Here is a 113,414-nt window from a genome sequence, read left to right on the forward strand (position 1 = left end):
GGTGCTTTGTGACCACCTAGAGGGGTGGGAGGGAGGGAGGTGCAAGAGGGCGGAGATATGGGGATATATGTATACATATAGCTGATTCACTTTGTTATACAGCAGCAACTAACACAACAGTGTAAAGCAATTATACTCCAATAAAGATGTTTAAAAAAAAATTCCAGTGGGTATAAAGCCCCATTACATCCCCTTGTTATTTTCCTTTGTCTCTTTCTCTTTCTCCTTCAACCTTTTTTTTTTTTTAATTTTAATTTTTTTGATAGAAAGCCCAGGCCAGCCTGCCTGCAGCCCTTGCTAGACAGTGGAGCTGGCTCTGAGGGCCGGTCAGTCCTGGGTTCTGCACCTCTGATGCTAGAAGCAGACACAGGACTGTCCTGGGACTTTAGGGGGGACTCTTTACGAATGTCCTGGGACTTTAGGGGGACACTGGCTCTTCAGGCGTTTCTTCTTCTCTACTGCTAGTCGCAAGGCCTGAAGGAGCTTGTCCTTGTTATTCAGGATGTTATATTCGGAGAGCTTCACCAGCTTGTCGAAGGCGGCCTCTGTGTACGTCAGCTCCTTGGTGGCGTAGGGAGATTTGGGACCATAGATGTCAACCTGGCCCTGCTCCAGCTCCTCGGGGCTTCGCTCCACACCTGGAGGAGCAGAAGGACTTGCTGTAGCCCCTTATCACGTGAGGTTGTAATGGCTTGTTTCTACCCCTCTCCCCGAGGCTCACCCCTGCACACCCACAATAAAACGTGCCCATGTGCACACTCACACACGCAGATGCGCACACACACCTCCTAGCCCACCAGGGCAAGGGACATAGCTTGCCCATCTCAGGACCTCCCTGGCACCACACAGCGCCAGGCTGTGAATGACTGAAAGAGTAGAGCTTGACATCGCCGGCGCACAGGGGCATGGGGGGCCGTTCTTTCTCGCCGAAGCCAAGTTGGGCTCAGACAGGAGCTATGCCAGGCTTTCCTGTTAGTGCTGTCAGAAGACTGCACACGTCTAAGAACAGGAGCTCTCCGTCCAAGGCCAGTTGGGTGCGACCTGAGCTCCCGGCGGCTTACCTGGGGCCTTGTACTTTTGGAAGGTGTCACTGATGAGTGGGAAGAAAATCACAGTGGGGGCATCAGGCTCCTGGGAGCTCTCCATCAGGTAGCACTCCTTGAGGTTATCCTCCTCCTCCTGCACCTCATATTTGGGGAAGGGGATGTTCTGCTCGGTGCAGTACTTGCAGGTTTGTTTCACGGGCTGGAACATCACAGGAGGACATGTTTGAGTATCAGGAGGGGTGAGGGTGGGCAAGAAACACAGAATTCTTAGGTCCAGCTTTCTGATTTCCCCAGCTAACAACTCAGGTCTCCAACTGCTCTGCCTATGTGTGCTATTTTTAGGACAAACCTGGATCCGGATGAAGAGCCTGAGGCAGTAGGTTGGTGTGTGTCCAACTGCAAGCTCCTTCCCCAAGTAAACTGGACAGAAGCCCTTCCGATGATGCTTCACCCACAGACCTGGAGATGTGGCTGGCTCCCTAAGAGGGTGACAGCCATGGCTGGCCAGGCTCCTGCGGGACACTCATGGGCTTTGGAACGTGACAGGGCCAGAAAGGACTCTGAAAGGGCATCTTTATAAACAGGATGTAACAGAAAAAGCAGCAGACTTGGAGTATCAGAATCCCCTTAGTTCTTCCCCGTTCTAAGCTCACTAGCTGTGCGATCTTAAGCAAGCCATTTACCGTCTCTGTGCCTCACCTTCCTCACCTATAACATAGGAATAATAGCAGTTGTGCCATCTACCTCAAAGAGCTGGTGTAAGGATCAAGGGAGATCATGTGTAGGAAAGCATGTTGTCCCTTGTTTACAAACTTAGGTCATTATCATTGGTGTCATCCTTGTCATCTGTCTATACTCCCCTTTCCCTGGCCTCAGGATAGGACTGTATTAAAGTAGACCAGGGAGAGGAACCAAGATGGCAGAGTAGAAGGATGTGCTCTCACTCCCTCTTGCGAGAACACCAGAATCACAACTAGCTGCTGGACAATCATTGACAGGAAGACACTGGAACTCACCAAAAAAGATACCCCACATCCAAAGACAAAGGAGAAGCCACAATGAGACGGTAGGAGGGGTGCAATCACAGTAAAATCAAATCCCTTAACTGCTGGGTGGGTGACTCACAGACTGGAGAACACTTATACCACAGAAGTTCTGTGCCCTACATCAGGCTTCCCAACCTGGGGATCTGGCAACAGGAGGAGGAATTCCTAGAGAATCAGACTTTGAAGCCTAGTGGGAATTGATTGCAGGACTTCGACAGGACTGGGGGGATCAGAGACTCCACTCTTGGAGGGCACACACAAAGCAATGTGTGTATCAGGACCCAGGGGAGGGAGCAGTGACCCCAGGGGAGACTAAACCAGACCTACCTGCTAGTGTTGGAGGGTCTCCTGCAGAGGCGGGAGGGGCGGTGGCTGTGGCTCACCGTGGGGAAAAGGACACTGGCAGCAGAAGTTCTGGGAAGTAATACTTGGCATGAGCCCTCCCAGAGTCTGTCCTTAGCCCCAACAAAGAGCCCAGGTATGCTCCAGTGTTGGGTTGCCTCAGGCCAAACAACCAACAGGGAGGGAACCCAGCCCCACCCATCAACAGTCAAGCGGATTAAAGTTTTACTGAGCTCTGCCCACCAAAGCAACGTCAGCTCTACCCACCACCAGTCCCTCCCATCAGGAAACCTGCACAAGCCTCTTAGATAGCCTCATCCACCAGAGGGCAGACAGAAGAAGCAAGAAGAACTACAATCCTGCAGCCTGTGGAACAAAAACCACATTCACAGAAAGATAGACAAGATGAAAAGGCAGAGGGCTATGTACCAGATGAAGGAACAAGATAAAACCCCAGAAAAACAACTAAATGAAGTGGAGATAGGCAACCTTCCAGAAAAAGAATTCAGAATAATGATAGTGAAGATGATCCAGGACCTTGGAAAGAGAATGGAGGCAAAGATCAAGAAGGTGCAAGAAATGTTTAACAAAGACCTAGAAGAATTAAAGAACAAACAAACAGAGATGAACAACACAATAACTGAAATGAAAACTACACTAGAAGGAATCAATAGCAGAATAACTGAGGCAGAAGAACAGAAAAGCGACCTGGAAGACAATGGTGGAATTCACTGCTGCAGAACAGAATAAAGAAAAAAGCACGAAAAGAAATGAAGACAGCCTAAGAGACCTCTGGGACAACATTAAACGCAACAACATTCGCATAATAGGGGTCCCAGAGGAGAAGACAGAGAGAAAGGACCAGGGAAAATATTTGAAGAGATTATAGTCAAAAACTTCCCTAACAAGGGAAAGGAAGTAGCCACCCAAGTCCAGGAAGCACAGCGAGTCCCATACAGGATAAACCCAAGGAGAAACACACCAAGACACATAGTAATCAAATTGGCAAAAATTAAAGACAAAGAAAAATTATTGAAAGCAGCAAGGGAAAAACGACAAATAACATACAAGGGAACTCCCATAAGGTTAACAGCTGATTTCTCAGCAGAAACTCTACAAGCCAGAAGGGAGTGGCATGATATACTTAAAGTGATGAAAGGGAAGAACCTACAACCAAGATTACTCAACTCAGCAAGGATCTCATTCAGATTCGATGGAGAAATCAAAAGATTTACAGACAAGCAAAAGCTAAGAGAATTCAGCACCACCAAACCAGCTCTACAACAAATGCTAAAAGAACTTCTCTAAGTGGGAAACACAAGAGAAGAAAAGGACCTACAAAAACAAGCCCAAAACAATTAAGAAAATGGTCATAGGGACATACATATCAATAATTACCTTTAACGTGAATGGATTAAATGCTCCAACCAAAAGACACAGGCTTGCTGAATGGATACAAAAACAAGACCCATATATATGCTGTCTACAAGAGACCCACTTCAGACCTAGGGACACATACAGACTGAAAGTGGGGGGATGGAAAAAGATATTCCATGAAAATGGAAATCAAAAGAAAGCTGGATTAGCTATACTCATATCAGATAAAATAGACTTTAAAGAATGTTACAAGAGACAAAGAAGGACATTCCATAATGATCAAGGGATCAATCCAAGAAGAAGATATAACAATTATAAATATATATGCACCTAACATAGGAGCACCTCAATACATAAAGCAACTGCTAACAGCTATAAAAGAGGAAATCGACAGTAACACAGACATAGTAGGGGACTTTAACACCTCACTTACACCAATGGACAGATCATCCAAAATGAAAATAAATAAGGAAACACAAGCTTTAAATGATACATTAAACAAGATGGACTTAATTGATATTTATAGGACATTCCATCCAAAAACAGTAGATTACACTTTCTTCTCAAGTGCTCATGCAACATTCTCCAGGATAGATCACATCTTGGGTCACAACTCAAGCCTCAGTAAATTTGAGAAAATTGAAATTATATCAAGCATCTTTTCTGACCACAATGCTGTGAGATTAGAAATGAATTACAGGGGAAAAAACGTAAAAAACACAAACACATGGAGGCTAAACAATACGTTACTAAATAACCAAGACATCACTGAAGAAATCAAAGAGGAAATCAAAAACTACCTAGAGACAAATGACAATGAAAACACGATGATCCAAAACCTATGGGACGCAGCAAAAGCAGTTCTAAGAGGGAAGTTTATAGCTATACAAGCCTACCTCAAGAAACAAGAAAAATCTCAAGTAAACCATCTAACATTACACCTAAAGGAACTAGAGAAAGAAAACAAACAAAACCCAAAGTTAGAAGAAGGAAAGAAATCATAAAGATCAGAGCAGAAATAAATGAAATAGAAACAAAGAAAACAATAGCAAAGATCAATAAAACTAAAAGCTGGTTCTTTGAGAAGATAAACAAAATTGATAAACCATTAGCCAGACTCATCAAGAAAAAGAGGGAGAGGACTCAAATCAATAAAATTAGAAATGAAAAAGGAGAAGTTACAACAGACGCTGCAGAAATCCAAAGCACCCTAAGAGACTACTACAGGCAACCCTATGCCAATAAAATGGACAACGTGGAAGAAATGGGCAAATTCTTAGAAAGGTATAACCTTCCAATACTGAACCCAATCACAAGTAATGAAATTGAAACTGTGATTAAAAATCTTCCAACAAACAAAAGTTCAGGACCAGGTGGCTTCACAGGTGCATTCTATCAAACATTTAGAGAAGAAATAACACCCATCCTTCTCAAACTCTTCCAAAAAGTTGCAGAGGAAGGAACACTCCCAAACTCATTCTATGAGGCCACCATCACCCTGATACCAAAACCAGACAAAGATACTACAAAAAAAGAAAATTATAGACCAATATCACTGATGAATATAGACGCAAAAATCCTCAACAAAATACCAGCAAACAGAATCCAACAACACATTAAAAGGATCATACACCACGATCCAGTGGGATTTATCCCAGGGATGTAACGATTCTTCAATATACGGAAACCAATCAATGTTATACACCATATTAACAAATTGAAGAATAAAAACCATATGATCATCTCAATGGATGCAGAAAAAGCTTGTGACAAAACTCAATACCAATTTATGATAAAAACTCTCCAGAATGTGGGCATAGAGGGAACCTACCTCAACATAATAAAGGCCATATACGACAAACCCACAGCAAACATCATTGTCAATGGTGAAAAACTGAAAGCATTTTCTCTAAGATCAGGAATAAGACAAGGGTATCCACTCTCACCACTATTAGTCAACATAGTTTTGGAAGTCCTAGCCATGGCATCAGAGAAGAAAAAGAAATAAAAGGAATACAAATTGGAAAAGAAGAAGTCAAACTGTCACTGTTTGCAGATGACATGATACTATACAAAGAGAATCCTAAAAATGCCACCAGAAAGCTAGTAGAGCTAATCAATGAATTTGGTAAAGTTGCAGGATACAAAATCAATGCACAGAAATCTCTTGCATTCCTATACACTAATGAAAAATCTGAAGAGAAATTAAGGAAACACTCCCATTTACCACTGCAACAAAAAGAATAAAATACCTAGGAATAAACCTACCTAGGGAGACAAAAGACCTGTATGCAGAAAACTATAAGACACTGATGAAAGAAATTAAAGATGATACCAACAGATGGAGAGATATACCATGTTCTTGGATTGGAAGCATCAATATTGTGAAAATGACTATACTACCCAAAGCAATCTACAGATTTAATGCAATCCCTATCAAATTAGCAATGGCATTTTGTACAGAACTAGAACAAATCATCTTAAAATTTGTATGGAGACACAAAAGACCCCGAATAGCCAAAGCAATCTGGAGGGGAAAAAACGGAGCTGGAGGAATCAGACTCCCTGACTTCAGACTATACCACAAAGCTACACTAATCAAGACAATATGGTACTGGCACAAAAACAGAAACATAGATCAGTGGACAAGATAGGAAGCCCAGAGATAAACCCATGCACCTATATTCAACTAATCTATGACAAGGGAGACAAAGATATACAATGGAGAAAAGACAGTCTCTTCAATAAGCAGTGCTGGGAAAACTGGACAGCTACATGTAAAAGAATGAAATTAGAACACTCTAACACCATACACAAAAATAAACTCAAAATGGATTAGAGACCTAAATATAAGACCGGACACTATAAAACTCTTAGAGGAAAACATAGGAAGAACACTCTTTGACATAAATCACAGCAAGATCTTTTTTGATCTACCTCCTAGAGTACTGGAAATAAAAACAAAAATAAACAAATGGGACCTAATGAAACTTCAAAGCTTTTGCACAGCAAAGGAAACCATGAACAAGATGAAAAGACAACCCTCAGAATGGGAGAAAATATTTGCAAACGAATCAATGGACAAAGGATTAATCTCCAAAATATATAAACAGCTCATGCAGCTCAATATTAAAGAAACAAACAACCCAATCCAAAAATGGGCAGAAGACCTAAATAGACATTTCTCCAAAGAAGACATACAGATGACCAAGAAGCACATGAAAAGCTGCTCAGCATCGCTAATTATTAGAGAAATGCAAATCAAAACTACAATGAGGTATCACCTCACACCAGTTAGAATGGGCATCATCAGAAAATCTACAAACAACAAATGCTGGAGAGGGTGTGGAGGAAAGGGAATCCTCTTGCACTGTTGGTGGGAATGTAAATTGATACGACCACTATGGAGAACATTATGGAGGTTCTTTAAAAAACTAAAAATAGAATTACCATATGACCCAGCAATCCCACTACTGGGCATATACCCAGAGAAAACCATAATTCAAAAAGACACATGCACCCCAATGTTCATTGCAGCGCTATTTACAACAGCCAGGTCATGGAAGCAACCTAAATGCCCATTGAGAGACGAACGGATAAAGAAGATGTGGTATATATATACAATGGAATATTACTCAGCCATAAAAAGGAACGAAACTGAGTCATTTGTTGAGACGTGGATGGATCTAGAGACTGTCAGAGAGAGTGAAGTAAGTCAGAAAGAGAAAAACAAATATCGTATATTAATGCATGTATGTGGAACCTAGAAAAATGGTACAGATGAACCGGTTTGCAGGACAGAAGTTGAGACACAGATGTAGAGAACAAACTTATGGACATCAATGGGGGAAAACCCCAGGGGGCTGCGGATGGTAGTGTGCTGAATTGGGCGATTGGGATTGACATGTATACACTGATGTGTATAAAATTGATGACTAATAAGAACCTGCTGTATAAAAAATAATAATAAAATAAATAAAGTAGACCAAAAAACAGTTTCTTTCCCTTGAAAATCCAGAACTTTTCAAAAGGAAATAAATAAAAATAAATTAAAATCTCTGGTTCTAACTCTTTGGTGTAATTACATGGAGGCTCATACTTCCTGGTAGTGGGGAGACCATGTGATCATTTGGAACATAGGACATTACAAGGTCCTGAAGTGGTACAAAACTTTACAATTGACTGGGTTCTATTAAGGTTATTATTATTTTTTTTAAAATTAATTAATTAATTAATTAATTTTTGGCTGCATTGGGTCTTCGTTGCCATGTGTGGGCTTCTCACTTCAGTGGCTTCTCTTGTTACAGAGCACGGGCTCTAGGCACACGGGCGTCAGTAGTTGTGGCACACGGGCTCAGTATTTGTGGCTTGCGGGCTCAGCAGTTGTGGCTCGTGGCCTCTAGAGCACAGGCTCGGTAGTTGTAGTGCACGGGCTTAGTTGCTCCGCGGCATGTGGGTTCTTCCCGGACAAGGGCTCGAACCCATGTCCCCTGAATTGGCAGGCAGATTCTTCACCACTGTGCCACCAGGGAAGCCCTAAGGTTATTTTTTAAACTCTTTTTTATTTTGCAGCTAAAGAATTGCCAAATATGGGAAATGCTCAAATGTAAGAATAAAATTGGAATTAGCTCAGTGAATCTAGTAAACCCATTGCATGAGGGCCTGCGGGCTACGCCCCTGAGGTTTGGAGGTGTAACCTCCATCAGGGATGGTGGCTTGAGCTTCTCCGATGCTGTCTAGGAGCCTGTGGGGAGTGGGGTGGGAGCCTTTCTTTGCCAAACTTGCCTTTGTCTGGGACCCAGCACAGTAATTGAGGTGGATGATGAGGTCAGCTTTTCTCTCCGGCCTGAGGATGGGCGGGTAGCTGGAGTTGATGACGAATGCAGTGTCCAGCAGGCACAAGTGGTTCACGGACGCTGTCAGCTTGTTTGGGAAGCCATCTAGCACCGAGTCTGAAAGTCAAGGCTTGTGGTTATCCTTACTCCTTGGCGCCCTGATCTCAGCAGATGGTCAGAGGCACCTGGTGGGGATGGGATGCCCTGCCCGGAGCTCAACCACTTCAGCCTGGCCTCCAGCCCTCCCCTTGGCCAGGGTACCCGGTGAGTCCCAGTGTCCCCCTGGGTAGGCTGAAGAAGAACAGCATTATCTGGGGAGTTTAGCAAGTTTTTTATGGAACATGCACAGAAAGCCCACTAAGGCTCAGCCACAGAATTTGTGGTGTAGCAGGGGCTTAAGACTATCCTATAAATTAGTGCAAACCGTGGGCCCAGAGCCAGCTGCCTTTTCTGCCCCGGATAGTGAGGACAAAGATTATTAGCCTAGGCTCAAGCAGCCATTGCAGGCTGTGGCCAAGTAAAATACCAAAGATGGTGGAAAGTCAAATTTAGAGCCTCAGCAGGGTGGGGACAAAGTCCTGAGTTGAAGCTGCAAGACCACAGTTTAAGAGCCAGCTCTGCCACTCACCATTTGGAGGAGCCTGGGCTGGGCCATCCCTGCCCAACTCCGGGGGCAGCACTTACATTAAAAGGTGTCCCCAGGGGCTTCCCTGGTGGTGCAGTGGTTAAGAATCCGCCTGCCAATGCAGGGGACACGGGTTCGCGCCCTGGTCCGGGAAGATCCCACATGCCGCGGAGCAACTAAACCTGTGCGCCATAACTACTGAGCCCACATGCCATAACTGCGGAAGCCCGCGTGCCTAGAGCCCGTGCTCTGCCGCGAGAGAAGCCACTGCAACGAGAGGCCCGCGCACCGCAACGAAGAGTAGCCCTCACTTGCCGCAACTAGAGAAAACCCGTGCACAGCAACGAAGACCCAACGCAGCCAAAAATAAATACATTTTTTTTAAAATGAAGGAAAAAAAAAAAAAGGTGTCCCCAGAACACAACTGTAGAAAGTCAGGGCCCATACTTCCCCAACTGTAAAATGGGGTCAACTTCTACCTGCTGGGATTGTTATACAGATGCCGTATAGAGTCATTGTACAGATTCAATTAATTAAATACACCCCCACTCCACCTGTTGTTCAAGGCATCACCAGATGTAGAATACACTATGGGGAGAGTCTGCCACTTGGGCCCAGTGAACATGGGCAGAGGAGTTTTCTCATCCTTTCTTCCTCCACATCCACTTCCCTTTCCTCTAAACAGAGGTAGGCCTCAAGGGGCAGCAGGTAAGGTTACCCTTCCACGTGGAGAACTGGCCGTTCTGGTAGTAGTCGGTGTGCATCTGCAGCCCCAGCAGGAAGTTGTGGAACTCAGACACAAAGGCCCGGGAGGTGAGGATGTTGCGGAAAGTATTGGACAGCCATGACCCTGGCGTCACCACCGTGGTGTCCAGCATGTTGGCATCACATTTGGGGATTTCAGGTAGGAGTGGCTCATCTTCTGCAGGGGAGGGGGGTGGATGGAGGACAGGTTACAGAGCTGGAGTCCCCAGATTGCCCAGGTGAAGCACCGCATGGTTGCCCCGCACCCAGGGGTCAGCCTGTAAGTGCAGTGCACACCTTCCTTGTCTAGTTCTCGGAGCCAGGAGGACCCAGGGGAGAGACACAGAACAGGGGCAGGGTAGAGGAGGAGTGGGGTGACAGGCAAGGAGGGGTTCCAGAGAAAACACAGAGTCCAGAAGGGTGACCTTTAACTGCATTCATAGATCCCCACCCTCTGCAGCTCTCCTGGGTGCTGTACAGCTCTTCCAAGCCTACCACACGGTGCATCCACTCCCCCGGGCCAGGCCAGAGCTGGCAAAGGTGTATCCAACTGCAATCACCCTCCTTTCCGGGCAGGGAAGACCCCCTAGCTGCCTTCCTATTTCCGTGGGCCATAGGGATGATGTTGAAACACGTGGCAGGTGCACTGGTCCTCAGTTGCTGATCCACCTTCCCCACCCCCGCCATCGCCCAACCAGGAGGGGAAGCCGGTGGGTCACCCACCTATATCATGCACTCTCTCCCTTGTCCACCTGTGGAAAAACTCCTCCGAGGTGTGGGACAAATTCCAGGCATCGAGCAGGTTCAGGGAGAAGATGCTGCTCCACAGACCTAGGCAGCAGGACCAGCAGTGAGCCGCTCTGCCCAAGAGCCTCCAGGCCCACCCAAATACTGATTGATTCTGCCTTGGACTCGATGCCCCCTCCAAGTCAAGCTGCTCAGGGAGTGGGACAGGCTTTCATTTCCCTCTCCCCACAGTGCAGCTCGACATAAGTGACTCAACTCTTCTCCGCTCTCCTCTTGGAACTGGGAGAGGGTATGAAGGCATATAAGGCACAGCCCCAGGAGAGACTTAATGCTGACAAGTGCAGGCTTCAAGTTCAAGTCCAGAAATCACCCCTTGCATCAGTTAACACACTAGTTTAGGACAGTGCCTGGCACATGGTGAGCACTCAATAAATGTAACACCATCTCTTATTGTGATTTAAAAAGTGCAACACAGTAATAATAATACTCACGTGAAATCACTCACGTACATTGACCCATTTGAATCCTCCCTAAGGTTGGTTTTACTCTTAAGCCCAGTTTACAGATGAGAACACTGAAGCTCGGGAAGGTTAGGTAATTTGGCCTGCTTTGCACAGCTAATAAATGGGGAACCAGAGTTCAAGTCCGAGTGTCTCACCTACAGATCTCTGAGCCACATGCTCAACAGCACAGGTGTTCAGAGGAAGGAGAGGCTGCTGGGGGCTGTGGGCTTCGGGGCTGACTTCCCAGAAGAAATGGGGCTTAAGTGGGACTTTCTGGGATGGGTTGGATTTGGGATAGATGGAAGGGAGGGGGAGGCAGACAACTAGTTTAAATAAGGGCATAACTGTTGTTGAGGCTGTAAAAATGGGTCCGTTTTTTGCGGTTGCCCTTTGACAGATGTACTTTGGGCTCTGAAGGGGAGAACTCTACGAGTGGACATCACAGTCAGGCCCCTGCACTCAGTGGGCCTGGCTTCTGGAGGACCAGGGAACATAGTGTTGGGAGCTGGGCCAGGCTTTCCCAGACACTCTGTCTTCACCCTGAGGTCCCCTCTGGCCCCTTGGATCCCAGGGGCTGGTTCAAGCCCCGGAAACAGGCATGTTGCTTCCTGGAACCAGGGGGAAGGGGGTAGAAGTTCCAGAAGCTTCCATCTCAGCCTGCAACTCCCAGTCTGGTTCTGAACGGACACCAGGGAGACGACTGGAGACCAGGACATTGGGAGAGTCCCCTTTGTTCCCCAGTGACCCAGGAGCCCCTGTCAGGTCCTTCTGGGCCCACAGGGTCACAGGGAGATCAGGGCAGTCTGGGAGGCTGGGAGGCTCCGGGGCGTCTCCTGGAATGAGGGTATGCTGACAAATGCCCGGAGGGTCATATGCCCAAGGGATAACCCAAACCAGCACCAGCACCTGGCACATGATCCTGGGGGAACAGACCGTGTCTCCTCGTCATTCCTCTAATCAAACGCGGAGCCTGTTCCGCACGGGGCGGGGTTCCCAGGGGCCGCCCCCAGCCAGGAGTCACCTAGCATGTAGCACATCCGCGACTCTGGGATCCTCCTCATCAGCCGCCCCATGAAGAACTCGGAGCCGAAGAGCTCGGTGGGAATGAAGGCTCCATACTTCTGCAGGCCCACCTCGTAGGGGGAGAACTCGAACCACTCTGCACACGAAGCAGCAGGGCAGGGTGTCAGTCTCAGGCCGGGGCGGCCCCGCCCACCCTTCTCCCAGCTCGCGCCGTCTCCCCGGCCGCGAGGAGCCTGGGATGGGGAGGCCGCAGTTCCCCCGCAGGGCACAGGGGGGCGCCCGTGACCGGCTTCTGCTGGCCCGGCAAGACTCAGTGTTGCAAGCTGCACAGGCTCGTTTGCGCCTCATAAACCCGGACCAAAACCGGACCCCGAAGCAGGGCAGGTCTCTAGAGTCCCTCCATCCTGGCAGCTTAAGAAATGTCTAGGACTCTCTCCCTTCACGACCTTTATTTCCTCTATCCCATCAAATCTCTGCTCAGGGGAGCCATAGGACCCCTGCTGCCCACCAGCTACACGCGTCTGGGCAGAAGCGGGTAGCCAAGTGGATTTCTTCGGCTGTCAGCACATTCTTGGTGTGGAGGCTGGCAAAGGTATGGTGGCGGGATGTGTGCGCTGGGGTACTGAGTGCCTTTGCCCGCTGAGAAGGGACCCACCCCGCCCCGGGGAAATTGCGAGCCACCAGTGTTACCTCTGAAATCCTGGTTGCTTACATCATCCTTGACATTGATGGTGAGGTAGATGGGCAGGGGGTTCTGGCCCTGACACAAAGCAGCCCTCTGATCTGACAGTTTGCATTCATATCTCTGTGTGGAAAAATAATGGTTAAGGAGAAGGAGCAGACAAGCAGCCAGGAAGTGGTGCAGAATAAGAGGACAGTCTGGACCTCTGGCAGCCCACCAGGCTCCTGAGCCCACCAGGCTGCTCTGGAGGTCTCACCTGACACCAGTCAAAGCTGCTCTTAAAATGTACCCAGAAAATGTTCACGCATCCTTGGGCTGTTCATCACCCCAGACACATGGACAGGGTGGGACTGGATCTGCAGTTTAGAGCTGTCCTTCAGAGTCCTGGGGTTCTCCTCGAGTCTCAGGGACCAGAGAATGAAAAGGCAGGGGTGGAGGAGGCCACCACTGCCCCCTCTTCATCATCTTCCACCCTACTCAAACCAGAGCAGCTCCATTTTTTAAAAATCCGCTTTGCATGTTGGGCTCTCTCACAAATTCATTTGGGAGGCAAAAAAAGATTCTTCTTTTTAAACAAAAGATTTGGAAACTTGGCACCGGATGGCAGTCAAATTCCCTCTAAGCCCCCAGAGCACTAAGTGGTGTAATCAAAGTGGGAGTCCTGCAGATCAGCCTGGACCACAGGCCACCTCCCAAAGTGAATCAGCCAGTGTAGACAAGGCCAGTGGAGGCTTTAGAGGACCAGGCTCTGACCCCAGGCCAAGCAGCTGCCTGGTGGGTGACATCCATGGTTGCGCGAGTGTGTAAAGGCACAGAACCTGTGTGGGATGGTAAACATGTGTGGGTCAAACAACTCTTAGGCCTCCCTTGCAAGGCCAACAGGATGCCTGTCAGAAGTGGGCCCAGAGATATGGGCACCACAGCAATGACCGTCAGGGAAGGAGAGGAAGTTGCAGACTCGGGGAAGAGTCCAATCCACACTCATTGTCAAGGGGGCCTGAGGCAAAGGAGCTCCTGCCTTGGCCAGAGTGGAAGAGCAGAGGCCTCCTTCCATCAATCCTAGACTTGCTTTCCCAGGAACCTAGGCTCCTTCCTACACCAAACCCTGGGCAATGCTCAGACTCTAATGTTAAAAGCCTTGGAGCTTTCCTCCTCACCACTTGGAGCACTAACTACTCTAAGAAATATTAACTGTTGACGAAACGGTTGATGAAATTCCCATTTAAGGAACAGCACAGAGCAGAGCCAGAATTCAAATCCTGTCCTGCCTGAATCCAAAAGCCAACACCCTCAGCCTCCGCCTGCCCTGCTCCATCATGTGGAAAGAGTAGACAGTGGGTTATCAGAAAGGGCAGGGATCCATCAAAGGCTGTGAGTGCCCGCGTTTGAATCCCCACTGTCTAGCACAGTTCCTGGCATGCAGGAGGTACTTAATTTTGTTGAAAGAATGAATGAGGGAATGAATGAATGTTGAAGATGAGGTTTGGTCCATCCTTGGTTGCTCAAATTGTCTGTGTTTTCTGGAAGAGGGGATCTACTAGAAAAGAATTTGCTGTCCCTCTTCCTTCTGGTAAGTTCTGATTTGAATTCAGAACTCTTCAGACACCTTTGGGAGTGGGGCAGACAGCCATAGGCCTGGATAGAAATTAGATGGGAAGCCCTACTCTGGGGTCAAGCAACAGCCAAATTTGGTTCCACCCTGGGGCCTGGGCAGTCAGAAGGGTCCAGGTGTTAGCTGAGTTCACCCTGATGTCCGGGATGGCAGCATCCCATGGGGATCCCACTGCCCTACCACGGCCCACATGGCTCTCACAGCAGCTGGGTCCGAACACAGGCTGCTTCTCTTCTTGGGCACACACTGCTCAGACCATTGGATATCAGAGCTGGAAGGAACCTCACTGGGCTCATCCTCCGTGTGGTGGCCATGAGGAGGGGCCCAGCAGACCTCCAACTACAGGAGTGCAATTGGCTGATGGCCCAGCTACCATGCTCTGAAATCCAGGGCTGAGTCTGTTCTAAGGCCACACTTCCCACTGGGCTGGTCCCAGCCCATGACTGAGCGTGGCAGGGATCCTGAGGCAGGCCCACTGTGGTGGAGGGGAGGGGGCGGTGCCAGACTCCTCTGATGGCCAACTTGGCTGGGGAACTCTGCAAGGGTCACTGTGCTGACCTTTCAGACCGCACAGTGGGCTAGGATGCTTCCACCTGGCCTTTCCTTCCCTCTCTCCTCCACTTGGGGCCAGGCTTACATCACACTCTGATGGCTCCCTCCCCGTTTTTCTCTCACAGGTTCTCAGAGGGCCCGCTGCCTCTCGGAAAGGTTGCACCTAAGTCACCCCTGATGTGAGGGTTTCAGTCATACTCCAAAGGGACTCGGGAAGACAATCCCACCATCTGCCTGCATCATGCGTTCTGATGCCTCATGCTTCTTAAGGCCCAAGGGTGCATCTGCAGGTCTAACCAACTCCCTCCTGCTGTGATGTACCTCCCGGTGCCCCAGTGAAGGCGGAGGGCTGGGCATCAGCCCCGGGCGGGTTGGGGCCCAGGGGAAGCTGAGCACCTACCTCGTCCCCCAGACAGGCCTCGACCAGCAGACCCCAGAAGTCTGTGAAGGTGACTTTGTAGCCTTCCTGCCTGCGCTGCTGCAGCTCCTCCCGGAATTTGAGGAGCTGATCTGGGAACAGAGCGGGCATCTTGTCCTTGACTACGTGCCTCCGCGCCTCGAGGATGGCAAGCTCCAGGTTTTTGGAGGACCAGTCAGGGTCACTGTACAAGGTAGCCATGGTCCTGGAGAGAGACAGGTGTGGCTGAGAGAGCTGAGCCAGCCCTGGTCAGATCGACCCTGGACCCTGGCAGGAAAGGAGGTGGGTAGGTCATGGGAAACCCTCACCTGCCAGGAGAGGGGCCTGGAGGAAATGGGGTGAGGCCCGGTCGGGGAGGGGAGAACATTGTTACTCAAAGTCACGATTGCTGCCATTTCTCGGCTGCCTGCCGTGTGCCACGTGGAGCACAGTGCTTAACAGTGAAGATTCTGGACCCAGACCTTCCTGGGTTCAAAACCAGGCTCTGCCACTCACCAGCCATGGGATCTGGGCAAGGTACCTAACTGCTCCTCACCTCAGTTTTCCCATCTGTGGACCGGGGAGAAGGATGATAACTGCACCTACCTCACAGCGTTATTGTGAAGATGACATGAGTCAAGGTAAAAGGATTAGGACAGTACCGGGCACGAAGTAAGTGCTGGGGCCAGCATTTGACCCCAGGCTTTGCTGATTCCAAATCCTGGACTCTTCCCACTCTGCCACATTAATTCCCATAATTGTGATGCCAGCTAAGACTTACTTCCCCTTCTTCTTCTTAACTTCTATGTGGGCAGCGGAGAGGAGTAAAACAAAGATAGGTATCCCCCTAGCCCTGGGTCTTTGCCTCTGTCTGCCTCTGCTTGGCCTGGACCCGGCTTTTCTCAGTCTAGGTCAGGACAGCACCCAGGAATCCCCCTCCCCACCGTGGACCCGGTCTATAGCTGCACAGCTGTCTGAGCAGCGGCCTCTCCCTTCAGGAGGTTTCTTCAACAAAAAGTACCCTGCTCTCCATAAGGTTCACGCTGTTACTTTCATACCTTTAAAAAGCTTTATAAAAACATTACAAATGATTGATTTTGATTTTACAAAATTCCTTCCCAGTGCTTTCCCAGGCCAGGAGACACCCTACCCCCACCCCAGCTGGGTCTGAGTTCCTCCCAGTTTCCTGCCTGGCCCAGAGGTAGGCCAGGAGGATGCAGGTGCCCCTCTACCCTGGTGCAAGCAAGTTTATCTCCTTAACCTACTACCCATGGGCAGCGGTTTATCGGTGAGATTAAGAATATGGGTCCCCTCCCCCCCCCAAAAAAAAGAATGTGGGCCCTGGACTCAGACAGCCTGGGTTGAAATCCCAGCTCTACCGCTCATTAGCTGAGTGACCTTGGGCAAATTCCTTTCTTTCTCCAGCTGTAAAATGAGCACAATGACAATATCTTCCTCATAGTCTTCTTGTGAAGAAGAAATGAGATAGTCCATTGGAAGCAGTCACCCCAGTGCTCGGTGCAGAGGCAATGCCCGTAATCGTCAGCTATCCTTCTGTCCCACCTGGGCTGAAGCCTCGGGGCCTCTGGTGCACCAGGAACCCTTGGTTTTCCTCACATCCACCCCCTCAAATGAAAGTTATCCAGAGCCCCTCCAGGATGAGGGACACAGCTTGGGACATTGAGGGCTCTGAGGCCCACTAGTTACACACAGAATAAGATGCAGCCCTGGCTGAGAGGATGTGGGTAGTCACAAGGCCTGGGTCACCCTAGACCAGGGCTGCATTATGACTTTGGTGGGCCCCTTCCACCATAAAAATATTAAAAATTATCTTCTATGACTGTTGTATAAAGACAAATATAGTGATATATTACTATATATTAAAACACTTTCGTCAAACTAGGTTTCTTTTAAAGAACTTAAAAGAAATTACAACATCTTTGTGGGCCGCCACCGGCATCGTGAATCCCAGGTGCCGTGGCTCCTGTGGAGAAGCCGGCCTCGTGCTGGCCTCACCTGTCAGGGGAGCTAAGGGCTCACTCTCCCTGCTCACCAGCAAGAGTGAGGATGGGAGCCCGAGGATGCCTGCAGGGCAGAGGGAGCACGCAGGGCTGGGGGTGGGCTGGAACGTGGCAGCCAGAGCAGCAGGCCAGCTCCACCCACCCCAGAAGACCTGGCACAGTCTGAGAGAGGGCAGCTGCTGGGGAGATGCACCAGTGGCACCAGTGGTTCACTCATAACTGGCTGCCATGCTCCTGGGACCCTGCCATAGTAATGGAGTCATGACCAACACGTGTCCCTGGTGTACCCAGTACTGGGAGAGCATCTCACAACAACCCCATGAGGTCAGGGCTATTACTATCCCCACTTTACAGATACAGAAAATGAGACTCAGAGAAGTTCACCTGCATTCCCAAGGTCACACAGTTGTGAGGGGTAGAGCTGCCCAGGTGTCACGAGTCACTCTAACTTGGGGTGGATGAGCTTTACCAGAGACCCCACCCCCGCCTGCCGGCCAGGCTGTTGGCTGCTCGCTCTGGGCTTCACCAGACAGTGGCCCCCCGCTCCTTACCAGGTGGCCCCTGACAGGCCAGTGATGTAGCTGGCACAGTTGAGGATGTTCAGCTTCTGCAGCCCCAGCAGGTGGCCATACATGGCAGTCATGGATCTTGTCCCACCCCCAGTGGCCATGATGGATATCAGTGGGACCTGGGGGCACATGGAAGCAGACTGCTGGGGCAATGCTGGGTAGGGGAAGACTTGGAGAGACAGGAGCTTAGAAATAACAGTGGAAGAGGAAGAGCTGGCTACAGAGAGCAGAGAGTGGGGACTGAGTGACCTGAAAACTGCCTTTCACAGAGTGTCAAGCCGCCTGGTAGGTCTAGAACTGGACCTTAGTTCCAAACCCAGTGGTCGGTGTCGGGCTTGGTAAATTAGAAGGCCATGGCTGGAAGAGTTCTTGGCACTATTAATATAGCTCTCAGTTAACAGATGATGAACTGGGGCCAGAGGGCTGGGTGGCTCGCTCAAGAGCCCAGCTAGCGTGTGATTCCCTAATGGCTGCAAATCAGCACCTGCTGTAGAGGGATTTGATGTCAGGCTCAGGCCTGGCACATGGTATGTGGTCCCTATAGACCATATGTGTAAAAGCAGGGGTAAATGGATTTTTGGTGTGGGAAGGAGCACAGTTGTCACCTCTGGGTTTACTTAGGTTTAAGATGTCCTCAGTGTGTTTCCCTATAGATGGGAGAGCGAGGCGTGGAGTCTTTGCCAAGACTCACTCAGTTTTCATCTGAGTGGGGACTGTAAGATGTACTGTCGGCCGAAGCCCCATCACAGCCCTCCTCAGGGACGAGGTCTCTGTCTACACCTGTGGTTGGCCTCTGAAGTGCGGGCTCTCCGAGGGCTGACCTGCTGCTCAGGGGAGTGTGAGCCTCAGCCCCTACCAGGAAGGTGACAGAGGGCTCTGGCAAAGGTACCATCATCTACCCTGTGCGCAGAAGCTGGCCCTGTGTGAGGAAGCTGCCTCTCTCCAGCCCCCCACTGCTGTTCGTTCTCTGTGTGTGTGTGTGTGTGTGTGTGTGTGTGTGTGTGTGTGCGCGCACGTGCGCATACATTTATGGGAAGGGAGAATTGAAGAATGAAAGGCCCAGGGCCTTTTGGGTGGAGGTGTGTAGAATGTGGGTGGTGGTGGAGCTTCCAGTGTTTTCCTGGCTGGGGAAAGGATGCCACATTGTCCCGTGTAGGTAAGACATCATTCATCATCTCAGGATCTGTTAGCGCACGGGGAGCAGCAGCTGGGGCTCCTTCCTTTCTCTCTACTCTGCCCTTCCTGCCCCTTGCGAACACACAACTGAATCACATCCAGCACAGCCCTCACCTGGGCACCTGGAACCTCAGCAGTAAGGGCCACCAGGAAAGGCAGTGCTGAGGCTGCCCTGGGGCAAGGGAGGGACTGCAGGGGGCAGCTGGCAGGCACAGTGTTCGAAGGACAAGCCTGGCTCTGAGCGGACCTCTGCTCACCCACCTCGTCTGCCTGCAGGTCCTCCTCCAGCTGCAACACCTGCTTCAGCGCCTCAGCCACCACCACCCTCCGCTTCTGCAGGAACTCCAGCTCTGCCTGGCACAGGCTGAAGCCTAGCCGCACGTCCAGTGCCTCGGAGCTGTGGGGACAGAGGAGCTTGGCTTAGCAGGTCTGTAGACTCCACCTCCGTGGAGAAGACATGGCTTTAGGGTCAGTTGGACCTAGGCTTGAAGCCTGGTTCTGCCAGGAATCACCTTTGTGACCTTGGGCCCCTGCTTTCTCATCTGTAAAATGGGGCTAATCGTGCTTAACTCCTGGCACTGTCTTCAGCACTTAATGAGATAACAAATGTAAAGCCCCAAAGCCTTAGCTGGTGGACTGTAAGCAGGTACTCAACACAATTAGGGACTCGCTGAACCCTCTGCCTCTTCAACGAGATCTGGAAAGTCTTGAAAGCCTTCCCCCAGGCACCTTCTAGAGCCCAAGGCCAGACATGGGTGGCAAGAGGCCCTGAGATCCTTTTGGCCAGTCCCTCTGAATAAAGCTCTACAGTAGGGCTCTTCTGAGCTGGATAAACAAGGTCCTGTTCTCATGGAGCTCATATTCCTTGGTGAGCTTTTCCTGCTCCCAGAGTAAAAATCATCCTGTGTGACAAAAACCCTTCACATCCCTGATCTCACCCTGTCACCCCCACAGGTCTGCAAGGTGGGTGGGGCAGGAAGAGCATGCCCAACACTTGCCCTCTTTTTATCACATCCCTGATGTGAGCAAGTCCAGGCTTCTGGCCTGGCATCCAAGCCCCCACCTGATCTGTCCAACCTCACCTCCTGCTACTTCCTGGAAGCGTCCATCGGCTCTCAGAGCCCAGGAGTAGTCTGGGTTCTGAGCCTCCTCCCTCTGCCCATCAACATCCCTTGCATCCTCCAAGGCCCTCCTCCCCAGTGACTCCAGGAGAATGGACCTTGACAATTTCCAGCCTGAGTCTTAGTGACCCTGGTAACTATAAAGGTCACATCTCCTTGAAGGTAGAGCCTGGGAGCTCTCTCATTATGTTTCCTTCATGTCTGGTATAGGCCTGCAGACACAGCTGTGAGGAAATCTTCCCTTGGCCTCAACAAGGAATGAATAATAAAACAGCAATAATAATAACATTTGTTGATATTTTCTGAGTTTCCCACTTCGCAGATCACTGATTTCTTCACATGTGTTATCTCACTGGATCCTCAAAGCAACCCAATGATAGACAGTACTCCTGGTATTGCTCTAATTTACAGGTGAGAAAAACTGAGATTTAGAGAGGCTTAATAACTTGACCAAGGACAAACAGCTATCAAATTGTAAATGGAAACTACAGTCACTTGATTTTCAACAAGGGTGCCAGGACAATTCAAAGGGGGGAAAGAACAGTCTTTTCACCAAATGATGCTGTGACAACTGGATATGCACATGCAAAAGAATGAAGTTGGACCCCTATTTCACACTGTATATACAAATTAACTCAAAATTGATCATGGACCCAAATTGAGAGCTAAAACTATAAAACTCTTAAAAGAAAACATGGGAGTAAATCTTCATGACCTTGGATTAGGCAATGGTTTTTTAAATATGTCACCAGAAGCACAAGTGACAAAAGAAAAAAATATACATACACTGAAGTTCACCAAAATTGAAAACTTCTGTGCTTCAAAGAACACCATTAAGAATGTGAAAGACAATCTCCAGAACAGGAAAAATATTTAGAAATCATATATCTGACAAGGGGCTTGTATCTAGAATATACAAAGAAATTTTACAAGTTAACAATTAAAGGCAAGTCACCCACTTTAAAAATGGGTAAAGGATTTGAATAGATATTTCTCCGAAGAAGATATACAAATGGCCCATAAGCCTGTGAAAAGATGCTCAACATCCCCGGCCGTCAGGGAAATGCAAATCAACACCACAACAAGATACCACTTTAAGTCCCTAAAGATAAATAAGTCAGAGGGACAGACCGAATGAGGGCACTTTACCAGGGTGTAGACTTCATGTGTAATTCACAATTCTTGTTCTGGGAATTGAAAGATGAAAAGTTTGTCAGGGATGACAGCTCAGAGCCAAGTGGTCCCAACCAAATAAGTGGAGACTCACCACACCGTGCCCGCCCCCACCCCGGGACGCTTGACTTAGCGCATGCAGCGCCCCGCCCGCGCATGCGCACACAGGTTCTCTTCCGGACGTCTCTCGCCCCCAACCTGGCTCAGCTTCCGCACCCTGTCTTTGGCTCCACAATGCAGCTCAGCAATCTTCTTTCCCTTAAGACCCCTGTACTCCTGCCTGAGAGACCCGCCACGAGCCATGCTCCCCGCCGGGCTCCCCAGGCTCTCCCCGTCTCCCTTCCACAGGCACTCCAGGCTACGCTGCGCAGGGACCCCTTCCCAGACCCAGGCCCTCACCACAGGCAGGGTCACCGCCTGGCCGTCAGGGAGGCAATCCAGGGACTGGCACACAGGGTCGTTCTTGTACGCGTTGCAGCGGCAAAGCTGGAAGGATGGGCGGTTTCGTGAGGGGAGGGGCTCCTCCCAACTCGAGTCTGAACCAGCCCCTAACCCCCTACTGCCGCAGCCTCCTACCACAGAGCTCCACTGGCTCTTGGGCACCTCCACGTGGATCTGGGGCTGGAAGTACTTGGGGTAGTGGAAGCAGGCAGGGTTTGGGCCGCAGGGCTCCAGGCAGTGTGAGATGTGCTGGGTGTCCTCGAAGGACTCTGTCACTGTCACCAGGAGGTCCTTCACTGGAAGAGAGGACAAGAGGGCTGAGACCCCTGGGAAGCCTCCCACTTCCCACCCCAACTCGGCCCAATAAAAGGCCTAGGGGAGGCACCCAGGACAGGGGTTTAGAATTACCGAGGGCATTGGTTAAAATGCCCCAGAGAGTCTCATTCTGAAGGGTCAGGCGGGGCCCAGGAATCTGCGTTTTTACAAGGCTTTTGTGTGTGTGTGTGAGGTCTGAGAGGCTGAGTTTTCTGGACTAGTCCTCCTAGGTTCTGCTCCTCCACAAGGTGCCCCGAAGTTACCTTCCCACTGCACTGAAAGCAGGCCCTCTCCTTGCTGCCAGTCTGGGGGCAGAACCTCTTGCTTCCCCCTCCCTCCCCCATGCCAGTTGGGCTGTGCTGCTCTCCTCTCTGCAGACAGGGCTGGAAGCCTTGCATGGGGGGGATGGGGTGGAGTGGTGAGAAGGAGAGTCGCGTATTTGCGGATCTCTTAGGTCCCTGCCAGCTATAAAATGCGTTCCCCATGGAGCCCAGGGCAGCCATGGAGCAGCCAACTCTGGTGTTGACAGGGTTGGGAAGTGGCACTGTCCTCCCCACCCCCCAGCAGGCAGAGGTAGTCAAAGGGCTCACTTTTCCTATTCTTCTGACTCCTGGATTCTGCATGAACCTCCAGGCAGGACATTTGTCGAGACTGAAACAAAGGAAGGGGAGGTCATTTTGAGCACAAGCTTCCGGGGATGCTCTACCAGGCCACAAACTCCCAAAGACTGATTTTCAGGGGAGAGATTGATTTCCTTGAATCCTGAGGCTTTAGATGCATCTAATTGAAATGGCTGTACCAACAGCCTAATTATGAAAATCTTTTTAATTCTGAACTTGTGCTTATAGAGAGATTGGAGTTGGGGGAAAATGGGACGAGACTGATTCTGAGAGTGGGTGCTTTATTAGGGAGATTGCTGAGGTCATCGTTTTGGGAGATGGGATGCTGGTCCAGGTGTTTCCTCCCCAGGAGCAGGAGCCCAGCTGCTGCCCCCACCACTGCCCGCAACCCCTTTGTCTGGCTTCAGTTAGTCTGACTCCTAGCAGGCTCTGGGACAAGGGCCCAAGTTGGGCCTGGTTTTCCCTCCCACAGTTCTGTTCCCAAGAGCAGCAGCCACAGGTGGCCTCTGGAGCCACAGGAGCCTGGAAGGACAATTACCACCAGCACGCCATTCGTGATGAGACTCTCAGGTGGAGAGGGGCTGAAAAACAAAATGAGAACTCCTGGTCAGTCATATCGTTCTTTCTAAAAATTTATTTTATTAAAGTATAGTTGATTTACAATGTTGTGTTAATTTCTGCTGTAAAGTGATTCAGTTATATGTATATATACATTCTTTTTCATATTCTTTTCCAATATGGTTTATCACAGGATATTGAATATAGTTCCCTGTGCTTTACAGTAGGACCTTGTTGTTTATCCATCCTATATACAATAGTTTGCACCTGCTAATTCCAAATTCCCAATCCAACCCTCCTCTACCCCCTCTTCCCCTTGGCAACCACAAGTCTATTCTCTAAGTCATATCATTCTTGACTGATTTCTCACAAGGCTGACAAACAGCCTACGCAGGGTCAATAAGGAGATAGCAGAGCCTTCTTAATCCTTGTGAAAAATATTGGCTTAAGAAACCTTAGATCTGCAGATTGTCAAGGAGAAAACTGGCATACATTTTAAATAGAATGTCCAGGAAAAAAAAAGATTTATAAGTTAGAGGGAGTAGAAGAGTTTCTTTTCTTTTTCTTCCTTAAAGGATAGCTGTTCTTTATGTCCAACCAGATGCAAATGCATGGAGTTACGAGGATGAACAGGTTGCAAGAAAAGGCCAGAGCCCACCATCTCGAGCAAATGTAAACAGTTCTGGTAGCAATACGGACTCATCCTATTTAATTTGTGCATTTAACAAATAGTTTTGACCCAGCTAGAGAGGGGCCTGGTGAGTGTGAAATGTCCTTGTGTTACAAAGCTGAGAAAGCCTCCAAGGTTACAATTCGCCTAGGGGAGTCCACAGCCTCCCTTGTCAAAATTAAGCCCAAGATGACTGTGTTTCCATATCAACTCTGATTACCAATGCTGACGTATTCCATTTTGTAAGCCACTTTCTAATTCACCCAAGGAATGTTTTTCCCCCTAAAAGTCCTGTCAAACCAAGAACTGAAGGAGAGAGCCCAGATTTTCTTTCACATGAAACAAATACAGTTGATTTTAATTTGTCAAATTTAATTTAAATTTTAATTTAAGTTGATTTTAATGAGGCACCTCAAATAGTTCCAAGACCCCCTATGCAGAGGATTCTCCGGGTGGAATTTGACAAGCCCTCTTGTTCTTGTTCCTGCCTCTCATTGTCCCCCTGTCCCTGGGCTGTTAATAAGTCCAGGGGACTGAGTTCTGCCAGGGTTAAGAAGCTGGTTGCCCAATCACAAGGCACACTGCTGCCCCAGGGCAGGCTTGTCCCCTCCCGGCACGAACCCTACTCCCCTCCCTCACCGCCCTTCCCTCTCCTTTCTCTCTCTGTGTCCTCTTCTTCCCACACTCCAGCTCTGTGATCCAATTCCACTTGAGTCCACGGCACAGTCATACCTCCAGGACCCTGGACCTTTTTCTTAATTGGACATGATGAGAAATAACCCCACATCTCTGTCCTGAGCCTCCCCTTGACTTGGTTCCAGAGTTGACTGCGGAGGGGCATGGCCTCTGCTTCAGGCCAGGTTTGGGGGAGTTTGTTCTAACAGTCCTGGGTCCAGGAGGAGACGCCTTGGTCCTGACCTCTTTCTTAGCGTGGCCTCAAGAAGGCCCCATCCCCACGGTGGCAGGAAGTCTTCCCAGAGGCCACTCTCAGAAATGCTGGGGAGCTGAGGCAGGTGATTTGGCCAGAGTACTAGATCTTTAAAGCAATACTGACATCAGTAGACCTGGATGAGAAGGGGGGCGGGCCCGGGCACCTATGGGATTTAGAAGTTCCCAAGTGATTCTGATGCACAGTGAGGAGCGTCAAGGGTGGGAGTAGAAGTGGGGGTGGGGAACTGCAGAAAGGAGGACCCAGCTGTACAATGCCTGTGCCCAGAAGCTGCTTTGGGGTCAGGACCTTGGTGGAATCCTGGGGGGTTGGGTCCTACTCACCTCTCCTCCAGCAGGAACTCCACCTCCAGCTCCTCCATGCCCTGCAGGGGGAGGAAGAGACTGCAGTTGTGAGCTGTGTCTACGCCTCTCTGCAGACCAAGATCCTGTGCCATCCCAGGAGACCCTGTGGACCTGCCCCTGTCCTTCGCACATGGCTGTCCTGCTGTCTTGGCGTGGGGGCAGCTGCTCCTGGCTCTTTTTGTCCCCTCTGCCTCCCTCTGTCCCCAAGTCTTTGATATCAGGAACATCACTGACCACCCAGGGGAGGGTCAGGGTGTGGAGTTGACCCCTAGACCCAGCAGGTAAATCTCTCTGCCCCAGAACATTTTCCTTTCATCCTCTCCCTCCAGCTTCCATTGCTCCCCTTCTTCTCCAAGGGGCTCAGGGCCTGGGACAAGGGAGATATTGCCCCCAGCAAGCTCAACTCTGAAGGCTAGGAGCCCCTTCTTTCAGCTACTGCTTTGCATCTCTTGCTGTGTAACTTCAGGAAGTCATGACCTCCCTCACTGGACCTTAATTTCCCCACAGAGTATAAGCCAGGTGAGGGCAGGGATGCTTGTCCCTGAGGTGTCGCCAGTGCACGGAACAGTGCCTGGCCCATAGGGCATTCAAATACTTGTTGAATGAATTGATAACATCCTGGGCCTTTTCAGCTCTGACTTCCTCTGATTTGCATATTTGTACTCCTTATCTGTCTTCTGTCCCCTGGGACCATCCCAGAAGCGGGACTCTAAGGAAAGAAAGGGAATCAACACTTATTCTGTCTCCATTTTGTACTGTGAACAGTGCTAGATGCCTTAATTATGTATTCTCATTTAAGCCTCACAGTGACCCTGTGTGGTAGGTCTTACTATCACTATTGTATAGACGAGGTAACAGAACTCAGAGGAATTAAGCAATTTCTGCAGGGTCACAGAGCTATTGATAGTAAGCCAAAGCGCTGGGATTTGAACAGCAGTGCTATCTTCTCCTGACCTGGCTACAGAGAGAGGATCCCATAGAACAACATCATAGGAATAACCAGCTGCCCCTCGTGAAGCAGGAGGCTGAGGGCTGGGGCACCTGCACTCACCTCTGTGTTGAGTGGGAACTTCACGTGGGTTTTCTCTCGGAAGCAGAGCTTGGTGAGGTCATAGAGAACTGTCAATAAATGGTCATCTGGTGTCACCGTGTCGTCATCACAGACGCTCAGCTCTAGCACGTTCTAGGGGAGAATGGAGGGTGCAAGTCTGGTTACCAAGGTTGCATCAACCCATTCCCAGGATGAGCGGCCTGACCTCAGTCCTAGTGAGGAGGTGGGTCTGAGGGATGGGAGCCAGCACCGCTCAGGTGTGAGGGACATCTGTAGGGACATGAATTAAGAGAGGAAAGTGTCTATTCCCTTCTTTGCAACTCTCTGAAGCCTTCCTGCCCTTCTTCTCTGATTCTCCTACTGGGAAATTTTGCTCTTTTGCAAGCTTGGCAGGGGCTTGTGAAGTGTGAGGGATTTCATTTCACCTGGGGGAGAGATGGAAGGGCACAGCAGACAAGACCCCTGTCAAGACATAGAATGTATCCAGCATTGGGACCCAGGAGCTGAAGACAGTTTCTTTGGCACTAGAAAACCGAGCTAAAGGAAGCTAACATCTTCACACTCCAGGGGAGTGATGTGGCAAAGATTATAGAGGGTTTGATTGGGTTGGGATGACATATTGGAACTCTGTCCTTTGGCTCATCAGCCCCTAAAGAGGTCTCATGGATGGTCCCAAAGCTGTATGTCAAGGATGGAGCAGCTACCCTGTCGTCTGGCTGAACTCTAAGGTCAATGATTTTAGGTGACATGGATTGGCCTCTGAGGCCACTTTTCCCAAGGATCCTGAGAGATGTAGGTTGGGGCTGGGTTTGCCTCTTTGGTTCCTATCTAGTGGGCATGAGGTGGTTCTGGGGGTTCCCAGCTGAATGAGATCTGTTGACTTTGTAATGACTAGAAACCAGGTGTGTCCCTGAACCAACCCAGCAGCCCCACAGATCTTCAGACAAAAGAAACACGAATTCTGTTTTCAAGATGGTAGGCTGAGCCCAAACTGAAATCCCCCTTTCTCACCAAAAACCATATATATGATAGAAAAGATATTTTTAAAACAATAAATATAAAGCCCTTCTTGAAAACAAAAAGGATATGTCATTAACTCGGAATGGAAAAGCATCCCTAAAATATGAAAGCAGTAAGCTTGATGGAGCTGTCAAGCCTCAAATGCCTCAAGACTGGGTTTGATGCCTCCATGATGAGGCCAAGCTTGTCTTAAGGGCACCCTGCTGAAGCTGTCACAACTCAGGATGTTCAAGAGAGGATTCTCCCTCAGGAGATGTGAGCTCAACTTAGAGTCACCATATATCTGAAGAAGACAAATACCATGAAACAGCAACTCAACAAATGAAGAACACACACCCAAGGAATTAGAAATAATAAAGCCATCTAAAAAGGATTTAAGATAGAGAAAGCCCTCTGGCCGGAATTAGACTGGTCTTGGGCCTAGTGAGTAGAATGGCTCTTCTCTACATTCTCCTGCTTGGAGTATGTTCTGGAAGATACTGGAAATACACTCTATTTTGGGGCAGGAGACATCCAGTTCCAGTGACAATTAGGTAGGACAAGAGAGACAGGAAAGAGGGTAGAAGGATAAGTATGCCTAGAGGGACAAGCGTGAGACAGGCAGAAGGAAGGAGTGGGTGAGTGGGGAGACAGATAGGTCGATAGGAGGACAAGAAGTCGGTAGAAAGAAAGACAAATAGGGACTTCCCTGGTGATGCAGTGGTTAAGAATCTGCCTCCCGATGCAGGGGACACAGGTTCGATCCCTGGTCTGAGAAGATCCCACACGCCATGGAGCAGTTAAGCCCGTGTGCTGCAACTACTGAGCCTGCGCTCCAGAGCCCGCAAGCCACGACCACTGAGCCCGCGTGCCACAACTACTGAAGTCTGCATGCCTAGAGCCCGTGCTCCGCAACAAGAGAAACCACCGCAATGAGAAGCCTGCACACCGTAATGAAGAGTAGCCCCCACTCGCTGCAACTAGAGAAAGCCCGCACACAGCAACGAGGACCAAATGCAGCCAAAATAATAAATAAATAAATAAATTTATTAAAAAAATACAAATAGTCATTATACTACAAAGTCACAGTAATCAAAACAGTATGGTACTGGCACAAAAACAGAAATATAGATCAATGGAACAAGATAGAAAGTCCAGAGAAAAACCCATGCACTTATGGCCACCTAATCTATGACAAAAGAGGCAAGAATATACAATGGAGAAAAGACAGTCTCTTCAATAACTGGGGCTGGGACAACTGGACAGCTACATGTAAAAGAATGAAATTAGAACACTCCCTAACACCATACACAAAAATAAACTCAAAATGGATTAAAGACCTAAGTCTGGATACTATAAAACTCTTGGAGGAAAATGTAGGCAGAACATTCTCTGACATAAATCACAGCAAGATATTTTTCAATCCACCACCTAGAGTAATGAAAATAAAAACAAAAATAAACCAATGGGGCCTGATTAAACTTAAAACCTTTTGCACAGCAAAGGAAACCATAAACAAAACGAAAAGACAACCTTCAGAATGGGAGAAAATATTTGCAAATGAAGCAACTGACAAGGGATTAATCTCCAAAATTTACCAACTGCTCATGTAGCTCAATAAAAAAAAAAAAGAAAAAAAAAACAAAAAAACCTGAAAAACTAAACAACCCAATCAAAAAATGGGCAGAAGATCTAAATAGACATTTCTCCAAAGAAGACATAGAGATGGCCAAAAAGCACATGAAAAAGTGCTCAACATCACTAATTATTAGAGAAATGCAAATCAAAACTACAATGAGGTATCATTTCACACCAGTTGGAATAGCCATCATCAAAAAGTCTACAAACAATAAATGTTGGAGAAGGTGTGGAGAAAGGGGAACCCTCCTACACTGTTGGTGGGAATGTAAATTGCTATAGCCACTATGGAGAACAGTATGAAGGTTCTTTAAAAAACTAAAAGTAGAGCTACTATATGACCTAACAATCCCATTCCTAGGTATATATCCAGAGAAAACTATAATTCGAAAGGATGCATTCACCCCAATGTTCATTGCAGCACTATTTATGATAGCCAGGACATGGAAACAACCTAAATGTCCATTGACAGAGGAATGGATAAAAAAGATGTGGTACATATATACAATGCAATATTACTCAGCCATAAAAAGGAATGAAACAGTGCCATATGCAGAGACGTGGATGGACCTAGAAACTGTCAAACAGAGTGAAGTCAGAAAGAGAAAAACAAATATCATTTAATATCACTTATACTTGGAATCTAGAAAAACAGTAGAGATGAACTTATTTGCAAAGAAAAAATAGAGTCACAGATGTAAAGAAAAAACTTATGGTTACTAAGGGGGGAAGGCGGGTGGGATGAAATGGGAAATTGGGACTGACATATATACACTACTACAGATAAAATAGATAATTAATGAGAACCTACTGTATAGCACAGGGAACTCTACTCAAGTGCTCTGTGGTGACCTAAGTGGGAAGGAAATCTAAAAAAGAGGGGATATATGTATACGTATAACTGATTCACTTTACTGTACAGCAAGAAACTAACACAACATTGTAAAGCAAGTGTACTCCAATAAAAATTAATTTAAAAAAAGAAAGAAAAACAAATAGTCATAAGAAGGGCACATGATCAGAGAGAAGGACAAGCAGGCAAGGAGGGGGATAGCAAGCAGGGCAGGCAGGTGCTGTCCCCCACGTCTCACCTTCACCTGGGTCTGGATCTGGAACTTGAAGCTTTCATTCCACTCTGGGTTTCGGCAGTTGGGGATGGTCCTAGTCCTCAGCCTCTTATGAGAACTGGTGGGCAGCCAGAGGCTCACAAAGCAGTCTGTCAGGCTTACTGTCCGAGGAAGACAAGGGTGGGAGGGGAGGGTGAGGAGCCAACCCAGGTCCAGAGAGGAGAGAGTGTGGAGGCAGAAGCCAGCTTCTGGTCCCCTCCTGACTCATGGCTCTGACTCTCCAGAGACCTTTTTCCCAGAACCCTGAGAAGGTAACGGACTGCAGGCTAGAGGTTTCACAGAGGGGACCCAGGTCCCACTGACTGTTCTCGTGGACACAGATGGCCTCTGGCTCTTCTCAGCAGCACCCTGGCTCTCTGAGCAAACACCTGTTGGTTTGCGACAAGGTACAGTTGCACAATTTTCCCTCTGCCAGGGGAAGATCTGGAGGACTAGCCCCCAAGGGCCCAGTTTATCTCTTGCCTTAGCCCAGGGTACCAGGGAAACCACAGTAGGGCCCAGCTCTTCCTCTGGGCTGAGGAGCAACAAGGATTAGAAGGGACACCATCGGCTGGGAGTCAGCCTAGAGGGCCCCAGCGGGGAAGGGCTTGAGTGGAACAAGCTATTCAGCAGGATCTAGGGGCAGGGACTACCATCCACACGTGACTAACGTCTCAGATACACCCCGCCGGGCTTTTCATATCTCTGCTGGTCTCCCCACATGGGGTGTGTGACCCAAGAAACCCTCACATCTAAGACCACATACTTTATTTTTCATTTGAAAGAACAACGCAACTGTGATGATGCTGTAAGTGCTCTGGAGAAGGACAAAGGCTGTGACCTCAACAGGCCCTCCTGAAGTGAAAGAAAGCCTCCTGGGTCTTCTGTTTGGAGCAGCAGAAGGCATACAGTGAAAAATGGCAGCCCAGCCCAGCACCTTCCCTCCATTCTACCTGGGAGGAGGGAGGAAGAGGTGCCACGATTGCTCTCGTCACTCTTCTTCGGTCATTCCCAGGGTACCCACCCGATTCATAGAGAACGGGAAGAGTCAATACAGTTTCCAGTGTCAGAGAGTCTTCTAGATAGTAAAGCTGGGCAGGGATGCGAGTTCTGTACTGATAAGACTCATCCAAACTACCTCCTAATTATAATTAATAATGTCCTGTGAGAGTGGAACCAGAGGTGACCCACTCCCCAGACTGACTTAGTCCTATATTGTCTCTATACTGAGAACTTTATCAGACTTAATAACCATGGTTTGCAACACAAGCATCCCTAGTTTCTGATTTCATCCCCGCTGTCTGGTTAATCTGTGAGGGTTCACCATTCAGTGAATTGGAATTCATGGCCTTCCTCCCATTGAATAGAGGTGAGATGACCCTGTCCTTTAAATGTCGTAATCATCATTAATCCAAACACAAAGAATGACCCAAACCCAACAGAGTCAAAAGAAAATGATGACATCATCCCTATCTTTCCTTCCACACCTAACCTGTTCTTCCTCACCGTCAACTCAGGTGTCCTGACTAGACACCAAATATCGCCTTTGACTCTCACCTTGAGTCGACTTAACTCCTTGGAGCTCTCCAGCCTGTCCACTTCTCCCTACTTGCATGGTCACTGCCTTGGTGCAAGCCACCTTCATCTCTGCTGCCACTGCCCCAGTGGGTGCCCTGTCTTCTGTCCTGCCCCACCCTAATCTTTTCTTTTTAGAGAAACCAGAGGGCTCTTTTCCCATCTGACCATGTCACTCTCCAGTTTAAGATCCTTTAGTGGCTCCCATATGCCTTCAGAAAGGAGTCCCACCCATTCAGCATGGATGCCCCTCCCACTTTCCCAGCCTCAGCTTCATCTTTCCATCTTCCCTATCACCCCAGCCCCTGCCCCCAAACACACACACACACACACACACACACACACACACACACACACACACACACACACAGAGGTGTGTGCACACATGCACGCACATAAACACTCACACTCCAGACTCCAGCCAAACCCAGTCCCTTGTAGGTCTCAAAGGCCATGCCGTCTTGCAATGAACACCCTTCTGTTCCTCCTTCACGCCACCCTTCCTTGGTTAGCCCCTTCAGGTTGCAGAAGAGACCTCCTCTGGAAGCCTCGTCTGAACCTCCAAGTCTGGGCCAGGTGCCTCTTGTAGCCCAGGGCCCTCTGCTCTCCTCCCGATGGAGCACTGGCTACAGTTCACTGCAATGGCAGGTCGGTGCATCTGTCTCCACCTCCCACTGCACCCTGGGAAGCTCAGGAGACCCATGTTGGCACCGCTAGATATTTGTTGAATAAATGAATGATAGAAAAGCCCAACTTCCTGCTATTGGGCTGTATCAGTACCCAAGAAATTCTGGGCTGAGTCATCACAGATATAGATAGGCATGTTTAATGGCTCTGCTCAGAGGGAGGCTCCCTGGGGACCTGCTTAGTCCTCCTGGACCCCTCCCTTGGCTTTTCCTGGACTCTGGGGCACCTCCTGCTGGTCTGCCTCCTGTACACAAGGAGCCTGCAGGCTGGGACCCACCAGGCCTACACCCACTTGCTTAGCATGATTTGAAAGACCCTGTAAAGGCCCCTTTCCCTCTAACATCCCTTTGCTATCATCAGTCCATGCCTAAAATTGTCCCATTAAATCCACTAAATAAAGTTTTAGGTATTTTGGCCGAAGGCTTAAATCTCTAATTAAGATAAAAAAACTCCTGGAAGAGCCAGGATTGATCAGACACCCACATGTCAAGCATTAATTTATTTCCTAGTCCCTTCGCAGGGAGGCATTCCACCTCCTCCCCAACAAGGTTGGGAAGGAGAGTGCAGCCCAAGAGGCGATTAATCCTGGGGAAGGAGGGATGATGAGGTAGCCGCTGGACCCAGATGACGATCTGGGGCATGGGCATAATTAACTGACTGTAAGGCAGTGACCGTCGAGCTGGCAATGAAGAGTGGTTAAGCAAGGATGACCCAATTCTGAGAATTTCAGGGACTTCAGGGAATTTCCTAAGCACAGATAGGTTCTAATCCTTGTTCTTCATGAAGTGACAGAGGGCTTGGTCATCAGAATGACATGTCTCTTTTCCCAGAATGTGGGTGGCCGAGATGACTCAATGATCTCTATAGATGTCAAGAACATTGTCTGCCTAATACCTTAGAGACATCTGCCTCACACCCCCTGGGAGTGCTCGTTTGAGTTTATTTTCCCAAGAGGAGTAAAAACTCTTGACAGTGGGGAGATTTCCGGGCTGATTTTCTCCCAGCCCTGGTGCAGGGCTGGGTGGTGTGCTCCTTGATGGGGCAGTCACCCCTGAATCTCATCCCTGAATCTCATCCCTTTCAGCCTCCTGGAAATCTTAGAAACTCAGGCACCCATTACAGGACTGAACCAGAGAAGAGCTTGTTTTTGATCCAAGCTGGAAGGCACAACGTGGGGCAAGGGTAACCCAGGACCTGCAAGAGGTTAGGATAGACTCAACCCAGGTGAGGCAGCAACAGATCCCAGCCCGTGACAACTGTGGATCCAGACACGTGACCTGGGCTGCTGACACCCCCAGACACCACGGCTGCCCCCGGACGCTGTTCTTTAGGGAAACGAGGAAAACATAAAAAGGGGTTCCCAAAGGGGCCAGGGTGTCCCCGAAGGGCAGCCTGTGTGCCAGAGGCGTGTGTGGGGAAGGGGGAGAGGAGGGTGGTGGAGCAGACCTCAGCCTGTTTCTCTGGTTCCTGTTCCCCATCCCACCCCCACCTCTAGGGCTTATAGGTGACGGGTGTAGCAGGGAGAAGACAAAAGGAAGGGCCCTGGACGCGGGGGAAGGTCTGAGCGCACAGGTGTAGGCACGCCGTGCGAGTGTGAGGCCCGCATGACGCACAGGGCTGGGACAGACACGCCTCCAGAGGAGCCGAGGCAGGCGAGGCAGCTGCCGGCATGTGAGAGCTGTGGCCGTCCATGAGGGAAATGGGCTGAGGTGTCTGATGACCCATGCTGGCACGGCAGGAAAGGCAGAAGAGGCAGGCAGGTCCTGGGTCCAGCGGACACTTCCAGGCTCCTCAGGTCACAGTCACTGGTGGCCTGAGCGGTCCCGAGAAGCCCAAGAAGTCCGTGGCCCTCTGGCGGGTCTTGTGACAGAGCCAGGCCCAAAATGATGCTGGCTGCAATTGCTCCCCTGGCATGGGCTCTGGACACTCACCCTCCCAGGGGCCCAGTCTGAATGCTGCCTGACCCCTTTGTTCTCTCTGGGGCTCCAGGGCCCTCCTTCCTCCACCCTCCACACTCATCCTTACATGGCAGTGTTGCAGCGACAGCTTCGCGGAAGGTTCGTCAGCCTCTCCCACCTGTGCTCCTGCACCATCTGCGTATAAGCCCTCGGGAAGTCATGCAATCCCTTCCTCAAGAGCTCAGGTGCCCATCACTTAGATTCCTGTCAACCCTCTGAACGGCTCTGACCTCCTCCTCCTGGCTTGTCTCCCCTAACCCCCAGCGGTCCAGACCTGGCATCAAACACTGATTCTGCTTTCGGCAGTTAATCCTCAACGTGCGAAATGGGCCCCACAGCCCTGCCCTCAGGTTGTGTGGAAGATGAATGGTGTTTGGATGTCTGGCTCCAGCTGGCCCCCAGCAGGGGTTCGGGGGGACGCAGCTCCTCTCCCTCAGACTGGGCTCCCCAGGCCTCTGGATGCTCACACCCTGTCCCCTCAAAGCAGCTTTCCTCAGCTACTCCCAGCTTTCAGTGTCCTCCAGTTCTAAATTCTGTGGTGACAAGATGAGAATGCCATCCTCTATTACTACTCTATAATTGCTTTGGGCATAGACACCTCCCTGTGTATCACGGCTCTCCCAGGCTAATTGAATCCTGGGGTGAGGGCAGTATAACAGAGCTTTGGGGAAACTGGAGCCCTTGGGCGATTCCTGTGTGGTCACCAGTGAGTGGTGACCCCCTCAGCCATGGGCCTTGACACAGAGCTTTCTCCTCCTTGAGGGCCAAGCTTCCTCACTGGATGGGGTGGGGGGAGATGAGGGCAGCATAGGGAGGGGCTTTTGTTCTGCCCACCCAGATGCCTTCATTTCTTCCTGAAGCCAAAGACTTCCCTGGGTCCCCGTGGTCTGGGAATGCAGCAGGGGCTGGGATGAAAGGGACATTAAAGCTGCAAGAAGACCCTGCACAAAGAGCCCTGGTGAGTCAAACCACATCCATGGACTGAATTGAGGAACTCGGCACTATGGGGCACCTGGCATGCACTGTAGAACCCGTTTGAGATCCAGGTCCTGAGAAGAGCACTGGGGCTGGCCGGCAGCTGGCTCCATGGTACTCAAGGGCCCTTCCTTCCCCGCCACCCCTAACAGCCCCTAGACTCATATAGAGGCAAGGAGTGCCCAGTGTGGGAAAAGCTACTCCTGGAACGGATCCCAGGGAGGGGAGAGTGGGGAGGAGAGAGCGAAGTGAGCCGTTGGAGGAGGCCAAATGCAGGGGCCGGTCATGCCAAGGGTGCAGCCAGAGGGAGGGGCCTGGGAAAATGATACAAACCCCAAAGTCTGAAATACAACTTGAACATAGAGCGTGCACACACACACACACACACACACACACACACTCATGCGCGCACACACACAGCCACACCTGACCATTTCTCCCCCGGGGCCTGTCTCCATCCTGGCCCCAGACGCAGAGAAGAAGGAGGGAAGAGGGAGGGGAATACTCACCCACGTCAGCCTGTTGGACGTTTTTCATCCGGATGACCCTCACTGTCAGCAGGTGGCATGGAGACAGCTCCTCCTGTGGATTGAGAGGACAGTGGACTCACTCTTTGGGTGATTGTGGCAGGTGGCCTTGACGGAGAGAGCAGCACAGGCTCCCGCTGCCCAGGCTCAAGTAACCTCCACACTGTCCATCGGTGTTTCTGGGCTCTGGAGGCTGCTTCTGGTCCCCAGGCGGCCCGAGGCTGTGGACGTGAGGGGCTTTGTCCTCACCCTACTCTGAGCCAGCACACCCGGGAAGAGGGACAGCTTCATGCCTGTTCCGTCCCTGTCTTGCTTGTTTGGATCTTGGAATTGGAAGCCCTTTTCCTGAGCATTTGACCCAGGCTTAGACGAGTCATTTTACTGTCCACTCCCAGCCCACGCCCATGGCAGACACCATCGGACTCCTCCAACCCACCCAACGACATTTATAGAGGCCACTGAACTGGAACCCTTTACTCTCCACATCGTCCACTCCATGTTACTAGAATCACTTTCTACCCTTCCAAGAAGATGCAATTCTTCTGTATTTAAAATAATATTGGGGGACTTCCCTGGTGGCGCAGTGGTTAAAAATCTGCCTGCCAATGCAGGGGGACACAGGTTCGAGCCCTGGTCCAGGAAGATCCCACATGCCGTGGAGCAACTAAGTCCATGCGCCACAACTACCGAGCCTGCGCTCTACAGCCTGTGAGCCACAACTACTGAAGCCCGCGTGCTGCAATTACTGAAGCCCGGGCGCCTAGAGCCCATGCTCCACAACAACAGAAGCCATGGCAATGAGAAGCCTGCGCACTGCAACGAAGAAGAGCCCCCGCTCGCCACAACTAGAAAAAGCCCGTGTGCAGCAATGAAGACGCAACGCAGACAAATAAATAAAAATTAAAAACAATATAACATTGGGATTTAGGGAAAAACATGAGAGTATGAAGGAAAACAGTCCCCATAATGCCACCACTCAGAAAAGGTCACTATTTATAATCATTTTTATTTTCAACTCAGACTGCCCACAGATAGTTCATCTGCCTTGGCGGTTAGCAGAGATGATACTATTTGTAATAGCATCTACTGAACACGTACTGCAGTAGGGGTGGGGCAGAGCGGGGCAGGGCAGGCACCGACCCTTAGTGCGAGACCCTGAGCTCAGGGGTTAGAGGTCCCACTCAGTCAGCCTCACGAGGGTCCTGGGGCAGAGAGTGCAGTGGAGGTGGACAGTGGCCTTCTCCCCAGGGCCCTCCAGCCTCAGGCCAGCGGGTGAGCTGGGCTCCTGGGGCACAGGCTGGGTGCTGGGTCTCGCAGAGCTCCAGAGCCCTTGCCATGGCCACCCACTGGCCGGGCCCAGGCCACGAAGCAGCAGTGAACCTCTCCGCAGTCCCCGCCTCTGCGACCTAATGGCGGCGGGGTCTCCATGGGTCACAGGCCGTGGGACCCACCCCTGTCTGGGTGGCCTGAGGAGCCCAAGGGCCAGCTGGTTCCTGGGTGTCTGGCTTCCTCAGTGATGAGATCTGTGCAGGGTCCGGAGATCTTGCCCTGAGGACACCGCCAGCTGAGATCTGCCTCCTCAGCCAGGCCTGGGCACTGGCGCGAGGACCCAGACTGGAGGCTGGTCCAACACTCCCAGGCAGGGAACCAGCCCACATAGGGACCCCCCTCCACTTACCAGAGCCTGGACCTCAGAGGGCAAAAGTTGAGCCTTGGGACCTTGCCCTTTCTTGTCAGAAGAGAGAATAACATTTGTTTTGGTGGAGGTTTACAGGAATATCGTGACCTGACTGTGACCTGACCTCAAGAACAAAGGATCGGACACCAAGAAGTCTGCAACAACTAACCATGCCCCTCCTTCACCTTTCCTATAAAAGGGCTTTGCTGAAAGCTTTCAGGGAGTTTGGGAATTTTTAAGGCATGAGCCACCAGTCTCCTTGCATGGCCCTGCAATAAACTTTCCTCTGCTCCAAACTCCGACATTTTGGTATTGTTTGGCCTCACTGTGCATCGGGTACACGGACTTGCATTTGGTAACATTACTATTTGCTAGACACTTCTCTTATAGTTTCTAATCCTCATAAAACCTTTATAATAGAGGTATTGCCATCTTTTTAAAAGTTAAGAAATAGTTGTCATATAACATTGTATAAGGTTGAGGTATACAACATAATGATTTGATGTATGTATTTAGTATTGCCATATGATTACCACAAGAAGTTTAGTTATCCATCATCACACATAGTTAAATTTTTTTTCCTTGTCATGAGAACAGTTATTTTGATGGCTGTCCTTCCAGCCTCTTCTGGGGCTTAATTCTGACCAGGAACAATAGGACGATGGCTGGGAAGACAGTTGCTTAATCCCTGAGATAGATACATACGTCAGTTTTAGGGCTTCTTCCTCCTCTCTCCCCAACAACTGCCTCACAATCGGAACAAAAGCCACACTGGCGGACACATACAGGCCTGAGGATTCCTTCTGTGAGATTAACTCTGAAATGTTGAATATATTCATGGTCAATAACTTGCTCTAATGGGATTGCCTTTTGAGCTTTGTAACTGGGCCAAAGGTCACAACACTGCTTCTCTTTTGGTTCTGGAAATACGGCTCAGCCTCTGGGCACGTGGGCTCGTCATTCTCACTCCCCACCTGGGCAGAGCGTGTGTCCTGGTTTGATCTGGTGAGGAGGCAGGAGTCAGCTTTCATCCAGGAGAGCAATTCTGGTGAAACCTGTTCCCCCTGGCCCATTTTCTCAGAAGGCAGCTAGAGGGCTACAAGTGGAGAGCTGCCTGAGCACTCAGCCCAGGCAGGGGTCACTCCTCATGTCTCTGAACCCAGGGTCACGATCCTCTTGGCCATCATGGGTCTTCTCTTGCCTCCAGGAGGCGCTGCCCTTGGCCCTGCCCAGCTCTCTTGTGTCTTCCCTGGGAGAGAATGAGCTTCCACAGCTTCCCGCAGGACCTCACCTGAGGTCTCCCAGCCTTCCAGGAAAAGCTCTCTGCTGTCATCTAACACGATACCTTCCGATGAGGCTGACCATTTCTTTCTACTCTAACTCAGCCCCATTAACAACACAGCTACCACCTGCTGAGTGTCTTCCAAATGCTAAGTGTTGTGTATATAATCTCTATATTTTATCTTACTATTAGCCTTGCTTTACAGATAGAGAATCTGAGCCTAAGTCCTTTGACTTCGAGCACTCAGCTAGAATCAAAGGAAACTGAGTTTGAATCCAATTCTAATTCTTAAGCCCACGTTCATAACCACAATTATACTGTCACCTTACTTGAAAGCGACCGTCGGCAAACACGAAGACGGGTGCTGCTTACCCTGATCTCCTCGTGCTTGGTCTTGTCCTCTGAAAATCTATTTTCCTGGCAGAGTCTTCTTTTCACCCTTCATTCTCCCAGAGCCCCCAAATAATCCCCACACTCTGGCAGTCCTTCTATTTACAGTGTTCTTCTGACACATTTCATCACCTCTCTCTGTTTTAAACAGCCAGAGCACATCAGAACTGTAAGGGTACTTGGAGAAGTCCTCGCTTTCTAGCGGCCACAGATGGCTCCTTTGTGGTCAGCCTGGAGCCTCAGATTACACCTTTAGCCCAGGAATTTGCAGAAGACACCCAATTGCAAAGCACTCTTACATCTGCCAGCAGGAAGCCAGAGCCTGGAGGGTTTGAGAGAGAGCCCAGAGGGGCGGTGCAGAGAGGAAGGCAGTGGGAACATGGGACTCGGGTCTTGGGCCCAGATGATTCCAGAAATGAGGTCTGTGAAAAATGACCTTCTGGGATTAACATGAGTGTACATATTTTGCTCCTGAGATGATCAGCTCAATTGGAGTGCTGCTAGACACAAGCAAAACTTCATGGCCCCAGAGGTAATGAATAAAAAGACGTAATAGATCAAAGTACAGCGTCTGTGACTATGGGAACCTGAAACCAGTGAGCTTACGGAACCCAAGTGTATGGGGTAGCTTACGGGATCCAGGTAAGAGCTTCAGGGACTTGGAAAAGCTCATCCTTCCAATAGGATGCCCTGGCTGAGCATCAGGGTGAAAGTTTAACAACAGGCATGGCCAGGCTGCGGCCCTGGAGTTGGGATGAGCAGTAATCCTCCAGTTCATGGGGGTATTGGAGGGTCCTGGGATAAGGACCAGGGAGCACTCCCTGGAGGGGCTAGAACTGAAGGCAGGGATTATTTGGCAACCAGTGGAGGAGTGTATTTAGACGCTTTAATAACCAGAACAGCTGTGCAGGGAGGGTGGTTGGATGGCAGTTTGCTGGGAAGTCACTGCTCAGGCTGCAGACACACCTGGCTCCAGCCTCCTCCCTCGCCTCGGTCCCTGGGGCTGGACTTGCCAGGACTCCATTTCCCCCGAAAACTCCTCAGGACAGGGGCATCTTGCCAGCTAATATGGAAAAGAGCTTGACTCTCAGCACTAGCTATTGTGTAATCCAATATTACCCCTTCCCAAACCCTCACTTTAGAGATAGGACTTTGGCGGGGAAGTTGGGAATACAATTCCTTACCCTTCTCTAGTGCGCTGGGCTCTGCTCTACCTGGGGTTGCTGCATCTGTTCTCAACTACCGCCCCCCGCCCCATCCCAGCCATACTCTGAGGAAGGCACTGTTATCCTGCTTTGCAGAGGAGAAGACCGAGGTTAGAGAGCTTGCATCTCACATGGGGTCACGCAGCCCAGAAGGGGCTGGGCCAGGACTCAGACGCAGATCCACCTGACTGCAGGGCAGAGCCCTCTCCGTCCACCTGGAGGCTGGCTCTCTCCGTGAATTAACCAACTCAGTTAAAAGCTTGCTCCAGGTCACGCACTAGACTAGTTAATAGCAGAGGCAGGAGTAAAACCCTCAGCTCCCATTTTGGGGCTGTCCTCACACCCCAAGAAACTAGCTATCATCGCAAATTAGAAGAATATTTAGTTACAGATGGGCTCCCAGGGCCTGGCTCCCAGGTGCGGGTGAGGGTTGGGAGGAGGGTCTGACAACCCTGTTTCAGAAGTGGTTAGGGTCAGACATACCCTAACCACACCAGCGCATGAGGTCTGGGAGCTGACGAGGGAGTACAACTCCCGGGGAACCTGTGGGAACTCCCCTCCGCGGGGCTTCTCAGGGCAGGCCCGGCTGGCGATGCCACCTCCTCCTCCCTAGAGAGCTGGGTGTATCCATCAGTTCTGTGCAACACCTGTGTCAGAGCTCAGACCAGCCTGGCGATAGCTTCCAGGAGGCAAGGGCCCTCCCTAAAAGGAGAGCATTGGGATGGGAACTCTGTGGGATCCCAGAGCATTTCCCTGCTAGTCTGACCCCAGACCAGGGGTCACCTGGGAGGAGCCACTATGGCTGTTTTCCTTTTTATCACCCAGGCTAGGTGAGAGGTCAGGGCAAGAAATCCCAGCTCTGAGTCATGGACCCTCCAGGACCTGAGAGGGATGGGCACAGCTCTCAATTGCTTCATTCCCGCTTCAAGGTAAGCTCTGTCCCTCTGTGGAGGTTTCTCCTTGCCCAAGCTCCAGGAGACTCAACGAGACAGGAGAGGCAGGAGCACGTGTGGACCAGAGGCTATCTCAGCCCCCTGAGGGCTGTGGAGGAACACAGTCCAGAAGGTCACGTCTATCCTGGCCCAGGCAGCGGGACACCAGGCACCATACAGCATGCGGTTTCCCTCCTGGGCTCCTTGGAGACCGAGCAGGGTCTCCACCTCCCACCCCAAAGGGACAAGACACTTTCAGGGCATCACTCACCTCACTCCATGATTTAGTGTGGGCTGGGGGAAGGTAAGGAGGAAGATGGTGCTGCTGACAGCCCTTGCCATGGCATGCCTACAGCAAATTGGAAGACAGAGACGATGGGAAAGCCGAGGCAGAGCTGGTCTAGAGCCCTGGAAACCTGACCCATGAACCTGGGGTGTCTCTGCAAGGCCGTGAGGGGCTGCATAGACCCAGGAGTCTAGACCACAGACCCAGGAGGGGTGCCTCGTGGCCAATGGAGACAGGTTGGCAATGGCACAGATCCTCACCGGACACCACACCACACACTCTCCCAGCAGGCAGTTCAAGACATCCACAAGGTAAATGCCTGCTCACCGTTAGGAGAGGCCAAATGTGACCCACCCCCAGCAGTGCTGAGCACTGTCCTCCTGGGTGCTGCTGGGCCCAGGACGTCCCTGAGCCACTCCGTAGAGTCTTGTCAAGCCCATGGGTATCTGCAGCTGGGCCATCCACCCAGGAGCCCAGCCCCAACTGGGCCAGACTGTGTCCCCTGGTGCCGGGCAGGGGCTGCCCTAGCCGAGGTGCTCCACGTCTCTGGAGTCTGCTGTGCCCCCAGCCCTCCCTGAACCTGTCTCCTGCTCTCAGCTCTGGACCCACCCAGCCCTGCTCCCTCACCTCCAAGGTGCAGGTGGCGGAGGGCCTGCCATCTTCCACTTGGCTTGGGTGTGACGGGTAGTGGGAGGCTGAGACAAGCATCTGCTTCTGGAGCATGGTGTGGCTCTGCCGTTGGGCAGTGAGATGGGGAACTTATACTCTTACTCAGAGCTCCGCCTTCTGGAAGACTCTTGGCAGTGTCTCGGATTCCCCGGGGAGGGGTTTAGGTAGGTAGACAGATGGCGTTCCTGGGCACAGGCCTCTTAGTATCAAGGGACCCTCAGGTCTTCAGATCCTGGAAATGCAGGGACAGCAGGGTCAGTGGTCTGCTGCCCCAAGAAGAATGACCAGATTGTCCACTGCCCCAGAGAATGGCAGGAAGAGGCTGCTGGACCCTCATGACTTCAGGATTAGCCCAGCTATGATTTGGAAAAGCTGTCTCTACAGCTTGTCAAGGTCATGGCTCAGAGGTGCCCCTCTGGGGGATATGCCCTCCTTCCTAACTCTACTTAGCCCCATGGCTCAGTGCCCCAGAAGCTGTAGGCAGGGACCTCAGGAGAGGCAGGGACCACGACCAGGACTCAAAGTTAGAGGATGAAGAAGGAAAGTAATCGCCTGAATCCCTGGTGAGGAGAGAGTCAAGGGCTAGTGGTCCCTGCCCTCCCAGGCAGGTGGAGAAGGGGTGAGCCCAGCCCCTGCCCGGGCTCAGAGATGCTCTCGCCCCATGCAGCTGATCCCTATCTCTGTCCTGGTGGCTGGCTCACTCCAGGGGTCTGGGGAGGCAGCTTTGCTTGCTCAGCTACGCAGCTGGGAGCTTTGGGAATTTCCTGCCTGAGCTATTGCCTGGGGGCCCACAACCGGCTTTTCCGGCCCATGGATTAAAGTGATTTTATGAAACTAAGGGTGAGATCTGAATACAGGGCTGATTGGGCTTGAATGCAGGGATGGAACCTGGTCAGTGGTATCTGTGGGGCCTCTCCGTATGCCGGGTGGAGGACATCCCCACCCTGCTCCTCTCTGCTTGCCAGGCTCTCCAGACGGGGGATGGGGCCTTAGCTTGGACCCCTCCCAGCTTGCACCCTTGCCTGCCGCTGCCATGGCGCACTGCCAGGGACACAAACAGCATCCGCGCCCCTCGGTGGACTCTACCAAATTCAATTTAGTTCACAGCGCTTGGTGAGCACCTACTGCATACATGCTACTAAGAGAGGAAAGTCCAAGCTTGAAGCTGCTGACAGTCCAGCTGGGGAGCCAAATGCTTCCAACCCCTCAGAAGCTCTGAGTCTCCTGTGGTAACGGGGGTATCCTAGAAGGAGCAATATAAACCCTTTACATTTGTAAAAGTCTGTGGTTTGCAGACCTAATAACTGGCTACGGAGCACAGAAACGGGGAAATGAGTGTCAGCTGGGAGGGGAAAGAGTGGGCATGAGAAGGCTTCGTGGAAGAGGCAGCATCTGAATTGGGTCTTGCAGGAGAGACGGGATTGCAGTAGCTAACGATAGGTGAGAAGGGCATCATGGGAAGAAGGAACAGTAGGAACAGGAATAAGGAGGCCAGAAAGCAGGCTATGCTCAGGTATGTAAGTGGGCTGGTATCAGAGTAGCGAGCTGTGTGGGAGGAGGTATGGGGGGGTGGAGAGTGGGACACCGAGGGTGGTGGAAGTTGGGCAGAGAGAAGGGAGGTTCTGTGAAGGAACAAATCTGGAAAGATATATTAGGCCCCCATAGTTGTGACCTTTAAAAGGCATGCTTTAGGGACTTCCCTGGTGGTCCAGTGGCTAAGACTCCACACTCCCAATGCAGGGGGCCCAGGTTCAATCCCTGGTCGGGGAACTAGATCCCTCATGCCGCAACTAAATAACCTGCACATGGCAAGGAAGATCCCGTGTGCTGCAACTAAGACCTGGAGCAGCCAGATAAATAAATAAATATTTTTTAAAATTAAAGAAAAATAAAAGGTGTACTTTAAATTTGGACTTATTCTCTAGGCAATGGGGAGCCATCAATGGTTTTTGAGCAGGACAGTGACATGATCAGAGCTGAAATTTCAGAAGGCAATGGTGATTGATGTTGTAGACAACCCAGCCCACAGCACTACAATGTCCTGAATGTGATGTGGTGAGGCTATGGTGGGGGAAGGGGGACCCTCCCCCCAACGGAGGTGTCCGCCTGGTACCCGTTCCCTCCACCCCCCAACCCTTCACCATCAAATGGGCCCAGGGCAAGCCCCAAACTCCAAAACATTCCTCAAAGCCTAGAACTTGATCCTCCTCTCATTGAAGGAGCCTAGCCACAAATACCCACCCTACCCTGCTCCATCCATCCTCGGCAGCCTATGAAAACTCTGGGTCTCCAATCCTTGTATTTCCTCATTGTGCATAAACTCCTCAAGAGCGGGGCCTCACTTTGGCTGAATGAAATCAGATTGAATAGGAAGCTAACAGGAGGTGGGATGGAAGCTTCTTCCTCCAGACCCTCTACACAGCCTCTGACCCAGGTGGGAGCTGGTGCAACAGCAAACAGAGTGGACTCACCTGCCAGCATTTACTGCCTGGCTCTGAGCGGACAGGGTGCAGTCGGGAAGGAAACAACAAAGAATTTGTGATCTAGTGAGGGGAGCAGAGAGGGCTGAGTTAAGTGGTGAATTGTCTAGTGTGGACTCTAAGTAGGGCAGGAGGGGACAGAGGCCTTGGTGGTGGGAGCTGTGGGAGTGGGCTGGGAAGGTGGGGAGTGCCAGGCATAAGGTAACGTCCAACTATGGGGTGACGGGAGCCTAACCCCCTCCTCTGATCCAGTGTGTCTCTGAATGAACACACAATTAAAGCTACAACAGTATTCTTGGTACACAACTGATGCTCCAGATCAATGCCCCTGCCCCCAGAGCTCCTTCATGCGGAAATTCTGAAGCCATCTCCGCACAAAGTGGAGGGGACTTGGTTTCTTTCTACCCACCGCCCTTTCCTCCCTAATGAGCAGAAAGCCTGAGATCTCCCCAGAGCCCCACAACCTGCTCTTCTGAGCCTCCACCTCTGACTGTGTCCGGGGGTCTTGTTAACTGGCTCCCATTTATCAGGGTGACCAGGAGTTGCCTTCACCAGCCGCCTCTTGGTCTCAGGTAACCCAGCATTGGAAAGTACATTCCTCCCAGTGGCTCAGCTGACATCACTCCCAGGGGAACCAGCAAGGATGAATTCTTCACCTTTCCTCTTTCAAGATGCCTCGGGCGCCTGTCCCTTCCGTCCCACCCCATCAGCAGCATCTGATTCTCAGCCTCTTGCCTCTCACGAGTTTTTGCCCCCCACACCTGGCTGGCCAGTGAGCTTCGTAACCACACCCTCAACCTGTCATTCTCCTGCGCAACACATCTAATGCTTTTCCATTCTTGCCAACAAATTCTGGATTCCAATACCTTCCAAGCAGAGCCCAGAAACAGCCCTATATACACATGAAATTTCATTATACAATGAAGGAAGTATTTCAAATCAGTGATGAAACGATGGACTATTCATTACTGGAAAAAGTATTATAGCTTACCATTTGGAATAATATAAAGTTAGTTATAAGGTTAAAATGAACTTCATAACCACACAAAAATAAATTCCAGACAGATTAAATATCTAAACGTTAAAATAACACTATAGAAGGTTTAAAATAAAATATTAGAGAATGGTGAGGAAGAGGAGGATTTTCCTAAACAAGGTATAAAACCTAGAAACCAATAGGGAAATGCTGCCAGAATTTTTTTTTAATTTACTTATTTTTGGCTACATTTGTTCTTTGTTGCTGTGCACAGGCTTTCTCTAGTTGTGGCGAGCAGGGGCCACTCCTTGCTGTGGTGCACAGACCTCTCACCATGGCAGCCTCTCTTGTGGAGCATGGGCTCTAGGCGCATAGGCCTCAGTAGCTGTGGCTCACGGGCTCAGTAGTTGTGGCGCACGGGCCTAGTTGCTCCTTGGCATGGGGGATCTTCCTGGACCAGGGATCGAACCCGTGTCCCCTGCATTGGCAGGCGGATTCTTAACCACTGCGCTACCAGGGAAGTCCCTGTTGCCAGATTTAAATACGTAGAAAGGGACTTCCCTGGTGGTGCAGTGTCCACCTGCCAATGCAGGGGACACACTTCGATCCCTGGTCTGGGAAGATCCCACGTGCCATGGAACAACTAGGCCTGTGCACCACAACTACTGAGCCTGCACTCTAGAGCCCTCAAGCCACAACTAGTGAAGCCCATGCACTGCAACTACTGAAGCCCACACGCCTAGATCCTGTGCTCCGCAACAAGAGAAGCCACCGCAATGAGAAGCCCGCGCACCGCAACGAAGAGTAGCCCCCGCTCGCTGCAACCAGAGAAAGCCCACGTGCAGCAACAAAGACCCAACACAGCCAAAGACAAAACAAAACAAACAAACAAAAAACAGAAATGTAAAACTGGGGTAAAGCAAAAGATGCCATAAGCACCATTCTACCTCCAAAACTTATCCCAAATTCCTTCCTCTTAATAAATATCTGTGGATAACAAACCACTCTTAAAAAATAACAGTAAAGAGTAGAGTCTTACCCTGCCTGATACTAAAATAAACTACAAAGTCACACTAACACAAGCAGTAGGGTGTTGGTGCGAGAATAGGACCAATGGAACAAAGTAGAGGGGGCAGAGATAGACCCCGATATCTATGGGAACTTAACATATGAGAAAATTGGCACCGCAAATCAATAGAAAAGGAACAGATTGTTTAAGAGGTGACATGGTCACGAGTGGCTCAGTGTATAATGTAAAATAAAACAGCATCCTCACCTGTCCCCATATAAAAAGATGGGCTGTAAATGGGGTGAACATAAGAAAGGGAGAACTATGAAGTTGGCAGAAGATAACATAGGAGAGTCTATTTGTGGTCTTGGGGACGAGGATTTCTTAAGCATCATTTTGAATCCACAAACCACAAGGAAGAAAATTTCTAAATTTGATTACATAAGAATTAAGGGTTTCTGTCAACTAAGAACACACAGAAACTCTTAATAGACAGCCGACAGAATAACAGAAGACATTCGCACCGCATTTGCAAATCACAAAAGGATTAATGTCTAGTATATAGGAAGAATTTTTACATACTCCACAAGACGGCCATGCCAACACAAAAGTGAACCAAATATTTGAACCTGCAATATATAGGAGGGGAAACCCAAAAAACTAACAAGCATTTGAGGAGATGCTCAAAATCATTGGTAATCAGAGAAATTAAAACCAAAATGAAATTTCACTGCAGCTATTAAATTGGAAAGCACTGAGAAAGTTGAATAAAGATTGCCTTTCTTCAGGGAGAGAATGGGAAAGGATTTGTGGGTTCAGGGAAGTAACAATCAAGAAGACAAACTCGGGGCTCATGGGCACCAAGGGTGATAACAAGCCATGTCCTCGGCCCTCTGCACTCAAGTGAAATTATTTTCCCTCCTGCTTTACCCCAGAGTCACTGCCACTGCTCCAGCCTGAGTCATCATCTCCCTCATCTCAGCTATGGCATTAGCCTAACTGGTCTTCCTGCTTGCACTTTTGCCTTGTTATAAGCCATTCTCTACAGAATCTCCTAAAAACATAACTAGATTATTCGACAGCCCCGGTTAGAACCCTCCCATAGCTTCTGGTGGCTTTTACTTCTTGTCATGGCTTCTCACATTCTACTCCTTCCCTTGAACACAGTTCAGCTTGTGAAGTGGAGATGCTGCTTTATTTCACCCTATATAGTGAGCCACTTGTAGCCATGTCATCTATTAAACAGTGTGTTCTTTTCCTATTGATCCGTGGTGCCAATTTTATCATATATTAAGTTTCCTTAAATATCAGGGTCTGTCTCATGGCCCTCCATGCCCTGAACGTGGCAAATCCTTTTCCACATCAGGGATTTTTGCGCTTGCCTCTCCCTTGCCTGAAGTCCTTGACTTTCTGCTCTGTGCATAGCTGGCTCTTTCTTCTCTCTCATGGCTCTGCTCAAGCATCATTTTCTCCAGCAGGCCTGCCCTGACCACCCTTTATAACATGTATGCCTTTCAACCACTTACTTGCTTCTGTGTTTCTCTGGTTATTAATTAAGTTAAATTAGATCAAATCTAACTTAATATATCATATATTGATTTATCATGTTCATCTTTTTGCCTCGTTCCACCAGACCGTAACCCTTTTCAGGGCAGGAACATTGCTGGTCTTGTTCATCAACTGGAAACACCTAACGCCCATCAGTAAGAAGACGGTTAGTTATGGCACATTCACCACTGGACCATCACACAGATGCCGACAGGAACAGAGTGGCTACCATCTATTGAATGTTTACAAAGTGATGGGGACTATTCTTCATATCTTGTATTACCTGTGAAGTAGATACTATTATGATCTCATTTTAAAGAATAATTGAGACATGGAGAGGGTAAGCCACTTCCTCAGAGTCACCATAGTAAGTGACAGGGCTGTGATGCAAATCAGTCCGTCCCAGAACTTCTGGCTTTAACCCTCATACACTCAGCCTTTTGCGAGATGCTACTGCCCTGGAAAATCAAGATTCTCCATTATGTTTTTTAAATGTCTCTTTATGTTCCTGTGTTCATTGATAAAGCTCAATTTCCTAAAACAAACATATAATGAGTAACACAGACATAGAGAACAAACTTATGATTCCCTTAAAGGGAAAAGGGGGTAGGGGAGGGATAAATTAGGAGTTTGGGATTAAGAGATACAAACTATTATATATAAAATGGGTAAACAACAAGGTCCTGCTGTATAGCACAGGGAACTATACTCAATATCCTGTAATAGACCATAATGGAAAAGAATATGAAAAAGAATGTATGTATAAGTATAACTGAATCACTTTGCTGTGCATCAGAAACTAACACAACATTGTAAATCAACTTTACTCCAATTAAAAACCATACAGTGAGTAAACACAGTTTTGACAGCATAAAGTAAAGCAAATATTATACCCTCCAAGTAAGAGGAGATTAAAAAAAAAATCAACCATTGAAGTTAATATGTCAAGATGTCTCAGAACTTCTGGTCAACAGATTAGACATGACTATTTCATGATGACAAGATATAAAATAAGGATAAATATGGGCTTCCAGTGGCATGGGTGGCGCAGTGGTTGAGAGTCCGCCTGCCGATGCAGGGGACACGGGTTCGTGCCCCGGTCCAGAAAGATCCCACATGCCGCGGAGCAGCTGGGCCCGTGAACCATGGCCGCTGAGCCTGCGTGTCCGGAGCCTGTGCTCCGCAACGGGGGAGGCCACAACAGTGAGAGGCCCGCGTACCGCAAAAAAAAAAAAAAAAAAAAAAAGGATAAATGTGACAAGAAAGGCTCTTTATTCCAATGTAGGTAGTATTTATGTTCCTAATGTTGTCAATAGATCCTGCCCTTCTTTATCTTTATAAGCAGATGTTAAAGTCCTACTCAGTGCTTTGTATTCTCAAAGCATTTGTGTCCATAGCTCAACATTTCTCAATCTTGTGAGGTTTCTGCTACTAAAACTTGTGCCTCTGGTTTCAACTGGATGATAGGTTTTATCGTCCTGACTCTCTCTCACACGTAGCAAGACTGCCTGGAGCTTTCTGTACACTGAGTTTGCTCTTTGTCACCAGTCACCTCTGTGAGGATGACATTGTCCAGTTAGTTCAAGGTCTAGATGTTGAAGTTTCACAGACCTGGATTTGAACACTTGTTCTGCCACATGTTAGCTGCATGAACTTGGGTAAGTTTCTCCCTCTAAGCCTGAGTTTCTCCATCTGAAAAGTGGGAAGCAAAATAATTCCTACCTCATAGGGTGGTTGTGAAGACTAAACGAGATAAAGTCATAGCCCTTGGCCGGCCCTTAGTTAGCGATGGATTCAATACAAGTGCTATGATCCACAGTACGGCAACCCCAGACACCAAGATGTCGCCTGCCCGAGGAGCTCACAACATACGTTGGGTGAGACAGGAAGGTCATACAGATGGTCTCAGGATGATCACGCCACGTATGAGGAGAGGTGTAAAAATATGCCGCTTGGGGATCACAGCCACCCAGGGCTGGGAAAGTCAGAAGAGGCTGCCTGGAATAGGAAAAACTTGAACTTGCCCTCGAAGGAAGGATCAGGACTCAGGAAAGAGCATTTCTGTAAGGTGAAACAGCATGAGCAAAGGTATGAAGACTCAGAAAGGATATTCAATAAGGTACCAGATGTCAAGTGTAAGAATCACGCTGATTCTTCTGTTGGCAGCGGTGACTCGTGAGCAGAGAATATTTAAGAACGAGAGCAAATCCTACTCCTACAGGCAGAACAGGTGGCCATCGGCACCGTGTGGTTTGGGTGAGCTGGAAGTCAGGCATGCCTCCTTCATCAGCCCAGGGTGGCTCCTTGGTGCAAGCCGTGGCCTGCAAAAGCCCCCTGATAAATAAATGGCTCCCCCTCTTCACCAGCCGAGAGTGGCCACTGGTCTCGTCCTACCCAAATGCCCTGCAGTCTCCCAGGGCCCCCAGTTCCATGCAGACTCTGTCTCAGCTTCTCTAGCTGTCACTCTGGGCCTGAGGGGACGGTACCCAGGAAGGATAAACATGCATGTCGGTGGAGGAGGAGGAGGAATCCGGAGCAGGGCCTGTGAGTGTCAGAGGGAGACGATGGGAAGCAAGGTTGCAGGCTCCATTCGTTTCTTCATGGCCTCTGGTCACCTGGCCAGAGCAGAGTCCCATCCATCTGTGTTTAGGTCAGGCTAAGTCTACACAGGCAGACACTGCCTTTCTGTCTGGTCACTTTACACAGATGGAAGGGCTTCCTGCTGGCCTCAAGGCCGGATATGGGCAGAGACCAGGTAGGGCAGGAGTCACCTGGCCATGGAGCCCGCAGGGCGCCAAGTGCCAGCCGCAGGTGGCATTGCTCAGTGGAGGAGACAGCTGAAGTGACACAGGTGGAGAACATTCACTGAGCACTCAGGAAGTGCCCTGCACCGGCTCTAATTCTGGACAGACTGACTCTGAACAGAGATTTCTTGTATGTAAGGAACTCTTTGGTGAGTCTCTCCTGGCAATCAAAGACTTAACAAAGAGTTAAAAACAAAAAACAAAAAAACGGATGAAATGTGAACATTTTAACCTGTGTGGTTTTGTTTTATGTTTTTGTCCCTGCAATCCTTTTGGTCCTTTCTTCCCTCAAACTGGCCCCTGGCCTCTGCTGCCCTGAGGAAGGAGACCGTCTTCAAAATACAAAGAGAAACAGAAGATAAATCTTGGCTTCTAAATTTCTCTAGGCCTCAGTTTTCCTGTAAATAACAGATATGGAAAAATACATAGGCAGTCATTTATCCTTGCCCCACCTCCACCATCTGACAGCTGGCGTAACAGCAAGAAACTCTTGGGATCCAGAGCGGAGAGCACGTCTGACCTCTGGGATATGCAGCCTCACAGATGTGCCCTTTGGCCCCCAGAAAGTAGAGGGAAGAGTCCTGGGCAGACTCATGGAAACTCCGCAAGGCTGCCTGAGGGGCCCTGGAAGTTAGGAGAGCTGTGGGCCTGTGGGCGATGGTGGGGCTGAGTGAACCAACAGTGAGAACTGCTGGGCTGGGGTTGCTGGAGCCTGAGGACCCAGCTCGGTAAAAGCCACATGAGGGCATCTTGGCGGACGGCCCAGTAGAATGATTGCACTTTTGGCAAACTCATCATTTGGTGAATTGACTTATTCTTTTTACTTTAAAAATCAACTTTACTGAGGTATAATTTAACACAATAAAGTATATCCATTTGATGGGTTTTGACAACTATATACAAATGTGCAACCACTGCCACAATCAAGATGGAGATCATTTCCTTCGCTCCCAAAATTTGCCTCATAGCCCTTTTGGTCAACGCATCCACTTCTCCCTGGGCCTCAGGGAACCAGTGATCTGCTTTCTGTTGCTGCCAATTAGATGGGTCTTTTCTAGAGCTTCACATAAGTGGAGTCATACTGTTCAATCTTTTGTGGTAACTTCTTTCGTTTGGTGTAAAGTTTTTGAGATTTATCTATGTTGTTGTATGAGTTCTTTCTTTTTCACTGCTGTGTAGTTTTCCACTGTAAAAATTACAATTTGTTTATTCATTTGTCAGTTAAAGGATAAAGGTGTTTCCAATTTTCAGCAATTATGAATAAAGCTGTTATGAATACACACATACAGGTGTCTGCGTAAATATGAGTCTTCATTGCTCTTGGGAAAATAACTACGACTGGAATGACTAGGTCTGATTGATTTTTACCTAGTGACCCAGAGCTAGTGTGATGTCACATCTGGGCTTATCTGACAATCCCAGCCTCCTGTCCTCGGCACTTCTCCACTCTCCCTGGGGGTAGGAAGATGAGTTGTAGTGGTTCAGACGGGAAACCCATGGTGACTCAGGCCAGGGTGAGTGGCAGGGATGGAGAGAAGTGATGGGATTCAAGACGTATTTCGGGGGACTTCCCTGGTGGTGCAGTGCTTAAGAATATGCCTGCCAATGCAGGGGACACGGGTTCAAGTCCTGGTCTGGGAAGATTCCACATGCTGCGGAGCAACTAAGCCCGTGCACCACAACTACTGAACCTGCACTCTAGAGCCCACAAGCTACAACTACTAAGCCCACGTGCCACAACTACTGAAGCCCCTGCGCCCTAGAACCCGCACACTGCAACTACTGAAGGCCACGCGCCTAGAGCCCGTGCTCTGCAACAAGAGAAGCCACTGCAATGAGAAGTCTGCTCACTGCAACGAAGAGTAGCCCCCGCTCGCCGCAACTAGAGAAAGCCCGTGCGCAGCAACGAAGACCCAACGTAGCCAAAAAAAAAAAAAAAGACGAATTTCGGGATAGAACCATCACAGTATGATGGTTTAGATATGGAGGGCAGGGCAGAAGATGTCCAGTGGGCTTCAGTAACCTGAGGTGAAAAAATGTAATGCACAGGGGTGGTCCTGAGGGAAATCCATCAAGTACAAAAGTAGAGGGCAGAAGGGGAGAGACTGGGGAACTGAGCTTTGAGCTGGGTCTGAAATGTGGGCCAGGATAGGAAAGGCAGCAGGAAGGGAGGGCATTCCAGGAAGGGAAGCAGCAGAATCCAGGTGAAGGGGTGGGAATGAGCTTGCCTTACACCATGTAGGCGGCACAGAGTAGGGTGAGTCCCGCCAGGAGGGAAGGGTGGGTGCCGGGCCATAGGGTGGGCAGCTGGGGTGGGGTCCGATTTCGTCAGGCCTCTGGAGCCAGGCAGAGGTATCAGCCTTGATGTCAGAGATAATGGGAAGCTGCGTGGGCTCTGAGGCCTGCAGTCAGCCACCTGTCACTCAGCGTTCCAGGTGTGCACCAGAGGCTGCAAAGACACCAACAAGCAGCCACAAAGCTTGTGCTTCCTGAAGATATTTACTGACAACCCACTCTGATAAAAGTATGGGTCGTTTATAGACAAAGTCTCTTGGCTTCCTTGGTTTCTTCCAACCTCATTGGCGATTCCTTCTCAGTCTTCTTTGGTGGCTCTTCTGTTTCCACCAGGCGTCTAGAAGGTGGGGAGCAGAAGGGCATAGGCTTCTGCTTCTTCCCTTCTGTCCGCCCCACCCCCACCCCCATTTTTGGGAGACCTCATCCAGCTTCATGGCTTCAACAACCATCTATATTCTGCTTCATGTAGTCAACCCAATTATCTCCCCGACCTATCTCCCAAGTTCCAGACTTGTGTTTGCACCTGCCCACCTGACATCTCTGCTCGGATATGCATATATCAAGCACCTCAAATTTAAAATGTCCAACACAGAAACCTCCAGTCTCCTCCATCCCAACCCATTTGGGGAACCGTACCTTGGTGTTCCCTAGATGACTATGTGGGGCCTTTAGGGACTTTCCACCCCCTCACTTGTTCCCGTAAACCAACCTCTTGCACCACTCCTTCTCCCTATCGAAACCAATTCTTGGAGTTTTTCAGTTGACGGGGACTTTCCAGCCAGCGGGTAATTTTCCAGTTGCCCATAACAGGTATATGCCCTCACCGCCACAATGAACAAACAACTGTAACGGCCAGAAGGTGGGGCAAAAGTTCCTAAGCCAATGAATTCAAAAGTCACCACATTTACCCAATCATTGTGAGAATATACCCGCCCTATGAGTAAAGAAACCTATAAAAAGTATGTGATTCCGCTTTTAGGGGTTCCCCATCGGCCTCCTGCGTGAGGTTCAGGGAACCCCGGTGCATCGGCTCCTAATAAACCTCTTGCGTGTTGCAACGGCTCTCGACTCTTGGCGGTTCTTGGGCGAGTTGGAATCCCTCGTAGACCGTTTGGGTCTAACATCTGGGGGCTCGTCCGGGATCCCCACTCGCCCCCGGGTCACAAGAACATCGGGAGTCGGAGGTATCAGGTAGGCTTAAGCCTAATTGTCTGTTTGTTTGTCGTTCGTTTGTTGCTAGCCGCCGTTAGGAAAAAGCCGTGCGAACCGGCTTGCTGTGAAATCTGTATTGGACTCCTGGCTAGGCAGACGTGCCGATAGCTGGTGTCCACGGGCCCCGGGGGACGCCCTGGTGGTCCATCTGGAAGGAGAAACAAATTTTGTCTCCCCTTCATCTGGTTCTGGCAGGTTATATAAGCTGCCATCTGAATTTGAGTTGGTTTCGGGTTTAAGTTCGCGGCGGCAATATCAATGTGTGTCTTTTGAAATTTTATTGTTTTTCTGTACTATTATCTTTCTTTTGATGGATGACAATGGGACAAACTATGACGACTCCTCTTTCTCTTACCCTAAGCCACTGGACCGAAGTTAGGGCTAGGGCCCACAACCTTTCGGTAGAAGTAAGGAGAGGAAAATGGCAAACGCTGTGTACCTCTGAGTGGCCTACATTTCAGACAGGGTGGCCACCCGAAGGATCTTTTTTGTTAGATAAGGTTGGGCTAGTCAAGTCTAGGGTCTTTAACACAGGACCCCACGGACACCCAGACCAGATACCATATATCCTGGTCTGGGAAGATCTAGTTCTCTCCCCGCCTCCGTGGGTCTGGTCCTTTGTTTCCTCAACAGGCACGTCTGCATGCGCTCCAGCACAATCGGAGATATTGGCCCTGAAGAAAACCCCAGACACGGAAAAGTCATCTGCTGCCCCGGACCCGCCAAAGGCGATATATCCTGACCTGCAGTCTGATTTGCTTCTTCTAGATCCCCCACCTCCTTATCCTCCGGCCCTAAATCCCATGCCGCCCCTAGGACCCCCAGCTTCACAACCCTCCGCACCAGTAGGGCCACCTGTTATGGCGGAAGGAGGGGGTCCCTCGGCGGGCACCAGAAGCCGGAGGGCTGTTTCCCCGGATTCCACTGCTTTACCCCTTAGAGAATATGGCCCCCCCGATAACCACGGGAATAGGCCCCTTCAATACTGGCCCTTTTCCTCTGCAGATCTTTATAACTGGAAGATGCATAACCCTACTTTCTCTGAAAACCCACAGGCTCTTACTGCTCTAATAGAGTCTCTTGTCTTCTCCCACCAACCCACCTGGGATGATTGTCAACAGCTCCTCCAGACTCTCCTCACAACTGAGGAGAGGCAACGGGTTCTCCTGGAAGCTAGAGAGAATGTGTTAGGCGCCAATGGACAACCTACCCAGTTGCCTAACGAGATTGATGCCGGGTTTCCACTCGTCAGGCCGAATTGGGACTTTAATACCCCGGAAGGTAAGGAGCACCTGAAAATGTATCGCCAGGCTCTGGTGGCGGGTCTCCATGGAGTGGCCAGGTGCCCCACGAATTTGGCTAAGGTAAGAGAGGTAACTCAGGGGCCCCAGGAATCGCCAACCGTGTTCCTAGAACGCTTAATGGAGGCTTTTAGACGATTCACTCCTTATGATCCAACCTCTGAGGAACATAAGGCCACCATAGCAATGGCCTTTATTGACTAGGCGGCCCCTGGTATTAGAAAGAAGTTACAAAGGCTGGATGGCCTACAAGGTTTCTCCCTTCAGGACTTAGTAAAAGAGGCAGATAAGGTACATAATAAGAGGGAGACAGAAGAAGAAAGAGAAGAAAGAAAGCAGAAGGAACAAGAGGCTCGTGAGGTAAGACAAGATAAGAGGCAAGAAAGACATTTGAGTAAGATACTGGCCACTGTAGTCAGAGGAGGAAACAGTAGAGACAGAAATAGACAGGAAGGGCGAACAACGGATAGAAGGCGGCCATTAGACAAGGACCAATGTACCTACTGTAAAGAAAAAGGTCACTGGGCAAGAGAATGCCCTAAAAAAAGGAACGGGGGAAGGCCAACCAGAGATAAAATCTTAACATTGGAAGAGGAAGATTAGGGAAGTCAGGGCTCGGACCCTCTCCCCGAGCCCAGGGTAACTCTTAAAGTGGAGGGGGAACCCGTCCAGTTCTTGGTGGACACCGGAGCCCAGCACTCAGTCCTCCTCCACTCAAAGGGCCCCCTTTCAACTAAAAGGTCATGGGTCCAGGGGGCTACAGGAAATAAGCAGTACTCATGGACCACACGAAGGACAGTAGGTCTTGGGGTGGGACGAGTAACCCACTCATTCTTGGTCATACCTGAGTGCCCATACCCTCTGCTAGGCAGAGACTTACTCTCTAAGGTGGGGGCCCAGATCCACTTTCAACCAGAAGGGCCCACCATAACTGACAACCAAGGGAGATTACTCCAAATTTTGACCATGAAGCTGGAAGATGAACACAGGATATATGAAACACCCTCGCCTCCACAAGCTGACATGCAGGATTGGATGACTAGGTTTCCACAGGCTTGGGCAGAAACTGCCGGGATGGGAATGGCAAAATATCGGCCCCCCGTGGTGGTAGAACTTAAAACAACCGCCACCCCGGTGACGGTCCGCCAATACCCCATGAGTAAAGAAGCCCGAGATGGCATCCGTCCTCAAATACAAAGGTTGCTGGAATTAGGGATCCTGGTAAGGTGCCAATCTGCATGGAATACCCCTCTTTTGCCAGTTAAAAAGCCAGGAACTAATAATTACCGACCGGTACAAGACCTACGAGAGGTAAATAAGCGGGTAATGGACCTCCACCCCACGGTACCCAACCCCTACAATCTCTTAAGTACTCTTCCACCTCAGCACACTTGGTACACTGTTTTGGATCTTAAAGATGCTTTCTTCTGCCTGAGACTTTCTTCTCTCAGTCAGCCTTACTTTGCCTTCGAGTGGAAGGATCCAGCCTCTGGGATGTCAGGCCAGCTGACATGGACTCGCCTGCCACAAGGATTCAAGAACTCCCCCACCATTTTTGATGAGGCTCTCCACCAGGATTTGGCATCTTATAGAGAATCCAATCCCCAGGTAACTCTACTTCAATATGTCGATGATATTCTTTTAGCTGCTGAAACCCAAGAGGACTGCATCAAGGGAACTGAGAGGCTGTTAACAGAACTGGGAACATTGGGATATCGGGCTTCAGCAAAGAAAGCACAAATATGTCAACGACAGGTTAGTTACCTGGGGTACTTGTTAAAAGGAGGACAGAGATGGCTTTCGGAAAGCAGGAAAGACACCGTTGCCCGGATACCGGCCCCCAAGAGTCCCAAACAAGTTAGAGAATTTTGGGGGACGGCCGGATTTTGTAGGCTATGGACTCCGGGGTTTGCTGAATTAGCAGCCCCTCTATATCCTCTGACCAAAAATGGCATCCCTTTTGCTTGGGGGGATAAAGAACAACGGGCCTTTGACCAAATTAAACGAGCCCTGCTATCAGCCCCAGCTTTGGGGCTACCAGATATCACTAAGCCTTTTCATCTGTACGTGGCCGAGAATAAACGTATTGCAAAGGGAGTACTAACTCAGAAACTGGGCCCCTGGAATCGCCCGGTTGCGTACCTATCAAAGAAATTGGATCCTGTGGCAGCGGGATGGCCCGCCTGCTTAAAAATAATCGCCGCAGTGGCCGCCTTGGTCAAAGATGCTGACAAACTGACTTTGGGGCAGAACTTAACGATAACAGCCCCCCATGCATTAGAAAGTGTGATTCGCCAGCCACCCGACAGATGGCTAACAAATGCCAGAATGACTCATTACCAAGCCCTGCTGTTACACTCGGATCGTATTAAGTTTACATCAGCCACAGGACTCAACCCGGCCACCTTGTTACCCGACCCTGACCTGGAAAGCACTACCGTCATCCATGATTGTCAGGAAGTACTGGCTGCAGCACACGGTAGCAGACCAGACTTGATGGATCAGCCCCTCCCCAACGCCGACGTTACCTGGTTTACTGACGGAAACAGTTTCCTAGAGGAAGTTTTTATAGATACCTTCTCAGGATGGGTAGAAGCTTTCCCGACGAAGAAGGAGACAGCTACTGTGGTGGCCAAAAAGATCTTAGAAGAAATTTTCCCCCGGTTCGGGGCACCAAAGGTAATAGGATCAGATAATGGTCCCGCCTTCGTCGCCCAGGTAAGTCAGGGTGTGGCCAAATACCTGGGGACTGATTGGAAATTACATTGTGCCTATAGACCCCAGAGTTCAGGACAGGTAGAGAGAATGAATAGAACTCTAAAAGAGACCCTAACTAAATTGTCCATAGAGACTGGCGGTACAGATTGGATGGTGCTCCTTCCCTTAGCCCTGTTCCGGGCTAGAAATACCCCCTCCTGCTATCATCTTACTCCATTTGAAATACTATACGGGGCCCCACCTCCTCTTCTTACGCTAGGGAAAAAAAATAAGTCCTAACTGCCAGAATAACACTGACTTATATGCTAGGCTGTTGGGACTCCAGTTGGTCCAAAAGGAGGTGTGGTCCCAGCTGGCAGAGGCTTACCGACCAGGAACACCAGCGGAGTCTCATCCCTTCCAAGTTGGAGATTCCGTGTACGTCCGTCGGCACCGAACCCAGACAGTAGAGCCTCGGTGGAAAGGACCATACATTGTCCTGCTCACCACCCCCACGGCTATAAAGGTAGACGGCATCGCTGCGTGGATCCACGCTTCACACGTGAAGGCCGCGCCAGCATCTTCATCATCGGAATGGCGAGCCCAAAAGACCAGCAACCCGCTCAAGCTCAAGCTTCTGCGATCATCAGACTTATAACTTTAACTTTGTTACCCCTACTGACTGTGAGTAATTTTAGTCCTCACCTGCCCCAGCGTTTAACCTGGCAGGTAATTTCCCAGACTGGAGATGTAATATGGTCTGTTAGCAATATCGCTCCCCCATGGACCTGGTGGCCAAACCTTTTTCCTGATGTTTGTAAACTGGCCATAGGGGCTCCCGGTTGGGATTTAGAAGACTATTATGATCAACATAATGTTCCAAAAATTTTATCAACTAGAGCTGATTCCTCCGGAAAGGGTTGCAAAAACGGGATTCGGAGAACTGGGCTCAGAGCTCCTGCTTTCTACATATGCCCCGGGTTCCATCGCCACGGGTCCCTTAATTATAAATGTGGAGGAACTGAAAACTTTTATTGCAAAAGCTGGGGATGTGAAACCACAGGAGATACCTATTGGAAGCCCACCTCTGCCTGGGATTTTATTAAGGTAACAGCCAACTATACTCATACTACTTCTGGGGGACCCCAACCCATCAGCCCCGAATGTCTAAATAACTGGTGCCACCCCCTCAAAATTTCTTTTAGTGAGCCAGGAAAAAAAGATAAAAAATGGATAAATGGCCATTCATGGGGAATTAGGTTTTACAAAGAAGGATATGATGATGGGTTACTGATGACCATCAAATTAAAAATTGAAACCCCTACTCCAGTTCCTATAGGCCCCAACCCTGAGATAGGGCACTCTTTGCTACCTTTGGCCCCTCCCACAGCGTTGCCAGAGATAAGAAACCAAACTTTTGAGCCAAAAGGAATGACAATCAAGCCCAAGACCCCCCCCCCCGGGACCAAATGTTCTCATTGGTCCAGGCGGCTTTTGAGGTTTTAAATGCCACAAACCCGGAGGCTACCAAATCATGTTGGCTTTGCTATGCTGCTCCTCCCCCTTATTATGATGCTATAGGATATAATTCTAATTATAGTAATGTTAACACTCCAGACCAATGTCGATGGAAACAAGAAGGAAATAGTAAATTGACCCTGGCCTCAGTATTAGGAAACAGTACATGTGTAGGAACGCCCCCCTCGTCCCATCGACATCTTTGTACCAATTCAAGCCTCCCACAGGGCTCAGGGTATCTCCTCCCTCCTCCGGATGGATGGTGGGCATGTAACACGGGATTAACCCCCTGCATTTCTTTAGAGGTCCTTAAAGCTTCAACCGATTTTTGTGTGTTAGTTCAGCTGGTCCTCAGACTCATTTATCATTCAGATTCATCCTTTCTAGATGAATACGAAGGCAAAAGAAGGTTTAAGAGAGAGCCCATAACCCTCACCCTGGCTGTACTCCTAGGACTAGGAATGGCAGCCGGGGTAGGAACAGGTGCAACAGCCCTCATTCAACAACCTCACTACTATGATGCCTTGAGACAAGCTGTAGATGTCGACCTCCGGGCGTTAGAAAGTTCCATAACTCAGTTAAAAGAATCCCTCACCTCGCTTTCAGAGGTGGTAATGCAAAACAGGAGGGGATTAGATCTGCTGTTCCTTAAGGAGGGCGGACTATGTGCTGCACTAAAAGAAGAATGCTGTTTTCATATTGATCATTCTGGGGCTATTACCAAAACTATGGACAAACTTAGGGAGCGCCTGGACAAAAGACAACAGGAAAGGGAAAATCAAAAAAAGATGGTTTCAATCATGGTTTGATAAATCTTCCTGGCTTACTACTTTAGTTTCCACCTTGTTAGGGCCCCTCATTATTTTATTGTTGCTCTTAACTTTTGGACCATGCATTCTGAATCGCCTGATAGCCTTTATTAGAGAACGCATTAGTACGGTACAAGTTTTAATGCTAAGGCAACAATACCAAAACTCGCAAAAAGAAACTGAAATTCCATGATTGAAATTAGTTACAAAAAAACAAAAGGGGGGAATGTGGGGCCTTTAGGGACTTTCCACCCCCTCACTTGTTCCCGTAAACCAACCTCTTGCACCACTCCTTCTCCCTATCGAAACCAATTCTTGGAGTTTTTCAGTTGACGGGGACTTTCCAGCCAGCGGGTAATTTTCCAGTTGCCCATAACAGGTATATGCCCTCACCGCCACAATGAACAAACAACTGTAACGGCCAGAAGGTGGGGCAAAAGTTCCTAAGCCAATGAATTCAAAAGTCACCACATTTACCCAATCATTGTGAGAATATACCCGCCCTATGAGTAAAGAAACCTATAAAAAGTATGTGATTCCGCTTTTAGGGGTTCCCCATCGGCCTCCTGCGTGAGGTTCAGGGAACCCCGGTGCATCGGCTCCTAATAAACCTCTTGCGTGTTGCAACGGCTCTCGACTCTTGGCGGTTCTTGGGCGAGTTGGAATCCCTCGTAGACCGTTTGGGTCTAACAACTAAGGGGTACCTCCCAGTTATTAAGGCAAAAACCTAGGAGGCGCCTTTGTGTTCTCATTCCATATCCAATCTATCAGCAAGATAGAAGTTCTGCCTCCAGAAAAATTCAAAATCTGTCCGCTTGTATTTAAGCCGCCTCCATTTCCTCCTGGATCACAGCCAGAGCCTCTTCATTTGCCTCCCTGTTTCCCCTCAGGCAGTCCATTCCACAGACCAGCCGCAGTGGTCGGTGTAAAACATAAATCAGATAAAGTCCACCCTCAGATTAGAAGCTTCCAGTGGCTCCCGCCTGATGCCCCAGAACAACCCCAAAGCTGCCTCCTGCTGCACTGGGTCAGCATAAGGCACTGACTACTTCCTCTCTTCCCCTGCTCTCTGCTCTCCAGACACACTGGTCTTCTCTCTGTTTCCAGAACAGACCAGCCTTGTGCCCACCTCAGAGCCTTCACACTTAGAAGTTGCTCTCTGTGGAACATTTTCCCACCGGTCTTCTTATGGCTCAGATCTTGGTTCAGATGTCACCATCCTACCTCCTGTCTGTCCCCTCCCTGCTGAAAGTCACCCTCTATCACGTTTAGTTCCAGTAGCTTTGACATAGAAACAGTCATGTATTTATTTACTGTCTGTCTCCCCCATTAGAATGTAAGTTTCAAGAGGGCTGGATCCTGTCTGACCTGCTCAGTGCTCTGTCTTCCACTCCTAGAACAATGCCGGGGGCACAGTGGGACCTTGATAAATATTTGTTCAAGGAATGAATATGTGCTTCAGATGTGGTTCCTGGTCTTCCTGAGATGGAAGACGTGTAACAAACCACAGGAAGAGTTGCCTAAGAATATAGTGCAGGAAACGGTAACTCTGAAAACGAGTCCGATAAACTCATTTTTGCTGAAGTATTGCTGGATGACGATATGCTACCCAGTAATGCCAGCCTCCACGGGGCCCTAGAAAGATGAAGACGTAATCTACAGGGTGGTCCTGGAGGGAAACCCTTCAAGGACCAAAATGGAGGGCAGATGAGAGACTATTTGAAGATTGGTGGGTCCTTGTGGGTCCCTCAAAATTTGCCATATGGAGGATTCCTCTGTCACTGAATGCAGACACATCCTCCCCAATCATACACATTCCCCCCACATACATACATTCCCTAATTTTACACCCCCTCTTGCAGAGCTGACTGTGATTCTTCTTCTTATCTTGTTCAGGTATTTCATACAGGTCTTAGGGAAGAACCAATTGACAAGCTTCTGAGAAATTCCATGGAAATTTGCAAAAATAAAGCACTATAAACTCTGACATTTCACCATAAATCTTAACAAATTATAGTACAGGCACACAATGGAATATTATTCTGCCATTGAGGTGACAATTATGAAGTTTAGTTATCAGCCAAGAAAACATTCATGGCTGTAATTTTAGGTTAAGACAAAAAACCTGGACACAGATCTGGTCTAAGTATTATAAGCACAACTATATCAACATTATCTAAGGAGAAAAAAGACTGAAAGGGAATAGTTATTGTATTGAGTTGATGCGATTACAATGGGTTTTTCCTTTATGTTTCCAGACATTTTTTGAAATGACTTTTACACACATAAAAAAGAAAATATTAAGGTTAAGCACAGTGTCTTTGCCTCTGTCCCAACCCTGTGGCCTTCCTGCTCTTCCCTCAAGCAGCTGAAACAAGACAAGGGCACAGCCTCATTCCTGAGCCATGTCAGGCATGGGGATGACAGGGCAGAGGGGAGAAAGAATTGTAACGTCACAACAACGACGACGACAGAGGTCAGCATGGTTCCAGCTTCCTGTGCTCCAAACACTCTGCTATCCACACCTGACATGATTTTGCCCCAGAGGTGGAGAAACTGAGAGGTGAAGTCTGAGAGGTTAAGGAACTGGTCTGAGGTCCCAGGGTTGGCAACTGACAAAGAAAGTTATGGAAGCCCTGGTCTGATTTCACAGCCCACGCTCTCAACCACTCTAAGGAGGACGGCGCTCTTACAGATACTGAACCCCTGTGTTTCAATGGCTCTCACAGCTTTGAGGGGCCACCTCTGAGTCAGGAGGCCTCTGATGCCAGGGAGGGGCAGGGGGTGCAGGCCCCTGACCTCCCAGCAGGGTTGTAGCTGGTGCATCTCCCGCTGCATCACATCAGGAGCAGGCCTGGCCTACTGGACCACAGGGACTTCCCCACTGGGGGACAGGGGACTACAGGAAGGGCGGGAAGGTGTGGGGCAGAGAGGGGGAGAGGAGCCACCACTCTTCACCTGTGACTCTGAGAGGGGTCACCGGCAGGGGCCCTGGTGCTTCTATGGGGCAGTCAGTCTGGTCAAGGGGACGAATCTTGGGGGGACTGGTCATCTGCCCAGCTGCCCTCAGGTACCTTGGGTGGTGGACACTGGGTTGACAGCCACAGCTATGAAGTGGGACCTACTGGGGCCAGGCAAGGTGACCCCGTGGTGGAGGGCCAGCAAGCCAGGGTCCAGACAGAGTGGGACAGAGGCAGAGGGGTCCACAGGGGGCAAAGTGACCATGACACAGTGCTCCTGTGAACAAGGCCCATGGGCGGACGTGAGCCTTGCCCCCTGCTGAGCTCAGCCTGGCACTGCTGCTGAGACCAGAGCGGCCAGAGGGGCACAAGAACACGGACCCCTCCCCATTGCTGGGAGCCCACAGGAAGCTCACACACCTGCCCGGCGGAGAAGCTGGGGAGGCAGATCTGGATCTACTGATGATTGCCTAAAGCCAAGGTTCAATTTCGGTAGCCCACTCAATTTACCAGATGGGACTGACTTAGTCAAGGTTTTCTCTTCACTGGCCCATAGGTGGGGTCCGTGAGGAAGGCCAAATCAGTACATTCCCTCCAACTTCCTCAGAGCTGCGTGTGGTTACGGTTATGACCCTGCCCTGCCACTAGGCTAGATGGCACAGGCTTAGAATCTATATGTGCCAGGTGGTCTGCTAAGTCATTCACCTGCAGGATGCTGACCCCTCTTCCCAGTATCATATCAATCGAAACACCTGCCATCTCAGCTCTCCTATCGACTTAGCTGTGTGACCTTAACCCCACTGAGCCTCACTTTCGTCATCAACAGTAATCCCTCCCAAGCACATAGAGTGCATGCAGTAAAAGGTCATCACCGTCAGAGTTAACAACTCTGTGGGGCACAGAGACAGGTAAGGACGGGTAGGTGATGGGCGGGGCCAATGGGATGCATCTGGGAAAGAAAGAAATGAAAACACAACCTGTTAACTCTGCAGCAATGCAGGTGATCTTACTTATAGTCAGGAAAACAGGGGTAAAATTTAAGGGGCCAGGAGCACTCCCCAGAAATGCAGACATACCTGAGAGCCCCCAGGGGCCATGGGAAGTAGAGGTGGGAGATGGGGAGTTTCCAAGACCTGTGTCTGCTCCAACTCACTGACACTCCTTCCTGCTGTGCTGCCTTCTTCATCCCCTTGTAGGCTCTGCAGGACAAACACATCAGTTCCCAAGCCAGGATGGCCTTCTGAGGTCTGGATAGTCATTCCAGCCACGTCCACCTCTCTGGGGCTTAGAAGAGGCTGTTTGGTACTGGGTTGGTCCTTAACAGCGAGGCAAACCGCGGATATCCTTGGGAAATTTCAAGGGGGTTTTGCAAAACAGCAAAAGCAATGTCATCGGATTCCTCCTGAAGATAAATGAGCCTGATGATTAAAGAGGTGAAGGAAGTCAGTGCTTAGCTAAAAGAGTCCCACATCTCTGTGAATACATCAGCCAATCTGGGCCGACTTTGGTGGAGAGAATGTTCTTGCTCTGCGTAGAAAGTCAGCAGCAAGCTACAATTACATTCACCTGGAGCAGCTCTCCTCAGGGGAGGCCTGCATTTCTGAGCTCAGATCCAGGCTCCTCACTGCTCAGGGCTATTTTTAAAAGTGTGACACTCAATATGTCAGTGGGGAGGGAAGAGGGAGCAAGGGCTGAGGGTCAGGTGGCTGAGACCATCTAGGCCCCTGGTGGAGTCCCTGGCTCTTGGCTGACACCCCCAGATCTCTCTTTTGAGCCCTGAAAATAAATCCCTAGCCTGGTGTTCAGCGCTGATGGAGGGGCCACAGGCCAGAAGGGAATTCAGTAATCTACTCTGCCTCTCATTTTCAGCCCTTTCTTTGGTTTGATAGATGCTGTTTCTGGCAGCTTGAAGACAATGCATCATAGCTCCACAGTAAAAACAAAAATGCAAAAATAAAAACAAAAAACAAACCCTCTTTGTGTCTGTTTACAAGTGTTTTAAAATATACATTCAAAATGTGCATCTTTCCGTTTCTCTGTGTGTGGGCTCTGAGTGATCCAGCATCCTCTCTAGCTGGGGCCACTCCATCATCCCCCTCCCCATTTCAAGACTCTCTTTTCTGAGGCTGTGGTTCTCCCGTGGGGCCTGCCTCTGGCCTAAATAGCCCTGTCAGAAATCAAGCAGCAGTCAGACTCCCAGGTCTGACTGACTACAGTCGTGTTTGGTGGGCGGGGGGGAGATGTATGTAAAGTGTCATTTTTCTGTTTGTGCTAAAAGGTAGCAGAATTCGCACCCTCTACCCCTAATTAAGTCACTTAGCATTAAGGATTATTTTCAGCTGAAAGCAATTAAGAAGAAGCCCATACAAGAAAAGCTTTTTGCTCTCCCTCTATTTGCCTAAAAGCAGTAGGTACGTTTCCTTCAGTCTCCACCAGTTAGAACAGAACTTAATCAGCAGAGACAATTCCAGACCTTCATCAGCCCACAGAAGTGCCAGTGGTATAACAGTAAATTATAGAAAATTATGTGACTAGGAAGATAAGGGTTAATTTAACCAGGTCTGTTTGTGCCTCTACTCCTCATCTTTAGGGATAAGGATGTTTCTTTCCTCCTAGTATATCTTCTAAACACATAGAGTTGTTTAAAAAACTAAATTTATTTATTTATTTTTGGCTGCATTGGGTCTTTGTTGCTGCGGGTTTTCTCTAGTTGAGGTGAGTGGGGGCTACTCTTCGTTGCGGTGCACGGGCTTCTCATTGCCGTGGCTTCTCTTGCTGTGGAGCATGGGCTCTACGTGCACGGGCTCAGTAGTTGTGGCTCACGGGCTCTAGAGCAGACTTAGTAGTTGTGGCGCACAGGCTTGATTGCTCCGCGGCATTTAAGAACTAACATTGACTGCAGCCCACTGTTTGCTGGGTGTTAACTCTCACACTTCTACGAGGTCAGCATCGTCATCATTATCCCTACTTTACAAATGAAGAAACCAAGTCTCTTGGGGCTTCCCTGGTGGCGCAGTGGTTGAGAGTCCACCTGCCGATGCAGGGGACACGGGTTCGTGCCCTGGTCCTGGAGGATCCCACGTGCCGCGGAGCAGCTGGGACCCGTGAGCCATGGCCGCTGGGCCTGCGCGTCCGGAGCCTGTGCTCCGCAGCGGGAGAGGCCACAACAGTGAGAGGCCCGCGTACCGCATAAAAAAAAAAGAAAAAAAAAAAAGAAACCAAGTCTCAGAAAGGTTGATAACTCTCCAATAGTTTGCTCTGGAGCCATGGGAACCCCTTTCTGCCCCACGAGCCCATACCGGGCCCTTGGCGGGCTTGCTCCATCCAGAGTGGGATCCAGGCCTGCAGGAGAGGCACCTAGCCTTTTGTGTCTCTCCTGATGTCATCAGATACTTTCTCCCTGGACCTGTAATGAGATATTCTAATTATTACCTCCCTGTATCCCTGGCTACAGACAAATCAGCTCCTTTTGATAAAGCCCCACCTCCCTATTTTTTGAGCAAAATGAAGTGAGTTTTTGTTGCCTGAGACGAAAGTGCCTTTGGGAGACCCTGCCTACAGCTGATGGGGTGACAGCTACTATGCCCTGGGGGCTTGCCAGGCACCACTGGACTCTGAGCCCTTTACAAAGGGAACCAGTTCATGGGGTAAATATGGAACAATGTTATTTTTCTCACTAACTGTCCCCAGCTATACTCTGTCAAAGCCTCCTTTCCTGCTAGATACAGATATTTGAGAAGAGACAGTCCTCCTAACAATGAAACCAGAACCATTTTTCATCTAAACACACACATTTTGATGCATATTATGTTTATGTTTGTAAATTTTTTCTTTTTTGTTCCCTAAAATTGAAGGCCTGCAGGTGCACAAAATACTTATTTAGTCCTTAGCTTCCAAAACCTCAAGACACAATGTACCCCTACACGACTAATTAGTTCACTGTGCCAGGAGCCAGTTCTAGAATGTAATATAATTTAATGTAAACACAAATGGGATAATTATTATGGAATGGTTTGGTATTGCTGGTCTATTTGACAACCCCTTTCTCTGCATGGTTTTCTCCCTCTATTTCTCAGTATGGGGACTTTCTTGTTGGAAAACTTCCTTCTTTAAAAGAACTTGGCTCACGGGCCAAGCGGCCATGGCTCACGGGTCCCAGCTGCTCCGCGGCACGTGGGATCCTCCAGGACCGGGGCACGAACCCGTGTCCCCTGCGTCGGCAGGCGGACTCTCAACCACTGCGCCACCAGGGAAGCCCCAAGAGACTTGGTTTCTTCATTTGTAAAATAGGGATAATGGTGACGATGCTGACCTCGTAGAAGTGTGAGAATTAACACCCAGCAAACAGTGGGCTGCAGTCAATGTTAGTTCCTTTCCTGCTCAATCCCCATTACAGAAAGTGTGGCTTCAGTAATCCAGCTTAATATCAGAACTGATTCATGTAAATATTGTAGATCTGTTGGGACTAAAATGATCTCAATGATTTTTTTTTTTACAGAGAAAAAGATATATCGTCATTTTTGTCTTATCCCATGAAGGGGAGAGTGGACATTTTCCTAATTTTTCCATCAAGCACTAGCCTTGATGGAGGTGCACTTGTCACCTCCACCCCCATCCCTGTCCCCTCCCCACAACAGGAATTCTTCATCACAGAGCAGGAAATGGGACAGGGCTTGGCTCGAGTTAAAATTTCCCTCATTCCTGAGGCCAGAATGCAGAAATAGGGAAAGGAAGGTAGCTCAGAGCCAGTATGGGGCTGAAGCTGCAGTGTAGAAACCCTTTTGGACCCTGCCACCTTGGCACGTCAGGCCTTGAGGAAAGTGGCTGTGGGCTGGTGCGAGCCTCATGAGCTGAGGAAGCCAGAGTGGGTCCGAGTCAGGGAAATGGCAGACAAGCCAAAGCCACCTGCCCTGGGGGGCGCGGAGCCTGTGGGTACGTGCCCCGCAAAGCCCTCTCAGCTTCATTCCCCAAGAAGCGCGCAGGGGCAAGCCAGGCAGCAGACCTGGTGGGGGCCCCTGTCATCCCCAGCTTGTCCAGTAGTGGGCAAAGAGGACAAGCCCAGAGCAGCTGGAGCACCTGTCTTTCATCATCAATGCTTCAGGACAAGAGCAGAGGGCCGTAGCGGGGTGCTAGCATTGCCTGTGCTCAACAGCGACACCATGTGGCACTGACTATATATAAAATAGATAAACAACAAGGACCTACTGTATAACACAGGGAACTACATTCAATATCTTAAACAACCTAAATGGAAAAGAATCTGGGGGACGGGATAAATTAGGAGGTTGAGATTAACATATACACACTGCTGTATGTAAAACAGGTAACCAACAAGGACATACTGTGTAGCACAGGGAACTCTACTCAATATTTTGTAATAACCTATAAGGGAAAAGAATCTGAAAAAGAGTATATATGTATAACTGAGTCACTGTGCTGTACACCTGAAACTAACACAACATTGTAAATCAGCTATACTCCAAAAAAAAAAAAAAAGCTGAAAAGTCAGCTGAAAACCTTGGCTGAAGGGAGGCTGCCCAGTTTCCTCCCCTCACAATTTTAATGGCCAGGACCCACCTCTTTGGACTAATAAGCAGCCCTGGGTGTTTTGTGGTTATCACTGACGGGAGAAATCCAGGAAGGAAAAACATGTTTCTAAGCTCGGTTAGTTGGAGGCTTGAAGTCAATTAGATTGATAATTAAAAAGAGTATAATCTCAATCTGAACTCCCAGCTAGAGGAGTGATTACACATTATTACATTGGGGGTTAATCATCACCCCAGGTGTAGGCAAAAATCACATAAAACACCAACGCCAATTTGTGAAACTTCCTGACACCCAGAAGAGTCCTCACCCCCTTCCTGGATGAGATGGACTCACAGTGATCACACTTTCCAAAGAAGAGGATTCTCCTCCACTTCCTGTTGCCTACTTCAGTAGGTGGCCCTGTCATCCGTCCAGTTGCTCAACGGATTAGTCAGAACTCTTTCAGTTGAAGGTGTTGGGAGCAAGCTTAGCATCAACAGGAATGTATTGCCTCATCTAGCTGGGAAAGATGCTGGATTAACTCACAAAATTGAGAAATGAAGACCCTGGGAAGTTGAGAAAGGAGAGAACCTGGGATTCGGAGCAGCAGAACTCTTTCTCTGTCCTGCTCTCCTCTCCTCTTCCTCTGCTTCTCTTTGCCCTGGACCTCAGTCTCTCCTAATGTAGACAGTTCCCCTCCACCGGCAGGGGATATAGTCATTAGCAGCCCAAGCTTCCCAAGCCCACCAAAGGAGAAGTTTTCTCACCAGGCACCTTTATCCTAGGGAAGGGCTCTGATCGGCTTGCAGTGGGTCAGTGTCTACCCCTGGGCCAACTAGTGCCAAGGAGATGACATATGTGATCTGGTCACACCCTCTCACCTGAGGCCACTGAGCAGGGGTTGTGGGCAGAGAAGAGTGATGGGAACTCTCATTTTCTGGGAGCAAATTGAAGACTAGCACAGTCCACCCTGCAGATGCTGGTATCCGAAGCATTTTATAATAAACTCCCAGTTGGACCTTAACATACATGCAGAAAAGTACATTAATCATAAGTGTGTAGTTTGATGAATTTTCACTATTGAACACACTCACAGAAACAGCACCTTGATCAAGGGACAGAACATTATCAGTATCCTAGAAATCTACCTTATGCTTCCTTCCAATCACCACTTTCCTGACCCCCCAAAGGAAAACACTATCCTGATTTCTAATACGGTAATTAATTTGATCAATTTGGGAACTTTATATAAATGCAGTCATTCAGTATTATTCTTTTATGCCTAGTTTCTTACACTCAATATTATGTTTATGAAATCCATCCATATTATTGCATGTAGACACAAAGTGTTCATTTCACAGCTGCATAGCATTGCATTGCATGAATATGCCAAAATTTATACATCTTAGAGGCTTTACCTAGGCGTTTATGTCTTTGAATTTTGCTCTGAATTATATCCTTCTTTGGATATACGTGTAAATGCTGGTCACTAATTAATATTTTTAAATTAATTTTTATTGGAGTATAGTTGCTTTACAGTGTTGTGTTAGTTTCTACTGTAGGGCAAAGTGAATCAGCTATACGTATATATGTATCTCCTCTTTTTTGGATTTCCTTCTCATTTAGGACCCCACAGAACACTGAGTAGAGTTCCCTGTGCTATACAGTAGGATATCATTAATTATCTATTTTATACACAGTATCAATAGTGTATATATGTCAATCCCAATCTCCCAATTTATCCCAGCTGCCCTCTCTTTCCCCCTTGGTATCCATACATTTGTTCTCTACGTCTGTGTCACTAATTAATACTTAAGGTTGCTACATGAGATTAAAAGCGTATTTTGTGGAAAGGTGTTACAGAAGGATGAGGATGCTCTGCACACTTGAGGTCCACCTTTCCTCACCTCTTTTTGTCTGGGCAACAATCATTTGTCAACACAGCCCCCTGGTGGCGACTTCCTGAACTGCAACCACGGCTCATAGCAGAGGTTAATTACCGGCTTTTCAAAGTATTATATAAAGTAACCGGTGATGTTTATGGAAATAAAAGTGCTCCATCTCCATCTCACAATCTAAAATACTGATAAAAATTTAAAATAACAACTACCATTTATCAAGTACCTACTATGTGTCAGATATTATGTCAACTTCAACACAGTATTCTGTGTATTCCTTACAGCAAGGCTATGAACTGGTTATTGTTGTCTTGTTTTTGAGGTGAGAAAACAGACTTAAGGAAGTTCAATACTCACTCAACGTTCATTCCCCCAGACCTCTCCCCGAGGAGGTGTGGGGTTGGACAAGAGTTTGCACCCCTCCTGGGGCTATCTGCTGGGAGGCAAGTGCTTCCAGATCCTCTTCTCACGTCTCCCTCTCTGTCCAAGAGGACGGGAGTTGCACTCCTGCTTTCCCCCATCCATTCCTGCAAGGGGTACGCGTTGTTTTTGTGATTGGCAGAGGCTCGAGACATTGATTGGGTCATGCTGTACTAGTGGATGGGTTAATACACCTACAGATCAAGAGTCGTGTGGGTGTTTTCTCCGTCTTCCTGCACCTCTGCAGCATCAGGTCAGCCTCTCCTCTGTCCTTGCTAACTGCTCCAGACCAGGTATTAAGAAGGATAACAAACCTTTCTTGGTTTGCTGGGGACTTTCCCCCCTGTGCACTGAAATTCCCAAGTCACAGGAACTGCCTCAGTCCCCAAGCAACTTGACTTCCCTTCTCAACCGTGAGCAGGTCAGGACCAAGTTGTTCCACAGACTCAGCTGTTCTAGATTCTCTAAGAGGATGAGACATTCTTTAGGCCTCCTGGTTCATGACACATGAGCCAATCAGCAATCAGCAACTACCATTAGGAATGAGGATTATCAGGTGAGCTTTGACAGCATGTGGGATGGCCCAGCATGTGGGTTCTGCAGGTGGCCTGGGTACAGGCTTTGGTTTGTTGTACACAGAGCTGCCAAATCAGGTATGGAAATACCATGTTGTTAACCACAGGCTGTGATAGTCCCCCAGTTAGTGATCCTAAGTCTTTATTTATTTATTTATTTATTTGTGGTACGCGGGCCTCTCACTGTTGTGGCCTCTCCCGTTGCGGAGCACAGGCTCCGGACGCACAGGCTCAGCAGTCATGGCTCACGGGCCCAGCCGCTCCGCGGCATATGGGATCTTCCCGGACTGGGGCACGAACCCGTGTCCCCTGCATTGGCAGGCGGACTCTCAACCACTGCGCCACCAGGGAATCCCCTAAGTCTTTATTTTTTATTATGAAATGTTTCATAATACAAAAGGATACATACCATACACACTCATATATGATGTAAAAAGTAATAAAACACATATACCCATGTACTCACCACCACTACCACCCCTGCTTGAGAAACAGAATATTTCCAATGCTTTTGAAGCTCCTGTGTGCCTCCCTGTAAGGGTTACAACTCATCTGAATTTTGTGTTTATCATTTTCTCAACTTTTGTTATATGTTTACTACATATCAATAATAGATTGTTGGCTTTTGGATACTTGAGTACTAATCCAAATGCATCCATACTTTCTTTTTTCACTTGACCTTGTGATTTGGGGATTCATCCACAATAATGTGCAAAAACTGCAGTTCATTTTCCTTGCTGTATAGTATTCCACTGTTTGACTATTCTGTAATTTATTTATCCATTCCCCTATTGATGGACATTTAGATTTAGCTTTTTGGTAACACAGACAGCGCTGGCGCAAACAGCCTCATATATGACTCCTGGTGTGCATGTGTACAAGTTACTCTCCGGTATATACCTGATCCTGAAAGTCTTTACTGATCGCCCAGTGGCAAAGTGCTGTTCTCTGGTTTGATTCTCCTTGCACCTCAGAGTTCCGAGTTCAACACTCACATTTCCACTAAACCCTCTTTCCCTGTGTATTAGTGAGGATTCATGACTGTGAGTAACAAAAATCCCAACTGAAGTGAGATTAAGCCAAAAAATGAGCATGTGTGTGGGGGGGGTGGGTGTAGTGAGGCATGGGTGCAGGAGGAACGTGTTGGAATGAATGTATGATTGAGCAGTCAGGAGGGGGACTGATTTAAACTAGTATCACCTCTGCAGCCCTAAAAGAAGTCTCTTGGTGTCCCTCTGGCTGGTCACCTGCTAATCCCTGAGCCAGTCCCTGTGGCCAGGGGAGCACAGTGTACTGCTCTGATGGACCAGGCTGAGCTACAAGCCCAGCCCTGGAGCTGGGGTGGTGGGTCAGAGCCCTAAGCTTGTGGGCTGAGAGTAAAGGAGAAGGGAGTTCCTCACCTGGAGATGGGTACTGCTCCTAAAAGAAGGGTAGTGACCACAAAGTAGCCTAAAACAATGAGTGTCTGACTTGCCCTGGGCTTGCATGTGGCTGGACAAGGTATGTCGCATCCTCGGTGTCTGTTTCTTTCTCCTGGCTGAGGGTGATGAGCTGAAGGTCCCTGTGATCTCGTCTGGCTCTGAACTGTGAGCTCTGGCTGCCTCCTCCTTTCTCCTCTTGTGTCTCTTAAAATCATAGCTGGGCCCAACCTCTGTGGCGCTGCGAGGTCAGCCTTTGCTTCTCCAGTCTTCCAGAGCATTCCCCATGGAAGTTCTCAGAAATGCCAGGCTGCAGTTCTGAGCTCACCTCCACGGCACATTCATCTGACCACATGACGTGACTTCTCAGAGGCAGCTCACCCACCGCAGGACAACTTCTCAAGCTAAGCCCGCCACGAAGGCCGGAAGTCTTTCTAAAGTACCTCATCGTTCTCACCACAACCTTTCTTTCAGGCTGCAACCTTCAGAGTCTTCTATGGATCTTCACCTTCCTTATGCCCCTGAATCCAATCTGTCACACAATTTGGTCATTTCCTTCCTATATTATGCCCCTCAGGCCCCCTCTCTGCTTCTTATCGCTTTGCTCACTTTGATGAAGGTGGCTGCCATGCTGTGACCTGCCCTGTGGACAGGCCCGCTGACAGGGAACTGGGGGCAGCCTCAGGCCAACAGCCCATGGGGACCTGAGTTCTGCCAGCAGCTGCATGTGTCAGTTTGGAGGTGATCCTTCCCCAGGGGAGCCTTGAGCTGATCACAGCCCCAGCCAATGCCATGACGTCAGAGGAACGGCTACATCACGCCTGGGCTCCGCCCACAGAAACCAAATGAGCTGCAGGCAATTGTTGTCAAGAGGTGGAGACAGCAGACATCCTGATCTTGTACCTGAACTTTAAGGACATGAATCTAAGATTTCACCATTCAGGATGAAAGGAATTTTTTTTCTTCTTCTAATGGACACTCTATTAGTCAGGGTTCTTCCGAGAAACGGAAAAGAGAGAGCGATTTGGGGAGTCCAAAATCTGCCGGGAAGGCTAGGAGGCCAGAGACTCAGAAAAGAGCTGCCGCCTGAGGCCAAAGGCCATCTGCTGGCAGAATTCCCTCTTGCTCTGGGGAGGTCAGTCTTTGTTCTATTAACACCTTCAGCAGATTGAATGAGGCCCATCCACATTATGTAAGGTAATCTGCTTTACTCAAAGTCCAGCTGATTTAAATGTTGTTAATCTCATTTGCAAAACACCTTCATGGAAACATCCAGGATGCTGTTTGACCAAATATCTGGGCACTGTGGCCCAGCCAAGTTGACATAAAATTAATCATTACAGATACCCTGTACCAGTTAAGTAAATGCCCTTCTTTTTTTTTTTTTTCCCCGGTATGCGGGCCTCTCCCTGCCCTGGCCTCTCCCGCCGCCATGGCCCACGGGCCCAGCCGCTCCACGGCACGTGGGATCCTCCCGGAATGGGGCACAAACCTGCGTCCCCTGCATCGGCAGGCGGACTCTCAACCACTGCGCCACCAGGGAAGCCCATAAATGCCCTTCTATTCCTAATTTATTAAGGGCTTTTCATAAGTCCTGAGTTTGTGTTGAATTTTATCAAACAATCTTTTTTTTAAATTAATTTATTTGACTGTGTTGGGTCTTTGTTGCTGCATGCGGGCTTTCTCTAGTTGAGGTGAGTGGGGGCCACTCTTCATTGCAGTGCGCAGGCTTCTTATTGTGGTGGCTTCTCTTGTGGAGCAAGGGCTCTAGGCCTGTGGGCTCAGTACTTGTGGCACGTGGGCTCAGTAGTTGTGGCTCGCAGGCTCTAGGGCTCAGGCTCAGTAGTTGTGGTGCATGGGCTTAGTTGCTCTGCAGCATGTAGGATCTTCCTGGACCAGGGCTCGAACCCGTGTCCCCTGCATTGGCAGGTAGATTCTTAACCACTGTGCCACCAGGGAAGTCCCTCAAGCTACACTTTTATATTACTATTCTCATTTGATCTATATGTTATTACATAAAATTTATAAGTTTTCTAAAACCCTTCTTCCGTTGTTGAAATAAATCCAACTTGATCAGGAAACAGAAATGTTTCTCAATTCACCCTTTGCTCACCATTCCCACCGCCACCACATGTGCTGGCCAGAAAGCAGAGTGCCAGCCCAGTGCCAGGACTAGGGATGAGACCCCCTGCAGGGCCTTCTGGTCCGTGCCCACCCCCAGGCCATCTCTGGGCTTGGCCCAGGACAGCCCACAGGCTGCAGGAAGGGACTTGCACAATCTACACGGAGCCTGTGGGTGGGACCTGACAGCTGTCCAAGTCACAGTCCTCACCCAGATAAGGGTGGGGCTGATGGGATGTCCTGGTAGTCAAGAGGCCTGGGGTAACAGCAGGTAGCTGGTGGTTGGGGGGTGAAACAGACAAATATACTCACATGCACACTCACGTACCAGGTAAGGACTTGAGCTTCAGCCATGGGCTGCGTAAGCACTCCTTGGCTCTGGGTCTCTCCGGCTTTACTGAAAGTTCCCCAAATGGGACAAGTCTTTTTTTCCGCTTATGCCCCCTTCTCAGTCTCCAGAGCCTAGGCACTGAGTCAGCCAGGCTGCAAGGTTGAGGGCACAGTCCTCCAGACTGCCAGGAATTCTGACCCACTTTTAGAGGGGCTTACCCAACTGTGCAGTCTCAGGGGACAGCCCCTACAAGACTGTCCTCACTTCAGACACCAGCTGCAAGTTCAGGGGTCCCCAGGACCACCCTCACTTTAGACCAGCTGGCTACAAATTCGGGGGTCCCCAGGACCACCCTCAGGTTTGATCATTTGCTAGGATGACTCACAGAACTCAGGAAAGCTCTACACCTAGGATTACAGTGTGTTAGTTTGGTTTTTTTACAGTGAAAGGATACAAATTGAAACAAGCCAAAGAAGGAGACAACAGGGCAGAATCTGGGAGAGGCTAAATGGGAACTTCCAGCTGTCCCTTCTCCGTGGAGTCACCTCTTCCCAGCCACAGTGAGTGACAGTACGCCCAGAGTATTACTAACTGGGGGCCTTGAGCCTTTGATGTCCAGAGTGTTTACCGGGGCTCCATCACCTACTGCCCACGTGGCTGACCTTTAGTCTCCAAGCCCTCTGGGAGGTCAGGCTAATAGCTTTAGTCCCAGTTCCTCTGGAGGTTGGAACTGATAACAGTCTCTTTCAGAGGCCTCATCACAGATCACACTGTCAGACTGTCCAGCGGTCAAAGCCCCCAGGCAAACAAAGACTCTCCCATCAGGCAGGCCATTCCAGGGGCCAGACCCCTCTTTAAGTCAGGTTAATCCTTCACAGTACAATAGGGCCAGCTCCAAAGTAAGTGCCCAAAGACACCGGGTGGTGTGACTGTTAGAAGCCTGGCCTTGATTTTAAAGCCAGTTCCAGCTCTGGCTTTGCCACTCCTGAGTTCAGTGATCTTAGCAAGTTGCTTTACCCCTGTTGATACCCACCAGCCAAAGACACCCAGGAACATCACTGTAGTTAAATGAATTTGAGTTTATTGGCACTTGTTGCAACCAAGGAGACCGTACACTGTGGGGAACCACGGAGTGTCTCAGTAAGTAGGAGGTAGGAGGGGTTTATTGTAGGATTTGGGCTTGTATGAGGTGATTTACAGTGTAAAAAATTAATAAACAGAAACCTCAGGTAGAGTCGGGAGGCCAGAAGGGGTTGTTCTCATGCACTATTAACAATAGCAGAGACCAACAGGAAGAAGAAAGACTCCTTTCCTGGCAAGGACTCAGCCAATGAAAAGCCATGGACTCTGCTTACTAGAGCCCTCCCAGCTTCCTTTTCCTCTCTGTAAAAGCATTCTCTTTCCACTGCAATGTAGGGGCTTGCACACACACACCCCCGACTCTACGGAGGTAGAAGCTCCTGCAATTGGGACCCTTCCAAACCTCACCCTATGTCCTTCTTCAGGCTGTTCATCTGTATCGAATAAACTGGTAAACGTGTTTCCCTGTATCCTGTAAGCCATTCTAGCTAATTATCGAATCCAAGGAAGGGGTCATGGGAACCCTAACTTATAGCTGGCTAGTCAGAAATACAGATAACAACCTGGGACTTGCAATTGACATGTGAAGCGGACGCAGTCTCATGGGGCTGTTCCCTTAACATGTGATCTGATGCTAACTCCAGGTAGATAGTGTCAGAATTGAGGTGAATTGTAGGACACCCAGCTGATGTTGCAGAGAATCGCTTGATGTAGAAGAAAGCCCCACTCATTTGGTGACCAGAAGTGTCAGAGGTGTTCTGTTTGAGAAATAAAGGAGAAACTGGAGTGTTTTTTCCTACTCAAGCCAGTAGATACTGTCATCGACATCACTGAAAAATAAGAGTTTGTGATAAAATGGAGAAACTGTAGAATCAAAATAAAGCCAAATACATGAGAGACAGAGGGAAGGATGTCCTGAGGAGAGGTCATCAGATGAGGGCCACGGTCTGTCACTGTGACACCTACATGGTGCCAGGGCAGCCAGAGTTGTATGTGAGTTTGTGTGTGTGTGTCCCCTTTGAGTGTGGGAGATCATAAGTGAGTATAGTAGCAATACATAAACTGGATTATATACCATGACCAAGTGGGATTTATCCCAGTAGTGCCAAGTTGGTTTAACATCCAAAAAATCCATTATTGCCACATAGCACATTAAAGAATAAAGGGGAAAAAATATAATTGTCTCAATAGACACAGAAAAAGCATTTGACAAAATTCAACACCTTGCATGATAAAAAACACTAAAGGAGCTAGGAATAGAAGGGAACTACCTCAACCTGCTAAAGGGCATCTAAGAAAAAATGCTTTCCTTCCAATATTATGTACAAGACAAGTATGTCTGCTCTTGCCACTTCTATTCAACATTATACTGTTCTAGTCAGGAAATATACAAAAGCATCAATTTTATCTCTTTATAATAGAAATGAGCAATTCAAAAAGAAAATTAAGAAAAGAACTCAATTGATAATAGCATTAAAGAGAACAAAATACTTAGGAATAAACTTAACAAAACAAGCGTAAGATGTGCTCACGGAAAACTACAAAACATTGTAGAAGGAAATTAAAGACCTAAATAAATGTAAAGACAGCACATGTTCATGAATTGGAAAACTTAAAATTAAGACGCAGTGCCCCCCAAATTCATCTATAGATTCAATTCAATCTCCATCAAAATCCCCAGCTATCTTCTTTGCACAAATTGACAAGCTAATCCTAATATTCATATGGAAATTCAAGGGACCCTGAATAGCCAAAACAATCTTGAAAAGAAAGAACAAAGTTGGAGGACTCACACTTCCTGATTTCAAAACTTACTACAAAGCTACCGTAATGAAGACACTGTGATATGAGCATAAGGATAGACAAACAGATCAATGAAATAGAATCAGAGTCCAGAAATAAACGCTCACATTTACAGCTAAATGATTTTCAACTGAAGGTGTCAAGACAATTCAATGGGAAAAGAACAGCCTTTTCAGCAAATGGCTGGAAGAACTGGATATTCACTTGCAAAAGAATGAAGTTGAACCCCTACTTCACACATATACAAATGTTAACTCAAAATGATGGAAGACCTAAATGTAGGGACTAAATCGATAAAACCATTAGAAGAAAGCATAGATGTAAATCTTCATGATCTTGGATTAGGCGATGGCTTCTTAAATACAACACCAAAAGCACAAGCAGCAAAAGAAAATTTAAATAAACTGGGAACCATCAAAATCAGAAACTTCCATGCTTCAGAGGATATCATCAAGAAAGTGAAAAGACAACCCACAGACTGGGAGAAAAACTGCAAATCATACATCAAATCAGAGAACATATGAAGAACTTTCTCAATTCAACAAAAAGACAAATAATCCAATTAAAATGGGCAAAAGATCTGAATAGATATTTCTCTAAAGAAGATATACAGGGACTTCCCTGGTGGCACAGTGGTTAAGAATCCACCTGCCAATGCAAGGGACACGGGTTCAAGCCCTGGTCTGGGAAGATCTCACATGCTGTGGAGCAACTCAGCCTGTGTACCACAACTACTGAGCCTGCGCTCTAGAGCCCATGAGCCACAACTACTGAGCCCACGTGCCAGAACTACTGAAGCCCGCATGCCTAGAGCCCGTGCTCCACAACAAGAGAAGCCACTGCAATGAGAAGCCTGCAGACTGCAACGAAGAGTAGCCCCCGCTCGCTGCAACTAGAGAAAAGCCCGCACACAGCAATGAATAACCAATGCAGCCAAAAATAAATAAATACATACATTTATAAAAAAAAAAAAAGATATACAAAAGGCCAATAAATATGTGAAAAGATCCTTAACATCAACATTATGGAAACGCATACAAGATACCACTTCACACACACTAGGATAGTTATAATAAAAAAGACAGACAGTAACAAGAGGTGGCAAAGATGTGGAGAAAGGGGAACCTTCATACAATGCTGACAGGAATGTAAAATGGTGCAGATACTTTGGAAAACATTCTGGCAGTTCCTCAAAAGACTATGACCCAGCAATTTCACTCCTAGGTGTACATGCAAGAGAATTAAAAACATTGTCCACACAAAAGAATTGTATATGAATGTTCATAGCAGCATTATTCATAATAACCAAAAATAGCAGAAACAATCCAAATGTCCATCAGCCCATGAATAAAGTGTGGTATATCTATACAGTGGAGTATTACACAGCCATAAAAGGGATTAAGTACTGATACCTGCTACATCATGGATGAATCCTGAAAATATTACACTAAGTGAAAGAAACCAGACGCAAAAGGCTACATATTCTATGATTCCATTTATATGGAATGTCCAAAATAAGCAAATCTAAAGAAACAGAAAGTAGATTAGTGGTTGCCTAGGGCTGGGGTGGGTGTGGTTTGAGGTTGACAGTTAAGCGATGAGGGGTTCCTTTTTGGGTTAATGAAAATGTTCTCAAATTGATTGTGGCGATGCTTTCACAACTCTGAATATATAGTAAAAGCCATTGAATTGCATACTTTAGATGGATGAATTATATGGCATATGGATTATATCTCACTAAAGTTGCATAATAATAGTATAAGAGGAGAGGAGCAGAGGCAGTAAGGGAAGCCTGTCAGGACGTACTGTGATTCCTGATACCTGGAGCCACCTTCCAGGCCCTCCCCTGCCCTGCCTGTCCCCACTCCTGGTCTGGCACCTCCAGCTTGCTCCTCAACTCCATTCTGTTCAGGCGTGAAAAGAACTACGTGTAAATGTTTGGTTGAACCAGCTGTTCTATATGCTGGCCTGGTAAGGAGTTTATTGTCAGCTCCTTCCAAACCAGCTATGAAGGTGAGGGAGAACTCTGGGTAGGACACAGCCCCTCTGGGCGATGAGACCAGCTGCAGAGGCGGCCCAGGCCTGGGAGAGCCCGGAAACTCCAGCCCCGTGAGGGCCGCGGCTGTACCCACTGCAGGTGGATTAAGCCCCCAGCCCCCAGGATCAGAGCGTGGCCCTCAAATCTTGGGGACCCCGAGAAGTCTCAAGTCTGCGGCCCTGGAGGCCTGGCCCCCGGGGCCCGGTGCCTCAGAGAGGTCCTCAAAGCCTGCAGGATGGTGCCCTGGCTGTTCCGTACGTTGTAGTCACTAAGCTGCAGCAGGCGGTCAAAGTCTTCCTCCTTGTAGGTCATGTTGAACATGGAATAGGGGGAGTTGACCCCCGTGAGATCCACCTGGCCGGCCGGGAGCTCTGCAGGGCTGCGCTGGACACCTGTCCAGGGGTGGAAGGGGGTTAGGCGCAGGGCCCAGAGGCCTCCACAGCTGGCTGGACACAGGGGTGAGCTGCTCCCCACTGAAGGGGTTCCTCCCAGCCCCGTGTCCTTTGCCCAGAACTATAACTGTGGATAGCAGGATGCTGTTTTGAGGTATGGAGCATGTGCTGCTTCCCACATTTTCTCACAGCATTACACATCTTCCACGGTTCAGGCCCCGCCCTGGTATCTACCTCACCCCCAGGGGTAAGGCGGAAGCAGCAGAAAAACAAAGCCCTTTAGGTTAGTGGGTGGATTCTTAAAACTCATGATGGAAGCAAGCGTCTGAAAACCAAAGAGCTTTTGTTTTGCAAGAAACAGTCTTTGTTGAGAGAGAAAGAGAATCCCAAGATGCGGGCTTAGCATGTTAAGAGTAAAGCTAGAAGGTTTGGAATTCTGGCAGGAACTAGAAAGCCAGAAGATTGCACAAAGGCAGAATTAGGTTTTCCCATCAAAAGGGGATAAAAGTCTGACCAGTTGGTGGGAGGCGAGGATTAGAAGGAATGTGATGAGAGTTCAGATTTCGGGGGCCCTGGAGTAGAGGCCCAGCTCCCTGAGAAAGGACCCTAGAATGGTCTGCGGTAGAATGACAGAGAGGCCAATTGTGACCCCAGACAGGTTTAGGGGAATCTGAGAGAGAGGGGACCGGGGCTTTTCTTTTCTGGCTGTCCAGCCTGGGGGGCCTTTAGGAAGTCCTCCAACAATGTGGTACGCAGTAGTGGCGGACGGTGACAGGGCAGGGATTCCCATACATGGCCCCTGCCACAGAGTGGGGGAGCAGAGCCCAGTTGTAGTGACGGGCATGGGGAGGGGGAGGCCAAAGGAGCCTGGGGTTATGACAAAGAGGACACCAGCCCAGTGGCTTTGCAGACGGAGGGCCTCTGCAGGGATCTGGGCATCCACAACAGGCCAGGGTATTGCCATGTCCCAGACTGGGTGGGACTAGCCTTAAGACTCCTGCCTCTGCTGGCTGCAGGGGCACTGGGAGGGCCCAGAGCGGTGCCTCTGAGGGGCCAGGCTTCCAGGCTGTCAGGAAGGGGGGCTGCCTCACCTGGGGCTGAGTGGTCCCTGAAGGAGGCGTTTACCAGCGGGAAGTGAAGCAGGACAGGGGCATCAGGGCAGGTAGGGTCTGAGAAGAGGTGGCACTCCCAGGGCTGGCGTCGGTCCTGAGGGCTGGGCTCCACACGGGGGAACGGCAGCCCCCGGGCCCGGCAGTCTAGCTCCGTCTGCTGTAGCACCTGGCGGGGCAGAGGGAGCTCAGAGAGCAATGGCTACTTCCCAGTCATCCCAGGTCAGCACTCTAGAAGATGCTAGGACAGCTCCAGCCCAAACTGACTGCTCAAGACAACCTGGTTCTGTCCTGCTCGTGGCCCAGTCAAGCTACACAGTGCCTCGGAGGGAAGCAAAGGATCCCGGTGGTCTGCAGTATTGTTTGACTAAAATCTTTAGGTGGGGTACAGATCTAGCACCCCATATGGGATTGCTGTTTCTGGGATATTCAATCTCAGAACCTCCAGGGCCTCAGTAGGGGACCCACTTCTGTCTCACAGCCCTACCCACCCCCTTCCCCAGAGTCCTCAGGGAGGCCCCTGGGAGGATGGACGTAGACAGGCCAGGCTCTCCTCCTAGCTCTGTCCAGTGGTTCCTCTTGCGGTGGGCATGGTGAGCTTCCTCCCTGTCTACCGTTCTTGGGAGCCGAGGGCCCCAGCACCTCCACAGCCCTTCCCAAACCTGGCAGGAGCCTTTGAGTCACAGCCTGTCATCTCTCCCTCCCCCTGGGGACCCAGAAGGTCTGGGCCAGTGGCCCTGCTGCTCGTCCCTGGAGCATGGCCTGGGTGGGCGAAGGGTCTGGGGTTCCCATGGGGTGACCAGCGGCACCTCAAAAGGCGAGGATAGAGAGTAGTCGAAGGATAGTATGAGGTCCAGCCTGCGGCCTGGCCGGAACATGGAGGGACAGCTGGTGTTGAGGAAGTAGCCAGCATCCACCAAGCAGAGCTGGGGCTCCTGCGGGGTCAGCTGGCCAGCGGAGGAGTCTACCTGGCTGTCTGATGGGAGAGGTAGCAATAGTCAGGGGCAGCCAGTCCAACACAGACCATCCACCCACCCCTTATACTGCATTCGCCTCCACGTCCCCTTCTAACCCCTGGTGTCACTCCCTGAATGCACGTACCAGCCCAGCCCTTCCCAAGACCTCCTCCAAGCCACACCCCAGGAGTGGATGCTGGGACCCCCCAGGACTCTGCCAGCCCCAGCCATGGTCCATCTCCACCCAGGAGCCCAACCTTGTTACATGGGGACACATGGCAGTGGCCCTTACCTGCCCAGGTGGAGAAGTCCTTCTGGGCACAGTAGTCCTGGTGCAGCTGGAGGCCCTGGAGGAAGTTGGAGCTGTGCTGGTAGAGTGGTCTGCTCGTCAGGAAGCCCTTCAACATTTGGGCTAGCGCTGTTCCAGGCTGGAGCCACAAGGCCTCCGGCCCTGAGGAGGTCCCCGAGGAGCGAGGGGATTCCTCTGAGCCCAGAGAAGCAGACATTGGTCCATTGAGGGGTCTGGAAATGCCTGGCCCTCCCTCCCCTGACAGTCCCCCCCCGCCGACCCTGTAGCATCTGAAGGGGAAGCGGCTTCACTGCAGGCTCCCCTCAGTGCCTCCCTTTCCTACCCAGGCTCCTGATCTTGTCCTTGATGTGCTGCTTCCAGGCATCACTGGAGCTGGTGAGGTTATACCAGGCATCCAGCAAGTTCAGGGAGAAAATGTTGCTCCAGATACCTGAAGGCCAAACTCCCAAGAGAGGTCAGCCTCAGGCCTCAGTGCCCTGCCCCCCATCACTTGGAAGGCAGTGGTCCCCACCCTTGAGTGCAGATGGAGAATAGGAGGGGGAGCGGGCTGCCTCTGCAATGGCCCTTCCCCCCAGCTCAATATCTGCCCTCCCCGGGTGCTCTGCCCAGACCTGGTTACAGGGCGCTCAGAATGATGACCGCTCACCTTCCAGGAAGCAGATGCGGGACTCAGGGATCCTCCTCATCAGCCGCCCCATGAAGAACTCGGAGCCGAAGAGCTCAGAGGGGATGAAGGCGCCGTACTTCAGGAACCCGACCTCATAGGGGGAGAACTCGACCCACTCTGAGGGGCCAGGAGGGAAAGGCAGGAATGAAAGGACAGTGGGTTGGGGGAGCCCCAGCTCTGACAAGGGCCAAAGACACTGCCGCCCAGCAGGCCTCCGCCTCCTCCCCGCCCGGCTGACTGTTGAGCTGACCTCTCCCCCACCCAGCCCCTTGTCTACATCCTCACCACCACAGCCCTGCCCCGGGACGGCGAGCTCTGCTGGCTACCTCATCAGCCCATCAGAACCACTGTCCTTCCAGAAGGCTGGCCATCTGTGCAGGAGTTTCCTGTGTGAACTCTCTGGGGGCCCTCAGGGTGCAGAGGAGGTGTGCGTGCACGTGTGTGTGTTGGAGGGTGGAGTGGACAGGACTGAGGACTGTACCCTTGAAGTCCGGGGTCTGCAGATTGTTCTCTTTGACATTGAGGTTCAGGTAGAGGGGCAGAGGGTTCTGGCCCCGCTCCAGCGCAGCTCTCTGTCCTGACAGCTTCTGATCCATCACCTGGGGTGGGGGCGTGGGGGACAAAGTAAGGTTGGGAGCACCCTGGAGGCAGGGTGGGAGCACAGGCTGGGGGTGAGGAGCGTCGGGGTCTCCATGTAGGGCTGTGCACTGCGTACCTGCAGACAGCACTGTTCACAAGGACCACAGTGTCAACAGTGACACCCACCCCTGCATCCTGTGGTTCCAGTGGCCCATCTTTATGGGTTGAAGCATGGAGGGTACATGGACCCTGATGCACAGGCACAAAGGCACACGCGCGTACACACACACACACACACACACACGCTGCTTTCCAGAAAGGACTCAGAAATCCCCTTTCAGTGTACACTGTAAGCTTTGCCAGGGGATGGGCTGCCCCTTCTAGGTTCACCTGGACCAGTTCAAGTTTCAGCCCCTGCCAAACACTCTCCTGACATCCTCATCTCCTCCTTTCCTGCTTTGCACAGTACAAAGTTGTACCCCACTATTTATCCTTGCCTTTTGTTTCTAATTTTCCCTCCAATAGAACTCCAAGCTCTGGCAAGGACTCTGGCTTGCCTTTTGGGGAAGCCTCCACAGAACCTCACTGAATTCTAGGGGAACAGAAAGGTCTCCTTCTATCCCAGACCAGAAATGAAAATAGAGTTCATCTCAAGCCTCAGCAAGGTTAAGGGTGGTGACTGCCTGGAACCCCACCTGGGGAAGGATCCTGCTGCCACAGGCCCTGGGTTGTTACTCACGGAGCAGTATGAGTACCACCTCTCTCTTAGGCTCTCTGAGCTGCAAGGCACCCCACTCAGCAGCTAGACCTAGGAGGTTCCCACCCTGCCATATCAACCTTTAGCATCAGATTTACTGAGAGTTAAATATACAGATTACTGGGTCTCTTCTGAGAATCATCAGAAACCACTTAGGAATTTGTCGTTTTAAAACCTCCCCAGGTGACTCTGATGATCAGCCAGATGTGCATCCCGGGACTCTAGCCCAGCCCATCCAACAGGGAGTCCGGCTCCCGCACCCATGACAAAGCCTCAGCACACCTGCTGTGCTTCCCTTCCCCTGGCAGCCCTCTGTCACACAGTGAGAGCACTCAGGTCACAGTCACCTTTTCCTCCAGTTCTTCAGTGGTACCCAATATGACTTGAGTTATAGGGAATCCATAGGAAATTCTCCAAATACGGCTCAAGCGGCCTGGCACTGAGCATTTGTTATATTTACAAGTTAGTCCTGTGGGTGTAAGTATGTATGTGTGCTGAGGAGGGAGGGGGCTTGATGAATACCTGTGATTTCCTTTCTCAAAGTCTTTTATTTAGGAATCCTGTTTGCCTGCTCTTTTGACGTGTACAATCTTTTACTACAGATGCAACTTCTGCCCTGGAAAAGCCTTGGAAAAGGGTCAGCACACCTCTCTATCAACTGAAACAGCACCCAGTATTCCTTTTCCTTTTAATAGCTCACCAGTAAGTCATGGCAAGTCTCTGGATCTCTACCCGCACCCCCCCTCCCAGTTTCCAAATGAGGGTCCCCAACCCTGCAGAACACCACTCTGATGACTCAAGGGTCCCACCTGGAGTGTGGGAGCTGGGTGCAGTTGGCGGTGTGTCAGTGTGATCTGGGTCTTGCACAGGGTGGCACTAAAGTGTATATAAAACCTTTTGTCTAGAGTTGAAGAAAAATATGTAAGACCTTTTTAACTCAGGAAAAGATAGGAGATAAACTGTAAGTTTCTCCTTGAAGAATGGTGAGCAGCTTCTAAGCCTTTCAGTGGTTGCCAGCAAGAGAGTAAAAACAAAGTTTCAAAGAGATAATTTGAGAAGCACTGATTACAACAGGTGTATTTTGTAAGTGGGTTTTTATAAAAACTGAAGTAATATTATAAAAGTATGTAGACTAAGTAAGTTGTTCTAAGTTTCAGGGTGTAATATTTCGCTAATAATACTTAGTATTAATGAAATTGTGATTTGTTGTATATGGAGTTATATTTTCTGACGACTTCAAATGACTTTTGGTACTGTAGCTCAGTATAGTATAGAGATAATAAATACTTATTTTTATCTAAAGGAAAATTTGAAATCAGCACTAAATTCTTCTCAATAAAGAATTATTTTAAAAATGTGAGCTTTAAGAGATAAAGCATGATGACTAAGAAAAGAAAAGAAACAATATTTGCAAAGCTTTCACATTGTGACAAAATTTTTTAAACTGCATGGGTACTCATTTTAAAGAATGCATTGTTGTTCAGTAATATCGCAAGGATTTTTATCCTTGTGAACAATAAGTTTGTCTTTTTTAAAATGACTACAAACTGTGTACATAAAACCATGTATTAAGTCATTACTGGAGGATCAAATGTAATTAAATATGTCTTCTTTATAGCCTAGGATCAAATTGCATTTTCTAGCACTTCATAAAATGAACTGTTAAAACAAGTTTTCCCCACTCTATAGTAATTAATTGTTGCCAACAGGCAGAAAAGTCAGTTAATAAAACACAGCACCCTCAAAACCAAACATGAACTTAAACAGTAGAGCCAAAGAATACATGGGATATATTAATAAAATAAAAACATTTCAAGTAATTATGTTGGTTTTATAAATTCCATGCCATTTCGACAAAGATCCCAACAATATTTATCATGAAACTTGACTAACTGATTCTATTATGTATATAGGAGGGCAAAGGGCCAAAAGTGGCCAAGATAATTCTGAGAACCAAGGTGGCAGATGGGGGTAAATTTGCCCTATCAGAAACTGAGATTTATCACAAAGGTAGTAACTAAGCCAGGGCAGGATTGGCACAGGGATAGAGAATGAGCCCCATTAGAATGGAATAGAGGGACTCCCTATTGGCTAAGAATCCACCTGCCAATGCAGGGGACACTGGTTGAGCCCTGGTCCGGGAAGATCCCACATACCACGGAGCAACTAAGCCCGTGCACCACAACTACTGAGCCTGTGCTCTAGAGCCTGCGAGCCACAGCTACTGAGCCCGTGTGCCACAACTACTAAAGCCCACACACCTAGAGCCCGTGCTCCGAAACAAGGGAAGCCACTGCAGTGAGAAGCCTGCACACCTCAACGAAGAGTAGCCCCTGCTCGCTGCAACTAGAGAAAGCCCGTGCACAGCAATGAAGACCCAACACAGCCAAAAATAAATAAATAAAATAAATAATTTTTTTAAAGAAGTTAGCATTAAAAAAAAGAGGATGTCCCAATGACAAATATACTTGAAAATATGCTCACTCTCACTAAAAACCAAGGAAATGGAAAACTACAATAAAATTTCCTTTCACACCCATAAAATGAAAAAACATTTAAAAGTGTGAAGAGCATGTAGAGAAAAAGAAACTATGATACACTGGTGCTGGGAGTGTGAATTAATACAACCTTTTTGGAGAACAACTTGTCAATAGCTAGAAAAGTTGAAGATACACTACCCAATGGCCTAACAATTCCACTACTGGCTATCATCTATCTTCAAGGCTTAGAGAATCTCTAACACAAGGGCACAAGGAGACTTCTACAAAACGATTGTACAAATAATATTACATTTTTCTTAAGGATATATATTTTTAATAAAAGTATGCATAATAAACGTATATCTAATAAAGTATATAATAAAGGTTTATAAAATATGTTATATATTATATAATATTATAAAGTGTACAGATTGCAGATATGTATGTGATGATAAAACTAAATTCAGGATGGTGGTTACCTCTGGGGGTGGGAGGGAAATGGGACTGAAAGGGGGGTCCACGGGGGGGCTTTGGCTCTATCTGTAATATTTCACTTCTTAGGCTGATTAGTGAGATCACGCATATTCCTTATATTATTCTTCATGCTTTATGCATTTTCTTAAGTCTGAAGATCATTGTGATAAATTTTTAATATTAATATTTTATAATAAATATTTTTAAACTAATAACTAAAAAACAAGAATGGTTGGTAATTTCCAAGTAGCACTGGGCTTGCCAACAAGAATAAAATTTAAAGAAAAAAGTTAAAACAAATTCACTTTTGGCATTAGTTTACACGCTAATCATTCTTGGTCAAACACCTGATATCCAAAGATAAGAAAGGTAAGAATCTTTCCTCTGCTAATAATATTTGATAGTTTACTTTTTTGTTATACATGTTAAAAATACTTTCTGTGTTTTAGCTGTTTCAAATGCTTTAAAAGAAACTTTGTTCAGATAACTATATGTGGTAAAACAACAATGTGAAAAAAATTCCTGATTTTAATAATTACATCAGTTAATGTAAGATTCAGCAATTAACTTACTAAGCTTTCCTTAAAGAAGCAACGCATAAAAAATTTATTTGCTCAGTTTTGTATTAGTGGTATTAGGATAATAGTAAAGAAATAGAATAGCTAACACGTAATGCTTACTCTATGCCAAGGCGCCACTGAGTGCTCACAGCAACCCTATGTGTTAAGTACTCTTCTCATCCTCATTGTACAGATGAAAAAAACTGAGGCACAGAGAGGTTAAGTAGTTTGCCTAAGGACACATAGCTGGTAAGAGGCACTGGGATTAGAATCTAGGAAATCTGGCTCCAGAGTCTGTGCTTTTAACACTACCATGAAGATGAAGAAAAATACATTTCATATTACAGTATAAATAAAATAAAATGAAAGCTGTTCCAAAAACCTCACTGACTCTTAAACACGATGCTTAACTGACTTTGACATTGGTCCTTAGCTCTTGGGAGACCCAGAAATTTCTGTTTCATGGCAATCAGTTGAAGAATAACCTGATTCAAAATGTCGGCATCCCGAAGTTGGCAGACAAGGAAGTACAGCAGTTCCCACATCCTTTAACCACTGGCCTCTTACCCAGCAGGAAATGTGCGTGCACACGTCAGCTAGTTACAAGGCTGCCCCAGCCCCCACCCTTGCACATAGGCTCCGCCTCGCATGCGCAGGAGCCCTACCTGTCCGTGCAGCGCAAACTCCAGCACCAGACCCCACAGGTCCACAGAGGTCGTGGGGTGGCCCTGCTCAGCCCGTTGTTCCAGCTCCCGATAGTAGCTCGCCAGGCGCTCAGGAGAGAAGGCCTCCAGCTTGCTCTTGGCCAGGTGCTCCCGGGCGTGTCCGATGGGTCCCTTCAGGTCCCTCTGCGACCACTCAGGGTCCCCATACAGATGGGCCATTGTCCTGAGAGAACAAAGGGACATTACAGTCTGAGGTCAAGGCCCAGCATGGGTCGCTGCAACTCCAACTTCCACCCTCCGACTTCTCCCAACACGTGGCTCTGGCTGCCAAAGCCCCACCTATCTGGAAACTGCCTCAGGGCATTCTCTCCTTCTTGATCTGTACTGTCCAATATAAATAGAATGTGAACCACATATGTAATTTAAGTTTTCGTAGTAACCACATTTTCAAAAAGTAAAAAAAGATCTGAAAAATTAATTTTAACAGTATATTTCATTTAATTCAGTATCTAAAATTATCATTTCAGTGTGTAATCGATATGAAAATTAATATAAATATTCTTTTCAAACTGTTCTTTCAGAATTCACTGTGCATTTTATATTTATAACACATCTCAGTTTGGACTAGCCACATTTCAAGTGGTCAATAACCACACGTGACTAGTGGCTACTGTATTGTACAGCACAGCTGTAGACCCGTACTCCCATCTTTATAGATCCGTCCTGAAGCCCTTTAAGACTCTGCTTGTCAACAGCTGTCACCTAAACTCTGAGTTTACCCCTCTTTTACTCCTTAAAGTCACATTTCGATAAGACTCAAAGGAATGAATCTCTAATGGTGAAAAGTTCCACTTCGTCATAGGCAGAGTGGAGCATAGGGTGGCAATGTTGTCTTTAGGTAAAATAGCATCTCTTGACCTCAGTTTCCTCATCTATACTATACAATAAGAGAAACGACCCCAGAGAGTGTTGTGAGGATTAAATGAGGCAACGACAATTAAAGGAAAAAAAGCTACCAATTTGGAGCTCCTGGTACATGTCAGACATGTTAAATGCTTTACGTGGGCTGTCCCACTCCAGTACTATGGAGTATGTAGTATTATTTCCCCCACTTTGGAGATGAGTCGACTGAGAAGCAGGGGAAATAAGTTGCTCAAAGTCACCTAGCCAGTAAGTAGTGCTGCAGAAACTCAAACCCAGCTCCTTCTGGATCAGTAGCATGGAATGGATGTCCTGCAATGCCTTGCCCATGGCAGGACCTCTGAATGTCCGTTTCCCCCCTTTTGAGAAAGTCACTTGGCACCCATCAGAACATACTGCTCACACCCACTTAGAGGGCCCCTCTGACGTCCACTCCATTTCCCCTTGGGGCCTGATCATCTCTGCTCTTCCAAGTCCCAAGGGCCCTCACCATGTAGAGCCCGAGATGCCACTGAAGTAGGTCACGCAGTCCAGAAGGCCCAGCTTCTGCAGGGCCAACAGGTGGCCATAGAGAGAGGTCATGGCCCGGGCACCTCCTCCTGTGGCCATGATGCCCACAACGGGGACCTGGGTTGCACAGACACAGGTTGGCTTAACAAGGACAGGGATGGAGCTGCCTCCTGCCTCCAGGGAAGGGACTCGAGGTCAGAGCCTGAAGGAGTCAGGGTTAGAGCTAGCGCCCTGCTCCTCCCCAGCAAATGACAGCTCTCAGCCTTGGATAGATCCCCAAAGAGAGCTTCCCCATGCTCCACGTCTCCCCACATATGCCCACTCCTCAGCCTCTGCTGACTGGAGTATCTGGAGAGGGCATAGCAATGAGGCACTCCCTTAAGGCGAGTGCAAGGTATCTGTACCCACATCCCCCTTCCCCCACAAACCTCATCTTCCTGTAGGTCTCTGTCCAGCTGCAGGGCCTGCTTCAGGGCCTTGGCCACCACCTGCTTCCTCCTGCTCAGGAAGGCTTTCTCCTCCGCACACAAATCGAAGCCCAGATGCACAGCCAGCTCCTTCAGGCTGGGGCAGTGGAGGATCCAAGGATCAGGGGGCACCTGCATAGCTCAGCTACTGGCTGGTCGAGCCCACAATAGCTGCCACATAAACTCCTTGCTCCCAACCCCTAGGACCACACTTTCCACATACTCCCCAGCCCCGTGACTACCCCTGTCTCCCACAGATATGAATGTCCCTTACCAGCTCTCAGCCTTGAGCTGCAGCTTCACTCCTGGGGCCTGAAATCAAAACAAGAGACCCCACTCAGAATGTCCTAGACCCTGAAGGGAGTGTGGGTATCCCCTGGGGGCCTTGGTGTCTTTATTCTCACTGGCACTTCCCATCCAGCTGAGGCCACTTACATTTGTAGCAGGAACGTCAACTGTCACCTCCTTCCCCATGGCCAAGGACCTTAGGGGTACAGTGAGGTACCCAGCTGAGTTGCCTGCATTCCAGCCATTGCTTTTAGAGGTCTGGAAAGAAAAGTCATTCATTCATTCACTCACTCAACAAATCCTTACTGAGTATCTAGACAGTGATCTGGACAGACACAGACCCTCCTTGATAATACAAAAATAATTACAGTATTTACAATTATTGTAATTAAAAAATTACAATTACTAATCGGTACAAAAATAATAATAGCTAACTGAATCACTTTGCTATACATCTGAAACTAACATAATATTATAAATCAACTAAACTTCAATAAAAAATAATAAGCATAGGGGGCTTTCCTGGTGGCGCAGTGGTTGAGAGTCTGCCTGCCGATGCAGGGGACATGGGTTTGTGCCCCGATCCGGGAAGACCCCACATGCCGCGGAGCGGCTGGGCCCGTGAGCCATGGCCGCTGAGCCTGCGCATCCGGAGCCTGTGCTCTGCAACGGGAGAGGCCACAACAGTGAGAGGCCCGCGTACCGCCAAAAAAATAAATAAATAAATAAAAATTAAAAAATAAGCATAGCTTATATGTATTTAGTGTATTAATAGCTGATATGTGTTTATTTATTATTCTGAGTCATGTGCATGAACTTATAAAGAAACAGGTAACGAACTGACGTTAGTAAGTATTGTAAAGGAAATAAGCAGGGTGATGTGATAGAGTAACCAAAGGTGGGGTATGTAGAATCTGTTTAAGATGTGGGGGAGGTCAAGGAGGACCTCTGAAGAGATGCCATCTGAGCTGAGATCTAAAGGAGGAGGAGAAAGAGGAGCAGGCAGCCTCGGAAGGAGCCGCAGGAGGACAGGGAAAGCACTTGGTATGTTGGAAAAGCAAGAAGAGACAAATATGGCTGGAGCATCGTGAATGAGGGGGAGCATGGAAGAAAATGAGGCAACAGAGGTGCGCAGGGGCCAGGTTATGCAGGGCCTATGGACGCAGACATGGGATTTTATTCTAGGAGCCTTATCGGAGGAGCCATTGAAGACTTCAAACAAAGACTGACATGGCACAGCAGCCCCCCGTGCCCACGCGAGGCCCCTGGTGATCCTCCCTGTCTGCCAAGGGCGTGGTGCCTAACTGGGGGAGGCTGACAAGGCCACAGGGCCCTGACCGTGGCAGGTGGACGGCCAGAGAGAAGCCTGCAGCAGGTGGAGCTGGCCCGAGGCTGGGGTCGGCAGGGGAGCTCCAGAGCCAAAACCTACCCTCAGGCACCCAATCAGCTCTGCCTCTTGGGCTGTCAGGTAGTGGAAGCGGAAGGCAGAGGCTGTTCCCAGGGCAGATGTCTGTGTGTCCTCATATGAGCCCTTCAGCACCAGCTCCAGCTCCAGCTTGTCCTGATCTAGGGAGAGAGTGGACAGGTTAGCACAAGGGAAACAAGAGCCCGGAACCCCAGCTAGGATCCAGGAAACCAGCAGTACTGCCCAAGCCATGGGGAGGCCGGGTGGCTGGACCATGGCAAACAGCATTCTGGAGAGGGCTCTCCCCACACCCCCCATGGGACCCCCACCTCTGGCGACAGGCCTTCCCCCAGGTCAGGGGGACTCTCCTGCCCAGAGGAGACCAGTTGCCTTTGCGCTGTGTGGGCAGCCTCCTGCTGGACAGGTTCCCCAGCCACACCCAGCAACCCTCCACACCCCAGGCAGAGGCCAGACCTCATGCTGAGCAGGTCTCACCTGCAACCTCGGCTGTGCTCCCTGTGCTGTTCAGGTGAATGTCCAGGCAAGACAGTTCTCGGGCCTGGGGCAGATCACGTCATGGGCAGGGGGCTCTGCAGGGGAAGCTGAGGTCTCCCCTCAACCTCACCCCCTGAGCCCCCTGTCCCAAATCCACCACGCGCAGAGCCAGAAGTAGGGTCCAGGGTAGGACCAGTCCTCCCATTGACCGACTTGCCAAGTGAGCCTGCTGCTTTCTCTCTGTAACGCGTGCCAGCTGATGCCTGTAGCCCACTCAGCTCTGGCCGCTACCCTGTCCCTGAGAACTGCTGAGCTCATCAACATGAGGTCTCCAACACCTCAGATGAAAGGCAGCTGCCATAGGTGTGGCTATTTTAAGATGTATTTGAAAAAGTAATACTAGCCCATCAAACAGGCACTCTAGGACCCCAAGGGTGGATGCCTGCTTCAGTTTTGAACGCCAGCTGCCTTACTACATGCAGGGCCTGGCTTAGCTCCCAGGTCATGCCTGTGTCGCTCGTTGAGGGTGTTCCTTGGAGTAGAAACTTCCTAATCCTCGCTCACCGCACATTCCTGTCCACTGCAGCTTCGTGAGCTCGCTATGCTTTAGGAGAGCTGACCCTCCATTGTCCGGAGGAGAAGCTGATTGACCCCTGATCCTATCTCAAAGCTCCCTGACTGGAAGCACACCACACTGTAACCTGAGCCTGCTGGCCTGGCCTTCGAGAGACTTCCTCACCCCCTTTAGGGCTAAGAACTATGAAGTCATCACACAGAACAGAACACCATCAGGAAATGCCTAAAATTCCCCCAATGTTCCCTCAACCCTCCTGCCTTGGGCCAGAATTCCTCTCAGCAGAGCCTTGGGCCTCCCCTCTCTCTCCGAGTTCTTTAGCCCCAGGCCCCTCCGAGGCCAGACTGCAGCCCCAGGTGACCACCTAGCAGGGAAGTGGACTGGTCTTACTGCAAAGCCCTGTCCTTGCCTTGTCCCTTGCGGCCCACCTGCCAGGCAGCCCTGCCCCTACCCCAGTGTCTGCACTGGGGCCCCTCCCTTAGCGCACCCCACCCCACGGGCCTGGGGAAGATGGTTACCACAAGCACGTTGTTGGTGATGAGGTTTTCTGGGCAGCCTGACCTGGAAAAATCAAACCATCCAGAGTCCGGCCTTGCAAAGGCAAAGGCTTTCTGCACTGATGTGCCCCCTCCCAGCCAGGCTGCACCCAGGTGGGGCCTCCCTGGGTGACACTGAGGGTTCTCTACATCCTGGGTATGATCCAGGGTGTGGGGAGATGCTTCTGAAGAGTGAAAGGTCCTCACCTTTCACCATGGCAGACAAAACACCAGCCTTTCTATCCTCATTTCTCTGAGGGTTCCCCCAACCCGACCGGCAGGGGTAGGAGATGAGGAACAGCAAATCTGGGCTGGTCAGACCAATGGGAAGATCTGGGTTAAAGGCATTTTCCTAAGGAAAGCCTGGGTCCTGAGACACCCCCTGAGCTGTGTGGTATTACTCACGTTTTCTCCATCAGGAACTCCACGTCCAGCTCCTCTGGTCCCTGAAATTAAAGTTGAGCAAGCTGTCAACATGCACACATGTCTTTAGAGTTGACACAGCTCCCTTATGTATCTCATCATCCCGAGCAGCCTCTAAGGGAGGCACGGTGTTACAACTCTTCCCATTTTACAGATGAGGAAATCGAGTCTTGGGGAAAGATGGGCTACCTGCCCAAGTTACCCACAGCTAGCTAGATCCCTGCCTGGCAAGGCTGTAGGGGAAGATGTAGACCACAAGCCAAAGGAGGCTTGAAGATGCCCAGGGCCCATTTCATCTTCCTCTCGAGGGGGACCAACCCCAGAACTCTGCCCTCCCTCCAGGTCTTGGGCACCATGAGAGGGTCAGAGGCAGTAAGCAAGAGTGATGAGCCCACACCCCCCGAAAAGTTGGTCACAACGAGCTGTGTTTTGTGGCATATGAGGAGGTTTGCCATCACCCAAAACCTTCCTTCCTGGTAGCTGACTAGAATTCCTCCCTTAAGTGATTCAGCCAGTAACAGTCAAGTTAACCTCCTCCTTTCCTATGAAAATGTAAATATCTCTGGGTGGGCCTTCCGTCTTCCTGCAAAGAAGTTCAAACCCAGCAGCATCCCAACAGACGGGAGAAACTGTGCCACTTCCTCAGCCTGGAGCTGAGAGGTGGGGCTGGCGGGAACCTCCACCCACCTGGGGATGCAGGGAAAAGGTCTTCCGGAGCAACCTGCCAGGGAGGACTTCAGAGACATCACAGAGAACCTTGAAGCAGGCATCGTCCGTCTTGACGGCATCCTTGTCATAGATGCTCAGCTCCAGAACATTCTAAGGACCCGAGAACAGCAACGTAGCACATTATTAACACATAGTGTGGCTCACACCTGTTGAATCCTCACTTGATGCCGAGGGCCGGGAAAGATTCTTATGCCACTGCACTTTGTACTTCAAAATAAAAACACTGGTAAAACCTAGAAGTGGTAAAAGGAAATCCAGCAAAGTTCCTAATTCCCCCCTGCTCATTTTTGTTTTTATAAAAAATAAAACTCTTTTGAAGTTTCCCCAGCCCAATCCCACCCCTGCTTGGCTGGTTCCCTAAGGCCTGGTAGGTACCAGGCACTATACTGGGAGTGCTCTGTACGTGATCGCATTTAACCTCAAACAACCCAGGCAGGAGGGCTCTTGCTGCCTCCACTCCATGGATGGGTTTAGGGAGGACCAGTAGCTTGCCGTTCACACATTCTCTCACACACGGCACCTCCAGGCTGGGGCACAAAGACACCCCCTTCCCCAGTTTCTCTGCCTGAGCTCCGGAGGAAGGTGTACTCTACCCCAGGAACCTTCCCAGTGTGGGGCACAGCCTGTCCTCAGGGGGGTGGCCAGGGGTCCTCTGGCCTTCACCTTGACCTGACTTTGGATCAGGAAAGTGAAGGTCTCGTTCCACACAGGATGACTGGAGTTGGTGACCGTTTTGGTCTTAAACTTTGTTCCAGGTGCGGTTGGCAGCTGTAGGATCACATAGGGGTCTGCCTTGCTCACTGCCAACATCAAGAGAACCGTGTGAGACAGAATTCCTCACACCCCTCTCCAGGGGCCTCACCAGGTTTCTCCCAAGACCCCTGCAGCCACTCCGGGCAGCCCAGCCCAGCCCAGCCCAGCCCCAAGGCACTGGGCCTTCCCCATAGGACCTGGTCCTCCCCACACCCCTGGGGCCCAGGACACAGTTACTCACAGAGGTCAGCCCAGCCCAGGCCCCGTGCCTCCAGGACTCTCACACTGAGCTGCCAGCAGGCAGAGGTCTCCCCCTGGAGAGAAATAAGCCGCAGAGTCCCTCCTGCTCAGTTATGAGCCCCCCCAATTTGTGCCGAGGCTTCTCCTGAGATGCTGCTCGCTGACGCTGCCAGGCATTCTGGGGCCAAACAGCCTTTGCCCATCACTGTCCCTAGGGCCATGGTCCTGGGCCGCAGCAGTCAGGGAATGGCGGTAGAATTTGTGGGGCGCCCTCCCTTCAGGGACAGGATTGCACAGTAGAGAAAGCAGGAAACAGAGGGCCAAGGAACGGCCACCACACTGGACATGTCAGTTTGGGGTCAGCCACCCCCAGAGCTCACAGGGAGGGCAGCCCTTTGGTGAAGCATGGGACCCTGCTGCCAGGCATTCCCCCGGCCTCTGGACAGGAAGTGGGCATGTGACTCCAGGACCCTGAGCTCTGGGGATCCCAGTGCTCCGTGATGGCCTCAGGTACAAACTGGCTCTTGGGTGTGAATTGGGAAACTCCAAGAGCATCAGGCTGTTACCGTGTGCAGGGGGTGAAAGTTATTAAGATGGTGGCGAGGCCACATCAGCCCACAGGCAAGCCCAATAAGGTGGAAGAAGAAACGGAGTGGGCAGAAGCTTGGAGGGACCAAGAAGACAAGCAGTAGTAAGTGGCAGGAGGAAAAGCAGAGGGCAGGGGGGATGTGGCTGAATTCTGCTGGGACAGGGCCCGGCCGGGGCGGGGTGGGGGCGGGCGGGTATCTCAAACCCCTACTTCTGAGGTCCTTGCCACTGCTGAGATCCAGGGGACTCTTCGGTTTCTGTTCTTCCTGAGGCCCTGCTGAGTAGATTTTTCTGGGCACCCTGCACACGTTTCTTATGATAAGGCCCTGTGATCTGAGGCAGAGACAGCACCGTGCTTGCATGGTGGACATTCAGCCTTGCATGGTTGGGAGACAGCGCTGCGATGAAACCAAAGCTCTTTCCTGCTCTGCACCCTCCCACGACCAGTCCTACTTCTATGCGTGTGATCTGAAAGTCTAGGCTCCCACCAGGAAACGTCTCTGCTCTGCACAGGTGCTACCTGCCAGGGGCTGGCTCAGTGTCCACGGCACCGGCTCTCCATGCCCCACAGAGAAGCTTAAAGGACAACGGGTCACAGCAAAGCCAATCAGGCTTGTGCCCTTGCCCCGACCCTGCTACCCTGTGTCCCCACATCATCCCTGTCTTGTGGCTTCTTGCTAAGTGTCTTTGTCATCCTTGTCAGCTCTCTGGCAGAGCACACATGACCCTCCCAGCAAGGTAGGCTCATTTCTCCCTTCTTGGGGATCAATGCTAGTGACATCCACAGGCCTTAAGCCAGAGGTTGTAGTTGACAGGGATTTAGTATCATTTTAGGCACCTGGCTCCATTTCCTCCCCACACCCAGATTCCATCACCGCCCATCACAGAGGTGGTGCTGGCTGGGACCTGGGTTCCTGTGAGGAGTTGTGGTTCAATGCTCGCTCCAAGCCAGGGCGAGGCAGAGGCAGCCAAGCTCTACCCCAGCTCCCACCCCGATCCTCAGGGCCACAGCCTGTGGGCTGCTCTAAAGCCACTTGGGGCTATTAAGAAGCGCCCCAAATTGCTCACTTTCCAGCCAGCCACCATACCCAAATTGGGTGTTGCTGCCCATTTCCCCCTCTGGTCACTGAGAGCCTCTCAACTTCAGAAAGCCCACCGTTTCCTGGAGGTTATTTTTCCTAAGATGGAACCCCATTCTCCTCACCTCTAAGAGTGTCACTAACACAGAGCACCCGGAGGATGGGCTGTGACAATCACTATAATGACTGGCCATTGCTGGGGCAGAAGAGCAGGTTCCCAGCCAGGTTGTCTGGATCTAAACCCTGGTCCTCTGTTTACTTGCTGTGTGAGCCTGGACAAGTCACTAATCTTCCTGGTGCCTCTGTTTCCTCATTGTAGTGGGACAAACAATAGTATCAACCTGACATTGTGTTCTGAGGCTGAAATGTGTTAATGCCTGTAGAATGCTTACCAAAAAGTAAGCAGTTTCTAGGTAATTGCTCTTATTACTTACTATTTATTAAGTGCTTGTTATGTTTCTAGGTGCTATACTAAGCATATTACATATTCAAACTCTATTTATCCTCCTGACACCCTCATAAGATAGTTCTCTCATTTCCTCCCATTTTACAGATGAGAGAATTGAGGCTTAGCAAGGTTGACTTGCGCTAGGTCACAGAGTTAGTTAAGTGATATAGTTAGGATTTAAACCCAGGTCTTCAAGGCCAGAGCTCACAACCCCTTTGTGGTTCTACACTCTTAGGACTTTGCTTCTTTGTAAACGCATGCAACTCTCATCCCCTGCCCCATGGATATCTAAACATTAGAATTTCATAGATTTATTTTAGACAAATAGGATTATTTAGCCAACTAATGTGTTAACTAGTAGGATTCTTTTCTCCTGAGGGCTCTGGGGCTTCACCTTGCCTGTTGAAAGATCCTGCCACCTGGAATACTGCCTTCATTGATACTGACCCTGGATGCTCCTGGAGGGGTCTCAAGCAGGGCGCCTGCACCCAGCTTCCTGTAGCATCCTGGGAGTGCCTCTCTGCTGAGAGTCCCAGCCACCCTCTCTGCCCCTGCACAGGAGCCCCGGGGCCTCCTCCATCCTCCGTGGCTCAGTGCTGGTCTCTGCCCATCACAGAGGATATAGCCCAAGGGAGATTGAGCGGGGTCCAGAGGATCTATAACCATGAGGTCTTCAGCTGGGGGAGTAAAAGGATCAGGCTGCCTTTTCTCCCTGCTGGCACCCAGTGACCCGCAGTAGGACAGCGCGGGGAGGTTGGATAGACAGGAAGTGGGAGCTGCGGGCACAGCCTCTGAGTCAGGCTGGGATGACGCTCCTCACCCTGGTCTCCAGGGCCCTAGATTCTATGGATGCTAATTGATCATCCCACCCACTCCCCATCCCTAAGCACAGATTCCCTCGCCATCTGCCTCCCACCTCCAGCCTCTGCCTAGGCAGAGACTCCAGGTCTGGGACCCAGCCCCTCTCCAGAGACCAGAATCACCTTGGTTTCAGCTATGTCAAGCTTGTTAGAATGCATGCTAGCTCCAGGGCCTGTCCTGAGTGATGCTGACAGGCTCAGTGACATTATTACCTGGTGAGGATGGCCAGGTGGTCCCCTAGGTGTCATTCTCTCCATGCCAAACCTTTGGCTCCACTCCAGGCCCAGCTCCCTCCAAGATGACAGTTCCCTGGCTGGCTGGCAGTGACTACTCCGATGGAATGGGACTGATGGTGGACCTGCCAGCCTCTGAGGAGCCACGATCCTATAAACAGCCAGAGCCCCACCTCCAGGTCACTCCCTCAGCCCAGTACCTTCTCCTCTTCTCCTGGAGGCTGAATCAACTAGCTTTTCCAGAAACTTCTGGCAAGGCTCCAGGACCTGCAGGTGGAACATCGCTTCCAGACCTGGGATGTCAGGATACAAGAGAGGGGGAAGTCAAGTCCCGGGAGCAGCGACAGGAAGCTGGTTTCCCTGAGGTTGAGGGCAGAGGGCAGGGTGGGGTCAGAGCTAGGAAACCCCTGCAGCCCAGCCCCAGCCTGAGCCAGGCCAGCCTCTGGGGGAGGAGGGCACCTGAGAGCAGATGAGCAGCCAGGAGCCTGGGAGTAATAATAGGGCGGCCCCAGGGGCGGGCTCTGAGCAGACTCTGGAGACCTAGCTGCAGGGGGCTCCGGACTCTGGCTCTAGGCCTCTCACTCCTTCCGTGTGGCTGGTCCTAGGAATTTAGAGGATTTCTGTTAAAATAGAGTGACAAACTTTGTAGTAAAGGTAAGAGACCAATCAGGAAATTCTTAGATTATGAATATTACAGAAAAAAGCTCTGTGAAGTCACCTGTTTAACCTATTCAGTATGCACAACATGAAATGTTCTCCTGAAATGCCATGACCTCAGTCATTTTACTGTCAATTCGTTATATAATTGAACAATAATGATTGTTTTTTGAGGCAAGTGAAACTGAATTAATGTTAACCTATTACAAATGGATCTAAAATGTATTATTACAGAATCAGCCAGAAAAGAACATTAGTAATGGTCTATGAAAAATCATTTGAATGAGAACTATCAATACTTTAAAAAATGTAGAACACTGCAAAGAACAACTTATTCCAAAGTGGGTCACAGATGAAGCAATGCACAAAGTCACTGGCTGGTGAGTAGCAGAGCCCAGGATTACGCTCTCTAGACTGAAAACTCTACCTCCACCCCAGAGTGGGCTCAGCCCAGCCTGGAGCCCATCCAGCAGGAACGCCCTGGTCATTGGTGGCCGCCATGGGCTGGGCCAATCCCAGAGCAATCTGGGACCACAGGAGTCCTGAGGAAATACATCCCCCTGGGGAGTGAATTCACATCTCCCTGAACTTAACGCGGGCCTCATCTGGGATCGCTTCGAGGAACTACAGAGGCAGAGCTGCAGCATCACCCTCCAAGTGGTAACCCCCGGTGCCAGCCCTCCACACAAGTATGGGAGGGCCAGGCAGTTCCACACCCCAGAGGACGGGGGTCCCTGGGCTCAGCTGGCTCAGTTTCCCCATCTGTGCAGTGATGGTGTGGTAAACGCTGCACCTGAAGAAGCCCATGAAATCCTGAGTCAGAGATTCTTAATTCGTATGTGTTAGTAAAGCTAACGACCATTCGTATGTGTTAGTAAAATCTGCAAAAGTAAGCTACTTTAACTACAAACGGTGAAGACCGCTGTCTTCCCATTCTTTTATCTCATCTGTTAGCGTTGATGCAACTGTGGTACTTTCAGGATCCAAGGAGAAGTTGGGTTAGAGACACGTACGTCAATTTCGGCGCAGTGGGACATAGTTATGTGGTTTTCAGTTGGTTTCATGTATAGTGAAGTTACTGCCAGCCATTCTGGTTTAGAAATAGTTTCCAAAATACTCCTACCATGCACTGTGCCAACTCATCTGACATTGTGACACAGAGGTGTAGGCAGAGGCTGTGCTGCAGTACAAGAAGAATAAGGTAGAGGAAGATAGACAAGGTCTGAAACATACAGACCAAAACAAGCCTGTGGAAAATTCGTCCAAACAGGCACATGAAATCCTAAGTGGAAAATACAATCTTGTTGAAATATGATCAAAACAGAAGTCTCCTGAAAGAGATGCTTTCAATCATGCCTTAAATGCTTTTATTCCTTTATTTGATGGGAATTTCAAGAAATAGAAGTTATCATATTCCTGTACTACAAGCAGGTAGCATATCTAGATAGCTCAGAGAGGAGAGAAACTGGTTAGAGGTTGTAGCAGATTTTATTTTTCTAAAGATGGTTGCAACAATGTCTCCTGTCCTCATGCTCTTACCCCTCCCTCATCAAGAGGTGGACACAGATTCCCTTTCTCTTGGACCTTTTGGGCTGGAGCCGCTAACTAATAGGATGTGAGGAACTTGACGCTGCTTGACTCTGAGGTTAGGTAACAAAAGGTGATGTAGCTTCTCCTTGACGGCTGGAAAACTCCCACTGAGAGCCACCATGACAGATGTCTGAGTCCCTGAGGTTCCGTGCTGTGAGGAAGCCAGGCCATGTGGAGAGGTCAAGAGTCCAGGGCATGGGGATGCATAAGCCTTCAGGTGATTCCAGCCCAGCTACTGAGTCACCCCCAGCCTGTGCCCTTTCTGAATTTTTGACCCACGGAAACTATGAGCCTAATAAAGGGGTTACTGTGTTATGTCATTGAGTTTGGGGTGGTGTGTTACATAGCCATAGTAACTAAATCAGAGCTTTTCTCAAATTTGCTAACAATCCTAAAGTTTTACATGGCATTGTCAGTGAAGAGCTGTGAAGCAGAAGGAGACTACAAATAATTAACTATTACCAACTATCAGTAATTTAAAAAACCAAATTTCGTTCATCCAGGCTGTGGGAAGATTTCTTTCTATTTGATCTAAGAAGATGATTTTACAAAATTTTCCTCCCATCACATGAAGGGTTAATACTATCAAGGTGCCTCATCATTGTTGCTGTTGACCTTGATCACCTTGCTGAGATAATGTTTGTCTATCTTCTCTATTGTACTTTACTTTATTCTCACTTTTCATACTGTCCTTTTTGGAACTAAGTCACTAAGCATAGCCCGCACTTAAGAAGTGGGAGTTATATTCCATCTCCTTTAGAGGGGAGTATCTATATAAATCATTTGGAATTCTTCTGCATTGAAGATTGATTTGCCTCTCTCTCTCACTGACTTATTTAATTCAATCATTTATTTACACCTGTGTGAACTTATGGATATTTATTTATGCTTTGGGTTATAAATACTATGTTAGTTATTTTGTTGCTCAAATTTATATGTATATGTAATATATATTAAAAATATTACAGGGGCTTCCCTGATGGCACAGTAGTTGAGAGTCTGCCTGCTGATGCAGGGGACACGGGTTCGTGCCCCGGTCTGGGAGGATCCCACATGCTGTGGAGCGGCTGGACCCGTGAGCCATGGCCGCTGAGCCTGTGCGTCCGGAGCCTGTGATCCGCGACGGGAGAGGCCACAACAGTGAGAGGCCCGTGTACCAAAAAAAAAAAAAAATTACATATGTATATATAAACCTGTGTGTGTATAATATATATTATATATTAATATATATTAATCCATGTATGTACACATATCCATAATTATTTCTACATGTATCTATCAGTATCTATATTAAGTTAAACATAAGTTCATACTCATAGAGTCTCTAGCTCTAACCCAGTACCTTGTGCTTCATTCTTGTCATCTGGGATTTTTAAAAAAATGAATTAATAATTAAAAATCTAACAACAACAAACATAAAACTCAAGACCCAGATTGTTTGGTGACAAGTCTTACCAAGAATTCAAGGAATAGACACAATTTTAAAAGTGCATTTGAAAGGCACCAAGAAAAACAAAAAAACCCCCCAAAAACAGGAAAGACGTTCCTAGATAGAAAGACTGCATATCTAAAGATGTCAATTCTTTCCAAAAATAACCTATACATTTAATGACATTCCAGATGAAATCCCAGAAGGGTTTTCAATGAAATTTGACAAGCTGAATCTAAAATATATATATAGAAGGTCAAAAAACAATAATAGCCAAGACAATTCTAAAGAAGAACAGGAAAGGGATTTGCTTTACTATAAATTAATTATAGCTGAGTCTTGGTGCAGGAGTAGACAACTGGACAAATACAACAGATTATGGAGCCAATAAACAGATCCACACATATCTGGAAAATTGTTAGATGAGAAAATTGGCAGTGTAGATCAGAGGGGACAGAACTATTCATTAAATGGTGCTGGCAAAAACATAATTTAGGTCTTATATTTAAAAGTAAAGAGTTTGATATTTACAACATCAGAATAAAAAGGGATTTCTTAAGCAAGAAACAAAAACCACAGACCATAAAGGAAAACAATCATATACTCAATTACATTAAAATGTAATTAAAATACAAAACTTCTTTTTAATAAACGACACCTTCCAAAGTTGAAAAAATAAGCTACAGACTGAGGGAAGATATTTGCAATACATTTAGTCAAAAAAGTATTGGAATCAAAAAATATCTTTATACATTAACAAATCAGTCAGAAACAAAAAAAGAACTGAATAAAGAAAATGGGCCGAGTATATAAACAGTCACATCACAGAAGAGCAAACGAGAATAGCCAAGAAACATACAAAAAATACGTGCAACTTCACTAGTATTCAGGGAAATGCAAATTAAATTCACAGTAAGATACTACTTCATACACATCAGATTTGCAAACATTCAAAAATCCTACAAGATTTTTAAATGATGAAGTAAATTAAGCATTTTTCCTTCTCCCCTTGGAAGTCTTCCAAAAGCAACATGAGAAAATAATAACAGAAACACAAACTCCACCTCTGATAAAACTAAAAGACATTTGAATCCCAACCCACAAAACATCTGGAAGGACTGCCAAAAGTAATGAAGATCAAGCAGTAGGGGCAGGTAGAGAAGCAAGGATGCAGGCGATGCCTGAGCTCAGAGACAGTTGAGAGTGTACATACCAAGGTGCAGAACACACCCTGAACTGCAGAGCCAAAATAAGGAATGGGGTGCATGGGCTTGTGGCAGGAACTTCCCTGGGATTGGTTTAGTTATGAGAAATATAGGAGGTAGGGCTGATTGATAAATCCCAGAGACAAGTCCCTTGAACACGAAGCTGAGTATTCCAACACCTGAGCAGACCCACAGCTGCCTATCTCCTTTGGCTGCATAATGGTGAAGTAAAGGAACCCATCATGCTCACTACCCTAAGACATAAAGATGGTTCCGGTTGAGGCACTAGTTGCTCAGGTCTCTCCTTGAGCCTTGAGATTAACTTTCTGTAAATAGTTTGTATCTGTTATTAGGGTTCCCCAGAGAAACAGAACTAATAGGTTGTTTGTATGTGTGTGTATGTATATATATATATATATATATATATATATATATATATAAAGTGAGGTTATTATAAGGAATTGGCTCATGCAATTATGGAGGCTGACAACTCCACAAACTGCAGAGTGGAGACCCAAGAGAGCCAATGATGCTCATGAAGTCTGAGGCAGCTGGCTGAAGAATTCCCTCTCACTTGTGGAAGCCAGTCTCTTTGTTCCAGCCAGGCCTTCAACTGATTGGGTGAGGCCCACCCACATTATGAAGGACAATCTGCTTTACTCAAATTTAAATGCTAATCTCATCCAAAAACACTCTCCAAGTTGACACATAAAATTAACCATCACAGTGTCCTGGGTTTGGTTCCTTAGAAGCAGAGCCTGAGGCAGGGATTTGGATGTACTTGTTTTGTAGAGGAAATCCTCTCAGGAGACTAGCAGTGAGGGGAATCAGGGCAGGAAAAGTAGCTAAACAGCTCTAAGCTGCAGTCTAGCTTCAGGACAATCCTTTGGAGACTTCTGCAGCACAAATGACACCAGATTGTTTCCATTTTGAAGCAAGGGGCCTGGTTCTCTGAACTTCTGTGTCTGTTGGGTGTTGACTGTGGGCTACCCCGGAGTTGGGGGTATGAGTGAGAACATCACTTCCTTGGGTGGGTGGTTAATTTTATGTGTTAATTTGGCCGGGCTATGGTGCCCACTTGTTTGGTCAAACGCTAGTTTAGATGTTGATATTTTGTAGATGTAACTAATTTATAATCAGTTGACTTTGAATAAAGGAGTATTGTAGGTGGGCCTCATTCAATCAGTTGAAGAGCAAAAACTGAATTTTCCCAAAGAAGCAGGAATTCTGCCGGAGACTGGAACATCAACTCTTGCCTGAGTTTCCAGCCTAATGGCCCCTCTACAAATTTCAGACTTGTCAGACCCCACAATCACATGCACCAATTCCCAGATCCCCTCCTCCTGCCGCCCTCTCCAACTGGTTTTTTTCTCTGGAGAAGCCTCACTGACACAGCAGGTAAGGGGGCTTTTATTCAGCCAAAGGTAAATCTCTGGAGGAGTTACCTGTGAACCGTTAGCAACTAACCATTCCAGCAGCTGGAGGATGGGTGCACTGGTCTGATAAAGAGAATCTGGGTAGGGCACCAATAGCATCCACTACAGTCCATCTCCTGCACCACTCAGATCCACTTGCTTCCCACATGAAATTCATTCAATGCAGGAACAGCTTTTCCATGATTCTTGTTGGTCACAATTTCTGGGGACACATACAAGAGAAGAGTTAGTGGAATACAGCTTGTGCTGCTACAATTGGTCCCAAATCTGTAGCTGATACTGTCATCTTCCTCCTCTACCCCCCATTCTAGGCTCTCCTCCCCCCCTGAGCCAGCACTTTTGCTGGTCCAAGCAGCTCTCATGGTGGGGTGTCCTAGACCCTCATCCCTGAGGGATCTGGAGTTCGGGTTACCGCGCTATTATCAGACCATGGTTGCTACAATTGCCCATTTTACAGTTAAAACTTTGTGTGAGAAAATCAAGGATCATTTGATGCCAAGCATATTCCTCCCTGCTCTCGTGCTATAGCAGCAGCCCTAGCTCCTGACGATCAGAACCAATTACCCCTACCAGTATGGTAAGTAATTCCTTTCTTTGCCTGCTGGTCTATTAGCATGAGGAGCCCAAAGTGACAAGGCAGCAGCCATAGTTTTAAGTTTAGTGTGACTCACTGTGTCCCCATATAGAAGCTCCCTGGACTGGGAGAGCTGGGAAGAGCAGCCCAGGGAGGGGTGTGGCTGTACCCAGCACAGATTGGGTTAAATCTCCAGCCCTTAGAGGAACAGAGTGTGGCCCCCTAAAGTCTCTGGCAGCCTCCTTCACCCCTAACCCCCGCTGTATCAGGGAGCCTTGAGGTCCACAGCATGGTACTGTGGTCCCATGGGTACAACAAGCTGTCAAAGTCTTTCCCCTGGGACACCATGTGGGAAAAAGAACAACGTGAGGAGAAGTCAAAAGAGTTTACTGCCCTGGACACCTGCCTCGGGGAGAAGAGGAGGAGGTTAGGAGCAAGTCACAGAAGCCCCCCACGAGGCCTCCAGGTCGGGCACAGGCTGGCCTTCATGTTTGGAACTGGAAATACCTGGGGGCTGGTCCCCACCTGAGAATCCAAGGGGTCCACGGCTGTTTATCTTCCTTTCCCAGGAGTAAGGAGAACACCATTGGTTCTCTGGTCTATCATTATAACTATTCACTGACACCCACTCTTAACCCATTTGCCCATCTCTTGCTTCATTACTCACTGGGGAACAGTCAATCCTGGTGGAATCCAACTCTTGTACCACTTGGCACCTGCACTCACTTTAACTCCATGACCAGGAGCCTCAAGTCGGTCCCTGTGTTGCCCAGCAGGCCTAGCCCCTGTCCTTAGTCCATTCCCCTCTGCCACTCCAATAACTTGGTCATACTTTCTCCACCATCCATAAACCTCTAAAACCTCCTCCAAACTCTCAGCTGATGACCTTGATTCCTATTGCTAATTGCTTCTGTTACCTATACTGTCTCCAATTTTTCTCCTCTTGTTTTCTTGAACCAGTCAGGTTTCTCTCCCACTGCTCTACCAAACTGCTCTTGTCAAGACCCCCAGTCAAAGCCCATGGCTAGTCCAGTGATGAGTTCTCAGTCCTCACCTTACTTGACGTCTCAGCAGCATGTGACACAGGTGATGGTGTTTTCCTTGAAATGTTTTCTTCCCCTGGCTTCCTGGACAGCACACTAACCTGGTATTTCTCCTCCTACACCACCCACTCCTTCTCAGTCACCTTTGCTGCTTCTTCCCACCTTCCTGACCTCTCCAGACCTACATCAGTCCACACAGCAAACAGGTTCCAGAAGAGTCTGGATGCCCAGTCTACTCTCCAGCTGCTGTTTTTCCCACCCACCCTATTCCTGCAGCCTTGGGCTCCTCCCAGCCCATAGAAGGGTACCTGCACGGGGGTGATGTCCTCTGGGGCAGCTGGAAACATCAGGACCTCAGGCTGGCGCAGGCCATGGCAGCAAGTCCCTGGCCATGCTGTCCCTCAGTGAAAGGGGATCTTGGGTCCTGGGGCCCCACGCTGCCTCTCACCCCTGAATTCACTGAGGGACAGCTGCTTGTCTGATGGGAAGCTGCTTGTCCAGACAGAGCTCAGGACTAGATTCCCAAAACTGGGCATAGTCTGGGAATGAGAGAAGGAGCCTCCAGATAGTGGCACTGTCTCACATGCAGGCCCCTCTGTAGCCAGCATATGGGGCATCAGGGGGGACTTGAGAAGGCAGCCTGCCTGCAGTAGTTCTTGCTCAGAGGAAGGCACAGATCAGGAAAGGGGGGTGCAAAGGAGGCATCTAGGCTAAGGTCATCAGGGGCTTCCACTGAGCGTGAAACTTTGCAGGTACCCCTGCGAGCCACTTGCCAGCCTGGTGAGGGCAGGGAAAGGGGCTTGTGTGAAGGCTGTGGCCTCAGCTGTTGATCCCAGCAGGTAATGCAAGAATGTCATGTCTGAGGAAGGCCAGGTGGTCTCTTAAGCTTGTACTTCCCACCCCTTCATGTCACAGTACCCCCATGCTGCCACGTCACTGACCTGAATCACTAGGATAAATGGACAAGTCTGCAGGGAGCTGGAGGAGGATGGCCAAGAGGGCTCCAAACGCCCCAGGCCCTTCCAGGCACCTTGAGGGCTGGGGAACTCGATGTCTCATTCAGGAATATCAGAGAACAGCAGCCACTGGCTGGGAAGACCTGCCCTCGGCTACTGGTTCACTCTGCCCCTCCCCTCCAGCCCTCGCTCCCTGGATGGTGGCAGTAAGAATCCCACAGGGACGGGGCCTTAAATCTGCCCAGCTTAGCAAGGTAAGAATCTGTTAGGAGGTCAGGGCTCCACCCTCTGGGTGGCTCCCACACTGAGGGCTTTTTCCTCACCTCTTGGATGTCAGCCAGCACCACCAGAAACCTCTGGTACAGCTAATAAAAAAAAGAGCACACATACGTGCACACAGGGACACACGAAGATGGACCACCTCCTCCCATGCCAGGAGGAAGGAGGGAGAAGGGGAAGATTCATGGAGCAAAGACAAGGAGTGAGTCCTGTCAAATGTCCGCAGAAGGCCAGGTCCTTCCCCTGGCCTAGGGGAGGGTTGGGGCCTAGGGACAGGTCACTCTGGCCAGCATTACCAGCCAGCCCTACCCCCAGTAAGGTGGCAGCAACAAGCCCAGTTCTGAGCCAGGTTGCTCTGAATGTACCTGGCAGGAGGCGGGGAGCGATGAGGACCAAATCATTTAGGACCAGGCAAGAGGTCACTTCTCTGCAGCTCAGAGCCATCAACACCCCTTAGAAAAGAGCAACCAGCAAGTACTGAGAGCACGCAGCACGCCAGCCACTGCTCAGCGTGTCACACACCTTGTCTCATTTCACCCTCATGGCTCCCTGTAAGTGGCCTCTGAGAGCCACAGTGAGGCCAGCAGCTCTCAAACCAAGAGACTCCTTACCCTTGCAAGTGTCAGAGTCAACTTGTCCCGTGGAAGAGTGGACCTCAGTTCTGATTGATGGTGCATTTGGGGACTAAAAAATACATTGGTGATCAAAAAACTCAGATATTGTTAATAGAATGTTATGGAATAATGATACCTAACTTTTTCTATTATTTAGGATATGCAGTTGCTGATTTAACCTAAGTTATTTCTTAAAAAGACAAATTCAGAAAATGTACTGTGTAACTGAAAATTGTTAATTTTTTTAAAATGCTGGGAAGTGATTTCAGCCTGTCCTCTGTCTTTCATCTTGAAACTGGAATTCTCCTTTGTAATATTTTACTTACCCCCCGCAGCACCAAACCCATCAGATATAAATACAGATTAATATTTCATAACATCACTTCAAGGCTCTGAAGTTCTCTAGAACTGCATCCCTTCGGCCTCCTCCCCAAGTCCCACACTGCCACCTGAAGGTCACTGCGCCATTGCATGGCCAGTGACCTGACCAGGAGCCATCACAGCCCAGAGCTTGTACACAACCCTCTCAGACACGAGATGACAATCAAGAATTACCAAATATATAAAGAAGGTAAAGCCCATGAAGGAGAGGCAACCTACCCCAAGGAAACTGTTCATGTAACAATCAGGAAAATACCATGAAATGCACATATTAACACCATCTGAGGGAAGTGGTGAAGCATTTCCATGCAATGAAAACAAGTAGTTTTGGAAGATCCTATTAGGGAACTTAAACAGGGAAATGTGACAGTCAAAAGTTAAACAAAACCCCCCAAAAGATGGACAGAGAAGCAGGCTGGACACAGGTGGAGTATATATTTGTGAACCAAAAAATCATGCAAAGAAAATCCCCAGAATGCGGCACAAATGAAAAAAATAGAATGTGTAAAAGGAAAGTTTAGGGATACAGAGAATCAATTCATACATTTCAATATCCATTTAATAGGAATCCAGAAAGAGAATGAAGAAGAGTAGTGTTTTGATACAATTGGTAGATAAAGACATGAATCTCAAAATCGAAAGAGGTCACTGATTTTTTTTTAAGTTCCCAGTTTAGAAAAATCATAGTGAAACTTTTGAAAATAGAAGACAAAGAGAAAACCCTAAAAAATTAGGTAAAGACAAATTACCTACAATGGGATGAGAATTCAGCTGACATCAGGCTGCCCATTGGCAATATGCAATGCAAAGAGGCATTAAAATCTGAGTAGGGACTTCCCTGGTGGCACAGTCGTTGAGGGTCCGCCTGCCGATGCAGGGGACACAGGTTCGTGCCCCGGTCCGGGAAGATCCCACGTACCGCGTAGCTGCTGGGCCTGTGAGCCATGGCCGCTGAGCCTGCGCGTCCGGAGCCTGTGCTCCGCAACGGGAGAGGCCACAACAGTGAGAGGCCCGCGTACCGCAAAAAAAAAAAAAAAAATCTGAGTAGATGTAAGCCTGAACCAAGAATCCTACCCTAATCCAGACTATTATAAGTCAGGGCAAGAAAAGACAATTCCAGACATATCAGGTCTCAGAAGGTTTACATTCCACAGATCCTCCACTATAGAACTATTCAATTTTGCACTCCAACAAAAAGAAAGATAAACCCAAAAGGAAGACAGCAGGTCAAAGGATAAAGACTCATAAAAGATGTGTAAACACCAGCTAACCAGATAGCCTATCTCAAGAGCAATTGTCCCCAGTGAGCAGGCATGAGAGAACCAAGCTACCCCGACCCCATGCCAGCCAAAAGCGCTGGCCTGTTAGAAGCCCAGCTCCCTCAGCAGCCCTGCCTCCCCGGTTCATGTCCAGCTTCCCAGGCCAGGCTGGAGGCACAGGCTGGGATCTAGACACCTTCCTCCCAGCTGGGAGCCAGAACTAGGGTCTTCTTCCCAGAGTCAGGATGGGTGAGGCTTTGTCACATAAGTTCCCTGATTAGAAGAGGAATTGTGACTTTGGCCCTGGAGAGCATGCGTGTGTGTGTGTGTGTGTGTGTGTGAGAGAGAGAGAGAGAGAGAGATTGAGGGAGGGGCTATAGTCAAAGACAGCACTCCTGGCAGAGTGTCGAGTGAGTAGAGTATGGCAGCCGGGCCAGTGAAGGGCCCCAGGGGGCTCAGCGCTGGGTGGGGTGTGGGTGAGAAGAGGCCACAGAGGCCCTAGCCAGAGGGAGAGGGCCTGAAGACCTCCACACTAAGCCCAGTCAGGGTGGATCTCCTTTCCACACACCTAAAATCTGCCCATGCTGGAGAGGCTCCAGGTATTTGGAAGGTCCCGGGTGGGTCAGAAGAAATGATAAACAGATCCTCCAGGGAGAGAAACAGATCCCCCAGAGAGATAAACAGATCCCCCAGATCGGTGGGGTACATCTGTGGAAAAGGCAGGAACCTGGGCCTCTGAGTTCCCAGCCAGGCTTCCTCTACCTCTGCCCATCCCTGGCAGCTGACAGGCCCCAACTAGGAACACGAACACACACGCAGGTTCACGTTCACTCTGCCCCTGATAAATGGATACACCCTCTAGAAACACCCATTTAGCTTCTGGGAGGGGTGAGAGTATTTGCACGAGGTGGCAGCTGTACCCCTGATAAGAGAATGTGACCCAAGTTTAAAGAGCGAAGATGAGTAATTAGCAGGGGGACCCACCAGCTGGAGCCCACCCAGCCAGGAGGGGATATCATCCCACAGGGTCCACCACCCCTCCCTCTACCAAGCCCTGGTCCAGAGCCCACAGTCCCTCCTCTGTCCCAGTCCCCCGACTCCAGCCCGGGTCAGCCTCCAGCCCTGTCCCCAGCCTGTCGCTGGCCCAGAGCCAGCCGGAGGGCCTGCCGCACAGTCTCCACGTTGTTCAGAACGTTGTATCGACTCAGGGCCACCAGCCGCTCAAAC

General features: G+C 49.1%; 3 protein-coding genes across 3 annotated transcripts in view; all 3 read right to left on the reverse strand.

Moving 5' to 3' along the window:
• Window positions 1–399: 399 nt before the first annotated feature.
• PLA2G4E (phospholipase A2 group IVE) lies at window positions 400–65,314 on the reverse strand. The gene is made up of 20 exons (XM_065871710.1): window positions 65,132–65,314; window positions 35,987–36,059; window positions 30,268–30,404; window positions 26,540–26,671; window positions 25,468–25,508; window positions 23,506–23,548; window positions 22,938–22,998; window positions 22,168–22,328; window positions 21,991–22,077; window positions 21,568–21,605; window positions 19,559–19,694; window positions 18,104–18,240; window positions 15,535–15,757; window positions 12,979–13,093; window positions 12,287–12,424; window positions 10,739–10,846; window positions 9,990–10,193; window positions 8,597–8,763; window positions 1,062–1,245; window positions 400–638 (listed from the first exon to the last, which is right to left on the reverse strand). The coding sequence occupies exons 1-20, from the start codon at window positions 65,312–65,314 to the stop codon at window positions 400–402; spliced, it is 2,607 nt and encodes an 868-aa protein (XP_065727782.1).
• Window positions 65,315–81,430: 16,116 nt separating this feature from the next.
• Window positions 81,431–100,788, reverse strand: PLA2G4D (phospholipase A2 group IVD). Its single transcript, XM_065872797.1, has 20 exons — window positions 100,744–100,788; window positions 97,557–97,629; window positions 97,226–97,362; window positions 96,521–96,652; window positions 95,816–95,856; window positions 95,393–95,435; window positions 94,301–94,364; window positions 93,830–93,966; window positions 92,548–92,658; window positions 92,387–92,424; window positions 92,074–92,209; window positions 91,626–91,762; window positions 90,215–90,437; window positions 85,181–85,298; window positions 84,679–84,816; window positions 84,355–84,462; window positions 84,015–84,206; window positions 83,576–83,742; window positions 82,749–82,935; window positions 81,431–81,657 (listed from the first exon to the last, which is right to left on the reverse strand). The coding sequence occupies exons 1-20, from the start codon at window positions 100,786–100,788 to the stop codon at window positions 81,431–81,433; spliced, it is 2,454 nt and encodes an 817-aa protein (XP_065728869.1).
• Window positions 100,789–113,296: 12,508 nt separating this feature from the next.
• The window catches only part of PLA2G4F (phospholipase A2 group IVF), a 13,167-nt gene continuing 13,049 nt past the window's right edge, over window positions 113,297–113,414 (reverse strand). Inside the window, exon 20 of the mRNA XM_065872796.1 lies at window positions 113,297–113,414. This exon is cut by the window's right edge and continues 103 nt beyond it. Coding sequence (XP_065728868.1) covers window positions 113,297–113,414 — 118 coding nt within the window.

This window comes from Phocoena phocoena, chromosome 2 (assembly GCF_963924675.1).
Source record: "Phocoena phocoena chromosome 2, mPhoPho1.1, whole genome shotgun sequence".
Lineage (NCBI taxonomy): Eukaryota > Metazoa > Chordata > Mammalia > Artiodactyla > Phocoenidae > Phocoena > Phocoena phocoena.

What these genes read in the sequence shown, in the direction of transcription:
- PLA2G4E (XM_065871710.1), bottom strand. Translation starts at nt 65,314, where the DNA reads ATGACTATCCAGACCTCAGAAGGCCATCCTGGCTTGGGAACTGATGTG. An exon ending in AGAGCCAGTGGAGCTCTGTG is followed by an intron (nt 22,078 to 22,167) that starts GTAGGAGGCTGC and finishes CCATCCTTCCAG; the next exon opens with CTTTGCCGCTGCAACGCGTA. An exon ending in GGAGAGAGTGCATGATATAG is followed by an intron (nt 10,194 to 10,738) that starts GTGGGTGACCCA and finishes CCTCCCCTGCAG; the next exon opens with AAGATGAGCCACTCCTACCT.
- PLA2G4D (XM_065872797.1), bottom strand. Translation starts at nt 100,788, where the DNA reads ATGGAGAGAATGACACCTAGGGGACCACCTGGCCATCCTCACCAG. An exon ending in GAGACCTACAGGAAGATGAG is followed by an intron (nt 91,763 to 92,073) that starts GTTTGTGGGGGA and finishes TGTGCAACCCAG; the next exon opens with GTCCCCGTTGTGGGCATCAT. An exon ending in CTCTATCCTCGCCTTTTGAG is followed by an intron (nt 82,936 to 83,575) that starts GTGCCGCTGGTC and finishes CTGCCCCGCCAG; the next exon opens with GTGCTACAGCAGACGGAGCT.